This window comes from Peromyscus eremicus, chromosome 1 (assembly GCF_949786415.1).
Source record: "Peromyscus eremicus chromosome 1, PerEre_H2_v1, whole genome shotgun sequence".
In the NCBI taxonomy this organism is placed as follows: Eukaryota; Metazoa; Chordata; class Mammalia; order Rodentia; family Cricetidae; genus Peromyscus; species Peromyscus eremicus.
This window is the reverse complement of record NC_081416.1, coordinates 146,457,563-146,600,672: the sequence shown is the minus strand read 5'-3', so window position 1 is coordinate 146,600,672 and position 143,110 is coordinate 146,457,563. Positions and strand designations below refer to the sequence as shown.

General features: G+C 43.1%; 5 protein-coding genes and 1 non-coding gene across 9 annotated transcripts in view; 1 reads left to right on the top strand and 5 right to left on the bottom strand.

Annotated features, from left to right (window-relative positions):
* The window catches only part of LOC131919659 (L-lactate dehydrogenase A chain-like), a 1,944-nt gene extending 837 nt beyond the window's left edge, over nt 1–1,107 (bottom strand). Inside the window, exon 1 of the mRNA XM_059274063.1 lies at nt 414–1,107. Coding sequence (XP_059130046.1) covers nt 414–614 — 201 coding nt within the window. The 5' untranslated portion in view covers nt 615–1,107. The remainder of the gene's footprint in view (nt 1–413) is intronic.
* Nucleotides 1,108–1,237: 130 nt separating this feature from the next.
* On the bottom strand, nt 1,238–17,869 carry LOC131919652 (L-lactate dehydrogenase C chain-like). 4 transcript variants are annotated; one of them, XM_059274033.1, is made up of 8 exons: nt 17,751–17,869; nt 17,184–17,316; nt 11,184–11,301; nt 8,151–8,324; nt 5,437–5,610; nt 3,929–4,046; nt 2,589–2,712; nt 1,238–1,487 (listed from the first exon to the last, which is right to left on the bottom strand). In XM_059274033.1, exons 2-8 carry the CDS (start codon nt 17,307–17,309, stop codon nt 1,323–1,325), a joined length of 999 nt encoding a protein of 332 aa, XP_059130016.1. In that variant the 5' UTR covers nt 17,310–17,316; nt 17,751–17,869; the 3' UTR covers nt 1,238–1,322. The 4 variants fall into 4 exon arrangements, with proteins under 4 accessions (XP_059130016.1, XP_059130034.1, XP_059130025.1 ...); XM_059274051.1 differs by having other exon boundaries at nt 17,779–17,863; XM_059274042.1 differs by having other exon boundaries at nt 17,621–17,862.
* Nucleotides 17,870–32,021: 14,152 nt separating this feature from the next.
* On the bottom strand, nt 32,022–40,768 carry LOC131919645 (L-lactate dehydrogenase A chain-like). The gene is made up of 8 exons (XM_059274021.1): nt 40,491–40,768; nt 40,149–40,301; nt 38,608–38,725; nt 37,513–37,686; nt 36,951–37,124; nt 35,888–36,005; nt 33,288–33,411; nt 32,022–32,682 (listed from the first exon to the last, which is right to left on the bottom strand). The coding sequence occupies exons 1-8, from the start codon at nt 40,551–40,553 to the stop codon at nt 32,518–32,520; spliced, it is 1,089 nt and encodes a 362-aa protein (XP_059130004.1). The 5' UTR covers nt 40,554–40,768; the 3' UTR covers nt 32,022–32,517.
* Nucleotides 40,769–67,444: 26,676 nt separating this feature from the next.
* Gtf2h1 (general transcription factor IIH subunit 1) lies at nt 67,445–97,396 on the bottom strand. Its single transcript, XM_059274010.1, has 15 exons — nt 97,192–97,396; nt 89,688–89,856; nt 85,097–85,289; nt 84,084–84,246; nt 81,809–81,902; nt 80,486–80,635; nt 80,279–80,358; nt 77,107–77,234; nt 76,908–76,995; nt 75,254–75,342; nt 74,261–74,378; nt 72,989–73,079; nt 72,395–72,510; nt 70,241–70,333; nt 67,445–68,421 (listed from the first exon to the last, which is right to left on the bottom strand). Exons 2-15 carry the CDS (start codon nt 89,839–89,841, stop codon nt 68,335–68,337), a joined length of 1,644 nt encoding a protein of 547 aa, XP_059129993.1. The 5' UTR covers nt 89,842–89,856; nt 97,192–97,396; the 3' UTR covers nt 67,445–68,334.
* Nucleotides 80,052–80,158, bottom strand: LOC131902829 (U6 spliceosomal RNA). The gene has a single exon (XR_009377115.1). It is a non-coding gene; the product is annotated as a U6 spliceosomal RNA (small nuclear RNA).
* Nucleotides 97,397–97,788: 392 nt separating the features above from the next.
* On the top strand, nt 97,789–141,296 carry Hps5 (HPS5 biogenesis of lysosomal organelles complex 2 subunit 2). The gene is made up of 23 exons (XM_059273994.1): nt 97,789–98,062; nt 102,668–102,823; nt 107,194–107,304; nt 107,430–107,494; nt 108,209–108,401; nt 109,950–110,083; nt 113,511–113,723; nt 114,016–114,087; nt 119,609–119,697; nt 120,685–120,863; nt 121,474–121,632; nt 122,676–122,862; nt 123,521–123,644; nt 126,157–126,306; nt 126,827–126,898; nt 127,172–127,749; nt 132,095–132,215; nt 132,416–132,571; nt 133,452–133,571; nt 134,981–135,094; nt 137,819–137,925; nt 139,180–139,450; nt 140,907–141,296. Exons 2-23 carry the CDS (start codon nt 102,716–102,718, stop codon nt 140,965–140,967), a joined length of 3,384 nt encoding a protein of 1,127 aa, XP_059129977.1. The 5' UTR covers nt 97,789–98,062; nt 102,668–102,715; the 3' UTR covers nt 140,968–141,296.
* The last annotated feature ends 1,814 nt before the right edge of the window (nt 141,297–143,110 follow it).

The window sequence follows — 143,110 nt, the reverse complement described above, 5'->3', positions numbered from 1 at the left end:
GCCTGTTATGCCAGCACATGGGAGCTAGAGGCAGGAGAGTGTTCAAGGTTATCCTCAGCTACATAACAAGTTCAACATCAGCCAGCTGACCCTTGCCTCAAAAAAGCAAAGCAAACCAAAACCAAAAACCCCAAATTCTCACCAATGTACGTAATACACTACACTTCCCAATACCTGTAAGACTGGTAACTGAGCAAGGTCTCCTACGTGGCTCAGCATAAATCTTAGTCAGATATCTACAGTGCTAGTGGGACATTAACTCCACAGGTCAACTATTTCTTTCCAAAAGAAAAGCATGAATGGAGGAATTTATATCAGCTCAGCCAGTAACTGGGGGCTTCCATGAGTCTGCTCAAGACTTTGCAAAGCCAAGAAATAAATCTCTAAGAAGTAACTCTCTGCAGATCCATTACCTTAATCATGGTAGAAATAGGATGCACCTGCCTAAGATTCTTCATCATGCTCTCAGCCAGGTCAGCCACGGAGAGGCCAATGGCCCAGGATGTATATCCTTTGAGTTTAATCACCTCATAGGCGCTGTGGAACAGGAAGGATGGCAAAGGGTGAAGAAGGACGTGGAAAGACAAGGAAAATAAAGGTTTTACCAGACACATTTTACAATAAATACCACCAAGACATGTTATATAGTTAAGCAAGCCCTTTGCCAGTAAGGGCAAAAGTAAGGTAAAAAGACTGATCCCCAAGGGACTGAGAATCTTGTACACTGATAGAGGCTAGCGAGAATACTACGTTGTCAAGACAACTGAACCATACCAACCAAATTGGAGAGTCCCTGAAATGAAATAGTAAAAAGTACACACAGACATGGGAACTAATGAAGCAATGTGATGCAATGGAAGAGAGCACACTGTGACATTTCAGTGTTGTGAGAACTTCAGTTGTGTTGTTAGAGTTGTCTGCCACATGGGCTCTGTGGAAATTGAGAGCTATTCACTCACTGGTTCCTCAGAAATGGAATTCCACCCTGTACGGACCTCATCGCTACACAGACACAGAGGATTCATAAAAGGCAGACATTTCAGCTGCCATAGTGGTGCATGCCTTTAATCCCAGCACTTCAAGGCTACAAGATCTCTGAGGCCAGCCAGGTCTAGAGTTCCAGGCCAGCCAGGCTCTATAGTGAGACCCTGTCTCAAAAGAAAGGGGAGGAAGAAATGTCTTCAGCACTTATCTTTCTGAACTCAAGAGACTGCTGTTATGTCATAGGTCGCCAATATTTTGTTTAACTTTTTATTATATGGAAACACTTGAAATGTGAAATATGCAATCACACATCTGTAAAGGTGTAGAATACTGAGACTTCATATTTCCAGGTCCTTCTGGACGTTCCAGAGTGTTTCTGCACTCTTCCTGAGAAGGTCTTCCTCATCAGGGTTCAGGTTCACTTTCACAATATCCGTGATGCCGTTTCGTCCCAAGATACAAGGAACACTGAGAAAGATTTCTTCCTTTATCCCATATAAGCCCTGAAATACAAGGTCACATCATTGTTTGATTCCCTTGCCACTGTGCAGGAGAGCATCAGAATAAAAATGAGCAGTAGGCTATAGCACCAAGCAGAGCTGTGCAGAGGCAGAACTCAGAGCCATCTTTGTCCTGTACCGTGTGGGTGGCCACCAACAAGAAGAATGTGCCAGGATCAGGGAAAGGTAAAATCTCCCTCCCTCCCTCCCTTAACAGACCACCTTGATTTCAAAAGGGAAGGATGTGGTGCTGTCTTTATGTGCCTTTTTTATCTGGTGAAGGGCTGAGAGCAAGCAGCCTCTGTGTACACCAAGAGGACAGAGAAGGCTAAAGTGGGTGGTGACCAGGAAGCCTCTACTTTATACCTTTTAACAGAAGGCACCACTGAGTGTGGACACCAGTTGCTACAGATGGCGTCTTAAGCCTCCAGAAGTGAAGTCCCAAAGGAGGAGCCCAGCACTACTCCAACATGCCTAGGGTAGTATGTGGGGACATGTCCTTGAGATATAACCCTGTCCTGTACCCTTAAACTGCCACCTTTCCTGGAGAGCCACCCTAGAACTCCCAGGCTGGACAGGAACATGGGAGAGGTATAGCTACTACATTACTTAGCTGTGGCATTCTAGCCAGTGGCCCAACATTCTCTACATTCCCACAGCCAAGGCTATGGAAACAGCTGTGAGACACTGTTATAGTCAGCCTATACATCTGCCTGCATAAGCCAGCATCTGCTGTCCATACTACCTACCCCACTGCTACTCCTGGAAGATGAAACACCCGGGGAACTCTTCCCATCTTCCTGCCCTGCACCCCCACCCCTCCAGGGCTGAGGCTGCCTTTGTGGATGGTAATGGAAGAGCTTTGGCTGTAAACATGTCAGGGTCTCTAGACTCTGACAGTGCCTCCCAACTTCCCATACATGCCCAGAGTCTCATAAGCTCTGCAACTTCCCTAGGAGCACAGGGTGGTCCCTCCCTCCTGTGTTCTCCCAATACTTCTTCCTGCATCAAACTCTCCATCGCCTGCCTCATTCTGAAGTTACTTTACACTCAACCTCACCAGTGACCAGGAATATGATAAATGCACATTTCCTCCAGGCATACCTTAACCAGTGTGGAAACAGGATGCACCTTCCTAAGATTCTTCAGCATTGATTCTGCCAGATTCATCACAGAGAGCCCAATAGCCCAAGAGGTGTAGCCCTTCAGTCGAAGGACCTCGTAGCCACTGCAGTGACGTGAGGAAGGAAATCAAAATCATGACAGGTCAACTCAGAGACAACATTGTTGCTCACTTATACCTTATGAAGTGTCTCTGTCTATACCATGCTATTAACATTTTCTCAGAGTTCTTCTAGAAGTGTTCATGACATACAATTTTTAAAATAGACTTCAGCCAGGCATGGTGGAACAGGTGAATATCTTGAGTTCCAGGCTAGCTTGGTCTACATAGTGAGTTCTGGGCTAACCATTAACATATACATATACATACATATATATGTGTGTGTGTGTGTGTATATATATATATATACATATATATGTATATATAAGCACACACACACACACACACACATATATATATATATATATATATATATATATATATATATATATATATAAACAATAAGACCCTGTCTCAAAAAAATAAGTCATTATTATTTGAAACAACTAAAAGTCAGGCATGGTGGCAAATGCCTTTAATCCAAGTACTCAGAAGGCAGAGACAGGCAGATCTGTAAGTGTTCTAGGTCAGCCTAGTCTACATAGAAAGACTCTGTCTCAAAACAAAACAAAGAACAAAAAAAGAATCAGTTCATCTGTATCATGAAATCAAAATACTAGGATATAAGCACCACAAGATGGAATTAACTTTTATTTTATTTTATTTTTCAAGATAGGGCTTCTCTGTATAGCCTTGGTTATCCTGGATCTCGCTCTGTAGACCAGGCTGGCCTTGAACTCACAGAGATCCACCTGACTCCCGAGTGCAAGGATTAAGGCATGTGCCACCACCACCCAGCTCAAAATTTATTTATTTTTTTATTTTTTAAGATTTTTTTTTTTTTTTGCAGTGTTCTGCCAGCATGTATGCCTACATGCCATAAGAGGGCACCAGATCTCGGGGCTGTAGAGATGGCTCAGAGGTTAAGAACAATGGCCACTCTTCCAGAGGTCCTGAGTTCAAGTCCCAGCAACCACATGGTAGCTTACAACCATCTATAATGAGATCTGGTTCCCTCTTCTGGCTTGCAGGCATATATGCAAGCAGAACACTGTATACATAATAAATAAATAAATCAGTTTAAAAAAGGGGGGCACCAGATCTCATCATAGATGGTTTTAAGCCATCATGTGGTTGCTGGGAATTGAACTCATCTCTCCAGCCCTCAAAATTTATTCTTAATAATGATGGGGGGCATTAAATATCACAGAACTACTGTCACCTTTCCACCACTTGTTTGTGGATCTGTTTCCACCCTTCCTTGTCTGAGTCCGTTCCTAATGCTGGGTTCAGTGACTTCAGAGGTATGCCAGCAACATTCACACCACTCCATAAGGGCACTAAGAAAAACAAAACAAAAAAACAACTTTCCATGTGAGCTCCTCTTGCCAAAGCTGAGTCAGTGGCTTGAGTTCAATGCTGGGCTGTTTTGTTGGGGGTGGGGAGGGGATTCTATTCTGTTTGGTTTGGTTCTTTTGAGAAAGGCCCCAGCTGTCTTCAAATTCCTGTCTTCCTGCCTTTGCCCTGAGTGCTGGATGACAAGCATCTGCTCCCACACTAGGCTAGTGTTGACAGACAGGCTTTGCTCTTTGTTTTTAAGAAAGGGTATCATATAACTCTGGCTAGCCTCAAGCTCAATGTATAGCCAAAGGTGGCCTCCAACCCCTGATCCTCCTGCATCCACCCCCACTCCCAAATTATTAGATTTTAGGCATATATCACCATCCCCGGCTTTGGTTGGTTGAGAGTGTTGAACTTGCTATGTACCCTAGGATGTCTGTGAACTCCTGATCCTTCTGTCCCAGCCTCCTAAGTGCTGCCATTACAAAGTATTCACCAGCCCACATAAGAGTATTTTTTGTTTGGATTTTAATGTTAAGATGCAATCTCACATCATATAAAAAACAAGGTGTTAGGCCGGCGGTGGTGGCGCACGCCTTTAATCCCAGCACTCAGGAGGCAGAGGCAGGCTGACAGAGTGCTTGGGAAATAGAGGCAGGAGAGCAAACTTCAACATCACCCTTAGCTACTGAGCAAGGATCAGGACAGCCTGACATCCAGGAGACCTGTCCTTTAAAAAGGGCAAGTATGGTCTCAGGCTGGAGAAAAGGCTCAGTGGTTAAGAACAGATTCTGCTCTTTCCAGCACCCACATCAGGCAGCTTACAACCACCTGTGACCCCAGTTCCAGGGAGATACAGCACCTCTGGCCTCTGCAGGCACCTCCACTCAGGTGCACATACCCACACACAGACATACACATAATTTAAAATAATAAAAGACATTTAAAAGATTGTCCAGATGTCAAACTAGATAGGTTTTTAATGTTCTCATCACAGAGAAGTGATAGATTGATGAGGTGACCACGAAGCTGATAGCATTGATTGATCACTAGGTTACATATGTATGTAACCAATCATCTAAGTGTACTCTCCATATATGCATAATTATGCATCAATAAATGTTTTCCCTTGTTTCAGACAGGGAATTGTTTTGTAGCCCAGGCTGGCCTAGAACTAGCAATCCTCCTGCTTCTACTTCTGAAGTTCTGGGATTCCAGGTAGACACTACCATGACTCACTCAATTAAAATAGTCTGAAAAACATACAAATAGAAAAAAACATACACCAAAGAAAATAACAACAAAATGAAAATTATACAGAGAATGGGTTCTGAAGAGAAGCATTACTGAACACTGGAAGGGCACTTACAATAACTGGGTCACACTCACCACTAGAGTCACCGTGTTCTCCGAGAACCCAGCCATGGCAACTTGCAGGGTGGACACCCAACTTCTCTCCAATCAGGTAACGGAAACGGGCAGAGTCTAGGTTACAGCCACTTCCAATCACACGAGTTGGAGGGAGGCCACTTATTTTCCATACCACATAAGTCAAAATATCCACTAGGAAGAACAATTTCAAACATGGTTTGAGAAAGATCCATAGCAATTTCTCTTTACAGTTGCTTTTATAAAAAGATAAATTGTCTGGAGTCAAATGCAAATTCAAAAGAGCTCAAAGTACAGTAAACCTAAAAAGTAGTCAGTCCTAGTCAGGGCTTTTAATGTGAAATCTTTTTTTTTTTTCTTCACTAGTAGAATCTTAAAGCATCTTCTGAGATACTCTATGGGCTTTTCAGTAAATCTAATAATAGGTCAGTTTCCACCTCTTTAGCCCCTGGATTCCTTCTTTTCATTGGCTCATCCTCACCTGAGCTATCAACATGTTCCCTGGAATAATGCATGGGCACAGCCGGAGCAGTCTGCAGTTATGTGAGCAATACAGAAAGCTCATGCCAACTTGGCTTTGATGTTGAAGCTCTATCTGGCCAGACTAATCTTCAAAAATAAGACACTGTGGAATAAGACACTGGAGTCAAACATTTGAAAGGCTGACAAGAGCAGGGGTGATCAGAACACAGGGAACACAGAGTGCTGGTGACCATGTCAAAGGCACAGTGCTGTGGGATGTCTTTCTGTATGCTGTGAATATGTGTTGCTATGATTGGTTAATAAAGAAGCTACTCTGGCCTATGGTGAGTCAGGTTATAGCCAGGGAGGAAATCCAAGAGAGAGTCAGGGAGAAGACAGGCAGAGGCAGAGGAGATGCCAGCCTGCCACCCAAGGAGCAACATACCAACACACCAGTAATTCCACGGCCACGTGGCAATACATAGATTAATAGAAATGGGTTAATTTAAGATGAAAGAGCTAGCTAGCAAGAAGCCTGCCATAGGCCATACAGTTTGTAATTAATACTAAGCCTCTGAGTGACTATTTTATAAATGGCTGTGGGACTGTGGGTGAGAGAGATTTGTCCCGACCATGGGCTGAGTGGGACACAGGAAATCTTTCAACTACAGCACAGGACTTTGAAAGCAGGTTCTATCAGAGCCAAACACTTCAGAGTATGTGACCCACTTGGGCCTCCCTGCCCCCATCACTTACTCCAAAGAAAGGAAGAAGTATGACCACACAAATGCTTGCACATGAATGTTTGCATTATCCTTATACACCTATGAACGGGCCAGGCAGTAGTGCTGCATGTCTTTGTTCCCAGCACTCTAGAGGCAGAGGCAGGTGGATCTCTGTGAGTTTGAGTCCAGCCTGGTCTACAGAGTGAGTTCCAGAACAGGCTCCAAAGCTACACACCAAAACACTGTCTCACAAAAAAAAAAAAAAAAAAAAAAAATCAACAGGAGCTGCAGAGATGCCTTAGTGTTTAAGAGCACTTGCTGCTCTTATAGACGACCCAGGTTTGGTTCCAAGCACCCACATGATGGCTCACAACTGTCTGGGACTTAAGTTCAAGGAGATCTTACACTCTCTTCTGGCCTCCATGGTTACCAGGCATTCATGTGGTACCCATGCGTACATGTAGGCAAAACATTCATACACATAAAATAAACATCAACAGGTGAAAAAAAGAGTATTTGAAATGTATAAACAGGACGCAGAAATGGCTCAGTGGGTAGCGTGCTTGCTATCCAATAGTGAGGACCTGAGTTCAAATCCCTAGTACCCATGTAAAAAGTAAAACATGGGGGTGGGGTAGAGAGTTGGTTCAGCGGTTAAGAGCACTGGTTGCTCTTCTGGAGGACCTGAATTCAGTTCTCAGTAACCACATGGCAGTTCACAACCATCTATAATAGGATCTGATTTTTTAAAATACATGTACATAAAATGGGCAGGTAAGGGTCGGGGATGTAGAGACCGATAGACCAAAGAACCTAGTGGTCAGGAGTCTAGCCAAAATGGCAAGCTCCAGGTTCAGTGAGAGATGCTGGAGAGCAGGGGAGGAAGACACCAACCTCTTGCCTCCACATGGGCTGCAGGTGCACACATCTGCTCTTCCCACCACACACACATGGAAACATCAACAGAAGACTCCAGCAATGCAAAGGCAGAAATCCCTGACACATCCCAGACATGGATGAATCCAAAATAACTGTGCTGTAAAAGGGGCTGGTATAAAAAAGTTTGTACTCTCTGCTGGGTTTTGTTTTGTTTTGTTTTGTTTCTGAAGTCTCAGACAATGAGTCAGGCAGGAGAATGAAGGATGAACCACAAATGAGCCCATGGCCCTGCAGCAACGATAGAGATGCTCCAGATCTTACTGTGATGGCACCATGATGGCATCTATCAAAACTTAGGGCGCCAGTGGAGGTGGCCAAGGCCTTTAATCCCAGCATTTGGGAGGCAGAGCCAGGTGGATCTCTGTGAGTTCAAAGCTGCCCTGGTCTACAGAGCAAGATCCAGGACAGGCACCAAAACTACACAGAGAAACCCTGTCTCGAAAAACCAAAAAAACAAACAAACAAAAAACTTATGGCATGACAGACTTGGAGTGAACGAAGCTTATTACCCACAAATGCAACCTTCGTGAAGTTTAGAGTGGAATGGTGTGGGCCAATTATCATTCAGGAAGGGGATGGGGTCCTCACCTGGGTTTGAGACAATCAGTATTTTACAGTCAGGACTGTTTTGGACTATGCTGGGAATGATGGATTTCATGATAACAACATTACGTTGGACCAGGTCAAGGCGAGTTTCTCCCACCTTCTGCCTTGCACCAGCTGTGACGATAACTAATTTGGAGTTGGCAGTTACGCTGTAATCTAAGAAGGAAACAGAGGGCAGTATTTGGATCAGGACTGACAACCACTGTGCCTTACTCTGTAAACGTCCATCCCATACTGTTGAGACTAACCTCCACATCCTGGTTTTGGAAACAGACAGACTCCCCACACTGGAGCATCTTGCATAAAGCCAAACAAGACTTGTTGCCACTTGCCAGCTTTCATAAAGCTCCCTCCTCATCTGCTATTCCCTTTAACTCTCGTTCCAGGAAGGCCTGGGGCAAGGAAGTCAGCATTGCTCTGGCTTCTGTCTTTGCTTTCTTCTGTTGCTGGGATTTGAACCAATGGCCATGCCACCACTGAACTACACCTCCAGTGCCCTGACTTTCTAGCAACACCCAAATGAATTAGACTTTTAGAACTTGCCAGGAGGTGGTGGCACATGCCTTTCATCCCAGCACTCAGGAGGCAGAAGCAGGTGGATCTCTGTGAGTCTGAGGCCAGCCTGGTCTGCAGAGTGAGTTCCAGACAGAGTTGTTACACAGAGAAACCATGTCTCAAATAACAAACAAACAAACAAAAGTTTAGGACTCTGAGAATTTCTTTGACTGTTTTAGAATTCTAAAAGCAATAACAGATTTACCTCTAATTATTGTAAGGAACCATATTCAGTATTACAAATATGTCTGATCTTAACCCACACAATTAAATAAACCACCTATATTTACTAAGTGTAATTATCACTCTGGAAATTATTTCACTTACTATATTCAACCCTAATAAAACAGCTTTGCTTATCGTTATTAAACATTATTAGACACAAATTAGCAGTTCCTCTAAGCATGTAAACATATAAGACATATCATTCCTATCCTCATTCATGTGTGTGTGTGTGTGTGTGTGCGTGTGCCATGGCATGGAACTCATGTGGAGGTCACGGAGCCACCTGGAGGAGTCAGTACTCTCATTCTTCCCCATGGTCCCTGAAACTGAACTCAGGTCATCAGGCTCAGTAGTAAGGTCCTTTACCACACTTCTAAAACAAACAAAACCACCACCACAACAACAGGGTCTCAGGGCTGGAGAGATGGCTCAGCAGTTAAAAGCACTAACTGTTCTAGAGGACCCAAGTTCAGTTCCCAGTACCCACATCTGGTGGCTTCCAACTTTCTCTAATTTCAGATGCAGATGATCCAATGCCTTTGGCCTCAACAGGTACCTACATTCATACACACATAACTACATGCAGATATATATACAGACACAACATCTTAAAAACCGGCAGGGCATGGTTGTGCACACCTTTAGTCCCAGCACTTGGAAGGCAGGGGCAGGCAAATTTCTGTGAGTTTGAAGCCAGCCTGGTCTACATAGTGAGTTTGAGAACGGTCAGGACTATGTAGAGAGACCCTCTAAAAAAGCAAATAATAGTAATGATAGATAGATAGATAGATACAGAGACTGAGAGAGATAGATAGGCAGACAGACAGACAGATCAGCAAATTAACTAATAAGGATAGTTACATGCTTTGGGTCAATATGAAATGCTTATGGTGCCTCTCTAGGACACTTTTAAATTAAATAACTACATTCAGTGCCAGTCATTTTAAGATGTATTCATTTACTGTTTTATGTGTTTGAGTGTTTTGTCTGCACCATGTGAGTGTATGTTGGTGCACCACATGTGTGCAGTGCCTCAGAGTCTGGAAGAGGGCATCAGATCTTAGTTAACCTAATCTGTAACCATCTGTAACCTGGGGTTACAGATGGTTTTCAGTCACCATGTGGGTGCTGGGAATCAAACCCAGGTCTTCTAAAAGAGCAGTAAGTGATCTTAACCACTGAGCCATCTTTCCAGCCCCCGAAGAGTTTTGTATTATTTTGTCTTCCAAATTTCCCCTTTCTTAATTTAATGTTCTTTAAACAAAAATGATAATCAGGTTTGCCAAGTGTGGTGTTGCATGCCTCTAATCCCAGCACTCAGGAGGCAGAGGCAGATGCATCTCTGTGAGTCTGAAGTCAGCCTGGTCTACATAAGAAGTTCCAGGACAGCCAGAGCTCAAGAGAGAGACTCTGTCTCATAACAGGAACAGCCAGGTGGTGGTGGCACAAACTTTTAATGCCAGCACTTGGGAGGCAGAGGCAGGTGGATCTGTGAGTTCAAGGCCAGCGTGGTCTAAGACTGAGTTCCAGGACAGGCTCCAAAGCTACACAGAGAAACACCCTGTCTTGAAAAAAAAAAAAGCAGCAACAATAACAAAAAAAAAACCCAATTATCTAATTAATGAATTCATTCATTCATTAAGCCTTTACTCTGGGCTCGGTGGCATACACCTTTAATTTAGTACTCAGGAGGCAGAAGCTGGCAGATTTGTGTGAGTTCCAAGCTAGCTACAATCATATGGTAAGATTCTATCTCAAAATAAATAAATCAAGCAGAAATGAGCCTTTAAATTGTTATGTCATAATGTCAGTGATATATATGCATGTATACATATACATATGTTGGTATTTTTTGAGACAGGGTTTTTATATGTAGCCTTGGCTGTCCTGGAACTTGCTCTGTAGACCAGGCTGTCTTCAAACCCAGAGATCTTCCTACCTTTGCCTCCTGAATACAAGATATACACCACCACTGCCTAGCTCCCTGATATTTTTAATATACTTACTGGAGTCAATTTGGTAAAATTGATTACCTTTTCTAGTTTTTGAGATGGGGTTTCATATAGACCAAGCTGGCCTCAAACTCAGTATGTAGCTGAGGTGTCCTAAACTCCTGATCCCCCTCCTACCTCCACCTCCCAAATGTTGGGATTACAAGGTATCCAAACCACTACACGTGACAAATTGAGTACTTCTTACAAAGCTCTGAAACTAAAATCATAAAACTAAAGCCACCTTTTCCATAGGTGATTTTTGGAGTGTTGAAGAAAAGACTGCCATGCAGAAGATCCAGGGTCTCTCCCTTCAGTTTGTCTGCATCAGCATCAATAAGGGCAAGTTCGTCAGCCAAATCCTGAAACACATAAAAGTTATAAATGCCATGGTCCAAACTTTTAGGAGACCAAGAAGAGTTCCAGGGCAGAGAGAGGAATAGAATGTAGAAGAAGTATCAATTGCTTTACCTTTACAAAACTGTAAGAACTTTATAGAATTGTGTCTTTAGATCTTTTTTTAGAGATTATATTTCTTTTTTTTGAGATTATATTTCATTATTTTCATTCATTTGTATGTGGGTATCTGTATGGTGTATATGTGTAACATGTGTGTAGTACTCCAAGACCAGAAGAGGGCGCCAGATCCTCTGGAGCTGGAGTTACAGGTAGCTGTGAGCTACTTGATGTAGGTGCTGTAAGAGTAGCAAGCACTCTAAACTATTGAACCATCTCTCCATCCACCTAGAACTGAGTCTTTAAATAACACTTTAAACACAATGAAAAGTGAAGGAATTCTGCCTAAAGGTTTTTCACTGTGTTTAACATCAAGCCAGGTATCAAACTGCTAATGTTGCTTTTACTGTGCATTCTTATGGCCAAACGGAGAGAAGCCACCTTCGATGTCTTTCATTATCATTCACCTCACTTTTATACTGACCCCAGTATCAACCCTCCTCCTTGGTAATAAAAATCCTCATTGGACTGGGAACTCACCAGCTGTGCTCACTGGTGTACAATTACTGTATTTATATAAAAAGATATCTATCAAAAACCTCTGATAATTAATCCATTCTGAACACACACAGGTGGTCTAGCATGACAAACACAGTGTCTGTGAGCTTTGACCACTTTTATTTTAAATTATAAACATACTATATAACATTACTATAACATATCAAATTATGACATAACACTCTGAGAACAAACTGTATTGTCCCTCGACTTTTTTGAGACAGGTTCTCATGTAGGATAGATTGGCCTCAAATTGTCCATGCAGCTGAGGATGGTCTTAAACTCCTAATCCTCCTCACTCTACCTCCTAAAATGCTGATATTATAGGAGTGTGTCATCATCCTGGCCTGAACAACTGTATTTACTATCACATAGAAAGACAGTGCCTAAGAAGGAACTCAATAGAGGAAACTCTATTCTGAGACTGTGCCGTATGTGCCTGGCCTCTAGGCTGCAAGAGTATCTCAAGCTGGTTGGTTATTCCTCAAACCAGTCATGCAGACTAGCTGTGCTTATATGATCCAGGTGGATCCCACTCATGATTCCCCTGCCTCAGCATCCCAAGTGCTAGAATTACAATTCGGCTACAACATTCCTGGCTTTTTCTAACTCCATTTGGATTTTTGTCACAACCATAGATCATAGGACTACTAAAAAATTTATTATCTGGCCAGGTATAGTGGCGCACGCCTTTAATCCAAGCACTCCAGAGGCAGAGCCAGGTGGATCTCTGTGAGTTCAAAGCCTGCCTGGTCTACACAGCCAGTAGCAGGATACACTCCAAAGCTACACACAGAAATCCTGTCACAAAAAAAAAAAAAGAAAAGAAAAAGAAAAAGAAATTTCTTCTCAGCCAGGCAGTGGTAGCACACATCGACCACACCTTTAATCTCAGCACTTGAGGGGCAGAGACAGATGGGATCTCTGTGAGTCCGTGGCCAGGCTGGTCTACAGGGTGAGTTCCAACACAGCCACAGCTATGTAATAAGACCCTGTATCAAAACAAAACAAACAAACAAAAATGCATTCTCAGGGCCGGAGAGATGGCTCAGTGGTTAAAAGCATTGGCTACTCTTCCAGAGGATCCAAGTTTAATTCCTAGCACCCACTTGACAGTTCACAACTGTCTGTAACTTTGGAATCTGACACCCTCACACAGACATACATGCAGGCAAATGCACACCAATGCACATAAACTAAAAATAAATAAATCAAGCTGGGCAGTGGTGGCACATGCCTTTAATCGTAGCACCCAGGAGACAGAGGCAGGTGGATCTCTGAGTTTGAGGCTAGCCACTACAGAGTGAGTTCCAGGACAGGCTCCAAAGCTACACAGAGAAACCATCTTGAAAAACAAAAACAAACAAACAAACAAGAATAAAATAAATAAATAATTAAGAAAAAAGAGATATGAATTCTCTTTGGTCCCAGTGACCACATTCTAATAGCCCAGAGTAAGAAAAGGGGGTGTCTGCCAGCTGCTGCTCTACTTGAAGCAGGTACCATGCAGCTCTTCCAAAAAATGATACAAAGCTCTGCTTCAGTGCCTGAGTGATGGGCTCCAGAACCTGCCTCAGTTACCAATGAGAATGGCCATGGCTCTTGGTAGATCATTTGCACATAACCTACACACATCTTGTGGATTTTTAAATAATCTCTAGATTACAACTAAAAGCTAATACAACAGAAATGTTATGCAAATAGTTGGCATACTGCATCGATTTTTACTTTTATAACTCTATTTTATGTGCATGGAAGCTTGGTCTGCATTTAAGTCAGTGTACCCTTGCCTGGTGCCCACTGAGGCCAGAGGAAGGCACTGAATCTCCTGGGATGGAGTATGGGTGCTGGGAATTGGACCTGGGTTCTTTGAAAGAACAGCCAGTGCTCTCACTGCTGAGCCACCCATCTCTCCAGTCTCTAACGCACTGCACTGTTTAGAGAATCATGATACAAATGGTCTTTGTATGTTCAGGCCACACAAGTTTTAAATTTTCAACCCATAGTTGGTTAAATACATGGGTGTCTCTGTGTCTATATGGAGGGCTGAGTGGATCCCAACATTGACTAAATTATGTTGTGTATCAAGAATGGAAAGAAGAGAAACTTCACACAGTGAAAGGAAACTAGACCATACCTACAAATTTAGGTCTATGTCAATCTGGGTGTGGTTGGTAAATCAGAAATCACTTGAGGATTTTCAACAGAGGATTTAATAAAGGAGTAGCTGATAGGGTGGAAAGACGTAAAGGGGACATTGAGGTAACCCAAAACTTGTAGATGGGTCTCAAACCACCACTCCTAGGCTAGAACACAGGGGCAAAGGGAGGGGCTGCCAAAGCCACTGAAGGGGAGAAGCTGGAGGCCAGAAAGGAGCTCTGAAATGGGCCAATATCTACAGGTGAAGTGACAGTGGCCAGAACATCAGGTGGCAGTGGTTGAGGGGGTGGCCAAGGCTGCTCTCTAGCCTTTCAGTTCCCTCTAGCGTTACCTATTGATGGAACCTAACAAGATTCAAACTAGAAATGCTGAGTTTTGAGTGACAGCAAATTTTAGTAGTTCCTGATGTGTGCACGTGTGGTTTTTGTTTTGTTTTGTGACAGGGTTTCGTGTTTCCCAGGATGGCCTCAAGCTTGCAATATAGCTGAGGTTGACCTTGAACTTCTTCTGGTCCTCATAGCTCCACCTTCTGGTTTGCTGGGATTATAGGTGTGAGCCACCAAGCCAGGTGTATTTGGTCTTATTGATCAAACCCAGGGCACTGTGCTTGCTAGACATCTCCACCCTGATAGCTGGCTATTGCTGCGTTGAAATAGGGTCTTGCTCTATAGTACAGGCTGGCCTCAAATGAGTAATCCTCCTGCTTCAGGCATTTATGATCAGGCCTGAAAAAAAATTTTTTTTGTTTCTTTCTGTTTTCTTTGTGTGTGTGGGTTCAAGACAGGGTTTCTGTGTAGAGGGCTATCTGTAGACCAGGCTGGCCTTGAACTCACAAAGATCTGCCTGCCTCTGCCTTCTAAGTGCTGAAATCAAAGGTGTGCACGACTACCACCCAGCTTGCTCTTTTAAATTATATATATATATATACATATATATATATATGTATATATATATATTGTATTTTCAGTACTTTAAAAAAATTAGTTTCATACATGTATATTCAGGTAATGGGAGATGAAAATGCCCCAAATACAGGTGCTTCCATTATGGCTGAACATCCCAGATCACTTTTCCAGAGAGTACCAGAATGGCCACAGTGGGGGAAATAGCAGTCAGTGGGGAATGTTGCTGTGACCACTTTGTCCTGTGTGGACACGGGAGCAGCCTGTCCTTCTCCCACTCCTACACTCGTCCCTTCTGTGTGTCAAAGAACACCTCTCGACACACACGTGTCATGATTCTTTTTCTAACTGGCATGGGTGGAGCTTTTCAGACAGGGTCTTGTGCAGTTCTAGCTGGCCTCAGACTTGCAAACCTCCTGTCTCTGTTTCTCAAGAGCCAGGTGGAATAGGTCTTGTTTGTTCTAATGTTTTTTTGTCTGCATGTATGTCTATGCAACCCACGCATACGGTGCGCACAGAGGCCAGAAAAGGGCAGCTGATCCCCTGGAACTAGAGTTGCAAGTGGTTCTGAGCTACTAATGTGGTGCTCAGAACCAAACCCAGGTCTCCTGGAAGAGCAAAAAGTGCTCTCAATCATTGGGTCATGTCTCCAGGCCCTGGAATGTCAATCATTGAGCCATGCCTCCAGGCCCTGGAATGTCAATCATTGAGTTGTCTCTCCAGCCTTTTTTCAGTTGGTTGTGACATCACTCAGTCGTTAACTTTCTGTTGTCTAACTGTTCCCTTCTAGGTTGAAACTGAAATTTCAATTAACCATGACGGGAAGTCATGACCTGTTCCTCTTTTGGATATCTGTAGTTCCCCAGTGGTATATTTTCTTAATTTATTACTTTTGTCTTTGTGTATGTATGTATGATATATGTGTATACAGTCATTCATGCACCATGGTGCACATGCCACAGCACATGTGTGGATGTTAGGGGCAGTACCACCAAGGGTATGGACCCTCACTTCCCACCTTGCTTGAAACAGGGCCTCTGGTTTTTTGGGGGCTTTTTTTTTAAAGATTTTATTTATTTATTATGTATACAGTGTTCTGCCTGAATGTCAGAAGTAGGCATCAAATCTCATTACAGATGGCTGTGAGCCACCATGTGGTTGATGGGAATTGAACTCAGGACCTTTGGAAGAACAGTTAGTGCTCTCAACCTCAGAGCCATCTCTCTAACCCCCCGGCCTCTGGTTTTATTGTTTGCTTATTCTTTTGTTGCATACACCAGGCTAACTAGCATATGAACTTCCAGAAAGCCTCCTGCCTCCACTTCCTATGTCTGTAGGAGTGCTGGGACCACAGACACACATGACCATGTCCAGCTTTATGTAGGTATTGGGGCTTCAAACTCAGGTCCTCACACTTGTGTGCCAAGTGCTGTACACACTGAGCCACCTCCCCAGCCCTGGCAGTCTGCTTTCGAATTGTCTATTCACAGCAAAAAGAGATAACTCCCTCCCCAAGCCAAGTGGGATGTGCCTGTGGTGGTGGTGGGGTGTAGTACCACCTGGTTGATTAAGATGCAGAAGAGTTGTGTCTCTGGCAGTTGTGTCTCCTCAGATACTTCCCACCTCCTCCTCCTCACCTCCACCTTCCAGGCATCCAGCACTTCCAATGCCTCAGCCTTTGGGTTCTGGAATTGAGCTGACTTTGCTTCTTACATCCCTCTGCAAGTTTCCAACAATGTTCAAAGTGACAGTGAAGGACTTAGGACCACAGCATCTGTGCTCAGAAGGCCAGGGCCAGGCAAGCTGCTTGGCTAGCACCACAGTGTGAGTCACACCCATCTCTCCCTCACTTCTTATCCTCTTTCTCTCTCCCATTTTCCTCTCTCCTTCCTCCTCCTCTCTTCTCACTCTCCCCAAGAATTTCACATCGTCCAGCCTGGCCTCAAACTTGGTCTGTAGCTATGGATGATCTTGACCTCCTGACCTTCTTGGCCTCAGCCTACCAAGAAAACCTACTAGGATTATAGGCCTGTGCCAAAAACCACACCTAGTAAAAGCTTAAATCTGTCAACACCACAGATTTTCTGTATTTCTGTTAAGGGATCAGCCCTGCAACCCTGACCTAAGAGCTTACTTGATTTCCTGCACAAAAGGCTTTAACTACTTACCTTCAGTAAGATACTAATAGCACAGGCCATGCCGACATTTCCAACTCCGACAACAGTGATCTTACACCGGGAGGTTTTATCTTCTTCAGTTAGGTTCTGAATGAGCTGCTCCTTGACAGTGGACATGCTGAGCCTAAAGAGTAGAAGAAAATTTCAGTGGACACTAACCCCTACAGCCAAGACATGGAACAACCATTTTTTTTGGTGAGGAGTGGAGTTGAGGCAGAGTTTCACATTGTATCTAGGCCTGATACTAGGGAGTCACTATGTAGTCTAGGTTGGCCTAAACTCATGGCAATCCTCCTGCCTTGGCCACTTACAGTCCTGTGCCATAATACCTGGCCTAGGAGCTACCTCTTGAGTATGCAGATCGCAGCAGCCAGGGGAGGAGGGAAGACAGAGAGTTCCCTGACTAGAGTGTGGAAGCAAAGTGCAACCTTGTGCAGCTGAGGACTGTGGAGAAAGGCTCCTCCCTTCCTGCTGGCTCCTACTTCCCAGCAGGCTCCTCCCTTCCCCATCCCCACAGTGGCTTAAACGCTTTCCTTCCTAGGTGAATGAAGGCACTACCCAAGGCCTCTGAGGAAGCAACAAATACACTATACAGCTGACACCACGGCACAGGTGTGACAACAGGACCACGGTTAGGCTCAGGAGCCAACGCTTTAACAAAGGAGGAACGCGCCAGCCTCTACGTCACATGCAAGCTCCGCCCTCTTGGAGTCTTCAGTGTCTGAGAGAGGGGCTCCACGAGGTTTCCAAGGCCGCTAGTGGAAGGTCACAACGGAAGATGGCAGCTGGCTTGGGAAGAGCCTCCTTGAAGACTCTGGCATGAACTATGCTACCTTTCTTTTGAGAGGAAATGCCGAACTTTGAGTTTGAAGTGCATACCCCAAGCCTTTGCCCTTACCTCTGTTTGTAAGCGTTTAAATAACTACTGGTCTGGGGAGATAGCCCAGTCCGTCAAGCGCGTGCTATGCAAGCCTGAGGACTTGAGCTGGATCCCCAGAACACATGTTTAAAGCTGCGTGGTTGTACACGCTGTGATCCTAGTGCTGGGGAGGCAGAGACAGAGGCTCCCTGCAGCTCCCTAGAGAGCCTGGTAAACTCTAATTAGTGAGTGTCCTTGTCTCAAAGAACAGGGTGGATGACACCTGAGAGGGGAGCAAAACCTGATGTTATCCTCTGGCCTCCATGTGCACTAGCATGTACACACACACGCACACACACACACGCACACACACGCACACACACGCACACACACACGAAACTCCAATTCCAGGAGAATTGGATGCCTCTGGCCTCAAGGGCACTTGCACTCACATACACAAATGCCCCCAGCCCATACACACACACACACAGACACACACAGACACAGACACACACACACACACACACACACACACACACACACACACACGCGCGCTCTGTGTTCGTCAGGGTTCTCCAAAGCAGTGGTTCTCTACCTGTGGGTCTCTGCCCCTTTCAGGTCATATATCAGATATCCTGAATAACAGATATTTATATTACAATTCATAACAACAGCAAAATTACATAAAAGTTATGAAGTAGCAACAAAATTGTTTTGTTTTGTTTTTTGAGACAAGGTTTCTCTGTGTAGCCTTGGCTGTTTTGGAACTTGCTCCATAGACCAGGTTGATCTCAAACTCACAGAGATCCACCTGCCTCTGCCTCCTGAGTGCTGGGATTAAAGGAGTGCACCACCATTGGCCTCCTGCCTGCAATGAAGTAATTTATGATTGGGGTTCACCAGAACATAAGGAACTGTATTGAAGAGTCGTGGCATTAGCAAGGTTGAGAACCACTGCGTTAAAGGAATAGGATCCCAGAATATATACATGCACACACACACACACACACACACACACACACACACACACATATACATATATATGCATATGTATATATATTAAAAGAGGATTGTTAAACTGGCTTGCAGGCATGGTCTGGGTAGTCCAACAATGGCTGTTTCACACTGGAGAGGCTGAGAATCCAGTAGTTTCTCAGTCCACAAGGTTGGATGGCTTAGCAGTTCCAAACTGCCCCTGGAGGCCTGGAGGACTCCTGACCAGCTGCTCATCCAGTCTACATTGGCATCCTGAAGAAGTTGATTCTAATATGGATGACAGAATGCCACAGCAACAGAAAAGATGAAGTTGCCAGTGAGACTGAGGGCAAGCAGGCAAAAAGCAGTTTCCTTCTTCCAGGTTCTTTGATATGGGCTGCTCCCAGAAGGTGCCACCTAGACTTAGGATGAGTCTCCCTGCTTCAGGCAATCTTATTGAGAGCCGCTGGTAGCAAAAGTCCATGGAGTGAGTATACAGCAGTGACAACTAGAGTTCAGAAGGTCAACCAATCAGAACTAAGGGTTCTGTTAGAGGAGACCATCATGTAAGGCGTTATGGAATTACTGTCTTTTGAATGAATTGGCTGTCTCTTGTAAACTTCTTGTGCAATAACAGCTATGAGTCTCCCAATTTACCGTGCACCTCCATGTTACATGTACACATGTAATCTCACGATTGAATCTCAATCTTGGGCACAACGTTCCCTATCCATCTGGGGTAACTGGATAACTGTCCCCAGTTGTGTTTGTGTTTTTTTTTTATTAACATACATCTGGCTAGGACCATTCTCCAGACAAAAGTATTTCAGCTAAGATACCTTTTTCCAAGGACAAAACTGCACATAGATAAACATTAGCTCATCTCACTTACAGATAAGGGAAAATAACCACTAACAATTAAATCCTCAACTCCTTACCTTCACTCCAGGTTATTTACACCAGACCCTAACTTAAGAGATTTACTGCTCACATTTCTGGGATGATGTTTTAGTCACTCGCTAGTTGCTGAGTTAAGGTTAGTTACTCCCCACTGATCCAAGGAGATTGCCCTCAAGGCCAGGCAGGCCATAGGTGCCAAGCTTCTTTTTGTGCAAATTAAATTTTAATTCCTCCTCAGGCAGGTGCTATTCCTAGATTTCCTAATTGATCTTAGCCTTTAGTTGCCCCTACCAGAGAACTCCGCTTTAGTCACTCCCCTTTTGGGTTGTAATTGGAAGCTGACATTTATTGCTTTATGTGTGGATCCTTATCACCTTTCTCTTGGACCCAATTGCTTTGCCAAAGAATTACTGCATGTGTATACTGGTCATGATTAATGTCCAAATGACAACAGCTGGGTCATAACTCCACCTCAGAACTATCCCACACACAACTACAGACACATTATACATTTTAGGATAGGTGGCAAATTCCCCTGGGGAATGCTTAATATTTTAGTGTCTTGTGATTTAAATGTGGTCGAACAGATTTTAAGCACTTAATCACTGATATTATCTCAATCAATGTTACATTACATGATAGAGGAAAGAAAAGGCAAATGGTTTAGTATACATTGTTGTGCTCGGATCGTAACCCCCAGAGAGACCACCAAGGACGAGCATACTAGAATGCAAAAGCAAGGTTTTTTCTGTTACAAGTCATGACAGGGAACTCATCTCAAGCATTCACTGGCATCAGTGCAGTGAGGCAGGGAGGAGTTACTCTTTCTTGGGGAAGTTAGGGGTTTTTTTGTTTGTTTGTTTGTTTTTTTGTTTTTGTTTTTGTTTTTTTTTTGGTTTTTCGAGACAGAGTTTCTCTGTGTAGCTTTGCGCCTTTCCTGGAACTCACTTGGTAGCCCAGGCTGGCCTCGAACTCACAGAGATCTGCCTGGCTCTGCCTCCCAGGTGCTGGGATTAAAGGCGTGCGCAACCACTGCCCAGTGGGAAGTTAGTTTTTATAGGCAATACCCATAAAATTTCTTAGAGGGGAGGGGGTTAGTATGGGTTCATCCTTGATTGGTCCAGTTTTTCCTGGGCCTGGACTTTGTCTTATTTTACCTTATCTGTTTGCCCTGTCAGGAGTTTTACAACTCATCTCCAGGGTCTGGTCATGTTATCTCTGGAGAGGGGCATCTCGTAGTTAATCAGTTACCACCAGACATCCTGACTTTGTTCTTTGGAAAACATCTGTCTTTATCCTCTCCAGGAAGGGGGAACTGACTCATTTTTAAGATATCTCTTTCCTCAGCTCTTTTGGGTTTCTGGGGAAACTGTGTCTGGGTCTTTTATCTCCAGTGCTGAGATTAAAGGCGTGTGCCACCATATTTCCATCCCATTTGGTTTTTAGACAGGATCTCTATAGCCCAAACTGGCCTGTTTTATGCCCAGATCTCATCCCCAAAGCCGCCACTGGAGACTTTAGGTACAGAATGCAAAAGCAAGGTGTATTCTAAGTTTACAAGCCTCAGCAGGTAGGCTGGTTCCAAATCTCTCACGCACAGCAGTGAGGTTGGAAGGAGCGCTTCCCTTTCTTTTTTGTTTTGTTTTGTTTTTTGTTTTTCGAGACAGGGTTTCTCTGTGTAGCTTTGCTCCTTTCCTGGAATTCACTTGGTAGCCCAGGCTGGCCTCGAACTCACAGAGATCCACCTGCCTCTGCCTCCCGAGTGCTGGGATTAAATGCATGCACCACCAACGCCCTGCAGCGCATCCCTTTCTTTGTGAGGCTAGTTCTTAAAGGCACAGACCATATAATTCATTTCAGCCCGCCTCCCTTTTTTAGTCTTTTGGTCGAATATCCTGACTCTGTGTTTTTCAAAGTCCCTGTAGCAGATACAGCAACCTGGGAAAAAGGGGTCTAAGTTCTTATCTACACTTAGGAATCCTGGTTTAAGCTTCTCGTTGTCTGTAGGGGATAGAGTGGGGGGGTTACTGAGGTATCACATTTCCCCCTTTCTTTGTTCCTAGAGGGGCTCAATCATGGGCCCCTAACTTGCTCTAATTTAAGAGATTTTTATGTTTTCACTTTAGGGTCTGTACTTGACTCGTATTCAGTGGTCCTGACTTGTGTATAACCCCATTGTACCATGAGTTATATGGTGCCTAGCCTCTGTTTTATAAATTGTACTAGTCTGTTAAGGATATAGGGCCCGAGTAAGATAATGAGGATTATAGTAGGCCCTATTAGCCTGGAAATTAGTTAATAATGGCCATTTTGCCTCTATGTTAGGGAGCTTTTTTGACCCAGCATTTTAGCCTTATCTGAAGAGGGAACATGGACGATGTATTCTCTTCTGGAACTGCTTTGAGCTGGCATTGGGGCGCAGTTGTCAGGCGGGGGGGCAGAAAGCTGAAAAGCTGGTCAAAGACTGGGCAAAGGGCATTTGTCAGAAGCATGTAGCTGCCTGACCCCATAGGGACAGGGAAGAATCATGTTAGCTGGGCTGGTCTGCGTCAGCTTTTAGCAAGTCCGGAGCAGTGTAGTCAGCAACTGAAGCTTGGAGGTGACTGCCAGCCAAGTGGAGATCTGTTGAGACAAATTTAAACTAGGAACAGAAGTTAAAATTTATGAACTTATTTGGAACCCTTAGGTCCATATCCTTAGTAATGGGAAAAGCACTAGTCCCAAGACCATGAGAGAGGAAAAATACCATCTTTAGGAATACTTATCAGGGGTCCTCTCGACCTCTGTGAAGTGGGTCTAGGTTTTATGACTCTTTTGATTTTTTGAGGCCTACTTACAAAATGACCTAAAAGTTTTAGATACATTAGTATTACCAATCTGTACTGAAATCCATATTGTAGACAAAGCAGGTAATGGGTATCTGTAAAACAGCAGAAGTGGACTCATACTGTTGAGTCCCAATCTAAAATAAATCTAAAATGTTGAGCTTGTGACTGAACAGTAAGTAGTCATTGTTCTATCAGCTCATCAGGACTCCTAAATGTTAAGCTCTGAACCATTATATCATAAAACAGGAGAGTAATCTGAAACATGTCTGATTTTAGACTTATATCTGAACATTTATGACTTATTTAAACTTTTATATCTTAGAACATTTTTTTTTAAAGTGAGCTAACAACCTGGCTATAGCCTTGAAGAAGGATCTGGTTGTCTGATGCTGCCATGCTGACAAAGTTAGAGCTAGCCTAGCCATCAGTACTATCAGAGATCTGAGAAGGATAAACTATATCTGAGTGCAGACCAAGCAGCTTTTAATCCCATAAATTACAGGGACCGATCCCTACCCAGGTCTCCGTAGCGTTGGAGGCACCAGTCGGAACAGATTCAATCTTCTTTCACCATCAGGCCCATTACGATCCTGTTTTCTGACTTTCTCACCAGCAGCTCCATCACAAGCTTTCCATTGACATAGGTCTCAGCTCCTTTACAGAGCTCCAATATGACCATCATTTTTCCATCAGGCTGGGGGATGCTTCGGAAGAGACAATGTTGCTCCCAGATGAACTGTCTAGTCAACTTGATGTCCATATGTACCTGGCCAACCCTGGTGACATCATCTTTGATGTGGTAGAGAAGACACTCAGACATCAGGGGGTCCTCATTTAGATTTACTAGGTGGGGAGTCTTTTATAGTACCACCATCCTCTCGGACAGCCACGCCCATCTTAGCCAGCAATGTTTTTCTTTCCATTCTGAGGGCTTTTGTCTTAGGAGGCTTTTCCTCCCAAGTCTCATTTATCTTGGCAATAATCTTCTCCGTCTCCTGTAGCCTTTCTATGGCCTCCTCAGGCCCAATCTGGGGCTCAGCACTGGGGGAGAAGGAGGGCACCAACTCCCCATTGTGTGGAGGAGGAGACTAGGGTGAAGCTGGGGTGGGAGGAGATGATACAGCCGACAGAGCGTCTCTAGGACTGTCCTCTTTTACCTTTAGACCTCTTAGAGCAGAGGCTGAGAGTCCCTGAGCCATCAGCAGCTCCCATAAATGCGCCACCTCCTTCTGCAGCTCTCGGGTTAGCCAGGCATTGGGGCATCTTGCCCTGTGGTCAGTGTAGCCATAATCCAGGCAGAGACGTTGTGGTGCCTTGTATGTAGTCTTCTTTGGAGACCTTGGGTCATTGCTAGGATCTGGAAGCCTGTCTGATATAATAAGCTTTTAGATCAACATTTACATGCCATATTCTACAGATCTCTGAAGTATGAGGGCTGTCCAAGTATATCTGAATAGACAAACTTTGTTTCTAGTTACTTGTTTCAAGCTCAACCCTGAAAACATATGGAAGGGACTGAGTAAATAAGTAAACATATCCCTGTAATATTATATCAGTATTTACTTACCCTGACTATAATTTTAAAAAAACTTGATTACTTATGACTGACTATTTATGTTCTCTAACAGTCTACAATAAGTAGCCTAAAAACAATGTTTTTAAGTTGAAGCTCTTCTAGCATCAAATATGGGTTCAGTAAAGAAACCAAAACAAAATATCAGTATAAAACATATATATATATCCTTTTATCTAAATAACTTGAGCTTAACAAACTTAACAAATACAAGGAGGCTAGACAACATTTTTAAACATTTTTAAGTCATTGGTTTTTAACTATAAAAACTGTTTTTAAAAGATTAAGATCTCTCAAATGTCTTTTGTAATATCAACAATAATTTTTTTTTTTTTTACTATAAGGGGAAGAAAACATGGCATCATTACAATCTGTATAAAGTAAAACCAAGCTCCAAAGTGTAAACAATCCCAAAGTTTAATATCTGGGATTTACTTATGATCTTTTTAGTTCTTTTACTTAGAGGCTTGGATGACTTCTTTGACCCTATCTTTGGCAGCACATACATAGCCTGGCTGTTCTATTTTATTATGGCTGGTGCTTTTAGTGATCATCATCTGACACTGGCATTTTTTTAAAACTATTAAGGTCCACCATTGCAACTAGACTCTTTTTGGAACTCTAGTCCTGCCATACATTTGCAAACCTCAGCTGTTTTTTATGATCCTTTATGTTTTTAAAATCATTATTATTTTATTATATGGGTAAATTTTAAATTACAAGGTTTATCTGCCAGAGCAAGGTATATTCCTGTGTAAAAAAGCATTTAAGTGTAGCTTTAATATTTATCAAATACTTTATTTATTAAACATATGTTGTCATCTATTTAAATTTTTTAGAAATTTGTTGTTGAACACTTGGTAAAGACATAAGTACTTAGGTGTTAACCTGAGTAGATCTTTATAACCTTAGTAAAAGATGGCTGCCAGACACATGGCTGCCCATGAGGTCACCAGCCAAGATGAAGGAAGCCATGTGGTTGCTGTTTAAAGCACATTTTTCTAAACAATAATTACTTGCACACATACACACAGTTGGATCCAAGTTTTATATATATATATATATATATATATATATATATATATATATATATATATATATATATATATATACACAAACATACAGTTAAAGCTTGTTTACATTTTTAAGTCATATACCTGTACATATATATACATATATATGTATATATACATATGTATGTATGTATATATATATATATATATATATGCAGTTAGCAGAATCATTAGCCATTTTTAAGATGAAAACCAACCAGAATTAAATTTAGTATTTGCAGGTATAAGAAACCATAACAAACAGTTTATATTATATTTTCTCTGACCTTTTATAACCTATTATATACCCTCAGTCTGTTTCTTTTATCCTTTAGATATTTATTCTAGACAAATTTTGCTTTTTAAAACAAAACAAAACAAAACAAAACAGAAACTCTTACCAAAGTCTTTTTTTGTGATTTTCCTCAGTAATCCAGAATATATTGTAAAGTTGCAATATTTTAAACAAGAACAGAAATATATGCATATACCATAACAAGAATAACTTTAAATTTGCATCAGCACCGTACCATAAACAAGAAACTGTTGGTTAAACTTATAACATAGCCGAGGTAGCTTATCAATCATAGGTAGTGACATTCCATTCTTGGAGCCAGACCTTTATAAGGTTTTAGCCCCAGGGCAGGTCTTGGGAGCCCCACCCAACAGCATGGAAGAGGAAGAGGATGGGGAAGAGGAAGAGGATGGGGACAAAAGATTGCTGTTAACCTCAGATTTTTAAGTACATGAGAACGGCAGACTGAAAGTGACTCCATATCCTGGCTGGAGGGGCAGTTAGTTCTCCACCAGCCCCCATATTCTGAGCTCCTCCAGGCTCCTGCTGGCTTCAGCCAGCTCTGTCCAGTGTCCACATGGGAGCCCAGCCAGAACCTGCCGGCAATATCTGGGCCCCACAGTGCTCACAGCCTGCCCTAGCACACAGTCATGCCTAGTTCCCATGCAGCCTCTGGGCCAACCTGGCTGCCTCTATTTTACAGTTCTCTGAGTGAGCTGCCTCCCCCACCTGAACCCACTGCATCTAGGCCCCGCGATGCTCCCAGGCCGCCTTGCCCTCTCAGCTGCGCCCTGGGTCCCTGAAGTAGCAGCTGTGCAGCCACTGCACCAGTGAGCAAGGGCTAAGTCTAGGGGTGAGAAAGTCGACAATGAAAACCAACAAAGAGAGAAAACAACAAAGCCACAACCATAACAAGATACAAAAAGACACCAACAATTTCCCGGGACAAAGTACAAGTCGGCACTCCCTCCTGGGGCTGGGGGAGATACCCAAACCAAACGGTCACCTCTGAGGTGGCCTCAAATGGCTCGGGAACAGAGGGTCCCTTGCCCAAATGGCTCAGGACCAGGGGGTCCTTGCCCAAATCAGGAAAGGAGGCGTCCCTCTTTCCCTCCCAGGATCACTGTCCGGACACGTCTGTCCCAGTGAGAGCCTGCAAAAGTACAAATCGGTCGGTACAAAATTAAAGTAACAAGAGAGAGACACATACAGGACAGACACAAGACAGAGAGCGCTCTTACCGATCAGTGCAGATGGACCTCTGGAGCTCTTAGGGGTCCCGGCGGGGAGTCTCTGGGGATCCCAGAATGAGCCCCCAAATGTTGTGCCCAGATCGTAACCCCCAGAGAGACCACCAAGGATGAGTATACCAGAATGCAAAAGCAAGGTTTATCTGTTACAAGTCATGACAGGGAACTCATCTCAAGCATTCACTGGCCTCAGTGCAGTGAGGCAGGGAGGAGTTACTCTTTCTTGGGGAAGCTAGTTTTTATAGGCAAAACCCATAAAATTTCTTAGAGGGGAGGGGGTTAGTATGGGTCCATCCTTGATTGGTCCAGTCTTTCCCGGGCCTGGACAGGTTTTACTGAGGTATCACATACATGTAGATCCGCACAAACAGGTTCTTAACAAAGTAGGACAGAGGCACTTATGCCAATTATGCTGTGCATATAGTTCTGTATAAATAAAATGTTGATTAGCCAGTAGCCAGGCAGGAAGTATAGGTGGGATAAGCAGAGAAGAGAATTTTGGGAACAGGAAGGCTGAGTCCGGAGACACTGCCAGCCACTACCAGGAGTACCAACATGTAAGATCCTGGTAAGCCACGAGCCTTGTGGCAAGGTATAGATTTATAGAAATGGGTTAATTTAAGATAGAAGAACTAGATAGCTAGAAGCCTGAGCCATTAGGCCAAACAGTTTAAATAATATAAGAGTCTGTGTGTTTATTTTATAAGTGGGCTGCGGGTCTGCCGGGGCTTGGCGGGTTTCTGAGTTTCTCTCCAGCTACAAACGGCACCAGAACATGGGGCAAGAATTTCCACCTAAAACCTGAAAAAATTCTAAAATGGAGCTAAAAACAGCTTCCTAGTTGTCTCTCTGAAGTTAGCCACAGCCTGTGGGTTTGAGCTCCTATGGCCGGTTCCTGGCGTGTGTGCTTGACCTACAGTATGGCGGGAATGAGGCCTCTACAAGTGGCATATTAAGCTGCGTGGTGGATTTAGCCTTTGCTAATACAAAAACAAAACAAAACAAAACAAAACAACAACAACAACAACAACAACAACAAAAAAGAGGTTTCTGGGCTACACACTGCTTTGATAAAAGCATAGACCCACTGTTTCTAAGAGTTGATGGACCCCAGAGCTGGCAGTAAACATACCACCATACCACTGCCATGTTGGGAAGCTGAGGTGGGTGGAGCCAGCAGCCACAGTGCCGTTTCAGTCTTAGAATGCTGCAGTTTAAAGCAATAGTTAAACAATAACACAGATTCAGATGGAATAGTTACAATGTGTGTAAAATATATGTAGGCTTGAAAGAGACAAAAAAAAGTGATTAAACATAGTTTTAAAAAATAAAGTCTTTAAACAGACAGTAAAATTAATATAAAAAATAAGCCACGTAAAGATGGATATCACACAGAGAATCTGGATTGTGTTGTCTTTGGGATTTTTAACTGCAGAAAAACATTTAATCGTAAAAGCTGTTGAGTTAAGCCAATATGTATATTTTAAAGGTACCTTGACTTCAAAATTATATCTAAGGATATGTTGCTTTGGAAAGGAGGTTCTGCTTTTGTTTCTACAGAAAGCCAGAGGCTATGGATTTGTTCCAGATTAAGATACATCAGGTTTGACCAGCCAAGACCCCCTAAAAGGTTTCCGATGACACCATGGCCTGGATGATCCAACATCTAGTATGGTTTCAGGCAACTGGCTCAGACAATATAGCCTCACGGACTACCCCATAAGCCTAAAATTTTCTTTGTGTCTCCATAAGATACAGCACCCCCATCCAGCAGGAAGTAGTAAGATTTTTATTTAAAACAGGTTGATTGTAGGTACAGTCTCTTTCTAGAGAAGAAAAGGGGATATGATATAGATGTGATAGGATGAAAGGGTGGATTGATGGACCTACTTTTAAAGAGCAACAACTTGTTTAAAAATGTTTTACATTGCTGTGGATTTTAGTTTATTGATACAAATTTTAAGTTAATTTTGTTATACTGTATGTGTATTTTTACTCTTGTTTAAGGTATTATGTTTATACAACTCATTTAAATTGTAATGGAACAATTAGTCTTCTATGATAGTCAAACTTATAGTCATGTTAAGTTTTCTAGGTATACATAGATATATTTCAGATAGATAGGTAATTTTCAAATACTTCAAAGACCTACAGAATATGGCATTTAAAATGTTTTAAAAAATTTAGACTTTCTGGACAGTGAGACATATCTGCTCCTGGCAGCACCAATTTACTTCAGAAAGGAGGATGGGCATTGAAGACACTGTATATGGAGTTTTTCTTCTTCTTCTTCTTCTTGGCAAAAATAGCCATTTGGGCAAGAAACTGTTCTGCCTGGACTGCTTGATCAACTGGACATGCAGGACCCATGGGAAGTTAACCACTGAATTTTGCTTGGCAAAATAGTCCTTCAGGTTCCTGCTTCACAGAGGAAACTGCCAGACATTCTACAGGACACAGAGAAAAATGACTGGGAGACTCTAGGCCTGTGGGCTGAAGAGAGGCCCCAACTTTACAAAGGAACTTTGGATAACTGTCCAGGCTGCCAGCTGTCTCTGTCTACTCTCACAAGACTCCCGAAAGTTGCTTGCATACATCTCCCATTTCTCAGGTAATATTATATCCTTCTGAGGTCTTTGATGTAGTTGAAGACGAGATAGTTATAATTTCCTTAGTTATGATAAGAGATAAGTTAGGGCCGGGCGGTGGTGGCGCACGCCTTTAATCCCAGCACTTGGGAGGCAGAGCCAGGTGGATCTTTGTGAGTTCGAGGCCAGCCTGGGCTACCGAGTGAGTTCCAGGAAAGGCACAAAGCTACATAGAGAGACCCTGTCTCGAAAAACCAAAAAAAAAAAAAAAAAAAGATATAAGTTAGATATGAAACCTTAGACTCACAAATATAAGATAGATAGGATATCTTCTTTAATTTTGCCAAATATAAATAGACTAGGTATTATAACTGTAATTCTTGCTTGATAATTGTTTTGTTATATGTAATTTTACTATGTGAAACTTAAAACCTTCCTTTTTGGAAAAAAAAGAAAAGGGGAAGTTCTGTGGATATTGCTCTGTATAAATAAAATGCTGATTGGCCAGTAGCCAGGCAGGAAGTACAGGTGGGACAAGCAGAGAAGAGAATTCTGGGAACAGGAAGGCTGAGTCAGGAGATGCTGCCAGCCACTGCCGTGAGTACCAACGTGTAAGACACTGGTAAGCCACAAGCCATGTGGCAAGGTATAGATTTATAGAAATGGGTTAATTTAAGATGTAAGAACTAGATAGCTAGAAGCCTGAGCCACTAGGCCAAACCGTTTAAATAATGTAAGAGTCTGTGTGTTTATTTTATAAGTGGGTTGCGGGACTGCCTGGGCTTGGCAGGAACTGGAGAGAAACTCTCCAGCTACACAATTATACTCATTTCTGCAATTGGTTACATGGCCTTAGCTGGTACTTCTAACTTCCTCTACTACTCACTCTGTATTTCCTCCACCCTCGGCACGTTTGGGTTCTTTTCCTGGAGGAATGACCCATACTTTCTTCCAAACTGGCAGGGCCCTTTGTCACCCCGCCTGGATTACATTGTGGTTTCCCAGTGGCTTTAATCACAGGCAATGGTAGGACCAAGAGCCTCCCTAAAGGATCCTCTGCACTCCAGGCATAATCCTTCTACCCTGCATTGTGGAGAAGCAATCTCCAAAATGTCCCCATGGTAATCTGGATCAAAATAATAAATAAAATTGAACTTTATAGTATATAAATTATAACCTAACAGCTGTTAGTTTTTAAGTCTGTAATGGAGCAAATCCAATTATAATTGTCAAGACTACCTTGACCGATCTTGTTATTTTTACAGCAGAGAAAAAAAACAAGTCCCAATTTCCTTCCCCTTAACTATCTCTCAAGATCAAACCCTAGCAGGAAAGCCTTGGAGGCAGAAATGGCAAGTTATTGCAGAAACCTCTCTCTAGTACAATTTCCAGGGCTGGTGTCTTAGCTTTCTACTGTTGTGATGAACACCATGACCAGCTTGGGGAGGGACAGCTTTATTTGGCTCACACTTCCACATCATAGTCCACCATCCAGTCAATGACCACAGGAACTCAAAGCAGAAACCTGGAGGCGAGGGAGCTGTAGCAAAGGCTTTGGGAAACCCGCTCACTGGCTTCTTCTCTATGACTTGCTCAGCCTGGTTTCTTATATAATCCAGGACCACCTGCCCAGCGATGTCACCACCCACAGTGAACTGGACCCTCCCACATCAATTACTAAGAAAAGTAATTAGTGGGCAGTGATGGTGGTACACACCTTTAATCCTAGTACCGGAATCTGCCTGCCTCTGTGGTTTCAATAAGCATGGCCTCTATAAACTCATATTTGAATGCTCAGTGGGTGGCATTAGGAGTGGACTTCTAGGAAGTAGTTTGTCCTGGGTGGGGGGTGGGTTATGGGGTTTCAAATGCCAAAGCAGGGCCCAGTGACTCTCTTCCTGCTTACTGCTGCTGATCCTGCATGCTGCCATGCTCCCAGCTAAGAACATAATGGACTAAATCTTTGAAGTATTAAGCCAGCCCCAATTACATGCTTTCCTTTAGAAGAGTTGTTGTGGTCATGGTCTCTTCACAGCAATAAACACCTTAAGATAGTCACTGAACCCAGAGTTAGTAATTCACATTTCTGACTAGGCTAACTCTACCTCCCCAGTGCTGAGATTGAAGGGGTGTTTTAAGACCTGGGGATCCATTGCTTTACCAACTGAGTGTCTCCCCAGCCCAACTGTATCCTGTTTGTTTTCTAGACATGGTCTCACTATGTAGCTCCAGCTGTCCTGGAACTATGCAAACCAGGCTGGCTGAAATGCAAATCCACCTGCCTCTGCCACCTTGACTGGCTGCCCAACTGTATCTTAAGAAATGAGCTGGAGTGGGATTATGGTGGTGCACACCTTTAAACCCAGCACTTGGGAGGCAGAGCCAGGCAGATTTCTCTGAGTTTGAGGCCAGCCTAGGCTACAGAGTGAGTTCTGGAAAGGTGCAAAGCTACACAAAGAAATCCTGTCTCGAAAAACCAAAACAAACAAACAAAAAAAGAGCAGAATAATCACTGTTCAAGGTTTATTTGGTGTTTTCATTGGCATGACACTTGGGTAGTTGGTTGCATCATTCATATGCACATCTTACTTTTTACGTAGTATTTCAGTGTACACCACAGACACATAATACACAAAATAATATCCTTTAGAACAGTTATGCACAAATATGCAGGATAGATTTACCCACTGGAGCCACGTTATGACTAACTGGGAACTCACTGGCCTAGGCATGTTGGTGAGGGTGCACAGCAGACACAGCAGGCCCGAGATAACTGAAGCCTGCACACAATTGGCAGTGTGTCTCAGAGACAGTGGGACGACAGTGGGACTGCCACACCACCAGGTTACCACTACACAAGTACGACTTAGCAGCAGGGTAGAGCTGTGGGAACTGCCCCCTTAACACAACAACACTAAACACAGCTCAGATGAGGAGATGGCGTGTGGTCTCCATAGAAACCCTGCTGCATCCTGGACAGTGAAGCTCTAGGACATCTGAGGACTTTAGAACTGCAGCTCTTTCTGGATGCCCCAGAGCGTATCTGCACTCTTCTTCAAGCGGGCCTCCTCTTCAGAAGTCAGAGTCACCTTCACAACATCTGAGATTCCATTTTGTCCCAGGACACAAGGGACACTGAGGAAGACATCATCCTTGATTCCATAGAGACCCTGGACACAAAATGATTACATTTCAATTGTACACCCTCAGGTTTCCCAGGATTTAGATCTCATACAGTTATGAAGCCTTTTCCAAACAGCAAGTGTGCTGGTCTGTTCTAGTCCAGAGATGCCCAGGTATGATGTAGTAGTGGACAGTGTAATAGAAAGTCACTAAGACAGCAACAGCTAGGCTTGGCACATGCCTGTTATGCCAGCACATGGGAGCTAGAGGCAGGAGAGTGTTCAAGGTTATCCTCAGCTACATAACAAGTTCAACATCAGCCAGCTGACCCTTGCCTCAAAAAAGCAAAGCAAACCAAAACCAAAAACCCCAAATTCTCACCAATGTACGTAATACACTACACTTCCCAATACCTGTAAGACTGGTAACTGAGCAAGGTCTCCTACGTGGCTCAGCATAAATCTTAGTCAGATATCTACAGTGCTAGTGGGACATTAACTCTACAGGCCAACTATTTCTTTCCAAAAGAAAAGCATGAATGGGGGAATTTATATCAGCTCAGCCAGTAACTGGGGGCTTCCATGAGTCTGCTCAAGACTTTGCAAAGCCAAGAAATAAATCTCTAAGAAGTAACTCTCTGCAGATCCATTACCTTAATCATGGTAGAAATGGGATGCACCCGCCTAAGATTCTTCATCATGCTCTCAGCCAGGTCGGCCACGGAGAGGCCAATGGCCCAGGATGTATATCCTTTGAGTTTAATCACCTCATAGGCGCTGTGGAACAGGAAGGATGGCAAAGGGTGAAGAAGAACGTGGAAAGACAAGGAAAATAAAGGTTTTACCAGACACATTTTACAATAAATACCACCAAGACATGTTATATAGTTAAGCAAGCCCTTTGCCAGTAAGGGCAAAAGTAAGGTAAAAAGACTGATCCCCAAGGGACTGAGAATCTTGTACACTGATAGAGGCTAGCGAGAATACTACGTTGTCAAGACAACTGAACCATACCAACCAAACTGGAAGAGTCTCTGAAATGAAATGGGAGGGGCTGGTGAGATGGCAAAGACTAGGATTGATGGCAGAAAAAGAGATGAACGTGGGCCAGACTGGAAATGTATTCTGTGGGTGTTCCTACTATGAATGAGCCTCTAGGTTGTGTTCCCAACACCTCAAAGAAAATCTGAGCCGGGCGGTGGTGGCGCACGCCTTTAATCCCAGCACTCGGGAGGCAGAGACAGGCGGATCTCTGTGAGTTCAAGGCCAGCCTGGGCTACCAAGTGAGTTCCAGGAGAGGCGCAAAGCTACACAGAGAAACCCTGTCTCGAAAAACCTTAAAAAAAAAAAAAAAAAAAAAAAAAAAAAAAAAAAAGAAAATCTGTGGTGACATGACTGAGATGTCCTCCAGTAAGCATAGGGTATTCAAACATATGGTACCCAATTGATAGCTGTTGGACGAAGAATAGGCGCTATGCTCTATCTGGACACGTCACTGGGGGTGGGCTTTGGGGTTTCAAAAACAAGCACCTTTTAGCTTTCTGCTTCCTATCTGAGGTTGAGATGAGCTCTCAGCTACTGCTGAAGCAGCCTGCCACCTTCTATCCATACCTCTGCTCCACCACCATGGACTAACCCTTGGGAACCCTAAGCCCAAAACAGACTTTCTCCTGGAATTTGGTTTGGTTGTGTGCTTTATCCCAGCAACAGAAAGTCACTAATACAAAATCCATGAAGCTTACACAAAGCACAGTTTAATCAAGGTCATATCAAGTGAAACAGGCTGACAAGCAAAGGTCACTTACAGCACTTCTAATATCAAAGTTGAAGCCGGGCGGTGGTGGCACACGCCTTTAATCCCAGCACTCGGGAGGCTGAGCCAGGTGGATCTCTGTGAGTTCGAGGCCAGCCTGGTCTCCAAAGCGAGTTCCAGGAAAGGCGCAAAGCTACACAGAGAAACCCTGTCTCGAAAAACCAAAAAAAAAAAAAAAAACCAAAAAAAAAAAAAAAAAAAGAATCAAAGTTGAGTGGTGGTGGCACATGCCTTTAATTCAGGCACTCGGGAGGCAGAGCCAGGCGGATCTCTGTGAGTTTGAGGCCAGCCTGGGCTACCAAGTGAGTTCCAGGAAAGGCGTAAAGCTACAGAGAAACCCTGTCTCGAAAAACCAAAAAAAAAAAAGGAATCAAAGTTGAGTGGTGGTGGCACATGCTTTTAATTCAGGCACTCGGGAGGCAGAGGCACGCAAAGACATCTGAGTCTGAGGCCAGCACCGTGTACATGATTTCAGGACAGCCAGGGCTACACAGAAACCATCTCAAAAAAACAGAAACAAAATGAGCTGGGCCATGGTGGCACAGGCCAGGTACAGACAGGCAGATCTGAATTTGAAGCCAGCCTGGTCTACAAAGCAGGTTCCAGGACAGCCAGGGCCACACAGTGAAACCCCATCTAGAAAAAGACAAACTAAAAGAATGTAGACCATACTTATACCTGTATTATCCAAATAAAGATTATCCATGCTTCTATTAGTATATGTAAAATTAAAAACTTGTTACAAATATCTCATTTCTGGGGGCTGCAGAGGTAGCTTAGTGGTTAAGAAGACTGGCAGCATTTTAGAGGACATAGATCTGATCCACAACACTAACAAGTTGTCTGTAACTCCAGTTCCAAGGAATTGTGTGCCCTCTTCTGGACTACTTGGATACATGCAGGCAAAACACCCATACAGATAAAAATAAATACATGTTATAAAAACATTTTAAAAGATCCTTCCGGGTGGTCCATGCCGGCACACCTCTTTAATCCCAGCACTCGGGAGGAAGAGCCAGGTGGATCTCTGTGTGTTCGAGGCCAGCCTGGTCTACAGAGCAAGATCCAGGACAGGAACCAAAGCTACAGAGAAACCTTGTCTCGAAAAACCAAAAAAAATAAGGAAAGATCTTTTTGTGTGTGGCAGATCTGTTTCCAGCTGTAAAAGAACTGTCAAACTATTGTCCAGTGAGATGGAACACCTTACACTCCCACCAATGTGTTAGCATATTACAAATGAGACTCCAAGAAACCAGCGTCAGCACCTCTTGCCTGTATTTGGTGCTGCTTTTATGTTAGTGTTTTGTTTGTAGTATTATGATTAACAAAGCTTAAGAAAAATTGTAAATAAAAGCACTCAAATGAAAATGCTGCTAAAATCTTAACCTCATAGATAAAAATACACTTTTAGCCTCCCGTGCGCCAATCACGATGCCTCACCTGTCAACCACCTGCTTGTGAACCTCCTTCCACTGCTCCTTGTCCGCATCGCTGCCCAGTTCTGGGTTCAGATTCTTCAGCGAGACTCCAGCAACATTCACACCACTCCACACAGGCACTGGAAGAAGACAGGCAGTTACACACCACTGTTTCCACACAACAGCACAGAACAGTAACTGTGCCCCACCTCTCCACCTCATCTGCAGAGTCAAAACCAAGAACTGTATATCCTAACCTACTTACTTTCCTGTACTACTGAACCATGCAGACTATGTACTTACTATCATTAAGACATCATTCACACTTCCAGGGGATTTCTCTGGCATAAGCATCTCTGAGAACCCGACTCAAGTCAAGTTTAAACTGCTGAATGAAGTAAATGACTGAAGTTGTCCTAAGAAGCGTGGTTAACATGTCCAGGGGCTGAGTGAGTAACTCAGTAGACTGTATGCTTAGCACATGTGAGGATCCTGGGTTCAATCGTTAGCACCAAGATGAATGAAGAAATGAATGGATAAATAGGCGGGGCATGGTGGCTCAAGGCAGAAATTCCCACAGCAAAAAGACAAAGGCTGGACTTTTATGAGTCCTAAGGTAGCCTGGGCTCCAGTCTCAAAATAATATTATCCCACACCCAACCTTATTTACTTCTATGGAAATAAAAATACAATTTCATGATTTTCCCTGTCATAAATGTGATACAACATGGTTAAAATCTTCCGTTAGCATATACTCAAACCACACCCAACCCTAATTCATGGATCCTTGAGTTAAAGACTTTAAAAAAAAAGATTTATTATTTATTATATATACAGTCTTATGCTTTCTGTCTGCATGTTTGCCTACACGCCAGAAGAGGGCATCAGATCTCATTATAGATAGTTGGGAGCTGCCACGTTGCTGGGAATTGAACTCAGGTCCTCTGAAAGAGCAGCCTTAAAACCTCTGAGGCATCTCTCCAGCCCAAGTTAAAGACTCTTATTCAGTAAAGAAACGCTTAGAGACATCTTATACTATCTTTCTGTTTTAAAAAAGAGAAAATAAACTGATATGAATGATTTACCACTGGAGTCCCCATGCTCCCCTAGGACCCATCCATGACAGCTTAGCGGGTGAATGCCCAGTCTTTCCCCCATCAGGTAACGGAACCGAGCTGAATCCAGATTGCAACCACTCCCAATAACTCGGTTTTTGGGGAAGCCACTTATCTTCCAGGCCACGTAGGTCAAGATATCAACTGCAAAAACAAAAAAAAAAAAAAAAACAAAAAAAATTTAAATAACAGGTAACAAAAAAGACGACAGGATACATGATTTTGATACTGTTGAAGATGGATCAGTATTTGTTAACCTCTTTATAACTCATGTCCAATTATTCAACGTATTATTAAAAAAAAACAGTGCACCAATTAAAATAGAATTACTTATAGATTTACTTCTCTAAGATCATGAGTAAGAAACTCTAAACTTTGCAATTATATTCAGAGGCATTTAATGCTTTTAAATGATGAACTATTTTATAAAAATACAAATCAATAGAAAATTAATGAACACGTGTACACACAGTGTAACACACATCATCAGGGTAAGTACAGGGTGTCTGCTTATGCATTTCAAAAGCCTCACCTGGGTTTGAAACAATAAGCAGCTTGCAGTTTGGACTGTACTTCACAACATTGGGAATGATGAACTTGAAGATGTTCACATTTCGCTGGACCAGGTTGAGTCGGCTCTCTCCCTCTTGCTGACGGGCCCCCGCTGTGATAATGACCAGCTGGGAGTTTGCAGTCACACTATAGTCTAGAGAAAAGATCAGGGATGAAGGTCCCTTCAGGGAACTCTTACCTACCCAGCCACAACTGGTTCTGTAAACCTTTGTACATGGCAGATGGAGACCTACTGATTGATGTTCAGACCTTCCCTTGGAACGCACTGTTTCATAACTGGTCTCTTAAACTGGAGGAGTAATATTGACGCCTTTCTCATAGTCAGATTTTATCATTTTATCATACCAGGAAGGAATCCAGTTTATTTGATCATGTCTGTTTCTACCAACCATAGTATATCCTCTTTCTCCCCTCCCCCACTGGAGACACGCACTATATACCTCCATCTGGCCTGGCCCTAAATACATGCACCACCACACCTGGCATTTCCTCTCACTTTTTACTGAGTCCAGCGATCTTCTCTCCCCCTTTCCTCTCTGATCTCATTCTCTCCTGTAGGCCCTGTGGCACAGAGCAGCTGACCCAGAGAGAAGCCCATCAGGTAAAATGTCAAAAGACTTTCAACCCTGGGTTCCTGGCTGGTGCCAGCTAAATGTCAAAAGGCCAAGTCAAGAACAGGCCTCTAAGGTGAAGTTCTCAAGTCTGTGTTAGTACACGATACGAGCAGGGCAGGCACAACATTTAAACACACGCAGCAAAGCTGGGGCTGTCGCTCGGCAGCCAGAGCTCTCGCCAGGCATGTACAAGGCCCTGGGCCTAGCAACACACACTTGCAACAGTGTAGATTCAGAACTTTTCCATATATGTACAAATTAGGTTTCCACTTAAAATCCTTTACTAGCAATTGAAGCCTTAATAGGTATTGAGAACCAGTGCAAAAGAACCCGTAAGGCCCTCCTGTTTTGAATGAAAGACTGGATTGAAGAGATGCGATTTTAGGCCTAAGGAAGACTTAAAGTCTAATGTGGACTAAGAGAAGTTGGCCCCAACCAACCTTTGCTAGAGACAATTTTTGGTGTTCTGAGAAAAAGGCTGCCATGCTGGAGATCCATCATCTCTCCTTTTAGCTTGTCTTCCATGACATCAACAAGGGCAAGCTCATCGGCCAAGTCCTAGAAGACGGAAGTTTGAGTTAAATGGGAAATTTATTTTGAGGGTTTTCAGGACATGCAATTTTCTGAATTCCAGGCATAGGAGAGTCCTGTTATTTCAGTCTCTGTCAGGATGCATTCAAAGCAGAGGCAGGCCATTCAAACCCACTGCTTCCCAGATGGCCCCATGCGGAGCATAGTCTCTCTCCTGCTCCTGACTGGAGGAGCCTCTCTGCGGGGCTGTTAGTCCCTGTTGGCCAGTGCCAAGGCTTGAGACTAGGAGCAGGCACAAAGCTCGCTCAGTGGTAGACCGTTGCCTAGTATCAGTAGGAGAGGGGTGACTCAGAATTAATGAAGCCACAGGCAAAGCCGTGCACATCAATGCATGCCTTTAAAGGCTGCACGGGGAGGCACATACAGTCAAACCCTCCAACTCCAAGACATGGGTGTGGCTCAATCTATGATTGTTCCACAGGAGGAAACTCTGCCCTTAAATGTTTTCAATATTTGAGAGACAAACATGGTCTACAGAATGCGTTTCACTTAACCTAGGGCTACAAAGAGAAACCTGTCTCAATGCCCTCCCCCAAATATAAATATCCATTTTAAGTTGTCAACTTTTTTATGTAAACTAGGTTTTAGTTAATGCTATAATAGTCTTCAAAGCCAGGTGTGATGTTACACACCCATAATCCCACACCCAGGAAGATCAGACAGGAAGACTGCTTCAAGTTTGAGGCTAGGCTGAGCTACATGAGAACCAAGAACATTGACCCTGTCTCAAAAAGTGTTTTCTAATCCAACTACAAGTCACCTGACTGATTAAACTTTAGCTTTAATTGAGATGGCTCACAGGGTGAAAGCAGTTCCTACACAAGCCTGATGAGTTGCATTTGACCCCCAGAACCCACAAGGTGGGAGGGAAGCCAGTTACCCTCCGACCTCCATACATGTTAACACGTGTGCACTGACACACATTTTTCCCCCAAAGGAAAACTGTTATAAATCAGGGAACAATCAGGTTTGGATATAAGTTCAAGATACCCCATTCAGCAGGATTTTAATTTTTACCATATGTACATATAAATTTCATTAAAAAAATTACTTTAGAGCCGGGTAGATAGCTCAATGGTTACCTAGCATGTGGGAGACCCTAGGTTCATTCAACTCCTTGCCTTGAAAGTATAATTAAAGGGACTCTTCTTGCTGGTAGGGCATGCTAACACACTGCAGAGCATTTCAAATAGACTTCAGCGTGATAACCTTTGATACTGTTACTTTGGATAATCCTTTTCGTGCATCACTATGTTGCAAAATGTTTCATAGACGACTCTTGAATGAATGCCTGAACCTTAACAGTTCTACATACCATGTGACAATGTATATGTGTCACCCCCCCACACACACCATGCATGGGCTTGTGATATGAAGGAGCCCCACTTACCTTCATTAGGATACTGATGGCACAAGCCATGCCAACAGCACCAACCCCAACAACCGTAATCTTGTTCTGGGGGGTTTGTTCTTCCTTAAGTAGATTCACAATCAGCTGATCCTTGAGGGTTGCCATCTTGGTGGACTTTGAACCTCTTGGGACCTAAGGTGAGAATATTTCGTGTCACTGAGACCTCTCCAGGTATAATCACCAAGTCCCAGTCTTACTTTACATCCTTTGGCCTACTTTCAATTAAGTAACAATACGTGACAAAAAGGGGCAGAAGTGGAAAACAAGAGGGGCTATAATGCCAGGACTGGTCTGGCTCTTAAACGTCAAGAAGGTCCTCACCTTGAAATGGAAAAATAATACCGAGGTCTCCGTGTAAGTGCATCCTCCTGAAGACTTACTCATTTTGACTGACCACAAAAGGCGATGCCTTTCTTCCGACACGATCAGAATTGCCCTCCCACTCTTATCACCCAGAATCCTACAGTAAGTCGGTGCCAAATTGCCCCAAGCAGTACCAAAAACCAAGAGTAGAGGGCGCCAATAACGGCCACAAGGTATGACCCTATGTAAGGTAAAGCAACGTGCTGAGGCCTGCGCACGCGCAGGTTTGCGGCCGCCGGTCCCCCCTCCCCCCGGAAGCCACAAGTTTTATGAGCAGTCCGGATGCCTAAGACCGACAGGCCTGGCATGCTGGTGCGCGTGCGCAATTTCAGAGCCGGGCAGAAAGATAGGTCTACTGGCTGCTGTCCATGGATGAGACTTCCAAGTAGGCAGTTCGGGGTCAGACTTCGGACCTTACTAGAGCCCAAAGCACATGCATGCACCGTGAGGAGGGCCTGGTAGCCACCTGGCTTGACGCCAGGGTCAGATTTCAAATGCCAATACCGGGAACCAGGGCCTTTAAACCACCCACCCGCCAGGGCGGGGCCTGGTTTGCCAGGATGAAGCTGTTTAAGGGGAAATTTCTTCAGTTCCGAAATGGGAATACTGTCACGAAGGGTCTAAGGCCCGGAGCCCCCAGAACCACGAGGTACACATTTCCCCCAGCAAGCACTACGATTATTTTTGAAATTGTTCCAAAAAGCAAATGGACCCGTTAAGATCTCCGGGCAGGCAGCCCAGGGACACCAAGCCGGAATCCGGTCTCCTTACAACCGCTGCTATTTCTAGACTGCTTTGGAAGGTTTTTGCAGGCTGGGGGCAAGGAGGGAGGCTCTTCCTGCAGAGAATCGGCCTCACCCAAACCTCAGTTCCGGGCTTCATTCGGGCAGGGTGCGTCTACTTCCACCCGCGACCCTATGGATGTCGCACCTCCCTCAGCTACAGGTTTCCTCCTTCCGTCTGGGGTGCAAAGGGCTGCGACCCTTCCCGCTTAATCTCCGCACACAGCGCGTTTAGCGCGATCCCTAGACGCACCAGGAGCCCCTTAACAAATTGCACTTGAGCCAAAAGCGCACTATAATCTGCAGGAAGCAACCAATCCACCAAGCCCACGAAAGGGAAAATGCAAACCGCAAGGCTTCTCCCAAGTACCCTCCCCGGACGTGCTGAAGCTTTTTCTGCCCTCATGAGCTCGAGTAACCGGACCTCAAGTTTCGCATGGCTTTTTTTTTAGCACCTGTTCGGTCGCTCCCACCCTTTAGGCCATCCACCCCCTAGACCTTCCTCAGCCACTTGGCTCTCCCCAGGCTGGGTGGGGTCATCTGCTCCGTTCCCCAGAACGCAGTAGCCCACGCGTGCGGACCACCGCCCACGCCTGTAGACCCTGTACCTCCACCCCGCGGAGGGACCCCCGTGGGAGCAGCGTAGAGCTCGACCGTACCGCTAGTGCAGGATGGACAGCAGCGTGGTCTGGACTTGGCGACAGAGGCTCCAGCACTCCGAGCGGCGCGCGGGCGGGGCCTTAAATGGAAGCTCCGGGCTGACGTCAGGGTGGGAGCCCAGCGGACGTGCGGGAACCCACGTGTGCGCTGGGCCTGGGACTGGCGTCCAGGCGGGCGGGGCCCTGCTGAGACTCGGGAGGCGCGCGCAGCTCAGTGGCCCCCACGTGTCCCGCGACACTTCCAGGAACTGCCAAATCTGTGTGATCTGCACGCTCAGAACCAGGAGCCCGAAATGCATCGATCCTCCGCTTCCTTTTCCGTAAAACTTGTGGGACTCAGGGAAACCCTGGTCACTTTCTCCATGGCTGTTCCCAGCCCTTTCTGGCATGCAGCAGGTCCTCAGTAAACACTGAGGGAAAGCACCACGTGCCAGCACCGCGATGGGCCTTTCTCGTGCAGCTACACTTCCAAGTCCCAAACCAAGAGGGGTCCCAGCTTCTGAGGTCCTGCGAGTGACTCGGGTCAGTTTAAGTCCATGTCTGCACCCTACCACCCCATCTCACAGGCATTTGTGTTTTAGCCTTACCAAAAAGTGCCAGTGCCCTGGTTTGTTTTCACATTCCTCTCTGTCTTTAAACTCATGTTCTGTAGGCCTTTACTTATTACCAGTTCCTGTTCCTCGCCCAGCTTCCCCTTCATCGTGTGTGGATCTTCAGGTACTCCACCACTGTGACAGGATGTAAAATATAAATTGCAATTTCTTTAATTTCCTTAGTGATAGGAAGGACCTAGCGAATTGTGGTTTTCAGCCCTGTTCACCAACCTCCCAGGAAGGAAGGTGTTCACTGAAGATTGAGGTCTATCAAAGTCTTGACCAAGATTTGAAGGGCCTCTGATCGCAGGGTGCTGGAGCTGCAGCGGGCACTAACTCCCAGAGAGAATGAGGCTCACAAGCCCCTACTTGCCCTCTGCATGTCTTTATCTGCATCTGTATCCACTGTGATATCTTTTATAATAAAGAGAATAGGCGAGGAGTGTGGCCAGGGCCTGGACACTTGTCTTGCATGCACAAAGGCCCGGGTTTGATCCTCAGCAGACCTCAATGGAAATGAAAAATTAAAAAGTCACAACAGTTGGGCCTGGAGAGATGAGTCTGCCATTAAGACCACAGAAGCTTGCAACTACTGCAGATCTAGGGGATCCAACATCCTTTCCTGGCCTTCACGGAGTCTCCCCTCCCTTATATACAAATAATTAAAATTAACTTTTTTTTTTTTTTAAGTCAGAACAAGAGAAATGAAGTTCAGTTTTTAAAATACACAGTAAAGGTGTGCTATAAGTTTTAAGAACCATCCAAGCCAGTGGTCAGGCCGGGTTGGGGGGTGGTGGTGTTGGGAACACTCCAGTTTAAAGTGGCTGGGTAGAAGAAGAACAAGTCACAATCTAGTAACTACTTGTGATTATGGTCTCAGGTTGGGACCTCTTATGAGATTGAGCTGTTAACCTGTAGAGCACAACGCTCTAGGCAGAATGTAAGCTGAATTATAGGATGCCCAGCTCAGGTTCATCTGCTAGAAAATTGCTTTATGTGGAAAATACATGTGCATAAAACACACGTGCAAACATATGTGTCTGTCCCCAGTAGTAATCTGGGAAGGGATATTGTTTTTTTCCCTTACAGCCACCCGTACACCACAGAATGGAGCTTCTGTCTTCACACCTTCCTCCATACACACTTCGACCTGTACATCCTTCAGCGACCCCATTGCAGTTAAGGGGGTAGGGTTCTGCTCCCCTTCTGGGACACAGATGGGCCTACTTCCTCTCAGCACTGTTCATCAGTGTCTCAGGGCAGCCTCCAGAAAGACCCATAGTTGTGGGTTTCTTGGCTGCAAAGGGAAAATTGACCCCCGGTTCCAGAAAATCAGGTGTCTGTTTAGCTTATAACAATGTTCCAGATACTGTTGGATGCCCAGAGACCACAAATACAGTGGAGGGGTGGGGGCATAGGTTGTCCCAGGGTAACTAGGGACAGGGCAGCTTTCAACAATGCCTCACAAGTCTCTAGGCCTGTGGGACAATGTCCTTATTCAATCAAGGATGGGACCTGCCAGCTTGTTAAGTATGTCCCAGTCGGAAGGAGGGGACTGACAGAAAGCCAAGAGTGACTCTCAGGAAAGGCCTGTGAAGGTACCTCAGGCAGGTTCCGCTCCTCTACATCAGACACCTAGCAATAGCCACTCCATGCACAGCCTCCCTCCTCCAGGTACATCGTCCACTTTCTGACTCCAGGATGAACAAGACAAATGGAGCTTGCAGAGGCTAACGGCAGACGTCTCCTATGTTTGCCTTCACTCTGACTCTTTGGAGTAGACAAGATCATTCCCATTTTCCAGATGAGAAAACCAGGACTCAGAGAGAGTACTGGCTTTTCCAAGACTGTGCAGTTTCTAAATGATTTCAGTCAGGACTTTAACTTGGCATTCACTGGCTCAAAGCCAGTCTTCCTCTCTACAAGGTCCTATGCTCATAAGACCCTGCAGAGGGCAAGAAACTACCCACGGGGCTCAAGCCAGTCTTAGGTGCAGGGGCCACATAGGTGTCCATGGGTGTCTCTGCCTATCTTGCTTCAGCTATGATGCTGTCCTTTTCTGCTCCCACCCTGGGCTGATATTATCATGGTTCTGGTTTTCAGATCTGGACGGAACCTTATGCCACCAGCTTTCCCGAGTCTCCAGCTTGGAGGTGGCAGATGGTAGAATTTCTCAACCTCCACAGTCACGTGACCAAGTCCTCACAATGAATCCATGCACTCTGCTGTTGCTTCTGCTTGCCTGGAGAAATGTGACTGATGTGGTCTATAGAGTAGATATTCTGTGCCACACACTGTGTGGAACCCATAAAATGGCTCAGGAAACCTGTCACAGATCAGGGCACATTTCTGAGCCCTGCCAACTGTCCTTTGGGTACAGTCTCTCTCTCTCTCTCTCTCTCTCTCTCTCTCTCTCTCTCTCTCTCTCTCTCTCTTTCTCTCTCTAATGGTTTTTCAAGACAGGATTTCTCTGTGTAGCTTTGCGCCTTTCCTGGAACTCACTTTGTAGACCAGGCTGGCCTTGAACTCACAGAGATCCACCTGCCTCTGCCTCCCGAGTGCTGGGATTAAAGGCGTGCGCCACCAATGCCTGACTCTCTTTTTAAAAAAAAAAAAGATTTATTTATTTGTTTATTATGTATACAGTGTTCTACCTGCATGCCAGAAGAGGGCACCAGATCTCATTACAGATGGTTGTGAGCCACGATGTGGGTGCTGGGAATTGAACTCAGGACCTCTGGAAGAGCAGGCAGTGCTCTTAACCTCTGAGCCATCCCTCCAGCCCATGGGTACAGTCTCTTTAAAGGGAAAATCTACAAAGAAATATTTTGACTCGGGTACAGCCTGGGCTCAAAGAATGGTTGGTACCTGGCATGTACTGTAAGGTTTTTCCTAAAATAAGCCTAGCCAAAGGATGGTGCCCACCCAAAACAGTACTGTGTCACCCTTCCATTGGTGTTCCAAGGGTGTCACTCGTTCATTTGGACTCCAGTGAGCCCTTGAGAGCATTCAGTGGCTCCCCATAGCCTCTAGGATAAAAGTCAAATTCTTGGGCTACCCATCAGGTCCTCCATAGTGCAGTACCTATAGCCCTCCCTGACCTCGTCTCCTATTTTCCTTCGTGCTTCCCGTAGACCAGTCTCAGGCCACTGCCCACACCCCTCAGGTGTATCATGCACTGTCCCATTCCCCTCAAATGTATATCATGCACGGTTCCGTTTCCAGGTTTCCATCCAGGCGTTTCCATCTGCCTGAATACCCTCTCCCTTAACACCAGACCTGACTTCCTGAGCCCACATAGTCAGAGACTAAGTGCTGTTCCTTGAATTTTGCATTCAGTTGACCCTTGTATTTCAGTACCTCTCTCTCACTACACTCTGTGAACTAGTGAAAAAGAGCTTTCCCCTTCATCTCCATAGCCCTGGCACAGACATTTCCTGTTCAACAGATTTTATTTTGTGTTAAAGGTCTGCTATGTATGAGCAAGACAGTCGGCTGTGGCACATATTCATGGTTCCAGCTACTCATGAGGAATAGAAGCTGGGAAGAGAGTTTAGGCTCAAGAGTTCGAGACCAACCTATACAACATAGCAAGCTTTGCCTTCACAGACTGAGGTGGAGGGAACTGACAACATCCTTCTCAATGGTTAAAATCCAAGATAGAAGCCAGTCTTGGTGGCTTATATACCTGTGATCCCAGCACTTGGGAGGTAGAGGCAGGAGGATCAGAAGTTCAAGGCTAGCCTTGGCTCCATAGTGAGTTCAAGGCTGGCCTGTGCTGTAGGAGACTTGGTCTATAAAATGCTACAGGCCGCAGGAATTTATTGTAAGAACTCAGCTGGTTATGGCAAAGCCACTACCTGAAGGGATCAAGGAATTCCTTCAGAGGAAGCCAAATTCCAAGGAGCTTTTGGTGTTATTTGGCTTGTTATATATCAGCTGTCTTGTTATTAAAATCATGTGTGCCTTCATAGTTTTCCCAATTGATTTTTCCCTAAGAAGGGCTAACAGTGTGGACTGATCACTCGCTGGACATACACCTTCATGGTATTTGGAGAACAGCCTCAGGAAAGGCTTCCTTCCCTGTAGCCCATCCATTTCTCCCCTTTCAGCAATGGAATCTCCCTTAGCCACTTTCAAGGACTAACAGAAATAACAGTCCAGACCACCACATGCTAGTCTCCTGATGTAAGGTAAATTCCACAAGGAGACACTGCCAAGGTCAGGTGGACCTTAAGTAATAGCTTCGCACAATTTGGCTTGGACCCTTCTTTTCTTACAGCCTTACTAACTTCATAGACCTCTAACTCCTTACCTAACCACTTCAAGGAATATTTTGATAACCTTGTGGGCTGACAGCTATGCACAGCCAGAACCCCAGTTCAAGCCTCCCTGTAATTATCGTCATTAGCAGCATCTGGCCAGGTCCATCCCCAGATGCAGGAAAGAACCTTATCAGAGATACCTCTGTACTCTCTGAAAACAGACTTAAGTGTCCAGACTACCCGTTTGAGAAAGCCTGGCGGATATGCCAATTAAGCTTAACTTCCTCCTTTCCCAAATCTTACCTCCAGTTCCAGATCTTCCTTTAATTATCACCAGAGGCATCTACCTGTACACAGGTTGCCTAGAGACCGAGCACACTTTCCCCCACCCTGCAGAAAAACGGCAGATAGCTTGGACAGATAGGAGCCACAGGAAAAAAGGCAGTTTTATTTTCTCCCATTGACCTAGCAACTTAAAGATTCTTAACATTTTTTACCAATCACGTTTAAGATTATAGTTGAACACATAAAATCCCTTTTCTTAGATATCACCCAAATTTAGCCTTTAGTTTATTCATTTCCCCATTAGTCACTTCCCTTTTGGGTTGCAAATGATAATTAACAATTACTGTCCCTCTATGTGATTCTTATTACCCCTCCGTTTGACCCTGGAAGCCTGGCTTTGCACTGCCAAGGGATTACTGCTTGTAAGTGTATATATACCTGGATTCCCAGGGTACGGGGGACGAAGAAGAAGATTTGGAAGAATAAATGTGCTGAGATTCTATTTCCCATCCTTGCCGTTCATAGTTCTCTCTCCGGAGCCCCTGGGATGTATAATATTAAGGCTGGTCCTTCTAATATTATACAAGAATAAAACAAGCAAACAAAGCAAAAATAAGATAGTATCACACTGCCACAAAGAAGTTAAGAATGCTCTGCATTCAGAGGAGAAAGCACCAGCTAAAGTCATCTAACCAAAGAAACCAGAGAAGGCTTTCTGGAAGAGGCAGCATCAGAGCTTGGGTGAGAAAATGATTTCAACGGTTGGATTAGGCATTGAGAAAGCAGAGGAAAAGGGATGAAGCAAGGCAGAGACCACAAGATGAAAGGCGTGTCGGGACATCTATGGCCTTCAATGTCAGGCTAAGACTTTAGGTGTGTTTTTTCTACTCAGGTTTTGGTGGTCAGAAGTCACTGAAGTCACTGTGGGAAAGACAGGGTGGAAGGAAGATGATTGAAAGGCTGTGGGAAAGAGGGTGCCTTGTTTGATGACCATACACAGCGTACAGTACATGGATAGGACACCTGAGGAGCACTAAGGTCTGTAGCCACATCTATCCAGGACAAATGTTTGTTTCCCCCACACAACCCTCCACACCCCACAGCCCCTTTGAACACTCACTGCCAGTCTGCCTGTTTTCACCTTGTCCATGACCGCAAGGCCGATGGCTTTCCTGAGATGCAGGGCCCAAAATGCAGAGGACCTCATCTGCCTCTGTCCTTGACCTGCTGGGGAGTGCTGTGTACGTGCCAAAGTAGAGGTTCCTCTCCCTCTCTCTCTCTCTCTCTCTCTCTCTCTCTCTCTCTCTGGTGAGACAGTGGCACCTGCCCTGAGAAACTGCTTTGTGTCACACACCCCCTCCCCCAGTCCCCAGCCCATCCACCCCTCAGATGGTGGGTGTGAAGTCTGAAGACTCCACCCCAGCTTCTCAGGCTTTCCTGGTGCCACCTCCTGGGGTCTGGACGACATCTCCTAGGATCTTAACGCCTTCTCCTCCCCCCTCTCCCCTCCGCTCTTCTAGGCCAGTGCTAAATGGTGCCTCTGTTTCCTGTTGGGACTTGGACTTTTCACTATTCTCTGAGGTTCCCTCAGAGACTGCATCTCAGGAACTCCATGCCCCTCCAACCAGGTCTTACTCTGGGGAGAAGGGACAGCTGTGTTCTCCTCCTGTCACAAGAGCACAAGTGACTTTCAAGCTGAGGTCAGTGCCACCGAGGGAGTCGGTCCCAGTTTCCACCAGTCCCCAGTGTGGGCTCTCAAAAGATGGCAGGGAGGGTCGTGAATGCTGCTGTGACGGTCTTTCTGATACTTTGGGTGACATGACTTAACCAAGATGAGTGTAGTGGGAAGCTTGAAGAGGAGACCCTGGCAGGGTGGGGGTGGCTGTTGAGAGACCTGTGTTCTTGAGCAGACATGGTGGTGCGTAGCCATAATCCCAGCACTTGGGAGATGGAGACAGAGGATCAGGAGTTCAAAAGCAATCTGAGCTTTGCAGTGAATCTGAGGCCAGCTGGGCTGTGGGGATGGGGGTGGGGAGAGATTTCTGATAAGAACCTATCATCCTTTGAACTCTGTACAGATTGTTTTAACCTTCTCCTACAAAATGTGGAATTATATTCTGAGTCTTGGCTCAAAGAAACAAGGGTCAACTATTGAGAAATACTGGGTGGATCCAATCCAATTAAAAGTATGAATACAGTCCTAAAGGCCTAGTTGTCATTTCCTGGGGCCGAAAGGGGAAGGGACAAGGACTGAGCTGTGAGGCTGCTTTTCCTTTAAACTGTTTACACAACACTTATGTGGTCACAGCTCAGAAAGCAGGTTCTAGCTGGACATGAAGTTAGGCGAGGCTCGGTCCTGTTCCCTTGAGCATGCTCAGAGGTCTCCTGCCCTAGAAGGCAGTCTAACCTTTTTTTTTTTTTTTTTTTTTTTTTTTTTAGGGGTCTCTGGTTCTGCTTCGAGGCCTAAAGGGAAGAAGCCCCTGGTGCCTACAGTAGAGCCCCCTGGCTGTGGTGGGGCAGACAGGCTGTGGAGAAGGCCCTGCTTGTAACCACATTCGGTTCCCTGTGTCCTTTATTTGTGTGGTGGTTTTCCCATGCATTCTTATTTATTTATGTTTTGTACTGAGACAGGGTCTCATTTATCCCCAGGCTGGCCTTGAACTCATATGTAACCGTGAATGACCTTGAACTTCTGACTCTTCTGCCTCCACATGGTGAGTGCTAGGGCTGCTGGTGTGCACCACCAGACCTAGTTTATATAGTACTATCTATGAGTCACTGGTCTTTGTGTATGTCTGGAGGCGCTCTATCAACTGCCTCACACCCATAGGTACCCCTATCTACTGTCGAAGCATTTTGACCCTACTGCAGAGACCTTCCAAAATCAGAATAGGAATTTGAACATTTTACTGCTAATATTACAAAGCATGAAGTATGTAATGGCTTCAGATCAGACAGCTGGAAACAGCACACGCGTTTCAAACTTCTACACTAGCTTTCCTGGCCAACGTCACTAGCCTGGAAGGATAGTAGGGAAACAGTCACCCTTTGCTCTCCACAGATATCCAAAGGCAAAGGTGACCGGTCCTGCCCAGCAGAATCACCCAGGGCGGTGGCAGGAAGGTCTAGGCAGCTCACCAGGCCACAAGGGTCCTTTGAGGTCATCTAGTCAGCCTCCTTTTCCTGGCACCTCCTTAATCTTGCATGACCCACGTGTGTGCAGGGCCAAGCCCTGCCTTTGGTGAAAACGCTTGCAGCATAAGGCTAAGGCCAAGCACACCAAAAGGTCCCTCATCCTCCAGCTGCAGTCATGAGACAGAGGTCTTCACAGCCTGGACACGTCTGTCCATATGGAATCAGAGGGACATGTGGCTCTGCTTCACTTGGCCCCCAGAGAGGACATTATTAATTCAGGGGGCCCAGAGAAGGGAAGTGAGGTGACTCAGAGGCCAGACTCTCAGACCCAGGCTTGGGCTTTCTCTTGTGACTCTGCAAGCCCAGGCTTCTGCCTAGCCTTGGGGTGTGGTTCTGCTGCCAGTCTCTGGCTTCTGGCTTTTTCCACTGTTTCAGGTCTCTTGAAGCAGCCCTTGCTTGGTGGTGGGGGTGGCAACTGGGCATTGAGGATTTGCTCTGCAGGAGGCCACACCCCAGCTGTTAAGGCTGCAGGCCTAGAGCTTACCTCCCCAGTCCCTTAGCTTCAAACTGAGCTGGCTCTCAAGCACCAAGTCCCCCCACCTCCTTTCTCTTAAAGAGGTTGCTTGTTTACTGCAGAGAGGCCCCAGCTATGCCAGCATCTCCATGGCAACCAGTGCTCACAGCTTCTTGCCATCCTGCCTGGATCAAGCACTTGCACATTCGGAGAACTTCCTTATAGACCCCAAGGTTGGCTGTGGTCCCAGGCCCCAGACCCACACACCCTACCAACACATGGACCTGTGTTTAAGGAGGCTGCTCAACTGGATTGCCCTGAAGACCTCAGAGTTGTTTGAGGAAGGTTTGACATGGGGAAGGTTAGGAACTGCCTTTGTTTTGGAGTTGGCCCAATTGATTTCTCTTGGTAGGCTATGGTAGGCTCCAGTGTTTAAACTTTTTCAGGGCAGTGGGTGAAAGTTAAAATTCCACTTTGTTAGTTGTCTTTAGACTTTGCTCCCTGGACGTGGAAATGGGGATGGTCTGCAATTCTTGGGCCACACTCTGGAATTTTCCCATTTCCACTCCATCAGAAGGGCCCTGGGCTGTAGAGTGTACCAGATTCTCAGCAGGCCTGCTTATCAGTGTGGAATTAAAGACTCCAGAGCGAGAAAGTGGTCAGCAAGGGAGGAAGGAGGGGGAGGAGAGAGAGAGAGAGAGAGAGAGAGAGAGAGAGAGAGAGAGAGAGAGAGAGAGGGAGGGAGAGAGGGAGGGAGGGAAGAAAGGGAGAGAGAGAGAGAGTTAAGCCAAGCCAGTTTGCACCCTGGTTGTCAAGCCAGCTCCTCGAAGGGGTGGGGGTGAGAGGGGAGAACAAAGCTGAATAGGAGCTAGAGAAGCCCAGGTTCCTCTTGGCCTTCGTGCCTGTCTCCTTGGCTTCCAGCCTTGGAGGAGGCAGAAGCCAGGTCTGAACCTTTTCCATCCAGTCCCTGTGGAGCCAGCCAGTCACAGCTCCCTGTTCCAGGGAACGCCATCTTTCCCTGATCAACTTTCCCCCCATTCCCTCAAGGGGTGTTGTGTCTTTGTTTGACTTGCTCTTCGGGTGTCTTTGGTGCGGAAATCGGGATCAGAGACTATAGAGAACAGCAGGGAGGGTATTTGGGTCTCTATGGGCTGTTAATTGACATAGTAAAGGGGTGGGGGAATCATCTCAGAGGAGCTGGAGTCTCAGAGGAATGGGGCTTCTCCACTCTTGGTAGTGAAAACCATGGATTTGAGCTGTTTTGAATTTTTTTTAAATTTTATTCATACATTTTTTTGAGACAGAGTGTTGCTATGTCCTTGAACTCCTAATCTTCCTGCCTCCACCTCCCAATGTAAGAACACAGTGTTAGAATCTAGCCATTGCTTTACTTTGGTCCTCCTGGCTAAGTTATTGACAGGCACCTACTAGGACACTGCAGCTGGAATTTCTCACCTGGAAAGTGGGTTGACATCAAAGGGTATTGATGCTAAGATGTAGGCTCACACCAATCCTGCTTCCGGCCCCCTCCCTGCCTGGGTATCACAAAGCCTGATTACAGACTCAAGCTGTGAACCTCCTCATTCTTAGAAAGGGTTAGAGGAGGCTCCTGCCTCAGGATCTTTGATTCTTTTCAGAGACCCTGCCATGATGTCTATCACTGATGCTGGGACCTGAACACTCCTCAGAGCCCCCATGATGCTGTTGGTCCTCTGTCTCTCTCTATCCATACCATTACTTAATCTTGTAATAATATCCTTAGTCCCCAGGAATCTGTTGGAGGATCCTCGTGCTAGGATTACAGGCATGCATCACCAAACACAGCTTGAAATTATTTTTTATTGTTCTTATTCTGTTGTTGATACAAAAACCACAGCTGTCATCTTAAAGGCAATGGAGGATCCTCGTGCTAGGATTACAGGCATGCATCACCAAACACAGCTTGAAATTATTTTTTATTGTTCTTATTCTGTTGTTGATACAAAAACCACAGCTGTCATCTTAAAGGCAATCAATAAGAGATAGTTTATTCTGGAGCCATCTTGAGTGGCCATGGCCTGGGAACACAGATTAAGGCTATCCCAAATTCCATGTTTCAACTTGGATGTAGTTTCATGAAATATTTCATGTCTTACAGAACAATTAAAATCATAAATCAAGGCAAGTTGAAAATTCATCGGTGGTTTCATCAGAGAGGCAGGTACAGAAAAATGGGGGCAGTGTTTCTCTAGGCTTGAGATGCTTTCTGAGCTTTTTAGTTGTGGAAGCTATATTAGCCACAGATGTTAGGTTCTGACATGGAGAAATGGCTGTTGCAGAGGGCTAGAACTAGCTCAAGATAAGGCCTCCAACCTCTGGACCAGCAATGTTCCAACCTCTCCAAGTACCGCAGTTCTATCTGTCAGTCTCTGCAGACACAGTTTCCTTCCGGGAGTTCATATCACAAGAGGAGAACAAACCTCACGGGCCCATCCTTTGTAAGAATTGCAATAACAGGGCCAGCAAGATGGCTTAGTGGGTATAGCACTTTGCTCCAACACCTGAGGGCCTGAGTTTGGTCCCTAGATCAGATCCCACAAGGGGGCAGGAGCAAGAGCTGCCAAGAGCACTGGCTGCTCTTCTAGAGGACCCAGGTTTGATTCCCAGCACCCACATGACGATGGCCCACAACTGTCTTAATTCGACTTCCAAGAGATCAAACGCCCTCTTTTTCTGATTGATAAGTAAAAATCCCCTAGTAGTGAGTAACTCTGCCAACACAATAAATCAGATCAGGCCAAATCAATACGAATTAAAGTTCAGGTTTTAATCTGAGCAAAGCATTCCATCCAGTGTGGTCCCAGAGGAAGAGGAGAAACCACGAAGTGGAAACCACCTGGACCAGCTATGGTCGGGACCTTGAATACCCTGTAGGTGGTCTTGAGAAGCTCCAGGGGAGGAGCTGCCACTTGGTGCGCTGAGGGCCGGGTTTGGAATGGGGCCGGGAGCTGGAGATCCCTAAGGCTGATCACTGTGGACACTGCACACACATGGTGCACAGATATATATTCAGACAAAACACCCATACACATAGGAAAGCAAACATCTAAAAAAAACCCAAATAAACAAAACTTGCCCTCTGACCTCTACACACTTGTGCCTGTGCTTGTACAACCATGAGCATGGACACACACAATAGATTAAAAAAAAAATTAAGAAAAGACTTTTGCTGGACAGTGGTGGCACACACCTTTAATCTCAGCACTAGGGAGGCAGAGGCAGGCAGATCTCTGTGAGTTCTAGGCCAGCCTGGTCTACAAAGCAGTTCCAGGACAGCCAGGGCTACACAGAGAAATCCTGTCTCAGAGAGAGAGAGGGAGAGAGAGAGAGAGAGACAGTAATGCCTCATGATTACTGAACATTTCATATGCAATAACCCCTTTAAATGTCTCATCTAATTTATTTCTTAAAGTTATTCTGTTGAGTAGAGAGTTACCCTGTTTTACAGGATTAGAATTTTAGGTAAAGTGGCAAAGTCAGATATGCTGGAAGCATGAAATCCACGTGATCTTGACATGTGTCCTGTGTGGAGACCAGGCCTCTAAGAAGAGCGGGCATAGGGAAGTAGATGTAGCTCAGACGGTAGAGTACCCACTTAGCAGGCACATAAACTGGGGCAGTGCACACCTCTAATTCCAGCCCTGGGGAGGTGGAGGCAGGAGGAGGTAGAGGAGGTCATTCTTAGCTACATAGTTTGAGGCAAGCCTAGGTTATATGAGACTCTGTCTCAAAACAAAACAACAATGACAAGAAAAAAAGCCAAACCAAAACCCCAGGAAAGATAAACAAAACCCAGAGCAGAGATAATGCCTCCTAACAGCTCCCCAGAGAACTACCAGGCCTCACTGAAGAGCCTCTCAGAAACCTAACGAGGCAGAAACATCAATGAGGCTGACTAGAGGTGCAGCTGCATGGAGGCCTCTCACTGAGCTGGGCAGCAGGAATGTGACCATCAGGTACAGTTCCTGCCAGACATGCTGCTTCATCAAGCTCAAGGGGCAAGGTGCAGGACAGGACGCAGAGCCCAGGGTGGGGGGGATGCAGGGCAAGAGGGGGATGCAGGGCGGGGGGGGGGGGGGGGAGAGAGCGGGGGAAATGCAGGACCCAGGGGGGAATGCAGGACCTGGAGGGGAGTTGATACAGCACAGGGGATGTAGGACCTAGGGGGGGGGGATGTAGGGCCCAGGGGAGGATGCAGAGCCCAGGACCTGGGGTGGGGGTGGGGTGGGGTGGAGGGAATAAAGGGCGGGGGCGGGGGATGCAGGGCCTAGGATGACACCCCTTGATGAGGCAATGAGGTTCTCTCTCTGTCTCTGACTCTCTCTCATTTATGCCTAGATTTCTTTTTCTTTTTTTTAAAGATTTATTTATTTATTACAATATACAGTGTTCTGCCTGCATATGTGCCTGCAGGCCAGAAGAAGTCACCAGATCTCGTTACAGATGGTTGTGAGCCACCATGTGGTTGCTGGGAATGAACTCAGGACCTTTGGAAGAACAGCCAGTGCTCCTAACCTCTGAGCCATCTCTCCAGCCCCCATGCCTAGATTTCTAAGACTATGGACATGGCTCCTCTTCCCCACACCAGGGAGAGAAACTCATCATTTTTCCAGGGGTCAAGGAGGTACAGGCAGTAGGGCCCCCAAATGCCCTGCACTGTCCCCACAGAGGCAGCCTTTGAAGGAGGAGCAGACAGATTTTCATCCACACTTTCTTGTGCTTCTAGCTAGGCAAGTCATTTAACACGGTAAATCTTTTATGTGTGTGAAACAAAAATAACAGCCTTACTTCATAGTTACATTATTATTGCTATTATTATTTGATTTATGTTTGTTTTGTTTTTGAGACAAGATCTCACCATGTAGCTCTGGCTGGCCTGGAACTTGCAGTGTAGACCAGGCTTAGTTTGACATCACAGAGATCCCAAGTGCTGGTGTGCACCCCCAAGTCTGACCTGTTACATTTAAGGGAAGCACAGACCTGGTGCAGGGTGTCCTGTAGGAAACGGGTTGGAGCGGAGTCTGAGGTCACTTTTCTAGGGTTTAATCTACCTTGAACTACCAATGATGCTCTGAATTTTAGTTATTCATTATTTACTTAAGAGGCAGAATCTTACTCTGTAGCCCAGACTGGCTTAGAATTTACTACTATGTAGCTCAGGCTAGCCCCCAACTCCTGGCAATTTGCCACCTCCGCAAAGCTCAGCGTTCTTGATCCTGCACCAAGATCTGTTCTGACTGCTTGCTCAGGTGAGGACTGCCCCAGGGCCTGCCCTCCACATCTTTTTCTTCCCTTAAGGAGGAACAGATTTTAATTATAGCAGTACTAGAGTCCTATAGTATAGGTTTGGGCTGGCGGAGGGAGGGGCTTCCTGTTTCCGATTTTTTTTTTTATGGCATCCCTAATCTATGATGTAAATGTATGAGTGTTTATGGCTATTGCCACACACTGGCTGGTCTCTGCCCCTCACAAGGATTGAGAAAGGCGTTTCTGCAGAAGAGGCTGTGGCTTCCCTCATGCTTGCTATCACCTCTGACTAGAATGATGCAGTCATATACTGTCCCCACAGCAGGGAGAGGGAGGGACACGTCTCTGGCTCACTCCAAACTCTGGCTTGAAGAAGTTCTTGGTTGGATTCCTGGCTCTGCCATCCCCTGGGAGAATTTGGCAAGTTACTTGATTTTGTAGGGTCAGTATTGAATAAGAATGGCATTTTATAAGTTGTGAGGCTCTATGTAAAGCTCTACACACCTAGTAGGTGGTCAATTAATGTTAGTCCCCTTGTCAAATCCTTTTTAGCTGCATGGAATGTTGAATTAAACACACTTCTTCTGTGGCTCTCAGGAGTCTATGCTCTGAGAGCTAGGAGACCTTTGACACCATTGCCTAGCAACCTGTAGCTGCCTAGTCAGGGTGGCTTGACTATAGTCAAGCAGGTGTGTCGGCTGCTGTCTGTGAGGCTGAGAAGGAAGCTTCCAGCTAATTGTCAATTACCAGCTCCTCCCACATCCTCAGCCTGCGGGTGCAGAGTGCATGGCTGCTGGGGAGGCTGACCTTGCAGTCTTTACAGATTTCATTCCAGCCAAGGAACCAGGGAAACGCCAGGCCTGAGGCTGGAGATGTGCTTCTGACCATGTGGTCTGTTGTTACTGAACAGCACCTACACACTTGTCCAACACTTTTCTTTAAAGTCACTATTTTACTTGCGGTCCTCCTTAGCAAAATACACATCATATGATATGCTAGTTACTTTTTCCCCCCTCCCGAGACAGGGTTTTTCTGTATAACAGCTCCTGACTGTCCTGGAACTCACTTTGTAGACCAGGCTGGCCTCGAACTCACAGAGATCCATCTGCCTCCCAAGTGTTGGGATTAAAGGCGTGTGCCACCACACCCTGCTGCCTATTACTTTTTTTTTTTTTAAACTAGAGTTGAAAGCCGGTGTGATGGCTCATGTCTTTAATCCCAGCAGTCAGGCGGCAGAGGCAGTTGGATCTGTGAGGCCAGCCTGGTCTACAGAGTGAGTTCCAGGACAACCAGGGCTGTTACACAGAGAAACCCTGTCTCGAAAAATCAAAAAAAAAAAAAAAAAAAAAAAAAAAAAAAAAAAAAAAAATTAAAGTAAAAACAAAACCTAGAGTTGAAATATGTAACTATGATGTGCGTATAAGAGATTGAGCCAGAGCTTTTGCATGCTAAGCACACCCTCCCATGCTAGCAAGATACGCTTTTACGTTTAAAAAAGCACATTCAGGGTCAGCAAGATGGTTCAGTGGGTGAAGGAGCTTGCCACCAAGCCTGAGACCCTGACTGAACTTGATCTCTGGACCCTGCATGGTAGAAGGACAGATCAGCTCTCATAAGCTGCCCTCTGACTTCCACTTGTGTGCTATTACACATGCATGTTCCTTCCAAAATAAATAAAAAAGAATAATTTTTAAAATGACTTTTTTTGTTTTTTTCAAGACAGAGTTTCTCTGTGTAGCTTTGGAGCGTGTCCTGAAACTCACTCCGGAGACCAGGCTGGCCTCGAACTAACTCATAGAGGCCAGCCTCTGCCTTCCCAGCCTCTGCCTATCCCAGCCTCTGCTGGGATAAAAGGCACTTGCCACCACCACCCGGCTTAAAATGATTTAATTATTTTTATTTTACATGCATTGGTGTTTTGCTTGCACATATGTCTGTGTGAGGGTGTTGGATCTCCTGAAACTGGAGTTATAACTATAGTTATAGTTGTGAGTTGGCATGTGGGTGCTGGGAATTGAACCTGGGACTTTTCGAAGAGCAGTCAGTGCTCTTAACCACGGAGTCATCTCTCCAGCCCTAATTAAAAATAAAAAAATAAAGCACATTCATTTGCGTTTACTATTCTTTTTGTTTTTTTGTTTTTTCAAGACAGGGTTTCTCTCTGTAGCTTCGCCTGTCCTTGTTATGATATATCACGTAGGAGACCCCAGCTGGCCGGGCCAAGGTATCCCACGCATGCAGGGAAACATGGTGGGAAGATTCAGCAGAGGGCAGCGGCTCATGGAACAGTCACGCACACCCAGGCACTGCATCCACGTGGAGAGATTTTATTATAATAGAGAGATGAAGATAGGAAAGAGGGAGACAGGAAGGAAGAGAAGGGAGGGAAAGCAGAGGTGTGCACACCTCGTGGGAATGGAGAGAGGTCGCAGAAGAGAGAGAAAGGGAGGGGTTTTTCCTTAAAATGAGGCTTTTATGTCAGGATGCAGGGCGGCCCCAAGGGGTGGGTTTCCAAGGGGTGGGTCAGAATACTAACAGTCCTGGAACTCACTCTGTAGACTAGGCTGGCCTCAAACTCAGAAATTCACCTGCTGGGATTAAAGGCGTGTGCTACCACGGCCTAGCTGCATTTATTATTCTTAATACTGAATTGTGCCGAACAAACTTTAGAAAACACTGGGCTAGTGAGGAGGTTAGAAGCATGCAGATTAGAGGGTTTGTTGGTGTTTTTAATAGGTCCCCGGTGTCCCAGGCTAGCCTCGAACTTGCTCTGTAGCTGAGGATGTCTTTGAACTCCTGACCCTCCTGCCTTTGCCTCCAGAGTGCTGTGATTACAGCTGTGCACCATGGTTCCTGGTTTGTGTGGTGGTGGAGAGTGAACCCAGAGCTTGCTGCCTGCCAGGTAAGCACTCTACCACCTGAGCCTCTAAGAGCTTGGATGTCACACAAACAAACGAGCTTGGGTATCATTAACTTAGGGCAACTAACTTCTGGAGACTGTGTAATCACAGCCCTCTTCCCTAGGTGACTCCTTAGGAGCTAGCCCCTCTGACTCAGTTCTTTTTCACCATTCCTTAATAAATCTGTTTTTCCTCTGGGGGGAAAAAAAGCTCATTCCAACCAGCTAGGACCAGCTAGGGACTGAGAAAGCGCCCTGACCAGCTGTGGTGCTAGCAGCATATCCCCCCCCCCCCCCCCCCCCCCCCCCCCCCCGCTTTTTCCAGCACTCCGGGGTGTGGGAGACTGACTGGAAGCAGGCACAGCACACAGAGACTCATCCCATGCCCTGGGAGTTGGGAGAGTGAGAGGTGTCCTCCCGGACAGAGCACAGCAGACTCTGCCCTTACCTCTTCTTGGCACCTTCTCCTGATAACACCTTCCAGTTGTCTTATGGGCCTGGGCTTGGGTTAAGGGGCTTCCATAGTTCCTCCACGTGCTGGCCACACCTCTGTGCAACAGTTCCCTTAGAGATCCCCATAAACCACCCACTTTAAAGGTGCCAGGATCCCTTTATTATTTTACATAATAAGCATGTTAGTAAACTGTTATTGGAAAAGGTCTGAAGTAACTTCTGAGGGGCACGAGGGGAAAGGGAGTGAGGCTTAAGAACAGGACCAGTTTAGCTGCCATCGTTGTCAGGAGATAAAAAAAAAAATGAATGAAGCAGGCAAGGCAGCCTGACAGACTCAAGTGGCTGACTGTGAAGAGATAAGGGTGGGGGCAAGAGGTCAGCAGACACGACACTTGCACATGTGCCTTTGGCCCCTTTGACCTTTTAAATTATGCACATGTATAGCTTTGCTAAGAAAGTTAGCTCTCCCCCAGAGTTGCGTCACAGCACGCAGAGCTCATAAGCCATGGCCGGCAGCCTGGAGATAGTAAGTAGTAACTAAGGAACAACAGGATCCTTATGGACCTCTCACTGGGGCCATGCACTTATCTAAGTGTTTATCAGCTGACTTAGTCTTCACTGTAAATCTGAGTCATGCTATCATCCCATTTTCCAAATGAAGAAATGAAAGCACCATCAAATTAAGGAATTGCTCTACCTGCATTGGGATTCAAACCCAGGCACTCCAACTCTACAGTTTGAGCGCTGAATGTTAAACTATTCTTTTTATGTTAGACTTTTATTAATCTAATCTATTCATGGGAAAATGGAAAGCGGATTGCTTGTTTTGCAAGATGTTCCTTCTTGCCTGTGTTACTGTTTTCAATGTGAAACTCCCATATTTAGATCTCATGATATGTGAGCTGAAGCCTGTAGTGATGGTCTTGAAAATAAGCCCTGTGGACCCACTGAATGGTGTCCAGGTGGGTTTCCAGTTAACATCACAGTCTTTCCCCATCACTGCTGAGGAGTGAACTAAGGCCCCTAGTCATGCAGGCAAGCACTCTACCCAAACTATATCCCCAGTGCCAGCTGCCTCTGATGGCTCACCTCCCATGAGGCACCTTGAGTGACCAGTGAGTTCACAGTGCTAAAGCCCTGTCCAGTAGAGACCAGCAGACTGTTTCTGGAGTTTAAACACGCACAGGCGTGGGCAGGCTGGGTAAACTGCTCAAGGTCACAAAGCCAGTGAGCTACAGTGGTTGGGATTGAATCCAAACAAGCGGAGTCCAGAGTTTGTGTCCTGTTGGACAGCTCTGTAATGCTGTCCTGCAGCCAAGGCATCGGTTACCCCCAGAGGCCTGCTGAACAGGCTTCTCTGCTCCCTACTCTGGGTTCAGATGCAGAATAGTAAGGATCTGTTGGTACAAGCAGAAGTTCAAGGATTTGTTTCAGTCTGAGAGTCAATAAGAACAGGTGCCAGAAATGGGATGTCAATGGGTAGGACAAACTTCACAAGAGTCTGGCCTGGAGAAGCAGGGCTGCTAACAGATTCTTCCACGGAGTTGAGCCCCTTTGCCAAGAATTATCCAAGGGCCGTGTGCATAGGTGTCTGTGTCTGAAAATCTCAGGTTTCAGGTTAGAAAACAGAATTCAAGTGCAGAGAACTGTCTATAAGGAAATGTGGGGTGTTAGGGCCAGTGTGAGCCCTAGGTTGGAGTAAGGTCTTTTCTACCTCACCTACTTCACAATTACTCACATCTTAAAAAATTAGTTATGCCTTTTTTTTTTTTTTTTTTTTTTTTTTAGACAAGAGTCTCATGTAACCTAGGCTGCCCCAGACTTACTATGTATGAGTGTCCTAAGAGTTTCTTTTGCTGAGAGAAAACATCATGAACAAAAGCAACTTGGGGAGGAAAGGGTTTATTTTCTCTTATGTTTCTGGATAACAGTCTATCAATGAGGGAGTCAGGCAGGAACTCAAGTAGAGAAGGAGTCTGGAAGTAGGAACTGAAGCACAGGCTATGGAGGAGCGCTGCTTACTGGCTTGCTCAGTCTGCTTTCTTAGAGCAACTAGGACCATCCACAGTGAGCTGGGCCCTCCACCATCAATAAAGAAAATTCAACACAGGCCAATATGGTAGGGGCATTTTCTCACTTGAGGTTTCCTTTTCCAAAGTGAATCTGGCTTGTGTCAAGTTGACATAAAAACACACAGAGGATGGCAATGAACTCCTGACCCTCCTGCTTGGTGATAGGATTGCAAGCATGTACCACCACACCTACTGCTTTTAAAGATTTTTTTTTTTTTTTTTTTTTTTGAGACAGGATTTCTTTTTTTTCCTAAGATTTATTTATTATGTATACAGTGTTCTGTCTGCATATACACCTGCAGGTCAGAAGAGGGCACCAGATCTCATTACGGATGGTTGTGAACCACCATGTGGTTGCTGGGAATTGAACTCATGACCTCTGGAAGAACAGCCAGTGCTCTTAACCTCTGAGCCATCTCTCCAGCCCCTTTAAAAGATTTATTTATTTATTATGTATACAGTGTTCTGTCTGCATATACATCACCAGTGCTCTTACCCACTGAGCTATCTCTTCAGCCCAAGACAGGGTTTCTCTATGTAGCCCTGGCTATCCTGGAACTCACTCAGTAGACCAGGTTGGGAGATCTGCCTGCCTGTCTTCCTCCTCAGTGCTGAGTATTTCACAGCTGTTCCTTACTCAGTTACTAGAGAGGAATACATTTTAGAGTATGAAGGCCTTTGACATCTACTGACAAGCTGAACCGATAGCTGACGAGAAGGTAAATCCGTAGAAATTAAATATTTCTTGACTACCACCAGCATGCAGGTGAGCCTTGTTCGACTTGCTTCTGATTACTGTAATTGGTGTACTAGAGGTGAGGTTTGCAAGTCTGCCATTGATTTCTGTGACAACAGGGTAGTAAGAATACAGAATTTATCTGTGCTTTCAACTTTACCCACTCCCAAGGCGTGGTGGCCAAGTGGCCGGAGAGGTAACTCACATTGTGCTGCATGAGAGGTGGGAGGATCCCCGATTTTTAAAGACAAAGTATTGCCACATAGCCCTAGATAGCCCAGAACTCATGACAGAGACTAAGGGCTGGCCTGAAACTTGCAGTGGTCCTTCTTTCTGCCTCTGCCTCCCTAGTGCTAGAATTACAGGTGTGCCATCTTGCCTGGCAAGGGACTGGATCTTAACCTACAGTCTGTTGTGTGTATTAGGTGAAAGACTGTACTAAAAGTTCTGTGACTATGAAGTTTGAGAACCACTAGATGGCAAGGTTCCCAGTCTCTTCTGTGACTTTAATACACATCTAAACAGGGAGGTGGATTATACACAAGGCTAATCACTCCTTAATCAGGTTAAGGCAATGTCCCAGCTCTGGGCAGTTTAAGGGCTGAAAATAACTAAGACTGCCCTGGCCTCTAGAACTCCAACAGCTGAGTCTTGAACAAGCTAAACTGGGAAAGGGCAGAGGTAACCCTGAGGAATCCCAGGCAAGCCTGACACTGGAGACAAGAGATCTAAGTTTAAAACAGGCAGCTTTCCATCTTGCTCTGGTGTATGCAGCACAGGAAGGTACCTCCCGGGTAACCAGCAACCCATTACTTTTTGAGCTTCCAATATTGTCTTGTTTCAGACCAAAGGAACTATCACAAGGTCACATAGTATGACTTCAAAGCAGACTAACCCTACTAACCTTAGTTAACTCTATCAGCTTCTTTGCAGAAGGCAAGACATGTTTTCCAAACTATTGCAACTTGTAGCTTATGGGCTCTACTACCAGGAGACCCTGGAACGTACTTTGCAGAGAATGGAACCAGAGGCAAGGATACAGCAGGAAAGTTAAATTAAAAGCCAGGGCATGAGAGCCTGGGCTTGGGAATCACTGCTCTATCACAGACACTTCATTCCTAAGTGACTGGAGGAGGCTTTGCAGTTCAGGGTAAATCCCAACCATCACTTAAAGTCAGTTACTTAGTTTTAGTTAAAACTATTTTTATATTATGTGTATTTATATTTTCCTCTTTTTATCTATTTCTATACCCATCTATATGTGTATGTATGTTTCTATATTATGAGTGTGTTGCCTATGAGTGTGCATGCTGGTGCCTAAGAGATCCCTTGAAATTGGAGTAATGAAGTTTGAGCTGCCATGTGGCTTCTGGGAATTGAACTTGAGTCCTCTGCCAGAGCAGCAGTGTTCTTAACCACTGAGCCATCTCTCTAGCCCTCTAAACTCCAAATCACTTCTGATCTGTAGAATAATCTTTAGTATCCTCTGCTTCACTAGTTGCTTTGAAAAGAAGTGAGATAGGGCAGTTAACTGCTCTGGATAGGAGCAGCCCTGTCACTAGCTGCCATTACTGTCCAGAATTTGGGGGTGGGGGTGGGGTGGTGATACCAGGCTTTGCAGTGGTTAAGGATCTTTTTTTTTCTTTGAGACAGGGTTTCTCTGTGTAGTGCTCGCTGTCCTGGAACTCGCTCTGAAGACTAGGCTGGTCATTTTTTTTTTTTTTCTTAAATTACAACTAAAAAATTTTTTTATCAGTGTGTTGCCTGCATGTATACGTGTACTACATGCAGTACTCAAAGAGATCAGAAGAGGGAGCTGGATCCCCACGAACTGGAGTTACGAATGAGCTGCCTTGTGGGTGCTGGGAACTGAACCTAGGTCCTCTCTACAAGAGCAAAAAATGCCCTTAACTGCTGAACCATCCCTCCAGCTCCTAAAGTTCACATTAAAAACATTTTATGATTATTGAGACAGGGTCTATGTAGCCCTGGTTGTCCTGGAACTCACTATGTAGACCAGATTGACCTCAAACTCACAGAGATCTGTCTCCCCAGTGTTGGGATTAAAGACGTGTGCAACCACATCTGGCTAAACAATTATTATTTTTAGTCACATGTATGCGCATGAGTGCAGGTGCCCACAGAGGTCAAAGGTATCAGATACCCCTGGAGCTAGACTGATAGGTGTTGTGAGTTGCCTCATGCCAGTGCTGGGAATTGAACTCAGGTCCTCTGGAAGAGCATTATGTGCTCCAACTGCTGGAGCGTATCTCCAGCCCCTAAAGTTTACTTTAAAAGGATCCCAAAGTCAAACTATTTCATGTATAAGATAGACACAAGGGCTGGAGAGATGGCTCAGTGGTTAAGAGCACTGGCTGTTCTTCTAGAGGTACTGAGTTCAATTCCCAGCAACCATATGGTGGCTCACAACCATCTATAATGAGATCTGGTGCCCTCTTCTGGCCTGCAGAGATACATGCAGACAGAACACTGTATACATTTAAAAAAAAAAAAAAAGGTGGGAACTACCATGAGAGACACAAAATAGAACTACTTCCCTTGAACTCCTGAGACATGGTTACAAATGTGTATTTTTTTGAAGACAGGGTGGAGTAGCCAGCCTCTGGACTTGCAATGTAGCTAAGGAAGACCTTGAACTTCTGATTCTCTGGCCTCCACTCTCTCAGGTGCTCACATTACAGGGCACACCACCATGCCTGGGATGGTGCTTGGGTTGAATCTAGGGTCTCTGGTATGTCAGAAGGGTGCTATACAACTAAGCTACACGCCCAGCTCCTGAACTCCACCTTTGTCATCTTTTTTTTTTTTTTAATTTTATTTATTTATTATGCATACAGTGTTCTGCCTGCATCCCTGCAAGCCAGAAGAGGGCACCAGATTTCATTACAGATGGTTGTAAACCATCATGTGGCTGCTGGGAATTGAACTCAGGACCTCTGGAAGAACAGTCAGTGTTCTTAACCTCTGAGCCATCTCTCCAGCCCCCACCTTTGTCATCTTTCCAGTTCCAATCACTCCAAAGCGTGATAGATTCTGGCTTCCCTGTCTGTCAGGCCTTTTATCTAAATCACGACCAACCCACACAAACAACTTCATGCTCAAACCTCTTCTTCCAGCTCTGCCATGCCTAACACATGGGGCTTGGATTTAGTTTTTTTTTTTTTCCATTTTCTTAAAATTAATAATTAATTTATTTTTCTATTAACAGCTTGATACAGTATAAATTCTTTTTTTTTTTTTTTAAAGATTTATTTATTTATTATGTATACAGTGTTCTGTCTGCACATATCCCTGCAGGCCAGAAGAGGGCACCAGATCTCATTACAGATGGTTGGGAGCCACCATGTGGTTGCTGGGAATTGAACTCAGGACCTCTGGAAGAACAGCCAGTGCTCTTAACCCCTGAGCCATCTCTCCAGCCCCCGTTACAGTATAAATTCTTATCCTAATAGTGAAATGTTTCATTGAGGCTTGCCCAGTAACTGAGTAAAACCAGAACTTATTATAAGCCACAGTCATCCTAGTTCCCCCTGCTATCTAGCCTCCCTGGTTCTGTGGGTTGCAGTCTGATTGTTCTTTGCTTTATATCTAGAATCTACTTATGAGTGAGTACATACCATGTTTGTCCTTCTGGGTTTGGGTTACCTTACTCAGGATGATTTTTTTCTAGTTCCATCCATTTGGGGCCTGGATTTCTTACTTGGGCATACAAAGCCATTTACAATCAGAATTAAAGCTGTGCTTCCAAGTTAGGTATGGTAATTACTTTACTCAAGAGGCAGAGAGACTGCCAGTTTGAGGCCACCTCTTCATCTACACAGTGAGTTCCAGATTAGCCTAAACTACATAGTAAGATCATTTCAAACAGAACAATTAGCCCCAGCCCCCAACCCTCCTTTCCAGGCTCTGACTATACCTAAGTCTCCAATCAACACATTTTCCTTGTTCCCTTAGCAGTTGGGAGTTTTTCAAACCTTCACCATGCTCCCCTCCTCCCTAGAACAAATGATTTACTTTATAAAGCCTTAACCCCTAAGGCTTAGCTGGAATGCTATGGGTTTTACTGTGTAGCTCAGACTGGCCTGGGATTCTGTAGCCTCCTGTTTCCACCTTGAATGCTGGGATTACAGAAATATTCTATCATGTATGGCAAAAATTTTTAATGGTGTCTACTCCAATTTCTTAAACTTGTCTGTTCTTCCTCAAGCTCCTTTTTGTGTATGTATCATTTCATCTTTTTTGTTTATTTCTTTGAGATATGTAGTGAGACATCTCACTATGTAGCCCTGGCTGTCCTGGAACCCTCAATGTAGACCAGGCTGGCCTTGAACTTAAGAGCTCTACATACTTCTGCCTTCAGAGTGCTGGGATTAAAGGTGTGCGCCACCACACCCATTGCTGTATCATTTCCTCTTAACAACACTCCACAGTTTTGCTTATGCCTGCTTTCCCCAACAGACATCTTTTTCATTTCAAACTTTTTTTTCCTTATTTGCTTTACTGCTATTACTCTGAGTAACTGTGTTAGTAACACAGTTGAAAAGCACTCTGTAAAGGTAGAAAGTGATTGGCCTCTCTTCCATTTACCAGTTCAGAGCCTACGCTTACTAGTGTGATAAGTGGGGCGAGGTGGCACAAGACTTTAATCCCAGCACTCAGGAGGCAGAGGCAGGTGGATCTGTGAGTTCAAGGTCAGCCTGGTCTAGCATGAGGAACAGTGAGGGATACACAGAGAAACTCTGTCTCAAAACAACAAAAAAGAATAATCAGTGTGGAGCTGGGCAGCGGAGGTGTACCCGTTTAATGCCAGCACTCTAAGAGGCAAAAGCAGGCAGATCTCTGAGTTCAAGGCCAGCCTGGTCTATATGGTGAATTCCAGAATGCCCAAGACTACACAGTGAGACCTTGCCTCAAAAAACTAAACCAAACCAAACCAAAACCCCAGCCATGCTCTCTCAAAACATAAACCCCAGCAGTGTCCAGTTAAAGGAGCACCTCGGCACCTGCAGAAGTTTTGCTTTTGCACAGTGTTTAATACAAGTACCTACAAGTTTGCAGAGAGGCAGGAGGTGACCCACGGGAACAGGATGAAGCACGGACTCTGGGAACAACAAAGGTGTATGTATCAATGTCAGTGTCACACTTAGGCTCTTCTGTGACTCTGCAGTCATTACCAACTCGTCAAGCAGCAGCAGTCAAGACACCAAGAAGAGCAGGTATGAGAAACTTCCTTTATTTCTTCTAAACAGGTGAAAATAAGCAATTCTTATATTTCTCACTTGTAAGATTTTTAAACTCTTAAAAATGCAATTTCTTCTTTTCAAAGCACATGCCATCTTTAAAAAATTTTCAGCAATATACATTTGCACCCAAGAAATACATGCAGCATCATTGTCGCCTGACAACACCCTGCACTAGCTCACTGACTCCTGCAGGTGTGCCTTTTACTTGGGGACTCCAGAGCACAGGCTTCAGTGCAACACTTATTTCCGTAGGAAACGCAGGACCAATGGTGCCTTCTGACAACTGTTTCCTCATGGCTGCACAACAGCCTCTCTTATTCAAAGTACTCTCTTTAACGTGCTGATGTAAGGGACAACTAGTATTCAGTAACATTTGAGGATCCTGGTGGGGGATGAGGAGGGATACTTAGGGTTACCCTGTGCCATAAACTTAGGGAAAAAATTTACCCAGAAAACAAAAATGAAAAAACTCTCAGATTTTATCAATGCACCCTTTAAGTATTTTTTTAAATTATTTTTTCTTTTAATTTTGAAAGCAGCTTAATGTGAATCAAAAGCAGTTCCTGAGTAACTGCAGTAAACAGTCTTTAAAATACATATACATGTACACATACACATATATTTGCAACTTAGCTCATTTTGGTTCTGCCTTAGTTTACCTCCCCAGAGTTAAGTGAATCTCGTCCCTGCCTTCTTTCGGTTCTTATGTGCAAGTACAATAGCATCAGCTCTGGGAGTTGGCATGCAGCAGATGTTCCCCCGGTGTGAGCATCTGCTTGTCCTCAGCCAGGTTTCCAGAGTCACTGCAGGTCAGTTTTTTTCAACCCACAAAACCTGTGAGCACCATGAATGAAATGCTTCACGTCTTCTTCATCAGACGCCGTGATTGCCATGAGTGGAGCTTGTTGTAGGCTGTCTGCAGCATCTCTTCTATGTGACTTACCAGCTGAAAGTCAGAGGGAGACACTGAAGTGAGCAGTCAGGGACGCTGATGCTTCACATCCAAACCTGGCACATACTTTCCAGTATATCTCTCAGTCAACAAGGTGCTGCACAAGCCCTCAGCAAAGGTGCAACCACATACTGGGTATGCAGAAGACAGGTGATGGGGTGCTGCAGTGCAGGGTCTGGACAGTCACCTGCTCTGTCTGGGTCACGATACTGCCTGGCCATTAACCATCACCAGGATGTGGAAGTTCTCACTGCACTCTAGGCTTGCTTCTTTTGTTCAATGAGAGCCAAACCAAGTTGATCTCTAGATTAACAGATTGGTCAGCTAAAGAAAAAAGGCCAGGATGACAGAAGCAACACTTTTTTTCTTGAGACAGCTCAGCCTGGCCTGTCTAAGTGCGGGATCACAGGCAGGCACTATCATACCGACTCAACACTCATCTTTATACCCCTTTAAAGAGCTCTGTCTCCACGGGTCTAACAAGTCAAGTCAAAGATCACACTAACTTTTGAGGTTAGAAAGCCTTGTAATGTGTTTCTGTAAAGGTGTGAGTGTTCACATGGTTAAGTTTATCATTTTAGGAGGAGGGGTAGTTTTGAGGCTCTCAGTCCTTTTAGCAGTCAGTGACTGATCTAAAATAGAGATTTAAGTATGTCCCAACCCCAGTTCAAAGTGCAAGGCAGAGCAGAGCGCTTGCCTAGGATGTTTAAAGTACAGATTCCATCTTCAGCAACCCCCCCATCTCTAGTCCTGTTTTAGAGGGGAAGAGGGTGTATCATTATCTCTGTCTGGAAAATGTAATAATTTCCCTTTCTGCTTGACAGGTAGCAGTGGCTTTACAGCTATCAGTGAGATGCACTCCATATCCTACTATATGGCTACACATGGTCTAAGAATCCTCAACATGGTACTGTAAACAGAATCAACCGAGGTAAAACAAGGCAGAGAACCTGCTTGGTGTTCTTGGCCTACTGTGAGAGACATTCAAGGCTTACTGGGAAAAATAATAAGTGATGAAGATTTTTCAAAACCCTATTTCTGATCATCCCAGTTACTGAAATGCTGGCTGTTACGTCTACATATAACATTTCTCACTAAGTCAGTATCTCTTGAAGGACCCTCTTCTACATTTGCTCTGCCTTTGCTTGGAAACAATGCTAGAGACCTTGTGCAAAACAACCTGCCCAATCACTGGCCTTCACTGGTGTAAAGCACCATTCAGTGACCGCTCAGCTTCCTGTCATCAACAATTTGCCCGTCCTTCACTGGCAGGTTTGTGAATGCTACTCACTTTTTCCAAATTAGTAACAGATTTTTACGACTATACACTTAATAAATCTATCAAGAACAATAAGGAGGGCTTGGTGGGTAAAGGCAGTTGGATCAATCTGAGTTTGATCCCCACATCCCACTTAGTCTGGAGAGACCTGACTCTGCAAGTTGTTTTCTGAGGGTGGCATATATACACCTCTGTCCTGTCTCAACACACTATATAAAATAAAACAAAAGAAAGAAAAACATTGGGATGATTCTTATAAATGCTGGTAGGAGGCACTGATGTACATAAAACCAGATAGGGCACTCAGAATATTTTCACTAACTAGCAAGTATTTTTTTTTTTTTTGGAGACAGGGTCTTTCACTATGTAGTCCAGGCTAGTTTAAGTACATGTATTTTATATATTCTTTTGAATGCACGGCACATTTTAAAATTAAAAAGTATACCGAGCAAAGAAAAGAACAGTGTAGTCATTTATATGAAAGCAAAATTAACTTCATCATTAAATACAAAGAGGCAGAAAATTGGGACTTACATTTGTGCTTAAATACTGCCTCCGAATCTTTTCTTGGAATGGGCAGAGCTTTGTAACTTGGAACCGTTCCAAATTACTCTTCATTTTCACTACCTAAAAAAGACGAGAAACAATGAATTATAGAGGAATAGCAAAGAACCTGTAGGAACCAAGAGAAAAACACTATCTTCTTTCTAAGAAGGTGATTTCTGTTAAAGAAAAACATGTGTATCACACTACTCAATCATCTTTAACAATGATGCTTACAATTCATATTCCACATATTTAGTGCAGAGAAGTACATACTATTTCAAAATTTCTCTTTATTTAATTTGAACATCTTTTATTCAGTAAATACTTTTCCCTGTGTAACAGCACTGACTGTCCTAGAACTCTGTTTGTAGACCAGGCTGGCCTCAAACTCACAGATCCGCCTGCCTCTGCCTTCTGAGTGCTGGGATTAAAAATGTGCGCCATCATGCCAACTTCAGCTGTTTTAAATGGCTTCAAACAATGTTTGAATATATGAACAAACCACATGTTTTCTTAGTCAATTCTCTTCTGGTAGATATTTGAGGCGTTTCTACTTTTTGGTGGCATTGGAACATTTCTCTAGCTAAATATTTATACACATTTTAATTTCCTTAATGTAAATTTTTATTATTTATCTCAAATGGTTTTTAAATTTTATTTTATGCATGAGTGTTTTGCCTGCCTGTATGACTGTGCACCATATGTGTGCCTGGTGCTGTTGGAGGAAGGCATCTACTGGAACTGGAGTTACAGATGGCTGTGAGACACCATGGGTGCTGGGAACCAAACTCAGATCCTCTGCAACTTCTCTTGAGAGCCTTCTCCAGTCCCATCTTTAAGGCATATTTTTAAATGATGAATTCTAAGTCAAAGAATGTTTATAACTGTGGAAAACAGACTCTTCTCTTACCAATTCAGCACTAGTAATCACTTTGAGTGTTTTACTTATTTCATTTAAAAAAAAATGTTCTTTTACTGCAATATGAGTGAGTCTGAGCTACCTGGGTCCTCTCCTCTTTGATAAGGGATCAAACCCAGGATCTTGCACATGGCTAGAAAAAATGCCATTGAGCTGAGCTGTCAGCCCTCTTCCTTCCCTACACACTTAGGTGGTGCAGGGAATCAAATTCAGGGCTTCATACCTACTAAACAAGGGCTGGATGTTCAGCCTTTTGTTTCTATTTAGTTTGAATATACAGTTCAGAATTTTTCTTTTAATATAGGGTCTCATTATATACTCCTGGATGGCTTGAACTTCCTATGTAGATCAGGCTATCTTCAAATTCAGAGTTCTGGGATTAAAGACTCCATTCCCAGCTGGAGTCTAGATCTTGAACTCAAGATTTTATCTCCTCTGCCTGAATGCTGAGATTACAGGTATGTATCATGCCTGACTGTCACTTGGGTACTACCTGTTTTCATTAAGTAATTAATTTTTTGACAGGATCTCACTGTGTAGCTCTGGCTGGCCTGGAATTCACTACCTGCCTCTGTCTCCCAAGTGCTGGGATTAATGGTATGCACCATGCCTGGCCCTTGTAGTCCAATGTTTTAATTTTTTTTTTTTTTTTTAATAAATCTTTTCTCCTTTCTTTTGCTGTGGACCAAGCCCTGTGCCTCAAGCATACTTAGCACATGCTCTACCACTGAGCTTCACCACTTATCCCGTCTTTTCCTTAATATTTGCTCAAAGAGCAGTTTATATAGGACAGTTAGTATTACTACAACGCAACAAATATTTTTTGTTAATTGCCTTTTAATAGGCAACAAAGGTTTTTGTTTTAAACATTTCATGCTGGAGCTTGGGATGCAGCTTAGTGGTAAAGCACTTGTGTATGAGTCTCTGGGGTTAACCCTAGTAGTACAAAAAGAAGAAAAAACAAAAAACAAACAAACAAAAAAAACCCAAAAACCAAAACCCAGTGCTGTTTGCTGTCAGTCTTTATTTTTAATTTTGATCAGTAACAAATGTGCCAAATAAACAGTGACCTGTGCTGAATCTATGTAACTGCTATGGCTCAGTTTCCTAATCTATGAAATGGGTATTGAATCTAACGGTTACACTAATCTGGCACATGGTAATGAATGTTTACCTCTCAGTCATTACCACAGTAGCTGGCTGTATTTACAATCAGTTCTAACCTTTTCTTCTAGGAATGGTGTATTAACAGGAAAGCAGGACCAGAAATGCCGCAGAAGTTCTCCAACAGCCACGTACAAGTGTTTCAATTCAGACTGAATATCGTTTGGCACCATCTCTGCAAAAGGAAGAGGGCCCTAGGGCAACAGCTACTTCCACAGTCCTAAAAATGACCACTCTAGGTGCTGAGCATATAGCTCAGCAGTGTAGTGCACGCACAGCACGCAGGTCTGGGTTATCATCCCCCAAACCCACTCCCACACACCCACTTACTCTCAGCAAAATATCCCAACTCTTAGAGAAAAGCCAATACAGTGCTGGTGAGGTGGCTCAGTGGATAAAAACACTTACTGCCAAGCCTGGTGACCTGAGCTCAGGACTTACATGGTGGAGAGAACTGACTCTTGTAAGTTCTCTGACCTCCACATGGGCCATGGCACTCCGACAACCTCCCCACCCTCAATAAAGAAACTTAGTAGTAATTAAAAAAAAAACAAAACAAAAAACAAAAAAACAAGACAAGCCAGCACAACCTTGCACTTCCTTAGTAGTAAGTAAGCAAAGAAAAGAAAGGGGGAAGCGGGCCCAGCACGTACGGTTTACGGACTGCTGTGTCCCTCCCTGCATAAGTGCTCCTCCAGGTGACAGGGCTGTGATGGTGCTACTAGCAGCACTGCTTGAGAGAACCTGAAAGAAACGAATCAGGAACTGCTTTAGCTCCCTTTCGGCATCTGTCTTTTTTTTTTTTTGAGACAGGGTTTCTCTGCAGCTTTGGTGCCTGTTCTGGAACTCACTCTGTAGACCAGGGTGGCTCGAACTCACAGAAATCTGCCTGTCTCTGCCTTCCAAGTGCTGTGACTAAAGGCGTGTGCCACCACTGCCCGCCCCGCCCAGCATCTGTTTTTTTTTTTTTTAAATATGTATTTGTTTATTTTTATGTACAAGTACTCCATTTGCATATATGCCTGCATTAAAGAAGAGGGCACCAGATCCCATTACAGATGGTTGTGAGCCATCATGTGGTTGCTGGGAATTGAACTCAAGACCTGGAAGAACAGCTAGCACACTTAACCGCCATTTCTCCAGCCCTCCCACCGGTCTTACTAGCACGTTTTATTCCTATGCAAATATGTTATGCATAGCAACTAGAATGAAAAACTTTTTTTGACACTAGAAATGGTATGTGTAGAAAATCCATCTGCAGGAATACAGCAGATCCCTTAACAGAATCTTTGAAAAAATTGTTTTCACTACTACTTTATGTGTCTGTGTAGTGAATGCGCATGTGTGCGTGTGCTGTTGACATCCAGAAAAGGGTAGCAGATCTCTTGGATATAAGTGGCTGTGAGTTACCCACTGTGGGTTCTGGGAGCCAAATGTAAGTCCTTTGAAACAAGAGCAGCATACATTACAAGTCTCTGAACTACTTAACTATCTCTCTGGCCTCCATAATTTTGATTTTTGAGGTTTTAGTTTCCTATAGTCAACTACTGTCTGACAATATTAAATAGGTAGCTAATCAAGATAGCTCAGTTTGTAAAGGCGCTTGCTTGCAGGCTTAACAATCTGAGTTTAATCCCCAGGACTCACATGGTGGAGAGAACTGACTCCCACAGGTTGTCCTGTATGCTTAGAGTTATGCAATTGCTTTGGCTCTCAGTTTCCTAATCTATGGGTCCTAGTTTTAAATAGACACACACAATTACTTATATGCGGCTCCTAGTACACTATAATGAAAATGGCCTCAGGCAACCCAGTAGAAAAAACGAACAAACAAATGTTCTGTTATGCAATTCACTCTGGCTGTGCTTATAACCTGAGGTAGCAGCTATAAGAATTCTGGCCTTTAAACACTAAAAATCACCTACCTGAGTTAACTTGGGTGTATAAGCTTCCATTTCTTGTCTAATACTTTGAAAAGAATTAATAATGTCCTGACTTGTTGCATACTGTAGTGACTGAATTGGAGTAGGACCATGATAATACCTGGAGGTTAGCATAGGAGAAATAACCAATTATACATCATAAAGGTGTTCAGTTATCAGTCTTTCAAATATTTTAGCATCAACAAAACATTCTATCTTGGCAAAAAATCATATAACACTTAAAGAAATTTAAAAAGTTATTAATTCCCTTTTTAAAAATTTTATTATTTTTATTTTTAGTTATATGTATGTTATGAAGTGGTGGGCAGGTATATGCATATGAGTGCAGGTGCCTGTAGGGCCAGAAGTGTTGGATCCCCTGGAGACAGTTATATAGGTGGTTGTGAGCTACCTGATGTGGGTGTTGGAAACTGAACTGGGGTGCTCTGTAAGAACATGAGTTCTTCACCACTGAGCTATCTCTCCAGTCCTTATAATTTAATTTCTAAAAAAAGGCAGTAAGAAAAAACAATAGCATGAAGATCCAAAATTTGAGCCTGTGAAGTGGCTCATAGGCTAAAGGCACCTGTTGCTAACTAAGCCTGACAACTTGGGTCCCAAGTGGAAACAGGGAACAGATCCCAAGCTGTCGTGACTTCCATACTTCTGTGACATGCGCCCACACACTAATAAGTATAATAAAAATTAGTTTTCTTGGCATTTAGGATACATTCCAGGTACATATAAAGTTACAATAATAACCCAGACCGGCCTTAGTTTGCTGCACAGCTGAGGATATCCTTGAACCACTGCCCCTCCTACTCTTTCCTCCCTCCTGCTTAGGTCACAGTGCATTTGATCATACCCAGGTCACAAAATAAACTTTTCAAGGAAATTGTATATTGTACTTTTATGGCAGCAAACTGACTGTAGACTTGCAGAGTACATTCTGTGCTGACTACTGATAAGTGTTTCACTTCCATCAGCCAAACTGACCTGTCTGACTTCTTGAGATTCAGAGCAATCGTTTTCACGGAATTGTTGTTTCCCAAGTCTTCATATTCAATGGACTCCTGTAACTTTGCCTACAATTATTGACATAGTATTTTTAATTTTGTAAGAAACTGACTAAAAACTGAAACTTCACAGAGCATGAAAAAGGAAGCCTTCCCACCATGAGCTACAAATGGCTAAGCCAGTGTTCTCACCAATAATGAATAAAAGCACTGTTTCCTACATTCTGGTCATACCAGGTCCCCTGTACCCCACTGAGACAGGGTTTTTCTGTCTAGCCCTGGCTGTCCTGGAACTTGCTCTGTAGACCAGGCTGGTCTCAAACTTAACAAGATCCACCTGCCTTTGCCTCCTGAGTGCTGGTATCAAAGCTGTACACTACCATACTTGGCTTTTTAAAAAATGTGTATGAGTGATAGGCAGTATATGATATATAGACAATCCCCCCCCCCCCCCCCGGCCCCCAGACAGAGTTTTCTCTGTGTTGTTTTGGTGCCTGTCCTGGATCTCGCTATGTAGACCAGGCTGGCCTCGAACTCAGAGATCCACCTGGCTCTGCCTCCCAAGTGCTGGGATAAAGGCGTGCGCCACCACCACCTGGCAATATATAGACTTTTGATCCTCCTCTTAGTCTACTGAAGTCTGGGATTATGGCTGTACACTACCATATCTGATGCTATGAGCTCTTTTTGAAGCAATATAGACATTCTCTATTTTAAATTGGGCCATACATATCCTGCTATTACAAGCTGAAAACATTAAGCTGAAAAATGTGTTCAAAACCCGATAATGCTATCACAAGAATCAGTAATTATAAGATGGGGCTCATCTGTACGTCCTTATTCCTTTTTACAACTATTTTATTTTTTATTTTTTTGGTGCTTGAGAATTGAACCCAGCACCCTGTGAATCTTCATAAGCTCTTTACTACTAAGCTATGCCCCAGCTCCATTAATTCTAACCAAGTTATAATGGCTGAATAGACCTCATCTATATGGTTATGCCACAGACATCAACATTTTGCTTTTGTGACTGCAGTCCTGTGGTAAGTATTTCTATCTAAATCTTTGCACACTGCTCCCATCTTTTCCACAAATGCGCAGAAGAGTATAAACCTTCAAACTTTTCGTATATACTGCTTGACTGGCCTCTAAGTAAGTATCCTTTCTGTAAACGGGGAGAAGGGACTCAAAAAAATCAAATACTGAGCAAACAGCTACTTCGATCCACAATTCCTCATTCTCTCAAATGACTTTTAAGTGAGATGTTTTAAACCAAGAAATACCAGTTTAATGGGAGGGCCAATTAACTTTCTTTGCAAACAAAACACATGAAACTTTCTATCTACTGTCTTTGTTGAAAACTTTTCCCTAGAAAACAGGATCACACACATGCAAAATTTATTGTTCATCCATAGGGAAGGAAGAACCAAATAAAAACTGATCAGAACTGAGTCAACGAAAAGTTAGCTGGTTAAGCCTATGTTGAGTTTCATAATGTTCTATAAGTGATGGTAATGCCTCTGACATCTTGGTTAAAATCAAAACCAGCCTTAGGAAATAAGCAATATAAATAATTTAGATACCTTATACCCAGAGAAATGCAATCCCCAAATGGCCTAACTTGATGCCCATACCCTTTTGACTGCTGGCTGAAAGCAGTCTGCATCTCCAGAATTTCCATCTATGCAGCTGGGCTCACCATTCTGTCCATTTTGTGCTTGTCTTAAAAACAAATGGAAAAACAAACTCAGGTTAAAATTGCTGAACTGAACACTAACACTTCACCTGGTTACCCTGAAAAGGTCAGTAACAGTCTCGACATGTATACTTAACTGTTTCTTGAGACCAGCAGCCAGGACCATGGCACTGTGGTGGTTAAACCTTTTGATGATGGCAGCATTACTATTCTCCTTTATGGATTTGGAATTGGAAGTAGATGGCATGGAGGAAATGCCATAGCCCTGTGAGAGACAATTCAGTAGAATAAACATCAAAATAAAAATTTCATTTATTATGAAATACATGCTTGGGTAGCTAGATATGGAGCACACACTTAAGACTCCCAGTATTGGGATCCAGAAACAGGCAAAATCCTGGGGCTTGCTTACCATTCAGCACATACCACCTAATGAGAGATCCGGCCATCTGGCCTAAACTACCAGGTCAGTGATCTCAACAGCCTGGCACAATTACACTATTGGTGTAATAGTGGCACGAGTATTAGAGAGGTAATTAACTGCTTTCTGATTGGATTCCAGGCCTGATCCACAGGCAACAACTTATGCTTGATACAGAAAACCTGATCAAGAGCTGGTGGCTAGAGAGATCACAGTCCCAAAGCAGGGAACTACTATTTAAACTGTTTACTGAATGTCTCATGTTCACATCCATATATTGGTGCTGCCAGACTCATCAAAGAAGCTTAGAAAAAAAAAAAAAAAAAGCCAGGTTTGATAGAGCATGTCTTTAATACTAGCATTCAGGAGCCAGAGGCAGGTGAATCTCTTAAGTTCAAGGGCAGCCTGGCCTACAAAGAAATCCTATCTCTAAAAAAACCAAAAAACTTAAAAAAAGAAAAAATTTTGTTTGAGATTACAATATAATTACACATCATTTCCCCTTCCCTTTTTACTCTCCAAAACCTCCCATATACCCCTTCTTGCTCTCTTCCAACTTCATGATCTCTCTTCATTATTGTTCTTACATACACTGATGTAGAAGCTTCTTACTGTAGTGGGTGGTGGTCATAAAGCTGAAGTGCTGAAAATAAGTGATGGTAGAAAGCTTGCTCTAGGTCATTTATTTCACACCCACTAAGGCTCAGGGAACATTGTGGAAGGAGGGGCACAAAGAATGGAAGAGTTGGAGGATGGAGAGGCATGCTGCAAAAAGGCATCTTCTGGATATAATGCCACCACTGCACTCACTTCAGCTATTGCACAAGACCTGCCTAAGATCAGGTATGACCATTTCATCATGGGAGGGGTACGAGCCCAGGACTACTGACAGTTAATTGCCTCTGAGGAAAGGAGTGTCATTTTTTTCAGTAGTATAGTCACTGATAAGCTGCCCATGCTCCAGTAAATAAACTGCTACCATGTTCATGAAAGAAACCTTGACAAAACTCAGTGGGTCACACACATACAAAAGACATGAAAGTAGAAGGACTTCTTATTGGGAAGGGTTTTAGCAGGAGCGGGGGAACAGCAGGGGTTGCAGTGGATGAACATGACTAAAATTCATCATACCCATGTACACAGCTGTCTAAAGAAACAGAAAATGAAAAAGGTGGATGGAAGCTGAGAAACAATAACCGAGGTTGTCCCTGTACATACGTGCGTGTACACACACACACACACACACACACACACACACACACACACACGCTCAAAATGAACAAACAAGAAGATAAAGATGCAACTTCTGGTTTTATTACATTTTCCAATTGTTAGTCGAGGCACGTGATCAACTTTCTAAGGTATAACTATAACCACCCCCAAGCCCGGCAGTTATCCATACCACCCTTTCTGTTTTCTTCAACATTTCACCTTCAAAAAATATACTACTTTTTTCATTTGACAAATGCCAATCAATCTGCTCTCAGCAAAGTGTAGTTGCCATGAGTCTGCCTATTCTTGTTCAGTGGCCTTCCCTAGCACATCATATAAATTCTTTGTAATTATTTGATGAATTGCTAAAACCCTGTAAGCCAGTTCATTAAGGTTAGGAAATAAAGGAACTATGAGGGAACATAATCAACATTACTGGAGAGGAGGAGGTTCAAAGTCACCTAAGCAAATGTTAATGCTTTTAAAATAAAATATGGAAGAGCCAAGAACAGGTTCATGAGGATCATCAAAGGTTTGTTTCATTCTGCATGTGAAATATCTAAGCAGATGGACTGAAGAGATTGCTCAGTGGTTAAGAGCACTTGCAAAGGGAACAGGCCTAGTTCCCAGCATCCATATGGCAACTCACAACTGTTTGTAACTTCAGTTCCAGGGTATATTTCTTTTGGCATTTATGGGCACTTGCATGTACATGGCACCCATTTAGACAAGCAGGCAGACAAACTAAAAAAATATTTTTTTTCAAAAAAGGAAAAAGGAAATATCTAAGTAGTAAATACCAATTTTACAGTTGGGTAAATGATTTGAGACCTTTGGAGTTAGATGAGGGCTATATAGAATTCATCATTACATAATTAGTATTCAAAGAAATGAACAGGAAGCCTGGAGTCATAACTTGTTTAAGGGTTAATAATATAAGTAGAGGCTAGCAGATAAGCAAATAGATGTATGCTTGTTTACTGGAACAATGGGGTGAGTCTAGTTTCTGGAGAACTGCTTATGGGGAAGCTTAAAAATTATTTCTAAAAAGGTTAAGCAACTCACAGAGAACTCAGTTCTCTAAGGCAATTTTAACTTACTTATAGCACTTGTGTATGATGTATGTGTGTGAGTATGGGTGCTCATGTGGAGGTCACAGGACAACTTTTGGGAGTTGGTTCTATCCTCCCACAGCGGGTTCTGTGGCTCAAACTCAGGTGGTCAGGCTTGTGAAGCAAGCACTTTCCTCCACTGAGTCAACTCAATGGTATCCTAAGACAATTTTAATGGCAAACAGCAGTACCAAAAAAAAAAAAAAAAAAAAAAAAAAAAAATTTTCTTTTTTTTTCCCTAAATTATGGGACTCAAACCCAGTGCCTGTTGCATACTAAAAAGCACTTCTGACAAGTTAACAGTATTCTTTGTTTTTTCTTCTTCATTTTTCTTTATAAAAATACGGAACGCTTCACGAATTTGCATGTCATCTTTGTGCAGGGGCCATGCTAATCTTCTCTGTATTGTTCCAATTTTAGTGCATGTGCTGCCGAAGTGAGCACAAGTTAACAGATTCTTATTTTCGGGTATTACAAGTGGATCATCTAAGTTAGGGCATATTTAAAATATAAACAATACTGAAAACCAAGAAAAGACAATTTTGTCTCTTTGTCACTTCTTACCTCATCTAATGGTTTATCTTCCAAAGCTGTCAAATCTAGCATTGGGTTTTTCACTCCTAATGAAACCATTGTTTTTAATCCTAGAAAATCAATGAAAAAACTGGTTCAAAGTTCATCTTTCTCAGATATATTTTAAAAATGTTACTAATAGCTCTAACAGTCAAGAATGGCAAGGTGAGTGTCAGGGTGCCAGGGAGAGACACTTACCCTTTTCATCTATTTTGGCACATTCTGCAAAGAGATCCTTTGATCCTGTATTTAGTCGGTCCCTGTGAAAATAATGGGACTGGAAAAAACGTGTCCAGAACTCCTTTTCTGTCATGTTGTGTGGTACAGTTTCTGCATATTTCATTTTTACTGTGGGGAGAAAAAACCCACATAAGATATCTTATATAATATAAATGAGTTCCCATTTCTTAAGAACCTTCCACCTTAGGAACTGGATGAAGACTAAAAGCTCTCATGACACTCATGTACTACAGGATTATAAATATGGAATAAAATTTATGAATCTTTACAAACTATAGACATCATTTACACACTGGGAAGATTTTTTTCAATACCAAACCTGGAAATTAGACCTGACTAATACAAGGCAGTGTTAGTTGATGGGAGAATAAAACTTTTAATACTCATAGCATTACCAGCTGAACTCTCCTGGAAGCTTCCAGTTTAGTGATCAGCGTTCAGAAGCACCAGGTCTGCCATTTATTGTTTAGGTGACCCTGGAGCAGACTTTTTTCTTTATACTTTAGTTCCTTATTAGAAAGATATTAACAGTACCTACTTCACAGGATATTTATGATGATTAAATGTATATGGAAAGGGCCTTAGAACAGGAAACACTACAGTCTGCGCTGATATTCTAAAACAGTGGTTCCCAACCTGTGGGTTGTGACCCCTTTGGGAGCTGCATATCAGGTATTTTACATTACAATTCATAACAGTAGCAAAATTACAATTATAAAGTAGCACCGAAATAATTTTATGGTTGGAGGTCACCATATGAGGAACTGTACTAAAGGGCTGCAGCATTAAGAAGGCTACAAAGCACTGTCTAGAGGTGGCCAGCAGGCATCTCCAGGCAAGTGAGACAAGACAGTATCTGGCTCGAGGAGTACTGTTCAGTGAGTAGAGTAAGTGAGCAAGCAGTGGTTCTCACTCTTGGCTGCTATCAAAAACCATCAGGGCTGGGGTCAAGGCATGGGTTGGGAAGGTCATTCTGTATACACAAAGAGGGATGAGCTGGGAGTGGGGCGCAACAGCTCACTTACTGATATCTGTACCATTCATTTTATTCTGGCTGTGCTGAGGGCTAAAGAGCCACTGACAGAAAGAATGACTGCACTGAACTTGAATCATTTACTGAACCCTTTGCATCTACCATGTCAGGAACTGAGAAAAATATTTTTACATGCTATGTTATATTTCATCAGGAATAAAAGAGGATTTTCATTGCTATAAATAGAATTTACCTAAACAATTCCTTTAATGATCTAAAGTTAAAAATCAGTAACTGACTCTTCTTACCTGCTGGATAGGTCCTAAATATAGATTCAATTATATCAGAAGTTAAATTATATCTCAAACCATTACATCCATCTGTTTGGGGCCGGACATCAGCCTAAAACAAAGATCACAAATATATGTACTTATATACCTTTGTTAGATATTTGCAGAGTATGTATGTCTAAGCTCCCAACGGATAATACAGAGGTGAAACAGACTTTCTGAGCAATCTGCAGACAGAGCAAGCCCCACACACCAACTCTATATATAGAGACAGCGCTCAAAGAAGCCTGGACTTGCTTATCAGATTCTGGGGAGACTTGTAAGTCTGCTTCTTTGGAAGTCTGAAATGTCTAAACAGACATATTCAAGAGCAGCCAACATCAGAGATCTACTGCAGTTTTAAAACAGAAGTTGTATAGTTGCCAAAACTGCTGTGAACCTTAGCTAATAGTTTAGACACTGGCTAACTGGTTTCCTTAAGAAAGGGTTTATGGCCGGGCGGTGGTGGCGCACGCCTTTAATCCCAGCACTCGGGAGGCAGAGCCAGGGGGATCTTCGTGAGTTCGAGGCCAGCCTGGGCTACCAAGTGAGTTCCAGGAGAGGCGCAAAGCTACACAGAGAAACCCTGTCTCGAAAAACCAAAAAAAAAAAAAAAAAAGAAAAAAAAAAAGAAAGGGTTTATGAATTTGACTCACTACTAATCACCCAGAAACGTACTGAATATGTGTAACAGCTACTCAGTTTTTTGCTTGTCTGTTGAGACAGGGATTCTATGGAACCAGCTTAGGCTAGAATTCTTTATGTAGTCCAGGTTGGCCTTGAACTCAAGATACTCCTGCATTTGCCTCCCAAGTGCAGGGATTACAGATGCACACTACCATTCCTGGCCTCCTATTCAAATTTTTGTTAATAAGTAAATACTGTTCTTATTCTTTTCCTATAAAAAAATCCATTTCCTAACTAGAAAGATAAGATAGCCCTAATTTTTCTATTAAATGTTTTATAGTCTTATTTTTTCTAAATGATTGCAGTCTCTGTACATTTTACTCTGTATTATGAGTAAAACACAGCAATCATTTTACAAAAGTACCAGAGCTGGGTGTGGTGGCACACATCTGCAATCTTACCTCTCTAGAAGAAAAGGCAGGAAGATCACTCCAAGTTTGAGGCCAGCCAGGGCTACACAGCAAGATCTTATCTTGATGTAAAAATAATACTTGCATTTAAAAGATTATTTCAGAAGGCTATCATTGACAACAAAATTTTCTTTCTTTTTGAGACCAGGTTTCACTATGTAGTTGTTCTGGAACTCACTATATAGAACAGGCTTCCTTGAACTCACAGAGATCTACCTGCCCCCTGCCTCTTGAGTGCTGGGATTAAAGGCATGTGCCATTACATCTGGAGACAACAAAATTTTTACTAATTTACTTCAAAGAAAATGTCAGAATTTTCAAGAGAAATGGCTTTTTTGGCTTGGGAAGACGACTCAGTGAGTAAAGCACAGGAAGATTGAGTATCAATGCCTAGAACCTACTTAGATAAGCTGGATTCTGTAGGGCATGTATGTGTCATCCATGTACTGCTACAGGAAAATAGGAGGTGGGAACAGGGGCAACTCTGAGTGAATGGGCCAGGGTGCCTGACATATGCAGCAGAAAACAAACAAAGCCCCCAACCCACAGGAGATTTGGCTCAAACAAAGCAGAAGTCAAGGACCAACATCTAAAACTGTCCTCTGACCTCCACACACACATGATGGCACACGTGTGCCTATGTTTATACACAACCCCAATCCAGAGGACGTTCTTTTTTTTTTGTTTGAGACATGTTCTCACATATTTGGGTGGTGGTCTGAATGAGATGCTCCATAAGTCTCAGGCATCTGAATACTTGGTTCCCAGTTAGTGGCTGCTAAGAGAAGATTAGGAGGTATGGCCTTGCTAGACCAAGTATAGCACTGTGGTTGGGTTTTGAGGTTTCAAAAGTCTCACACCAATCCCAGAGATGTTAAGTTTTCTAGCAGCCTGCTGCCACACGTTTGCTCACCCATCATAAACACTAACCCTCTGGAACTGAAAGCTCAATTAACTCTTTAAAAGCTGCCTTGGTCATAGTGTTTTATTACAGCTATAGAAAAATAATTATGATATTGAGACTGGCCTTGAACCACAGACCCTTCTGCCTCTACCTCCTAAGTGTTGGTATTACAGATATGCTCCTCCAACCCCTAAATGTCTCTATTATAAAAATACTAGAGTTTTCCCTTCAGAAATCTAAAAAGGTCACATACCAGAAATGCTGCAGAAATGCCAACATCCTGTTTGTGACTGGATGCAGAACTATCTGTTGCATTCACATTTAAACGATTGGCCCAGAATTCCTCAGCACTGATCACTTGGCTCATAACAAGGTCTTTATAGAGCTGGAATAAAACAGGATCTTCTTGGAGCATTCTGGTGATAGATACAGTAAATGTAGTTAAACTTCTGTGATATTCACATGACACCTTCATTTTGTGATGACTCAGCAGCAGAAGTCATTGGATTAAATAATTTTTAGAGTAATAAATGAAATACAAATAAAGGGAAGGAAGTTTTAAGAAGCAGACTAAATTTTCTGAGACAAAGAATTGGTCTTATACAGCTTTCCATTCTTGCAATACAAAGTCCACTTTGTATCTGAATAGTACTGTATTCTCCCACACATAAGGGTGAACAAGAGAAGGGACAGGCATAGAGTTCCCAGGACTTATTCATCATTCTGACAAGCACAAGAAACTGTAAGTACCAATAACTTGGACAGATATTAATGAAATAATTTCTCTTACCAGGACATTTCAATGCTTTTCTATCTCAATCTTTCACAGTATGGATTTTTAAAAGATTATTATTTTTTTAAATAATTTAATAAAGGCTTTTATTAGGGGGTAAGGAAACACAGAACAAGGCACATGGGGAGAAAGACCCTCTGCAGAGGTGGGACTCAGAAGTCTAAAACCCCACAGTATGGATTCTTGGTTTCTTATTTACAAACACACCTCTAATAGTTTAGTATCGTCTCTGTAATAAGAACTGGAGAAAGAGCAAGGAACCACAGTGTTTTGTAATGTCAAGAATCCTAATCAAATGGTAGGCTTCATGCAGTAACTTTGGGGCTGCATGGTCTTGTTTGCCGGAAGTCATACAGCTAACACATGGTAAAAGTGGAGAATTAGAGGCAATAACAGCATGGATCCTATTTTCCTACAGAAGGGAGATGTGCCAAGCCCCTAGGAAAGTGGGGGAGCAGAATCTCCACTTTCACCTGTTCTTTTCTTCCAGTTCTTTATTGGCTTTCCGCTTGAACTTGGGCAGCAACTGCTGAAGGAGGTCCTTCACTGCATCCCGCTCTTTCACCGCTGTGCTTTCATTGGAAAAATGGAAGTTTGTTGTGTCCCCTGCATGCAGGACCAGCTGAAGCTGAATTTTAGCTTTTCCTTCTGGACTGATTTTCTGGCCTACAAGAAGCATGAAGCTAATTAGACAAGGACACTCAGAATTTCAAGGACATCCTGGGCTATAATTTCAAGCCTGAGCCTAGCTTCTGATATAGGAGACACTGCCACAAAAGGAAGTGAAAATAACTCAAATACATTATATACATGTATGACACTGTCAAAAATGTTTTAATATGAAGAAAAAAAAAAAAAGAAACTTAAAGTGAATGATTAAGGAACAACCTGGGAGGTAGTAGCAGTTAGTGGAACTCTTGGTCATCTCCTATGAGGACCCTACACTTGATTCTCAGCAATGCAAAAACTTACCTGTCTCTCAACAAACCCCAAGCACACAGGTACTGAGAATATTTGATATAAGCCTACTGTAGTATACGCTAGAAGAGGCCAGAGCCCACAATCAATGGGACTTTTTCTTCAGAGGCAGGGCCTCCAATATAGCCCAGGCTTTTCTCAAACTCTATTTGTAGCCAAAGATGACCTTGATCTTCTGATCTTCTTTTCTCTACCTACTATGTGCTAGGATATAGAATGTGCTGCCACCCTGGGTTTATGTAATGCCAGGGACTAAACTCAGAGCTTTGTATATGCTATATAAGTACCCTACCTATTGAGCTACATTCCTAGTCCCTGAAGATTTTCTTCCTCATCATAACCACCACCATATGTAGATTGAAAGTGCTTCAATATATGCACACAGCAGAACCCGTGGTCTTTCTTTTTCTTATGTATTTTGCCTGCATGTACGTATGTGTACCATGTGTGTGGCCTGGTGCCCAAGGAAGCCAGAAGAGGGTGTTGGATCCACCCTAGAACTGGAGTTACAGATGGTTGGGAGCTGGCATGGGGTCTTTTGCAAGAACAGCAAGTACTCTTTTAACATTTGAGTCATCTCTCTATCTATGTTCTTAACAAATGGCTGTCATGGCAACAGTGCTTCTCCTTTCTCAAAGAGGAATCAGAGATGGAGGGCTCTGTCCCACTAAATAGGCAACTCATGGCAGTGTGGCATGCCGTACAGAGTTCTCACTAATATAGAGACTTCTGATATGTGTGTGTATGGGGCGAGGGGGAAGACAGACACACACAGAGAACGTCTCTCTCTTTGTAGTCCAAACTGGCCTGAAACATGGAACTTTTTACTTAAGTCTACACTGGCCTCAAATTTTTGATAACCCTATTGGCTCTGCTGTCTCCTGAGTGTTGGGATTATGAAATGTGCCGCTTTACCCAGCTTGTCTAGACAGATTTTATAAACTTTAAACAGAAATTTTGGTCTCAAAGATGACGCTTCTAAACCAATAGTTTAGATGAAATATTTTAGCAAAAATGAACATATTTAACCATCAGCCTTCATGTTGCATTATTCTGTCCCTCCAAAACAATCAATCGCGTTCCCCCAGGCTTTTTGTTTTGTTTTGAGACCGGGTCTCACTACATAGAACTTGTAATTCTTCTTCCTTAGCCCCTTAAGGGCTGAGATTAGAGGCATGTACATTATTCAGAGAAGCTATACTTAGATGTTTAAAGACACCTGTAATTTTCTGAATTCTCACTATACATGCCTCCAGTGTACATAGCCACTGCTTCATCCTTGCTCTGGTTTGGGTTCCTGTTCTGAGAAGTCATGTTCCTCTTAAAAAAAAGATTTCATTATTTTAATTATGTGCATGCATCTGTGTATGGCTATGTGCACATGAGTGCAGGTATCTGAGGAACCTGGAAGCATCAGATCCCTCTGGAGCTAGAGCTTCAAGTGGTTATGAGCTGCCTGATGTGGGTGCTGGGAACTGAACTCAGTTCTTGAGAAGAGCAATACAAGCTCTTAACTGTAGCTAGAGTTTTCCTGCCTGGCCCACGGTCAGGGCAAATCTCTTTCACCCGCCAGTCCCACAGCCACTCAGACCCAACCAAGTAAACACAGAGACATATTGGTTACAAACTGTATGGCCCTGGCAGGCTTCTTGCTAACTGTTCTTATAGCTTAAATTAATCCATTTCTATTAATCTATACCTTGCCACATGGCTCGTGGCTTACAGGCATCTTCACATGCGGCTTGTCATGGTGGCGGCTGGCAGTGTCTCTCTCACCCAGCTTCCTGTTCTCTCAATTCTCCTCTCTGTTAGTCCCGCCTATACTTCCTGCCTGGCCACTGGCCAATCAGTGATTTATTTATTGACCAATCAGCAACACATTTGACATACAGACCATCCCATAGCACTTAACTGCTGAGCCATCTCTCCAGCCCCATATACTTTGGTTTAATTAGCCAACTTCTGTTATGATGGGTACATACTGTTCATTTTACTTGAATCATTTATTATTTACAACTTTCAATGGCTTCTTTCAGAATAGGCATTTTCCTGATGCAAACTGTTCTGATACAGCTCTAGATTGGATTATATACTCAACAGCTTATACTGTGGAAAAATGGGAGACTGGCATATTCTTTTTGTACACTGTGGGTATAAAAGTATATTTATTGTAAAGACATGGAGCTTATTTCCTATTCCCTTCTCTTTCTTTCTTACCTTTTTTTGGGGGTGGGTGGGTGGGCACGGGGCACAACAAGGTCTCACCACGTAACCCTGACTGGCCTGGAATTTGCCATGTAGATCTACCTGTCTCTGCATCTTGAGTGCTGGACTGAAGGCTTGCACCACCTACCCAGTCTTTCATTTCCTATTTCTAAGTAATACTAACATAAATAGCTCCCAGTTATAAAAGGAATTGTTTTAAATATTATTTCTTTGGGAAATTTAAATTCTAAGTTATTTCAATGGAAAAAGGTAGTTATCTTAGTCATTTCCAACAGTTACAGGGAGTTGAATCTCTGGGAAAGAACTGTTACTTATACATAAAGGATGCCTACCTGCATGCTCAGAGCTTTCTGGCTTTGGAAGTACCATAGTGCTTGAAATCTACACAAGACTTTTACCTATGAAATGCCCCCTGCCCCCCGACAGGGTTTCTCCATGTTGTTTTGGTGCCTGTCCTGGATCTCGCTCTATAGACCAGGCTGGCCTCGAACTCAGAGAGATCCACTTGGCTCTGCCTCCTGAGTGCTGGGATTGAAGGCGTGCGCCACCACTACCCGGCGAAAAAATTGTTAAATCCAGGGAAATAAGTGGATCTACACTAATGATCACAGTTAAGGACTCTCCTGGGTTGCTCTTATTCAAGATCTTAGTAAAGGGCCATGGCTGTGGCTAAGTGGTAGAGTGCTTGTCTAACATGTGGGAGACAATAGGTTTCTACCCAGCAGATATCTATCTATCTATCTATCTATCTATCTATCTATCTATCTATCTATCTATCTAGTTTAGATGATTGTAGAATTGTAGAAATTGCTTTCAAATTAAAGATTCCAAATTTCTAGTGCACTTAAACCTACTGTTCAACTCCAAAATACAATACATTCTGAATAAATCCCAAGATAACCTTGCAAATATGGAAAAGGGAGGTGTTTATTTTAGCCTTTACAAGTTGAATGTTCTTGGGCAAAGGATTGTAACTCAGTGGCAGAGTGTGCACCCAGAATGCAAAGAGTCCTTGGGTCTGATCCCCAATAGTCCCTATTGTGACCTCAAAAGCTCTGTATATCTCCCATCTACTTTCGTTATAAAGTTAAATCTATTTTTTCAGCAGATAATGGCCATAGAACATAATTAGGTAACTTGCCTAAATGCAAAGTTTTTGTGAAGGGACAATCTGGCATCATCTACCAATCTACCTACAAAACCTCAATGATATTAGCACACAGGTTTTTTTTTCTTTTTCTTTTTTCTTTTTTTTTTTTTTTTGAGACAGGGTTTCTCTGTGTAGCAGTCTTAGCTGTCCTGGAACTCACTTTGTAGATCAGGCTGTCATTGAAATCACTGAGGTCCACCTGCCTCTGCCTCCCAAGTGCTGGGATTAAAGGCATGCGCCACCACTGTCTGGCTAAAGATTTATTTATTATGTATACAGTGTTCTGCCCGCATGTATGCCTGCACACCAGAAGAGAGCACCAGATGGTTGTGAGCCACCATGTAGCTGATGGGAATTGAACTCAGGTCCTCTGGAAGAGCAGCCATGCTCTTAACCTCTGAGCCATCTCTCCAGCCAGCCCCTAGCACACAGTTTTATAATGTGAAACTATCTGCAGTAAAAAAATTCTAAAATAATAAGAGAGAACAGTTATATACCAGACTGTATATCTACTCAGTGGACTATTATGCAACTTTTTAAAGCACACATGGAAAAAAATTTTTTTTTAATGAAGCAGGTTTACACTACGTAAATCTGCAATGCACAGTGTATATTTGATGATCCTATTTTATAATTACCACTGTATGTTCTTCTAATATAAAATACAAAACCGTCGGACTACATATCAGATGTTAGTACATGTGACTTACATTTAATATCTGCATACATATGGCTGATTGTAAATCTATCTTTGCCTTCAGGTGCCCAAGCAATTCTTTCTGCCATGAGGTACAGTGCTCCATCCTGCTTCTTCTGACGAACCTTCTTCACTATCAGCAACACTTCTTCAGATGAAGTTGCCATGATGGCTGTAAGGTGCTAAGAGGGAGGCAAGAGAGAAAAAGAAATCAACCACATCAATGTAGGTTAAAAATAAGTAAATAAAAATAGATGTATAGGGGCTGGAGACATGGCTCAGTGGTTAAGAGCACATGGTGCTCTCCCAGAGGACCCAGGTTGGATACCCAGCACCCACGTGGTAGTTCACAACCATCTGTAACTCCAGTTTGATTCAACACCCTCTCTGGCTTCTGCAGGCATACTATGCCTCTGGTACACATACATACACGCAGGTAAAACACCCATACAAATTAAAAATAAACAGATGTACAATTAACAAACCAACAAAAGGCATTCTGACTATTTTAAAAACTGTATATGCCTACAAACCACATGGAACACTTTTGGAACATCCCCAAAGCTCCCCCAAGGCTTATTTCTAGTTAATTCTTTCTTTTCTCAAGCAGCTAATTCCTGGTTTGTATCACCCTAATTTCATTTAGTATAGGAATGCTGGTAATGGTATGCCTACAATCCTTATACCCAGGATTGTGAGGAAGAGGATCAGAGTTCAAAGTTAGTGTGTGCTATAGTAAGACCCTATTTTCAAAGTGGGGAGGGGAGGTCTTGAGGAAAAAGCAATGGCAGATAATACAAGGTGCCATTATAGGCTTTATTTAATCTCATTTAGTCCCGACTTAATAATCTTATGAAGCAGGCTCTATTGTTAGTTAGGTTTTGTAGATAAGGAAACTGGATGTGAGATGTCAAGATGTTTTTCTGAAGCATCCAATAAATAGGACTAGGTTTCTGTCTTTGTCAGGCTGATCTCAGAGTTACACTACATACATGTCATGTATGTTCTATATGTACGACTAGAAGGATAGACAAGTTGATTTTTTTCTCCCTGATTATCTATTAAAAAATATGTATGTATTTCTGCATTGTGTGAGGTGATGACTTGAATTTAATCCCTGGATCCCACAAGATGACAACAGAGAACTGATTCCTTTGTCAGTTGTCCTTTGACTTCCCAGTTAAGTTGTGTTTTGTGAGTTTGTATGCACACATGCACCCATAGAGTGAATAAAATCACCTGCACTTAGGAAGGGGCGGCAAAATGATGGCTGCAAGGTCCAGGCCAGTCTATTCTATAGCAAGCTCTAGGACAGCCAAGGCTACATACAGGGAAACCCTGGCCCAAAACGATGTTAAAAAAAAAAAAAAGTCCCCTCACCACCTCAAAAAAAGTCGTCCCAACAGTTGATTCTCTATAAAACCAAATGTAGAATAACATGTGGGTAAGAACTCAAACAGTTTTAGTTACCTGTAATTCTGCAAGAATAAATATTTATATTTTAATTTATAAATGTTAACTTTGTAACATTTATGGAGCTAGGAAATATACCCCCCCCCCCCACACCCGTTTTTTTCTGTGTAGCCAGGCTATCCTGGAACTCACTCTGTGGACCAGGCTGGCCTCAAACTCAGAGATCTGCCTGCCTCTGCCTCCCAAGTGCTAGGATTAGAGGCGTTGCAACACCACAGCCCAGCATCTGTTAAATGCTTAATATTAACTTTGTATAGATATTTTAACAAGTAACGAGGAAAAACTTAAACGCTCACCCTGACCATAGAATGTAAAATGATACTGTGTACTATATAAAACACATTTTAGGAAACATCAATCGAAACCTGTGAAAGATTGGAGAGAAGTTAGGAGGGCGTTACCACATAATTACCCAAATAATGTTTGAATAAAAGCGCCAGAACAAGTTTCCAATGAACTGGGCTGGGCTTGGAAAATAACAGAAGCACCTGAGTGGGGCAGGTAAAGAAGCAAATGAGGTAAAGACAGAACCTGGAAAGTAAAGAGTTCAGCACATCAATAGAACTGAGTTTCAGTACTTAACAATGGCCTTTCCTATATAACACAGAAACCATTTCCACTAAAATTTATTTAAGGCAGGGCTGACATGTAGCTTAGAGGTTGAATGTTGTCTCAGCATTCTCTAGGCCCTGGGTTAATCCTCCCCATTTAAAAATTAAAAATTTCAGAGATAAGTTATTGAACACTGGGCACAACTGTCAATTGTCTCAGAAAATTTGCTTGCCAAGTTTCTCTGGTCATCTGTAGTATCTTTGTTAAGTGTAAAGAGGACACATTTGGGAGAGCTAATAGACCCACTGGGGTTACCCTACAATGGCTTCTGTGATTTTCAGATTCCTTGGAGGAGTTTCCTTGGGTTCTTCCCAATAGAACTCTGTAAGAGCCATAGTGTTTCTTTTGTGAAAAATACTGCTGTAGGCTACTTTAAATCTAATATGATCAATGAATTGATGTATTATTTTATGGAATTATCTGTTACAAGACTTTATAGTTAAAACCTTGCCCGAGGCTACATGTGTATGTCTTTGTTTTCTGATCTGATACATTTTTCTCTCTCCCCTCAACTGGTTTCATTTTTTTTCCCAGTGGATTCTAATCTCTGAAGTTGTTACTGTTTTCTAATACTCTCTGCATAGCACTTACTTTGGGGGGTGGGGGTGTTTTGAGACGGGGTTTCTCTGTGTAACAGCCCTGGCTGTCCTGGAACTTACGCTGTAGACCAGGCTGGCCTGGAACTCACAGAGATCCACCTGCCTCTGCCTCCTGAGTGCACCACCATGCCCTGCTAATAAATTTATTTAAGTAATTCTCCTGAGGCAGCATGCACAGGCAGGCCTTCATGGGTCTGCACCAGGTCCTTTGACTATATTACAGCTTCCAGTTCAGGGTTTTTATGGGGTTCCTGAGTGTGTAAACGTGTGGGTCTCTGTTTCTTTTGCCTTCTCTTGGGCTATGTTCCTTCTGTTTGTTTTGCCAAATTCTGATGTGTTAGTTTTTGTTTTATCTTACTATATTTTATTTTGTTATTATCCTTTGCAAGGGGATCTGGATGGGAACTGGAAGGAGCAGAGGGAGGAGAAACTATACTCAGGATATATTATGTGATAGGGGGAAAATCTATTTTCAATAAAAAGAAAAAAATCATTTAATGAAAAAAAAAAAGAAACAAAATAGTCTCCAAAATCAAGGTCTTGTAAGCAAATATACAAAATTAAAGGATACACCAGTTTTCAGAAAAATGTGTTGAATATGTACATACTATATAACATATTTCCTTAATATTTTACAATGTAAAGGCATGACTAAAAACTTTACAAAAAAACTCTCTGTTTTAAACTATAAGCATTATACTTCAAAATTCCACCACAAACAAATCATCATTTGTTTTAAAGATCATACTGGTAAGTGGTTTGAGATCTTTGTAATGCAGTTTGGGTTCATAGTACCATGTTTTTCTTACAGATGGAACCCGTGAGTGAAGTTCCACTAAGGTAGCTCTCCTTAGCCCTAATATCCCTGAAGCAGGCATTGTTTAGCATGAAACAAGGCGTGTGCCACTGCCGCCCGGCAGCATGAAACATCTGACACTTTCTTGAACCAGCAGCCCAATTTGGGATTTAGGAAATATGCATACTTTAAATAGTTCTGACTTCCAGAGGTTTCTAACACACTGGAAATCATAGCATGAAATCTGTAACAGCTATGGGATCATTGTATTTTACCTTCCAGCATTAAATAGAGACATACATGAAAAAACATGTATGTCTCCCTTGGTAGACTGCAAGCTTCACAAAGATCATGATTCAATGTGTTCTATTCATTATAGTATGGCACCCAGCAGCACAGCGTAATCCTCAGAAGGGTCTAATACGTATTTGTGACATTGAAAGAAAATCTTTTTTTTTTTTTTTTTTTGGTTTTTCGAGACAGGGTTTCTCTGTGTAGCTTTGCGCCTTTTCCTGGAACTTACTTTGTAGACCAGGCTGGCCTCGAACTCACAGAGATCCGCCTGGCTCTGCCTCCCGAGTGCTGGGATTAAAGGCGTGCGCCACCACCGCCCAGCGAAAGAAAATCTTTATTAAAGAATACAGTATTGCCAAGACACAAGAAACCTTTGCACATACATCCTCAACTCAACTACAGGATACTATAGCTATTCATAGACCAGTGTCATTTCTCACAAAGATTCCCAAAATTGGATCCTGCCCTAGAAAGAAATGTTAGGAAAAATTTACATTGGTCAAACAGAAATCTTTAATTACTATCTTTGAATTTCCATTACCCACCTCTTCTTCTTCCAAAGTATACAGAAAAATAAACTCCTTACCATTCTTGCCTCCTGGAAAGGAGGGTTTACAAGAGTGTGCTGTATCTACTAGCATAAGACATGGATATCTGCCCAGATATCAAAGGCAGAGTGAAGAACTGCCATGTTCAAGGGCAACCTGATATACACATTAAGATCCTGTCTTAAAGAAAACAATGAGTGAAAAGAGCTCTAGAATGCTTGCTATTAAGCAATCCAAAAATGTTTTATCAGTACAGCAAAAGAAAATAAAACTTTGGAAGTATGTAATAAGGAACCAAATGTGGCTGGACAGACAGATGATTTATCAGTTAAGAGCTGTTCTTGATGAGGACCTGGGTTTGATTGCTAGCACCCACACAGTGGCTTACAACTGTTTGTAATCTTAGTTCCAGAGGATCTGATGCTCTCCTCTGGCTTCCTCAGGCACCAGGCACACAGTTGGTGGGTGCAGACATACATGTAGGCAACCCCTGCCCCCAAAACAAAACCACAAAAATTAAAAGGAAACCAAAGTGGGGTGTTATTGTTATAAGGATGGTTTCACAAACGAAGTATTAGGGAAAATACTAAGTGCATGATAGAAGGAAAATACCCACTAATAAAAACTGCATGCTGATAAGAGTATATCACTAAACTTGAGAACGCCAGTGCTAGGATCAAAAGGTGTGTACCACCACACCCACATTTTTTTTTGAGTGTAATAATCTTCCAAGTATTTTTAAAGAACTCAGAACTCCTCTGCATTCACTTAATTACCTTTCTTTTCTGCTGTGGAACAATCCTTTCTGTACATTATGTGAATATATGCTATGATTGGTTTAATAAACAAGCTGACTAGCCAATAGCTGAACAGGAGGACAAAGTTAGGCAGGAAGGCTAAACTGATAATGATGGGATGAGGAAAGGGGAGTCAGGAGTTGCCCGCCAGATGGAAGAACAAGCTGGATACACAAAATGGGATAGAGGTAAAAACCACAAGTCTCAGGGCAGCACATAGATCAACAGAAATGGGTTAAGTTGTAAAAGCTAGTTAGTAACAAGCTTGAGCTATCAGCCTAGCATTTATAATTTATATTGTCTCCAAGTCAGGTATTTGGGAAGTGGCTGTCAGTTATTTGTGAGCAGGCAGTTGGAACAGAAAAACTCCACCTACAGTTTTCTTTTTCTGAGATAGGGTTTCACTATGTAGCTCTGGCTAGCTTGGGACTTATCCTCAAACTCAAGAGAATCACCTGCCTCTGCCTTGCAAGTGCTGGGACTAACAGTGTGTGCCACCACCAAGCCTAGTTCTTAAAACTGCTTTTTTATATCTGTACTTCTACAGATATAAGAAAGAAATTTATATAAGAGAAATTCAAATTCATCGAACTGTTGCACTGCTCAGTTGGCCAAGTAAATACAGCAGATGATCTCTCCCTTTAAGTGCAGATGATATAAACTGGGTGTGTTGTCTCAAGCCTGCAATCCCCTGGCACTTGGGAGGCAGAAGAGGTGTTGCTGAGTTCAAGGCAGTTTATACTACACTGTGGAGATCCTGCTTCAAAAAGGATTCAAGCCTACTAATAGGCACAAAATTCTTTCCAGAGTTGTCCTCAAGCCATTAGGATGCCACTAGAGGTTGTATTTATAGTCCCTTGTATTATGATCTCTTCATGCAACTATTCTGGTTTTGGCTTTTAAGAATCTTAAGGTTAGCCGGGCGGTGGTGGCGCACGCCTTTAATCCCAGCACTCGGGAGGCAGAGCCAGGCGGATCTCTGTGAGTTCGCGGCCAGCCTGGGCTACCAAGTGAGTTCCAGGAAAAGGCGCAAAGCTACACAGAGAAACCCTGTCTCGAAAAACCAAAAAAAAAAAAAAAAAAAAAGAAAAGAAAAGAATCTTAAGAATCTTAAGGTTGACAAATTTGACTCAGTGTTTTTAGGAGATGTCCTTAGAGACAGGGCACTGATCCACCTAAATTCAGCTTCATTGTAGCTTTTTTATGATTTTTAAAAATCACAAGTCTGGGACAGGGCATGGTGGTGTACACCTTTAATTCTAGCACTTGGGAGGCAAAGGCAGGTGGATCTCTGTGAGTTTGAGGCTAGCCTGGTCTACAAAACAAGTTCCAGGACAGCCAGCGATACAGAGAAACCTTTTCTTGAAAAACCAAAAACAAAACAACAAACAAAAAATGACATGTCTGGATTTTGAGAACATTGCCATTCAGTTTTCTGTACCTAGGCCTGCATGCTTTCCAATCAGTCTACAATGAGTTGTACCCACAGCCCTGCATTTTTTTCTTTGTCGGTTCTGGTGATGTAATCTAGCACCTTACACATGTCCAGCAAGCACTCTTAGCTTTGGGCTGCATTCCTGACTCATAAACCTCTGTTTTACCTTAATTTAAATTGGAGTCTTTCAATGAAAAACAAAACAAAGCACAACAAAAACAAGAATAAATTGTGTATATGTGAGGGTACAACTTCCGGTAATTGGTTCTCTCCTTCCAACACGTGGGTACCAGGGGTGGAACTCTGGCTTAGCAGCAAGCACCTTTACCAGCTGAACCATCTCACCGCCGCCCTGGGCAAAAGTTTTAACATCTCTCTCCCACCCTTGTTTTACAGACGGTAAAATGGGCATTTAAGTGTCAATTCCACCGTAATTTAGCCTTAGAGAACATTGGAGAATTTATAAAAATAATCACATATTTCCATGTATAGATGGTCCATTTTACATTACATGGCTGTCAAACTGGTTATAACTAAAACTGGGTGTGTGGCTCACGCTTTAGTAACAGTTTGAAGTGTACGGGATGACAGGTGGAAGCAAAAAGACACGCAGCCACCAAGGTGAGGACTTCTTACAAGAATCGAAAGATTCTCCTGGGCAGACTTTCTAACGGGAAGAGCCTCAGTGTCCTGGAGAGGCCTCACTTCCTTCATTCTCAGATGAGTATGACCCGGTAAACCTTCGAGTCCTTTCGGCGGAAGAACAGATGCCTTTAGGCAGTAGATTAAGGGTCAGGGCACCTCCTTCCCACTTCGGGGTAAGAAGGGCAAACCACACAGCCAGCTTGTGGGGTCGTGGAGACTACTACAGCGAGGGGCTGAATCCGCACCGCTCCGCGCCCCCGGGGCCTGTCAGACCCTCACCGCCCGCCCACCCACCCCCATTCTTCGGGCTCAACTTACCAGGTGGGAGCTACTGCCTCCGGCCTGGGCTCCGTGAACCACGTCCGGTCAGGTTTAGCTCCGCCGCGCTCCTCACAGCCGCTGCAGGGACGAGGCTGAAACCCAGCGGCCAGAGCCGTCGCCACCGCCTCTGTTGCCGGGGGGTCTCGCCTCCATCGCTGGCTGCGAGGGCGCTGAGGGCACGTGACCGGAAGTGACAGGGCGGGCCTCCGGGGCACGTGACCACCGGTGCGGCCGCCATGACACCTTCCGCTAGCTCCTGCCCTTCCCCCACCGAGTCCCGCCTGTTTTGCTTCCCATCTCCGGTCTCGGGTGGCGAAGAGTTTCGGGGATTCAGTTTGGCTCGTCATTCTGCCTAGAGAGCATCCGGTCTGAATTGGCGGCGCGTCCTAGGCCCGCGGCGGCTCTCCCAGTGCAGGCCGCAGGGAACGTAATCGCGACCGCGGCCGGAGGGGGAGGGACCACGCGCGGGGAGGGGCGTGATCGTCACGTGACGAGGAAGTGCCGTTAACAGCGCTTTCCCCGGTCCCTGGCGCCCCTGGATGACGTTTCAAGGGCGGGGCGGGGCGGGGCGGGGCGACAGCGATTCTGAAGTCCAGGTTCTGCTGTCAGTGCGTGGTGTGTGCGGGGGGGCCTGCTTAGGGAAGTGGCCGCCTGGCTTTCGGGGCGCCGCGGCTGGCTTGTCAGCCTGCGGTTCTGTGAGCCTGGCTTGGAAAACCTGCTTCCCAGACTCCTGTCCTCCATAGCGACAGATGCAGTTTAAAGTCATGGCGGCTTAAAAGGTAGTTGTGATTTCCTAGGAGCTTCTTGTGGTAAGGGACTGCTCTGTTCATCCTGCGTCTCCAGCGGCGCCTCCAGGGCCTAGAACACGGTAGGCACTCGCAATATTGAATGGATGAATGAATGCATGAGCGAGTCGTTAATTTTTCTGAGGCAGAGTTTCCTAATCATTATTTCTTGAATAGGAAGATTCTCTTCTGGAAATAAAGTCTATTAATTTCCCTTTGCATAAAATTTCTTCAATTTTTGTGACCTTTGTCGAGTCTTTCCTCCCGTGCATCTAGTCGGACCAAGTTGTGATTTGTGATTTGCATTGGCTGTGTGAGCAGCAATCATTGTCTGCCACTTTTGAATTATCATCAAAATAATTAGGGGAAGTGGAAAAAAAACATTTTGATCTTTTGTGTGTTCTACTTTCATTTATTATTGGGGGAAGAGGTGACAAGACACGGCACACACTTTGTGTAGTTGTTCTGTCTTTCCATTTTCTGAGTTCTTGGGACCAAAGTCACCAGGCCTGCACAGCAATAAACCATCTCTTGGGCCCTCCCTTTTTTCCCCTTTTCTCTCGTGTATTCTACTTTCAAACCTACATTTTGTGAGCTTTGTAACCCTTGGGAAAGCCAATCTTTTAAAGGATGTTAGGAAAAAAAAAAAAAAAAAAAAAAAACAACAACCTAGGTGGTGGTGGCGGCGGCGGCGGCGGCGCACGCCTTTAATCCCAGCACTCTGGAGGCAAAGCCAGGGGGATCTCTGTGAGTTCGAGGCCAACCTGGTCTACAGAGCAAGATCCAGGACGGGCACCAAAACTACACAGAGAAACGCTGTCTTGAATAACCAAAAAAAAAAAAAGATGTCAGATGTTCACTGATTTTTGGCAAGCATTGGCTGCCATCTTCTATGAGGTTAGCGTTTTTAAAAGTTTTGTTTTGTTTTGTTTTTAAATCTGCCAGCACACAGAAGTAATGTTTAAACTCAGCTTTTTAGAAAAGTAGAGCTTATTGGTCTGAGAATATTCAATGAACAGCATAACTAAAACTACAGTAGTTCACATTTATGGAAGGAAAGCAGAACAGGATATTTGAATAATAGGAGAAAGTAAGATGGGAGATGAAACTAAAAAGGAAGTACAGATGAGATCACATTATATGGAAAAGGAAGCTATTCTTTGCTTTTAGATACTACTAGTTACAAATCAGTTTTAAGTCTTCTCTACTCAGAATGTCAAGAGAGAGGCTTTCTTCTTTCCTGTGGACTTTCTAGGTAATGGGAATGCTTCATCGTAACTTCTTTATAGCTCACTCCTTACTTTTAAATCCATGTTTTCTAGCATCTGCCCATAGTACTTTATGGGAATTGTATACACTCTCCACACTACATCCTTCGGTTACTTTCTGCAGCCTGCCAAATTAAGTTTAAGTTCCTTGGCTTAAGGTTGGAAGTGTTTTGTACCTTGAGCCCTATATGGCCACAGCTTTATTATTTCATTGTTTATATTTCATATTTAACTGAGGACAAAACTTGTATTCTCTGAATACCTTCAGCCCTTCTCCACCCCTACTGTTTCAGCTCTGTCTGCTGTCTGTCCCCTTTTCTCATGAGAAAGGCTGGCTTGGGAATAGTGTTACTCCTTTTAGGACATTTTCTTTGACTTACTGTGATCCCTTACGAGAGCTATGTGTGTATTTACACATGTATGGTATTTGTGAATTTTTTTATTTGACTAGAACTGATTTCTGGAATTCTTTTATTTATCATGTCCTCACAACTGTCCCTGTTATTTTACTAACTACTTAATAAGGTAAATGACTTGGGGCTGGAGAAACGGCTTTGTGGTTAAGAGCTCTGTCTGCCCTTCCAGAGGATGCTCTTCCAGACGACTCAGGTTCTATTCCCAGCACGCACACGGCAGCTCACAACAGTGTATAGCTCTACTTCCAGGGGATCTGACAAAACACCAATGCATATAAATAAAAACAAATTAATTAAAAAAAGATAAATGACTGAAAATTTTTTCTTGGGTAAGGAATTGTCAAATATTTTGAGTATAGTCATGCTAAATTTTGTTTGCTTGTTTTAGAATACAATTCTTATAGAGGTCAAGTTATACTAAGAACATATTACTACTAGCAGAGACTAAAGCTGTATTACATGTATATAATTTAGAAAAATGTGTGATAGAACACATTCCAAGTATGTAAAGATCTTGGGTTTGATTGTCTCACACCACAAAAATAAGAGAAACCAGCCTCTACATATTTCTGTATGTTTTACCACCGGAAGGTATGCTCTGAGAAGGTTAGGACTTTTTTTTTCCTTTTTTGTTATTTCCTAGAACAATGTCCAGCATATGAGTGATGCTCAGTACGTACTTGCTGATGGAATGAATGTGCTTCTAAAATAGTGTCAAAAATATAAAGCATAGACAAAAATACAAATAGATGCTTCTGAATTTTTAATTTTTTTCATGGTATGTGTTTGCTTTAGGATTTTTAATTCTTTTTTGTGTATGTTGTTGTTGTTGTTGGTGTGTGTGTGTGTGTGTGTGTGTGTGTGTGTTCAAGCCCATTTGCATGTGGAGGCCAAAGGTAAAAATATCATCATATGTCTTCCTTGATGTGCTACCATGTCAGGCTTTTATGTGGGTGCTGGAAATCCAAACTGAGGTCCTCATGTCTATGCAGCAAACCCCTTACCCGTAGCACAAATCCTAATTGGTCTTAATAATAAAAACCTGTAGCCAGATATTGGGGGTAAATGCTGAAAGTTCAGTAAAGGAGCCAGCCACTACAGAGACTTTTTTTTTTTTTAAGCTTTTTTCAGACAGGGTTTCTCTGTGTAGCTTTGGAGCCTGTCCTGGAACTCACTCTGTAGACCAGGCTGGCCTTGAACTTACAGAGATCCACCTTCCTCTGCCTCCCAAGTGCTGGGATCAAAGGCGTATGCCACCACTGCCCGGCTGGAGAGACTGCTTACCTCTATCAAATCCTCAGCCTGAAAGGGCTTGAGCTCCTGTCTCCTCCCGCCTTATATTCCTCTCTCAGCCCAGCCATATCACTTCCTGTCTCCACCTCCTTAGTGCTGGGATTAAAGGTATGTGCCACCATGGCCTGGCCTCTGTGGCTAACTAGTGACTTGGCTCCATACTCTGATTTTCAGGCAAGCTTTATTTGTTACATCACAAACAAAATATTACCCCATTTACCCACTGTGCCATATTCTCAGCTGCTGCTGCTGTTCATCCTTCTTCACTAACTTGGTAATGAAGATTGAGAAGTTAAAATTAATGAGTAGCAGGTTTTGAAGCTACTGATGTGCTTTGTAGCTACTTGACATCTGCCATGGTCAACTCCACTGTATTCTTTGACATTGCCATTGATTGGCAAGACCTTGAGCCCGTCTCTTTCAAGCTGTTTACAGATAAAGTTCAAAAGACAGCAGAAAACTTTTGCACTCTGATCACTGAAGTGATTTGGTTATAAGGGCTCCTGCTTTCACAGAGTTGTACCAGGATTCAAGTGCACAAGTGATGACCTCATGTACCATCATGGCACTGGTGACAAGTCCATCTGTGGAGTAAAACCTCCTGAGGATGGTAAGAACCTCAGCTTGAAGGCTGCAGGTCCTGGCATCATGTCCATGGTGAATGCTGCACTGAACACAAGTGCTTTTTTGTCTGTCGTGTACTGTCCAGACTGATTGGATGGCAAGCATAGGGTTTTTGATCATACGAATGATGAGAATTTTTAAGTCCAACAAAGACCAACAAGATCACCAACTTCTTTTCTCTTTTCCCACGTAAATTGGTGACATTTGATCACAACCCCCCCAAAAATGTACTTGAGAGTAGTTAAATAGATAAAATGTTTCATTTGGCCTTTACTGCCTTATATTCTTACCCTACTCATTCCTCTATGGTTTCTTTTATTAAAGCCTTTGTTCTTTATTGTTTTTTGAGACAGCTTTGGAGCCTGTCCTGGAACTCGCTCTGTAGACCAGGCTGGACTTGAACTCATGGAGCGATCTGCCTCCCGAGTGCTGGAATTAAAGGTGTGCGCCATCACTCCCAGCTCGAGGTAGCTTCTTTTTTTTTTTTTTTTTTTTTTTTTTTTTTTTTTTTTTTTTAAAGATTTATTTATTTATTATGTATACAGTGTTCTGTCTGCACATATCCCTGCAGGCCAGAAGAGGGTGCCAGATCTCATTACAGATGGTTGTGAGCCACCATGTGGTTGCTGGGAATTGAACTCAGGACCTTTGGAAGAACAAACAGTGCTCTTAACCTCTGAGCCATCTCTCCAGCCCCCTCGAGGTAGCTTCTTAATGAAAACTTCCTATAGACAGGTGATTCATGACACAAAGAAACACAGTGGGATTGCTACCTTACCTTTAAGGAGCTTGGCCAGTTTTCAAGTCCTACTTTTTTTCCTTCCTTAAATTGCTCTATAGTATAGTGGGATGGGACTACGGAGGGACTTGGAAATCCAGACCTAAAACTCTGAGAGTTGGGGAATGACACAGTGTGAATAAACTTTTGCATATAATTGGGACCTAGGTGTGGCCCCGTCCACCCGCCCCCCCCAACACCCGACTTCCAGGGATGGGCCGCCTTTTTCTCTGTTGATTGTTATTATATGTTGAATGGGTGGTAATTAATATTTTGCAGTTTTTTGTTTGTTTGTTTGTTTTTTTTCAGTGAGAAATCCTGTGTCAATTACAGAACAACCTTCGTCTTTCTGGCTAAATGACTTTTGTGCCAGTGATACCAGAAGCCTACAGCCATGTTCTTGCAGAGTTTGAGTCCTTGGATCCGTTACTCACAGCTTTGCGGCTGGATTCCAGTCGTCTAAAGGTGAACTTCTGCTTTGAGACAGTCTCATGTAGCACATTACTTTCACTTCATATCCATGTGCTCGTGTGCTCTGCCATTCTGGCCCCTGCTCTGTTCTTGCCCCTGCTCTTTGTTTTGTGGACTCCTGGGGCTTTTGCCTGTTTTACCTTACGTGAAAGTAGCTCATTCTTTATTTTTTGAGCTACCACTTGAATTTTTTTCAGTTCTGGAATACACTACTGTTGATTTTTTCCTCCTTCTTGGTGATCTTGCTGTCTTCTCTCAGGAAGTAATTAAAATAGTATAAATGAGCATAGCCCATTACATTTTGAACAACATGAGCCACAGCAGTTACTTCAAGAGGAGGACTTTGATACAACCCTGTATAGGGAATAAAGCAAAAGCCAGTTAGCTCTGTGGAAAGGACATGGTTCCCGGAAACCTTAGATTCTTGATTAAACGCAGGGAATTCACAGTGAAGAATAAAGTTTTAATCACATATGATGTTATTCTTAAACTTTTGCTGTTGCCTTGAATTACCCCCTTCTCCCCTTCCCTTCCCTCCTTTCCCTTTCTCTTCCCTGCTCTCCCCTCCTTTCCCTTTCTCTTCCCTGCTCTCCCCTCCTTTCCCTTTCTTTTCCCTGCTCTCCCCTCCTTTCCCTTTCTCTTCCCTCCCCTCCCCTTCCCCCTTTCTCTTCCCTCCCCTCCTTCCCTTTCTCTTCCCTCCCCTCCTTCCCTTTCTCTTCCCTCCCTCCCCTCCCCCCTCTCCTCCCTGTACTCTTCCTCTTCTTTCTCTTTTTGGAGACAGAATCTCACTCTATAGCCCAGACTTGTTGGAAACTCATTGTGCAGCCCAGGCTGGCCCCACAGTCCTGGTGAAATGCCCGCCTCAGCTTCCTCAGTGCTGGGATTGCAGGCCTAAGCCTGATGTGCCAGTGCAGATTCTGTCTTTTGAGAAAAGGGAGAAGAGGAAACAGCAGTCAGGCTAGTGCAGTCAACAATGGTGAAGATCAGTATCAGAAATGTTTTCAGCTGCAAGTTATACCATACCTTACTGTTGGACACGGTCTAAAAGTGGAGTTGTGTGAGAATTCTGAGTGTTTGTGAGAACACACCAAGAAAACATGACAGTTTTTTCAAAGCACAGAATAGTTCTTGGAATGTATTTTTGTGCTCCTCCCAGGTGTAGCAGATAGAAATGAGTTTCCTTCAGCTGTTATTATTCCTGTGCCTCAATGGAAACATGTTTTTACATGTGTGGCTTGTCCTTGTGATTGAACACCTTACTCATATTATTCTTTTTAACCCTCAGAGTAAAAATTGTCTGATGCTCTGAATAAAGTTGGCTAATGCATGAGACTTTAAGTCCTCCTCATTTGTAGGTCCAGCTCTTCTAGGTTCATGCTGCCAACTAGAGTAGTAAACACTTTACAAATAGAAGTTAATGCAGGGAGGCAGAGGCAGGAGGATCTCTGTGAGTTCAAGGCCACTCTGGCCTACAGAGTGAATTCCAGGACAGGCTCCAAGGCTACACAGAGAAACCCTGTCTCAAAAAACCAAAACAAACAAACAAACAACAACAAAAAAAACCCTTATTGGACTCAGCATTACTAGGTTTAGGGTAGTGGCCCATTGAAGGTACTGAGGACACAGTGTTCTTCATCTTCTTTCTCCCATCATACATGTTGGCTTAATTACAGTAGTAGTAGTATAATATCCTGCTTGATCTTATCAGCTTGTCTACATTAGTAACTGCAGCAGGAATGAGGGGCCAAGAACAAAGTTTTGGACATTTTCTTGTCTCTACTTTTCATTAGAGAAGACAAAGCTTCCAAGAAGTTCCTAGCAGCTGAGTCTGCTGGCTGGGACTGAGTCCCTTGGTCACCCAAGGCAGCAAAGGAACCTACAAAAGCGAATATTTGGGCTCATCAGCTTCTGTGTTGGAAAGACACAAAGTTGAAGAGGATTAGGAATGGTTTTTAGTCAACCTACTGACACATTTTGACACAGGAATTCTGTACAGCATGACCACAGCTTTCTGGTGGCTCAGGCAAGAAATGAACAGGCTGAGGTTTTGAAGAGACATGGCGATGTGGGACCTGCATCTGAGTCCTCCCAGTCTCGTTTGCTATAAGGGCTTTGGATGTATGTGATGGTTCAGCAGATAGAAATGATTTGAGTAGTTGTTTTGTCCCTCATAATTATTCAGTTTTACCTCTATTGTGGTCATCACTGGAATGACCTGGCCAAATTATACAAACTATGAACTGTTTAATAACTGGCTTGTAGCAAAGAAATTACTCATTTATACAAGTGAGCCTATTCACCTTTTATCAAAAACAATAGAGGTCCAGCCCCTATTTGTTTTCTGTCAGGGTCCCTGGAAGACTCTAACAACCAGCTGGGAATCTAATTTGAGGGGTATCAAATGACTCTAAGCACACTGAGTTCTTTAGTCCATACACTTTGTTCTTCTAAATCAATTCTCTCTACACAGCTTCTTTTCTGTTCTCATACTTAGCTCCTCTCAGTCCCTCCTGCTGTTCTCTCATTTCTATCTAGTTCTTTCCATCTTCATTCTCATCTTTGTTCCTCTAAATCAATTCCTCCAGTGCTCTGGGGGCACCAGTTTATAAACACAAGCAGTAATTCTTTAGCAGTGCAGTGCGAGGTTTGATGTTTTCAGGGTTGCAGAGAGAGTTGATAAGATCCCCACATAGAGCAATAGTTGTCAGCTTCGATTAACACCCCAAAGAGGGAATGACAAAATGGGAGTTCTCTGGTAGGTTCAACTAAAGGCTAAGATCAATTAGGGAATCCTAAAAAGAAATTTGTGTGCTCAAACTATAATCTAGAAGTGGTTAGGTAAAATGTTAGGAGTCTATATATGTCAGCATAAGCCACTAGTAAAACTATTTTATTCTTAGGTGCTGCCCCCACTCCCACCTCTGCCCCCACCCCCGTCCCCAAGCTGCTTTCTAGTAGGGCAGGGGATGTATGCTCAGTTGCTAGGCATACGTCATAGCATGTAGCATTTGGTTAGTAAAAGCACTTTCGCTCTGAGTAATTGCTAAGGAGGAAATCTAGGAACAGCATCTGGCTGAGATAAAGGAGGTAGGACAAAGCTTGGCACCTATCATCTTCCTGGCCTAGCCAGAAATCTCCTTGGGTCAGTCAGTGGGAAATAACTACTTTAACTCAGTAACTAGAGGGTGGCTAAAACATCATCCCAGAAATGTGAGCAATAAATCTCTTAAATTAGGGTCTTGTAAATAAACCAGGATGAAGGTAAGGAGTTGAGGACTTAATTGTTAGTGGTTATTTTCTCTATTTGTGGGTGAAATGCACTAATGTTTATCTTTGTGCAGCTTGTCTTTGGATAAAAAAATATCTTTGAACCAGGCAGTGGTGGCACATGCCTTTAAACCCAGCACTCGGGAGGCAGAGCCAGGTGGATCTCTGTGAGTTCGAGGCCAGCCTGGTCTACAGAGCAAGATCCAGGACAGGCACCAAAACAACACAGAGAAAACCTGACTTGAAAAGCCAAAAAAAAAAAAAAAAAAAAAAGTATCTTTGTTGAAATACTTTTGTCCAGCTGAATGGCCCTGGCCAGATGTAAGCTAATGAAGAATAAATACAGCTGGGGAAAGTTATCCAATTACCCCAAAAGTATAGGGAAAGTTGTGCCCAATTAATGATCAACCACACTGTTATAAGTTCTTTGTTTTTGTTTTGTTTTTTTGGTTTTTGGTTTTTTGAGACAGGGTTTCTCTGTGTAGTTTTGGTGCCTGTCCTGGATCTCGCTCTGTAGACCAGGCTGGACTCGAACTCACAGAGATCCGCCTGGCTCTGCCTCCTGAGTGCTGAGATTAAAGGTGTGCGCTGCTCAGCTCTGTTATAAGTTCTTGAGGGAAGAGTCGAATGGGGAAACTACAATAGCACATAAGAAATTCATTGCAGGATACAGCTAATACATTCAAAAGCCAATATCACCAAGACTCCTTACGTCTTGGTTTTCCTCTGGAAAAGTCCATAACTTTTTCCTTACCAATATCAGCTGAATTCCTACTTCATATCTTTGTGGCTCATAGCAAGCTTTTTGAGATTCCACTAAAAGTTTAAAAGCAAAATGTTCTTTGGTATATTTCAGTATTCTAGAATTATAAATGAGTGCTGTTACATTGTGCCCTTCTAGGCAGGGTAAAGAAGGAAGGCAGGCAGTGAACACAGACTTGCAGTACTTATTCCAGTGGCTAGGTTATTTTTAACAGTGTTGGGAATGCAGCCTAGGTTCTTGACCATGCCAGGCAGGTGTCCTGCAACCAAGCTGCATCCCCAGTGCATAGTGGGTATGGCACAATCATCTCAGACTTGTCTCTTCATGCTCTTAGTGTACCAGCATAGCTGTGTCTCGGAAATGGTTGGCATTAGGCAGCACAGGAGGAGGACTCAATCTTATTCAGAAAGATGGCTGGAAGCAAAGGCTGTTTCTCTCTCACCGGGTAAGAACAAGGACATTCACACGTTGGTTGGAGTATGCTTCATGAATGTGAATTTTTTCAATGTCATCAATCATGTAGAGTAAAAAAAAGAATGGAAACAAACTGTTCTTTGTCTGATGTCCTAGGAAGGTGCAATCTCTCAGATTGCCTGCTGTTCTCATGATGATGAGTATGTCGCTGTAGCTACCAGGTAAAACACTCTTAGAATGATGATCTTTTCTAAATGCATGTTAAACTGACAAGTGTGCTTGTTAGGATGACTAACCGTTTCATTTCACCTAGCACTGTACTGGTTTAGTACTGAAAGTTGTATCCTGGGAACCAAATCTACTCAGTGCCCAAGCCATCTGGGAGGGTTAGTTGGTCACCTTAGTGTTTGTGGAAAATGCTGATTCAAGGCAACAACATCTAAAAGGCCTTAAAAGAGAATGGGAACAGGCACCTCTCCTTGAGGAGCCCCTACTCACTCCTGGGTATGTCTTTTCTCTCAGAGCCTCCTTTTCCTAATCTTCATGCATAAGCCTATATTAAAAGATTTTTAACAGTATCTCCAATCTTGCACATACACACACACACACACACACACACACACACACACACGCACGCACGCACGCACGCACGCACGCACACGCACGCAGAGAGAGAGAGAGAGAGAGAGAGAGAGAGAGAGAGGGAGAGAGAGAGAAAACAAAGAAGATTTAGAACATTTAGATTCTCCTAATTTATTGATTTGATGGCTAAAACAAGGAAGTGAATGCTTTGATTTGTACCTTTTCCCCCTTATGAACAAGAGTTTACATTGTATTTAATATGGTTAATATTATGTTGTAATTCAATTGTATCTTTTTTGTCATTGCCATAACTTTTTTTGTGGTAATTTGATTTGCCTGAAACTTATCTGCAGTCAAGGTGTTGTAGTTGTTTGGGAGTTAAATCAAGAGCGTCGTGGGAAACCAGAGCGAATTCATGTGTCTTCAGAACACAAAGGCCGAAAAGTTACTGCCCTCTGTTGGGACACAGCTGTTCTGAGAGTCTTTGTAGGTGACCATGTGGGCAAAGTATCTGCCATCAAACTCAACAGTTTGAAACAAGCAAAGGTAAGGAACCACTCCAGCTCCTTGTGCATGTGCTGTGATGTAAGGTGTTAGCTTGTAGAACTTTGAATGGAAGGATACAGTTTTATTTGCTGTATTTCCTAAGCCTTGGAGAATTTATCTCTTACTGACTGCTTCAGTGTAGAGTCCTGGCAGAAGAAATATGACTTCTATTGTCTAAATGGACATACCAGAATATTCTGGCTTGTCCCTCATGATCCATCAAAGTTATTATTTGTTTCCCGATACATACTTGATTCAAAATACAACTGAGCCAGGCAGTAGTGGTGCACGCCTTTAATGCCAGCACTCAGGAGGCAGAGGCAGACAGATCTCTGAGTTCAAGGCCAGCTTGGTCTACTGAGCAAGATCCAGGACAGCTAGGGCTACACAGAGAAATCCTGTCTTAAAAAAACTAAAAGGAAAAATACAATTGAAGCCCTACATATAGCATCGACTTAATTTGCTTTTTATTCAAAAGGAGAAATACTGTCAATGGGTGAAAAATTCTCTTACATATTTCAAAATTAATACTTTTTTTCCATTCCAAGTTCACAAATAATTATGAACAGAATATTGAGAAATTTCTGTAGTTAGGTATCAAATTATTTCATGGATTTTTATTTATTTATTTTGTTCTTTTGAGACAGGGTTTCTCTGTGTAGTCTTGGCTGTTTTGGAACTTAATAGGTAGACCAGACTGGCCTTGAACTCATAGAGATCCCCCTGCCTCTGCCTCCTGAGTGCTGGGATCAAAGGTGTACGCCACCACATCCAGACTCACAAATTTTAAGTGAGGGAAACTTTAATGTCATTGTAGACAAATTAAATTCTGGTTTATTTTATTTATTTTTAAATTTTTAAGATTTATTTATTTTATTGCACATGTATGAGTATTTTACTCAAATGTCTATGTTTTGTGCATTCTGGGATTGGAGTTATGGACAGTTGTGAAGAACCATGTGGGTTCTGGGAATGAAAACTAGTCCTCCACAAGAACAACAAGTACTCTTAACTGCGGTCTGTCTGTATGTCTATCTGTCTGTCTGTCTGTCTATCTATCTATCTATCTGCCTATCTATCTGCCTATCTATCTATCTATCTATCTATCTATCTATCTATCTATCTATCTATTTTTCTATCTATCTATCTATCTATCTATCTATCTATCTATCTATCTATCTATCTATCAATCATCTATCTATCTACTTATTTGAGACAGGGTCTCTCTACATAGCCTGACTGTCCTGGAACTCATTTGTAGACCAGGCTGGCCTCAAACTCACAGAGATCTGTCTGCCTCTGCCTCCAAAATTCTGGGATTAAAGGTGTAAGTCACCATGCCGGCTTCATTTTTAAGTTTTTTGAACTTTTTTTTTTCTCTTTTCTTGGTTTATCAAGACAGGGTCTTATTTTACAGCATGGACTGACATTGATCTCACAGCAGTCCTCCTGTCTTGGTTTCCTGAGTACTGAGAGTATTTTAACAGGTCAGGCAGAAGAGATTGTGTGCATCACTGTGAATGTATTTCCTTCTCACACCCCTTTTAGGCAGCTGCTGCCTTTGTGATGTTTCCTGTTCAGACAATCACAACAGTCGACTCCTGTGTTGTCCAGTTAGATTATTTGGATGGAAGATTACTTGTGTCTTCACTGACTCGATGCTTTTTGTGTGACACTGAGAGGTATACTAACTTACTGCAACATCAGCTGTCTAGAATTTCAGAATTTTCAGGTCAAGCACTGCTAGTCATGGAGCCAGAACCCTTCGAGTAATTTTGTAGATGTTAATAAGGAACCAGTTAAATACAAGCTGACGTTAGAAATAGGAGAAAGAGGAGACAAAGACAGTCTAGTGGGTGACTACGACAAGCAATCAATGAACCCTACCCTGTGGCATCACCTAAATGCCATGAGAGCGCCAAGCACTTGCTTCAGTGTGTGGAGTCAGAAAGGCTGCCCTGATTTTCTCTATTGCTCTTTTTAAAATTTGTTGTGTATTTAATGACATTTTACTAATGGGCAAAATTGGTTAAGGAATTACTAGAGGCTTTATGAAGCTGACAAAATCCCATTGAAGTCTAAAGGTGGAGACACAGGTGCAGTAAATGACAAAGGAATGTTTCAGAGGTGAAATATCAGAGCAGATTAGGAAACAGCTTAAACCAGTATTACCTTTCACTGCCAAAGTTCCTTAGCTGTTTTCCATGCTCAGAAGTGTTCAGTGGCCGTTCTTTTCATCCTGGCCCTGGTTGGTTTGCTGGCTACCCTATTTCTTAGGATCATTCTTTCTTTAAAAATTTGTTATGCATCCATCTTGATGAGGTCAACAGTCAAGCTGTTGGCCAACCACCGTTACTGAAAATTTTTGAACTGTGACCCAGCTGCCTCCCACAAACACACATGCATGCACATATGCATAACACCACACAAACATGCATAGGCACAGATGTACACAGAGGCACACACAGAGACACACAAATACAATTTGGAATTAAAGTAAATGTACAATAAAGTAATAGAAAAAGAAATTAAGGGCTGGAGAGATGGCTCAGGGGTTAAGAGCACTGCTTGCTCTTCCAGATGGTACTGAGTTCAATTCCCAGAAACCACATGTGGTTCACAGCCATCTGTAATGAGATCTGGTGCCCTCTTCTGGCCTCCAGGCATACATGCACGCAGAACACTGTATACATAATAAATAAATCTTAAAAAAAAAAGAAAGAAAGAAAAATTAAAAACTAACAGTCAGAAAAACCTTCCTGGAGTTAAAGAAATAAAAGGAAACTGGGTGTGGTCATACATGCCTTTAATCCTATCACTTAGACAGAGGCAGGTCTTAATGAATAAATGAATGAATAGAAATAAATAAATGAATAGAGAAAATTGTTATGGAAAACTTCAAGCATGCATAAAAAAGTGAGAATTCTGCAATAAACAAGGCCTGAAATATTCATTTCATGGGGTACAGCTGCAGTTGAGTTGCAGTAAGGTAGAACCTGATGCAGAAATAGTATGTTGAATTGCCTCCTTTTATTAGCTGGGATTCAGTTTGGAGAATCATGGATAGTATAATAATAATTTAAAAGTTCACATAATTTTTTTTTAGTTTTAACCCAACTTCTGTCCAACAAATGGCATTCTCAAAAAATTGGGACTCTGATGGGCAGTGATGGCACACACCTTTAATCCCAGTACTCAGGAGGCAGAGGCAGACGGATCTCTGTGAGTTCGAGGCCAGCCTGGGCTACAGAGTGAGTTCCAGGACAGGCTCAAAAGCTATACAGAGAAACCTTGTCTCGAAACTGCACCCCCCCAAAAAAAAGAAAAGAAAAAAATTGGGACTCCTAAGCTGGGCATGGTGGTACATACTGTAACTCTAGCACTTGAAGTAATGGAGGCAAGGAGAATTAGGAATTCAAGGCAACATAACAAATAAGCAGCATAATAAATAAAATTGTAACTTCTTATAGTGCTCTGTATATTTCAAAGCATTTTTACATCCATGTTCTTACAGTAAAACAGTTTATTCACAAAGCAAATAAGTGGAAAAATATTTATTGATTCATTGAAGGTCTCAGAGTCGATTTCTGCTAAAGAGCATATTAAATCACTTTCCAAGAACAGACTGCCATCATGAGCTGAGTGAGCTGGAGCATGCCTGTAATCCTAGTACTTGAGGAGAGAAGCGGGGACTAATGGACTGAGTTTGAAGCTAGCCTGGACTACATAGTGAGACCCTGCCTTAAACAAAACAAAACTACTGAGTGCTTTCTGTGGGCCAGACACTGTATTCATAATTCATAACCTACCATTCAAGTAGATACAAGTGTCATGTGTAATGTGGTACTTGCTGTGAAAGCAGCATATAAGAAGCAGGTAATTGAGCAAACGGAGGCCTAGGGCAAAGGAAGAATGATGCAGCCAAGTCATGAAGAAGACTTATCAGGAGACAAATAGACAAGTGTAGAATCTAGACTTGAATAAAAATATGTATGCACACACGCCTATACATGAATGACCTGAAGCAGAAGGGGGACTGTTCGAGGGGAGGAAAGGGACCAATACTGTAGTTTTCGCTCATGTAGATTCTAGAATTATATGGAGATGTGTATTAAAGAAACATATGTATTTGTTTAACTGCATCTGCATCATTTGACCTGATCGGTAGGTAGATGTCAAAGCAGCTGGGGAAGGGAACTAGTAGAAGAGGAAATCAGAGGCTGATGGGGAGGTAATTGCAAGCAAAGTACATGACAGACGTGTGTGAAATGTCAGAGTGAAACCCATTATTTTTTTTGCCAGCTAAAAACAATTGTAAAAAGAAAGTCATGCTTGTAATCTCAGCATTTGGGAGGCTGGGGCAAGAGAATTGCTGAGAGTTCAAGTCTAACCTGGCCACATAATAAGTTCTAGGTCAGCCTGGGCTACAGAGGGAGGGCCTGTTTCAACAAAGAAAACCAAAACCCAAACAGACAAGAGACAAAAAGAGAATAAGTAACAGGAGTTTTTAAGAAGAAGCAAACTGGTCATTATCCCTCTGTATCCCATGCAGCTCAGCTCTCATATCTAACTCATGGATTGCTAAGGGAGCAGAATGTTCCAAGACACAGAATTTCAAAAGAACCTGGATTTTAAGAAAATAAAGAAGAGTTCATTGGATGTTTGTAGGGTAGTAGGGTCTTGGAGACAGTTGGAAAGGTAGAGTAAGAGCTTGCATGGGATGTCCAAAGAATTGTGTTAAACATAGTGACTTGGAAAGCCAGTTGGTAAGGTTCACAGGTGAACGGAGTGGTTTTTAGCAGTAATGCCTTTTGGATCTGAAACAGGCCCTCCTTTTCTGTTGATAGTAAACAGCACTGATGTGAAGACCTTGGCTTCCTGTCACAGAGTGGTTATGGTAACCGGCCCTATTTGGACCAGTCCGTGCCATTGTTTTCTGGTACAGTACCGACAGACCAGAAAGAGGAAAGGACGTTTGTCAGTAGGGGTGGAGGGCGGTGTTATATGGCTGTGCTGATTTGTAGTGACACTTTCAGTTCTTTAATACAATTGTTTTTAACATTTTGTTTTTGTAAATAAACCTATTTTGTCTTTGTTTCTGGAAATTAGGGAAAAGTTTTGGAAAATTGGAAATAAGGAAAGAGATGGAGAATATGGAGCTTGTTTCTTCCCCGGAAAATTTGTTGGGGGCCAGCAGCCTTTGATCTACTGTGCACGCCCGGGCTCCAGAATGTGGGAAGTGAACTTTGATGGAGAAGTGCTGAGTACACACCAGTTCAAGAAGCTCTTGGCATTGCCACCCCTTCCTGTGATCACTGCAAGGTAGCCACTCTCCGCATGGAACTTCCTGGAGGCATTGGGTTAAAATCTATAGTATTGTGGAATGTCCGAGATTTGATTAGACCTTTTAAGAATGAGGTGTAATTTTTATCAAAAGATTTAGAGATGCCAGAACAGTCCTTAAGCAGTTGTCTTTCTTGTGATTAAAATGATTGAATAAGGGGAATGCAATTTAGGCTCTTGAAGTTGTTTTCGTGTTGAAATTTTCTCAATATTGCAAAAAGTACACTTGTAAGTTGTGATTAAATCATCAGCAAGTGTGTTTACCTTCTAGCTCAGAGCCTCGGTATGATCATACAGTTGGATCCTCCCAGTCTTTGTCATTCCCTAGACTCTTGCATCTTAGGTAAGTTTTTCCTTTGCCCTTTTCTCTTTATTCAGAAGCATTTGCTTTTATATTTATTTTTCAGTTTTTGTTGTTTTGTTTTTTTCAAGATGGTCTCACTGTGTAGCCCTGGCTGTTCTGGAACTCACTCTGTAGTTCAGGCTGGCCTTGAACTCAGGTATCTGCCTGCCTTTGCCTCCCAAATGCTGCAATTAAAGGGGTGTACCACCACTGCCTGGCCTATTTTTCAGTTTTTAAAAATGATATTAGAGTTTGAACACAGGGCCTTTTACAGCTGAGTGATTCTTCTACCCATAAGCTAAACACCAACCTGTCAGCTTAAAATTTTTTTTTTGTGTTGCTGATAATCAAACTCGGTCTTTTGCATGCTAGGCAAGCAGGCTACCATTGAGCTGAACCCCAGGATAGAATTTGTTATATTGTTCAGGCTGACCTCAAATTCTCAGGCCCAAGTAATCCTTCTTTCTCAATCTCCCAAGTAACTGGACCTATTGGTGCATGTTATTTCATCCAGGCCTTTCAACTTTAAAGTGTGTGTGTGTGTATTCTTTAAAATTATTATTTTGTCTTATTTTACACATATGAGTGTTTTGCCTGCATATATGTCTGTACATCATTTGTGCCAGATCTCCTGGAACTGGAGTTACAGACAGTTATGAGCCACTATGTAGGTGCCAAGAACTGAACCTAGGTCCTCTAGAAGAGCAGCCAATGCTTTTAACCACTGAGCTGTATCTCTAGCCCCACTTCCAGCTTTTAATGTTTTTATGTTATGGGGAAGTTTGGAGATGACTATGTTGCATACAGTATTCAGTAATAAGAGAAATGAAGAGATCCTTTTCATTTTATAATTGTTAGGGAGATTTCTGGCAGGTTAGTACTCACTGGTGAAGGTACTTATTCTCTTATAAACTCCCTACTTGGTGGGGCACTGTAATGATCTAGTGTGTCAGTGTTAGTGTACAGGACATAAACAGTTGTGGAGCCTACTTTTGAAAGCTCAGTGAAACTTCAGCTTTCTGCCTTTAGGACTTCCAACAAGTACCTTGTATGAAAGATCTGCTCCATGCCTACTCAGTCCATTCTCACTTAGGATTAGCTCACCTAGTTGCATTAGGTCCAGAGTCAAATCCTCAGCAGCATGGAGTGCTATTGTGGAGTTTGTCAGCAGCTTATCCTGCATGGGCAGAGGTGCAGTGTGGGATCTGTGCTTGTGCTCTGCTTACTTTACAGTGAGAAGTTATTCCTAATATTCCTTCTGCCAGTTAATATAACCGAACGAAAACTCAGAGAATGATAGTGATTTTTATAGGCACCCTGCAGTGTGGTCTACTAACGGGCTTTTCAAAGGGTAACTAACTGCTTTTTTAAAATACAGTGAAAGTGTTAACTTATTTTCCCCGAAGGTTAAATTAACTCATGTTACAACATCTACACCAAGGTATTTAAAGTGAATTATAGCTACTTTAACACTTTAGTTTGCAATTTATTCTGAAAGTTGCTGGAGAACGGCAGCCACTTACTTGCTGATGCTTACATATAGCTTATTAAAAACTCCCTCCATTAGTGGTCTCCTTGCACAGCATTTATCACTGTTTATAATTTTATGTTCATAAAATATTTATACCTTCCTTACCCATAAACAGTAAGCTCCCTGTGGACTTTGTGGCTACTTTATTCACTGCTCTGTTTGTAGTGCTTGACATAGTATCTGGTAGATGGTCATCATTTTGTAAGTATTTTTTTTAATATGTGATATGTGACACCGTGGCCTAGCTACATTAGAGATTGTATTCTTTCTCAGGTTGGGGGTTTAGCTCAGTGGTAGAGCACTTGCTAGACAAGCAGAAGGTCCTGGGTTTAGTCCTCAGCTCTGGGCGGGTGGCGGAGGTGGGGGGGAGAATGTATCCTTTCTTAGGAACATGCTTGGTTCTCTAGGTAGACTGTTGCTTTGAATGTAGGAAGCCAGGCCTTTCACGGTCATGCTCTGCTTCCTCAGCTTATACAGTAATTGATGCCGCTTTGCCTTCGTGACGGCTGTGGCATCGATCAGATACTTGTTTCTGCGTCCTTTCTTCAGACTACATCTATCCCTCACTCATTACCACTATCAGTACCATTGGAGCTTCACAGTGCTAGGTACACATTAGACCGACAGACAGTAGTTCATTCAATGAAGACTGCTTTTGAAAAACAAGAGCAGGCAAGCTGCTTCTGTTCTGTTTGTTTATTCCTGCCCCCACATTTGTGTCCGATGGTGTTTTTACAGGTACAGCCTCCAAATCTCACAAGGAGACATTCTTTAAAAAAAATATTTTTGGATATATTTACTTTATGTATATGAGTGATTTTTTGTTTTGTTTTTCGAGACAGGGTTTCTCTGTGTAGCTTTGTGCCTTTCCTGGAACTCACTCTGTAGCCCAGGCTGGCCTTGAACTCACAGAGATCCTCCTGCCTCTGCCTCCAGAGTGCTGGGATTAAAGGTGTGCACCACCACCATCGCCTGGCTGACTGTTGTTTCTATATGGATGTATATGACCCACATGTGTGTCTGGGGCCTGCAGATATCCTGGCACTGGCGTTTGGATGTTTGCCAGCTTCTTATATGTGATATTTTCTGAAGGTACATTGGTGTCACTTTCTTTTCTCTGACTTTGTTGTTGTTAATGTTTAAGATTGTTACATAGCTCTGGTTTGTCTGGTACTTGGTTTGTAGCACAGTCTGGCTTTGAACTTGTGGCAATCCTCTTGCCTTAGTTTCCTTACTGCTGTAATCACAGGCATGTGTTATCATGCCTAGCTTCTTTGACTTTATTTATTTATCTGTTTTTGAGACAGGCTTTCTTTATGTAGTCCTGGCTGGCCTAGAACTTGCTATGTAGACCAGGCTGGCCTCAAACTCACAGAGATCCACCTGCCCCTGCCTCCTGAGTGTTGAGATTAAAGGTGTGAGACACAATGCCCAGCCTTCTTTGTTTGTTTGTTTTATATACATATATATATTTTATATATATATATATATATATATATATATATATATATATATATATATATATTGACTTCTTAAACAATTCTTTTAGCTTTAGTGTCCTGATTCATTATCAGTGAAGAAATAGCAGGATAAAGAGTGTTATAAGTATGGGCTCTTAGGTCCCCTTTATATCCTTCATTTAATCCAGGCTACTATTTCTTTTATATTCATTTCTCTTAGTGGTGTGTGTGTATATGTATGTGTGTGTGTGTGTGTGTGTGTGTGTGTGTGTGTGTGTTTACATATCTGCCCTGTGTGGGGGGAGGTGGAGGAGGTCTGAAGACAGTGTGTTGGACCCCCTGTTGCTAGAGTTGCAGCACTTAGAAGCTGCTGGGCATGGGTCCTGGGAACTGAATTTGGGTCCTCTGGAAGAACAGAATGCTTCTAACCACTGAGCCATCTTTCCAGCCTCTGGGTTATTATTTCTTTTCTTTCTTCCTTCGTTTTTTGTCTTATTTATTTATTTTTAGTTTATGTGCATTGTTGTTTTGCCTGCATGTATATCTGTGTGAAGGTGCCAGATCCCCTGGAATTGGAGTTACAGATAGTTGTGAGCTGCCATGTGGGTGCTGGGAATTGCCCCAGGTTCTCTGGAAGAGCAGCCAATGTTCTTAGCTGTGGAGCCATCTCTCAGCCCCTGCATTTTGCAGGTTGGGTGTCTGAAATGGCTTAAATGGATAAAGGTGCTTGCTGCCAAGCCAGACTACCTGAGTTTGATCCCTGGGATCCACATGGTCAAAGGAGAGAACAGATATTTACACGTTGTTCCCTGACCTTCACAAGTGTTTTATGTCACATGCATTCCCATACATATACACACACAAAATAAATAAAAATAGAATTTTTAGCCTGGTGTGGTGGCACACTCCTTTAGTCTCAGTACTCAGGAGGTGGAAGCAGGCAGATCTCTGAGTTCCCGAATAGCCAGGGCTATGCAGAGAAACCCCGTCTTGAAAAAAACAAAACAAAACAAAACCAAACAAACAAAAAATGTAATTAAAAAAAATAAATTTTGCAAATTGAATATCAAACTCATGATCATATATCTCTTTACCCAGTGATTGTCTTGTCATTCCCCTCTGGCTCTTAAAGGTATTTTTCCAATTTTACTGATTTTGAATTAGGACTTTTACCATATCCTTCATCTTTGTCACATAGATTACTTTTCTTGTAGGGATAGAGATCTCAACTTCCACCTTGACAAAATGTTTAATATTTAATACAAGCACACAAATGCCATTCAATATTGTTGTTGCTTTCATAGCCACATGAATCATTTTTAGTACTGTTGGGTATATATGGAAAAAAGCTCTAAGTTCTCAGGACTATAAACTTCTTGGAGAGACGTTTGTTTCTGCAAAAAAGATTGTAGTGTACCATGAAGCAGTGAGTGGGTGGATAAGAAACAGCCAAGTGCGGGCGGAGGTGCTAGACTGTGGGGCAGTGGCCGAGGAAAGTAGATCTGCTAATCCTTTGAGAGTGGCTAGAGTGGGAGATTGCAGCTGGGCAGTGCTCTGACCAAGAGAAAGGGGATGATGTGTGCTTTGTAAAAACTTGGCAGTCGTGAGAAAGCAAGTGACATACATAGATATACTCACATTACCTTGAGGGTAAAGTGGAATAGAAAAGGACAAGTAGACAAAGAGAGGCAGGTGGAGAGCCAGGGATGTGAAGGGAAGTCTGAAAAAGGATCAGTTACCTGCCTGGGAATCATGAAAATGGGGGATGATGACTGGATTGTTGGTGATGATAGTCAGGGAATCTGTTAATTTTTGAGAATTCTGTAAAGTCACCTAATCAGGACCCCAGGAAAGAGGGAATGAGTTTCTGTTGGTAAATGAAGGAGAAAGTTCTGTGAGGTTCAGAGGGAAGCTCCAGCTTTGGAGGCTGCACTCCGCAGTCTAAATATGAGGCTTTCTACCTTCATGCTGAATGATCTTGATATGTGATTTCAGCTCTCTGACAAAATAACACTTGGAGCTGATGGGCCTCATTAGATAATCTAGCCGGAGCCCTTCATAATACCTCTGACATGGAGTTGGCCAGGTGTTCTCAGCCTTTTGTCACCTACATATACTAATGAAGTCAGAATTTGCCTTTCCTGGTAGGGACTCTTGAGGTGATTGACTATAACTTGCTGGTCTGTTTAAATGAGTGTCTGTCTATTTTATCTGAGAAGTTGAATAGGGTCATGTGTCCTTCTTAATAGGCTTTTCTTTTTCCAAGTATCAGCTTTTTCTTTTTCTGGAAGCTTCTTGTGTTTGTGTCTAATTTTCCCAATTTGACACTATCTGATGCTATGCTATTATTGGGCTCAGAAAGGAGATGGTAAAGTTTGATCAGCTGGGCCACTGCTATATTTTCTTTACACAGTCTGATTTTACTTCAGTAGCCAATGAGAGATTGAGTCCAGAGAATTGTAAAGTTCTATGCTCTAGTAAACATGAGGGGTTTTTGTTTTGTTTTTTTACCTCTTATTTTCTCTTCCAGTGAACACTGTGTGCTGACTTGGACAGAAAAAGGAATTTATATTTTTATTCCTCAGAATGTTCAAGTTCTTCTTTGGAGTGAAGTCAAGGGTAATTATATTTTTCTTTCTTAGGTAACTTAGTCTCTTAATTGTGTGTGAAAATTAATTGTATTATGATTATTTTATAATGTGAGAAGTTGAAAATGCAGGGAATAGTCATTGTATGTGACTAACAGAAAATAAGCCCCTGTACTTATGGTTAAAACCAGAAATATGGGGAAGTTTAGCATTCCTGGTAAGACAATGCTTTGGCTTTGACTTTTGGAGTCTTTTCTTCAGAGAGAAGAGGGAGTTATTATTGATCCACACTGATTTTTTTTTTTTATAGACTTTCCCCCCAATTGAGTATGTCCCTCGAAAACTAGTATGCTGAATTCTTTCAAGGTGTTCAGCCTAGGCAGATACCTCCTCATGTATAACTCATTCCTTTATATACTTATTAAAATCTGTTCATGTGAACACCAGGTTGTAATTTTCTCGAATGTTATAGTCCAACTCAAAGCATATTCCCTACTTTTGCACTCCCAATTCCTTTTCACAGGAAATAGCATTTTAAGCTTAGGATTTTAGATCAGAAAGCTGTGGTTCTTTGTTTTCTAATCTTAGAAAAGTGTCTAAATATGATTTCTTCATCAAAGTACATGTATAAAAAGAAATAAAATTCCACTGAGCCAAATCTTTTTTTCCAAGACAGAATTTGTCTGTGTAGCCTTGGCTGTCCTGGAACTCACTCTGTAGACCAAGCTGGCCTTGAACTCACAGAGATCCACCTGCCTCTGCTTCCTGAGTGCTGGGACTAAAGGCATGTGCCACCACTGCCTGGCAAGGCAAATCTTGTTTAAGATTTTATAAGCATGATTGTAGCCCATGTAAAGATGGTAGGATTTCCCTTCCACTGCTAGGGATCAAGAGAAGGGGTCTTGTACATTCTAGGCAAGAGCCTATCACCAAGCTGCTTCCCCAGTCCAGGCCTTACAAAAAGAGCAAAAGATGTTTGATTAATGTCTTGTCTGTTCACCCTTGTGGTTTTTTGTAGATATTCAGGATGTAGCTGTCTACAAGAATGAGTTGTTCTGTTTACACTTTAATGGGAAAATCTCACATCTTTCCCTGTTGTCTGTGGAACGCTGTGTGGAACGCCTGTTGAGGAGAGGCCTGTGGGACCTGGCTGCTCGCACATGCTGTCTCTTCCAAAATTCTATCGTCACCAGCAGAGTGAGTTTGAGTTTACCTGAGAATGTTAATTCTGGATTGGTCAAACAGTCCTAGCTTTCGGGATTGTTATAAAGTTGCTTATCTTTATTAACTTTTCTGTATGACTTATGCATGTAGAGTTAAAGTCTCTAAAGAAAGCATGGCAATTGTATCTGAGGGTGGGTGAGGGGTAATAAATAGGTGTATTTTTTTGGTTTTAAGAAAATATCAGAGCTGGGTGTGGTGGTACATGCCTTTAGTCCCAGCACTTGAGAGTCAGAGGCAGGCAGGTTGGAGGCCAGCCTGGTCAACAAAGTGAGTTCAAGGACAGTAAGGGGTACACAGAATCTCTAAACGCTGTTTTGAAAAACAAACAAACAAAAAAGTCAGATTAACTTATAAATATATTTTAATTTCAGAACTTAAATTTTAGGAGGATTGTTGTGCATATGGTAATTCTTAACTCTTAATATATAATATGTTCTGATTAAGTCTCGCTAGGTTACCTAACCTTAAAATACCTGTGAAGGCTTATTCTTGTGCAAGCACCTTTAGCACTTTGGCTGTTTGGATATAGATGCAGTTGCAAATAGTAAGCTGTTCTGTTGGGGTTTTCTTATCCTTTTATTAGGCAAGAAAAACATTGACCACAGATAAATTAGAGCATTTGAAATCTCAGCTGGACCTTACAACCTACAGTGAACTAATTTCTCAACTGGATGAATTGATCTTAAAATTTGAGCCTTTGGATTCAGCTTGCAGCAGTAGAAGAAGCTCCATTTCATCACATGTGAGGGCTTTTCTTTTGAACTTCATTGTTTAGTGTGTGTGTGTTGGGGGGAGGGGACATGCACATGCCACAAATGGAGGTCAGAGGACAGCTTTCAGGAATCAGTTCTTTCCTTCCTCCACGTGAGTCCTGAGGATTGAACTCAGGGCATCATACATGGCATCAGGTACCTTTTGCTAGCCCAGTAACTCCTTTAAGAGTTTTTGGATCTTGTAGGGAAATGATTAAGTCCAAAGATCTGTTTTGCTTCCCATGTAGTATTTTTTGGGGGATAGTGGCATGGAGATGTCAGCTTTTTTGTTACTTTGTCAGACTACATGAGCTAAACAGTTTGTAAGAAGGGAAAGCTTATTTTGGCCTGTGGTTTGAGAAAGTTTAGTAGATGGTTGGTTGGTGTTGTCTGTTAGGCCTTGGGCTAGGAGAGCACAGTAGAAGAAAGCTGCTCACCTAATGGCCTCCAGGAGGCCGAGAGAGGAACAAGGAGGGGATGGGTCCCAGTATCCCATTCCAGAGCATACCTCCAGTAACCTAACTTTCCACTGAGCCCTACCTCTGAAGGTTTACCACCTCCCAGTAGCACCATAGATTGAGCATCAATATATGGACAATTCAGAATCCAAAATGTAGCAGGAGAGCTTTCTTCCATGATGAACAGTTAAGGAAAGTCAGGTGTGTTTTGAAGCTGCATTTGTTCATGTCACTGTTTACTGCCTGCTGTTCCCAAATGTTCTTCACATAGCTTCCTGTCTAGGTGAGGTGGCTTTCAGTCTGAGATTTGAGGTGTTTTATGTCACCTGCGGTCTCAGTGCTGCACAGGACTGTCGCATTTCAACTCCCTTCCTCACTGCCTGCTTTCCAAAGACAAGCTGAGAACATGGTGGATAACACCCCATGCTAGGTGCCCGCATTCTTCACTAGTGTGTGCTGGTGAACTGTAGTTGTTGCTGTTGACCTTCGACCCTAGTGCTACTATTAGTCTGAAAAAGATGTGTTGTGTTACACAGGAGAACTTTGATTTTGAGGGGAATTGTTATCATTTTTAGGAAAGTTTTAGCATCTTGGACTCTGGTATTTATCGGATCATCAGTAGTAGAAGAGGCAGTCAGTCCGATGAAGACTCTTCCTCCCTTCACAGTCAGACCTTCTCGGAAGATGAAAGACTTAAAGAATTTGCCTCACATCAGGAAGAAGAGCAGCCAGAGCAGGGCTGTGGTGCAAGCAGAAATGAAGGTGATGAGTATGTCTCTTGTTGATCACTGATGAGGAACAGTTGCTTTCTGTGAATTGACAGGATAATCTTATGCAGAGAGTTTCTGTCAGGTATGAGTTAAGTTTAGTACGTTAGAGACTAGTCACCTATAGATATGATGGTCACTAGAAACAGTGATGTGTAGGTTGTTTTTAATCTCTTGTTTTGACTAACATGGGTAAAGTGCCTAATTTGGATCATACATCAAAATGCTGGACAGGTTAAAACAGATCATTAGCCAAAATAATTAAGAATTTTTTTAACCCTCACTAACCACATTATTTTCCACCAGGAATGAAAGATAGCTCCAGTTTTGGGAGCCATTGCCTTCCCTTTTCAATGTTCCAGCATTCCTGTGACTGAACTGTTGAGAAGACATTAGTAGAAACTCTAAACTACCTTTGTGGCTTGTGGGGATACAGGGTTAGTAAGTTGGATAAAAGTACCTGGCTCAGTGTTTCATGTGGACCATCCATGCATCCCATAAACCTGTCTTCTGTGCTCATTTTTATCTGAGTCAGTTATAATTTTGGTATTGAATCCTTCATCTCCTTTGGTTTATTCATTTCTGAATTTGTTTAGCTTTGTAAAAACGTCCATGTGATTAGATGTTTGTTTCTCCCTGATTCTGTTTATTAGACAATGTTCCCCATGGTCCAGTGACGTCTGAGACAGAGAAGAGTGAAGCTTTTCTGCCCTTCAGCATCCCACTGCCGTTTCGTTCTCCGTCTCCTCTGGTGTCTCTCCAGGCTGTTAAAGACAGGTGAATGAACCAGTCGTGTCATTAATTCCATTTCTCATTTTGCTTCAGTTGTCACATGACACACTGAGAACGGAAAGATATTTTACATGTTAGAAAGGTCTCAAGTTATTTCTCTAATAACCTGTTAATATAAACTGCTGGTTTCTCCTTTTAACCTTGGGGGTACTAAGTGTTCCTCTTATTGCATAGCTGAGTATTTGTAGATGAGCCCCTACTTCCACCCTAGACATAGCAAAATTAAATATTTGCGCCTCACCCTGGTGCATGCTATAGTGTGTCCATGTGGAGGTAGAGGACAACTTTATCTCGTCAGTTCTTCCCTTCCCCTGTGTGGATTCTAGGGATTTAACTCATCTTGTCAGGCTTGGTGGCAGTGCCTTTAACTGCTCAGCCTCTCTCTGGCTTATTAGTCTTTTTTTTGTGTATGTGAAGATTTATCTACCTGTATTGATATATGTGAAGTTGTGTGAGTTTATGTACACTGTGTGTACAGATGCCTGTGGAGGCTAGACCATGTCAGATCCACTGGAACTGGAGTTACAAATGGTTGTGAGCCTTCATGTGGGTACTGGGAACTGAACCAGGTTCTCTAAAAGAGCATAAAGCACCTGTGCCTGCTGAGGTGTCTTGCTGGCCTACTAGTGATTCCTGATCCTTTCTCACTTAATGGGTTAATTTGGAGGATTTTTTCCCCCTTCTTGAGACATGTCCTCACTATGTTGCTCTAGCTGGCATGGAACTCTATTTGTAGACTGGGCTGACCTCAAACTCTCAGAGATTTACCTGCCTCTGCCTCCTGAGTACTGAGGTTAAAAGCACGCCATCACACCTGGGAGAATTGGAGATTTAAGAAAAAAATTTATTTATGTTTTATGTCTGAGTGCTCTGCATATATACCTGCAGGCCAGAAGAGGGCATCAGACATCAGATCCTATTATAGATGGCTGTGAGCCACCATGTAGGTGCTGGGAATCAAACTCAGGACCTCTGGAAGAGCACTCAGTGCTCTTAACCATTGAGCCATCTCTCCAGTTCCCAAATTGGAGGTTTTTGAGAATTCTTTCTAGTTTGTGTATGGAACCAATCTTGGCACCGAGAATGAGAGAGATGTATCTTCTGCCCAGCTAGTTGCCCTAGTCCTGCTGGGTACACATTCTTTTTGTAGAAGGTGCTACAAGCCGCAGGAAAATGTAATGGAACTCAGCTACTATCACAAAAGCTACTACTTGGAAAAGTCAAGGACTTTTCTGAAGGTCAAGCAATGGCTTAAGTGGTCTTGGTGATATTTTAGCTTTTGTATATATATTTAGCTGTTCCTACAATGACTTTCTTGTATGCTTCCAAGAACTTCTAACAGTGTATTTATCTAAAATACCTATCAAGCATCCAAGGCCAAACGATCTCCTGAAGTAAGTAAGGTAACACCCTTGTGGAAACGACACCTGTTCCCTAGGTCAGGTGGATAGCTTTATTTCTTGTGCAATCTGAGACCCTCCTTTTCTATTACTAACTTTATAGACCCCTAACTTCTTACCTAACCACTTCTAGGAATGTAGACTGAGCACATAGATCCCCTTCTTGATATACTAACGGATCATTAGCTTTCATTTGACCTCCTCCTTTACCTCTTCCATTTTTGGGTTGTAAAAGAAAGCCTGATGTCACTGACTGAGGAAAATTCTTACCTGCCTTTATGACCCCATAAGAATTCAAGCCTGGTGACCTGGTTCTGCAAGAGGATCGCTATTGCTTGGGTTTATAACTGGACACCTCAGGGACAGGAGAACTTAGAGTTATAAGGAGACATAAAGGACAAGATGGAAGATGAGGAAGAGCCAGATGGGAAAGTACTAGATGGGTAAGAATGAGATGAGAAGGACCTAGATGAGGCAGAATTAAGATGAGAGAATTAGGATAGAACTTAGAGAGGACAGCAGATAAATGTAGAGAGAAATCAGGCAAGAAAGGAGCTAGGCATGAGAACAGAACTGTAGATGTGTAGATAGGATTTTATCCCAGAGGAATAAAGTAGATGAACAAAGAGCTTGGTGTGCTTAGATTCTTTTCCCAAAAATAATTCTCGCCATTCGTAGTTTCTTTTCTGAGCACCTGGGAAGTATATTATTAAGGCTGGCCCTGTAATAATATACAAGAAGAAGGGTCTGTTCCTTGTTATTCTCTGACCAGGAAGTGGCTGATAATCACATGCTTAATTCACCTGAGTTGAAGGAGACATTGCATTGAAGAGACAGCTGGATGAGAGACCTTCCCTTTAGCATTGACTCACTAGCCTCATGACAGTTTTATAAACACAATGAATCACCTTATTGTAAGTTTTTATGAACCTCATGTGAAATGTGGTTGATTAGAGAAATTGTTATGAGCAATCTGTCTTGTTAAGCTCGGGCTGGTTTTGTAGTACTAATGGAAACAGAAACATCAGGAACCAGAGTTTTCACTCTTGACAGTGTTGATATATTTTCATGTTAGGTTTTTGTTATCTGACTTCCAGTGTTTCTACCTTTGTGCGTAAAACTACTGAGAAGATTGGCACCTTTCACACAAGCCCAGAGCTGAAAGAGACATTTGAATCTAAGGATGTTGACCAAGTACATGAAGAGGAAGTGAGTGCAGTTACCTGCCCTCTGGAGGAAGACACTGAGTAAGCCTGTGTCTGAGTCTGGAATCCTAGGGGAACTACCAGTGTGAAGAAGTCATAGATTGTACTGTGGGAGACCCTGTTTGTATGATACTGCCTACTGAAGATGGTTGTGTAGCTCAGAAACTGCAAATTCCATAGTTTACAAAGAATTAACTCTGTTGAGACAGACTTTGAGTTTCATCTCTCGTTCACCTTTCTCCCTCTCTGTTATCTTGTCACATTCCTGGACTGTCAGAGGAGTGTTAGATTAAGAGGAGATGACTGAGATCCAGGGCCTACCAACTCTTCTCACTAGCTTGTAACTTTATGTCATTAATGCTGTATGGTCTGTCAGTGCTAGGATGTGCCATTGTATAATGAATAAGACATTTGATGAAGATAATGGAATGAAAGACTCTTTAAGGCAATGTAACGTATGGCACACTTGCCATTTAACAAGCACTAGAAGTCTTGGTCCAAGAAAGCTTTGGTTGACCCTAACACATGTGAATAGGATTATTTCTTTTTCATGCTTTTCTAGGGAGAAAGAAATCAGTCAACTTCTTGAAGAAGACAGCCTTCAAGAACTCACAGCAGTGACAGCAGAAGCAATGTGAGTGGGGTGGCCTTTGGACAGCATCAGTAGTGGTCTTGACTGTCTAGGTCAGAGTAGCCTCATTTGCAATGGATGTTCAATAATCAGTAATGTACTACAGAGTCAGTGTTGTCTGTCTTGTTGGCTTGTTGGGAAAATTGTCATGTGAAGAACGCAAAAGCAACATTTATTCTAGATGAGTATGCTTTATCAGTTAGGTTTGTTTAAACTGAAATAATCTGTTTTTTAAGAATGAATGAGACTGTTCTGACATTCATCTGTTTTGTATAGGACCAAGTTGCTGGACCCTCTGGTTGTATTTGAACCCAAGTCACTAAGGACAGTTTTACGCGAGTGGCTTTCACAGTTAGAAAAAACGTTTGCCTTGAAGGACTTCGCTGGCGTCTCCAGTACCAGCAGTCTACCCATGAAATTGAACCTGGGTGTGCACGTCCTTACTGAGTCAGAAGACAGAGTATTAGGTGAAGACAGTGAAGAAGAAAAAGGGAATTCTTTAGGCATTGAAGAAACTGGTGGTCATATAGCCTGTGAATCTGTAAGCAGCTTTAGTGAGCCCTTGGGCGACCACTTTCGAGTATGTTCTCCGTACACCATAGCAAACAGTCTTCAGAAGGACCTGGTGGAGTTGACAACGCTGTGCTTGGAACTGAATGTGTTGACCTCTGTAACGGAAAGCAGAGGCGGACATGTGGACCGTGCTCTACAGCAGCTCTCTCCTGAGATCCTGGCTTGTCATTTCCTAAAGAAGTATTTTTTCCTCCTGGACTTGAAAAGAGCAAGGGAGAGTATCAAACTAAGTTACACCAACAACCCTTGTGTTTGGGACACTTTTGTTGAAGGACTGAAAGGTAATTATCAAGTACCAGTACCAAATGTAAGGTGTTTTATAATGTGGGGGCTTAACAAAAGATTTGAGTAGAAAACTTACCTCTGTTTAGGCCAGGCTATTTTCTATTCATTCCTTTTTTCTTTTCTTTTTTCTTTTCTTTTTTTCTTTTCCTCTCTCTCTCTCTCTCTCTCTCTCTCTCTCTCTCTCTCTCTCTCTCTCTCTCTTTTGAGACAAGGTTTCTTTGTGTAACGTTTTTGGCTGCTCTGGAACTTGCTTTGTAGATCAGGCTGGCTTGAACTCACAGAGATCTGCCTGCTTCTGCCTCCCAAGTGATGGGATTAAAGGTGTGCACCACCATGCCCAGCTATTCACTCTTTTTAAAAAGTATTTATTTGTTCTAGGACAGCCAGGGCTACACAGAGAAACCCTGTCTTGAAAAAAACAAACAAAAAACCCCAAAACAATGAAATTATTTGTATTTTTGTGTATGTATGTGTGCCTCTTTGTCTGTATGTATACCATATGTATGCAGTGCTTGAAGAAGCCAGAAGAGATTATCAGATCCCTTGGAGCAGGAGTCATAGGTGGTGGTGTACCTCTTGTAGGTGGATGGAAACCAAACCCATGTCCTCCTCAAGAGCAGCAAGTGCTTTTAACTACTGAGCCATCTCTCCAGCCCCTCCAGTCTTTTTAAATTTTTTTTTATTTGTGTGTGTGTGTGTGTATGTGTGTGTGTGTGTGTGTGTGTGTGTGTGTGCCTGCATACATGTTTGAGTGTATCATGGCACATTTTAGAGATCATAGAATAACTTTGGGGTTATCAATTCTTTCCTTCCACCATGCGGGTCCCCAGGTGTGAACTCAGGTGTCAGACTTGGTGGCATGCCATCTTTTTTTTTCTTTCTTTTTTCTTTATTAAGAAATTTTCTACTCACTCCACATACTATCCACAGATCCCCGCTCCTCTCTCCTCCCACCCCTCAGCCCTCTTTCCCAAGCCACCCCTTATCCCCACATCCCCCAAATCGAGGTCTCCCATGGGGAGTCAGCAGAGCCCAGCACACTGAGCCTAGGCAGGTCCACGCCCCTTCCCACTGCACTAAGGCTGTGCAAGGTGTCACACCACAGGCACCGGGTTCCAGAAGCCTGTCCATAGACCAGGGACAGATCCTGATCCCCCTGCCTGGGTGCCCTCCAAACAGTTCAAGCCAAACAACTGTCTTCCGTATCCAGAGGGCCTAGTCCAGTCCCATGGGGGCTCCACAGCCACTAGACCACAGTTCATGGGGTTCCACTAGTGTGGCCAGTCATCTCTGCACGTCCTCCCATCATGATCTTGATGTCCCTTGCCTGCAGTATCTCTCCTCTCTCTCATCAACTGGATTCCCGGAGTTCAGCCTGGTGCCTGGCCGTGGATCTCTGTATCTGCCTCCATCAGTCACTGGACAAAGGCTCTATGATGACAGCTAGGTTATTTGCTAGGCTGATCACTAGAGTAGACCAGTCCAGGAACCCTCTGGACCACTGCCAGCAGACCAATGTGGGGTCATCCTTGTGGATTCCTGAGAGCCTCCCCAGCACCCTGCCTCTTCCTATTCCCATGATGTCCTCATCTATCATGGTATCTTCCTCCCTGCCCTCCCACTCTGTCCCTGTTCCCACTTGACCCTCCCATTTCCCTATGTTCTCATCCCCCACTCCTCGCCCTCTGCCACCCCCCCACACCCAGTCCACTCATGTAGATCTCATCTACTTCTCCTTCACAGGGTCGTCCATGTGTCCCTCCTAGGGTCTTTCCCTGTTAGCTAGCCTCTCTGGAGTTGTGGGTTGCAATCTGGCCATCCCTTCCCTCACATTTAGTATCCACTTATGAGTGAGTACATACTATGTTTGTCCTTCTGAGTCTGGGTTACCTCACTCAAGATGATATTTTCTAGTTCCATCCATTTGCCTGCAAATTTCATGATATCATTGTTTTTTACTGCTGAGTAGTACTCCATTGTGTATATGTGCCATATTTTCTTTTATCCATTCTTCAGTTGAGGGGCATCTAGGTTGTTTCCAGGTTCTGGCTATTACGAATAATGCTGATATGAACATAGTTGAGCATGTATCCTTGTGGTAAGATTGAGCATTTCTTGGGTATATGCCCAAGGTGTGGTATAACTGGGTCTTGAGGAAGACTTACTCCCAATTTTCTGAGAAACCGCCATACTGATTTCCAGAGTGGTTGTACAAGTTTGCATTCCCACCACCAGTGGAGGAGTGTTCCCCTTGTGGCATGCTATCTTTTTCCACTGAGCCATCTCAGTGGTCCTGTATTCTACTCATTTAAGCTTTAATTGTTTTCAAATATTGACTTACTGTGTTACTCTATTATAAGGAATTTTATCTTTCTTCCTCCCTCCCTTTCTCTTTCTCTCGTTTTTTTTTTTTTTTTTTTTTGTTTTTTTTTTTTTGAGACAGGATTTCTCTGTGTAGCCTTGGCTGTCCCAGAGCATGCTCTGTAGACCAGGCTGGCCTCAAACTCTGCCTGCCTCTGCCTCCCAAGTGTTCAGGCTTGGTTGCAGCTCATGCTAGCTGCTGTCCATCTTTATAGACTTATATTCACATGTGTTGCTCTTTTCTCTGCTATATTACCCTGTTTTCCAAGTTTTTTTTTCCTTCAGAATTCTGCTTGAGTAACAGATGCCACATTGTCTCCAGCATCTGAAACATTCAATACAATATTTCTTCATTGCCCAGTCAGTTGCTATAGGTAGTAACATTCTTGCATATTATCTAACTTGAGGGTTTTTTGGCTTCCTAGAAAATGCATCTATAGTTATAATTCTGCTGCAGTTCACATATAAAGCTTAAAAGCACAGGTTGTGTTTTATGTGACATAAGCAAGATACTTCTTTTCAAATGGTTAGAATGTCTGACAGTGTTCCTAGCTTAAATTGTATCTTTTTCTTTGTTGTGTGATCATACTCAAACTTCCTCCCTAGAAATTGGCAGAAAAGTCTGTGAGTGCCCTGGTGCTTACTCTACCAGTGCAGGCTAGAGCATGCAGGGTGCAGCTGAATTCAGGGGGACCCAGCATGAAGCTTTCCTTGCTTCTCCAGCTCTATAAGTTCTTGTCTGACACGGACAAATGGGAAGCATTGTTGGGGCAAGTGCTTTCTTTTAAAGTAGAAGCTGAACATTGGCTTTTAGACAGGTGCCACCTGTCTGATAATATTCCAATTATGGAGGGTGTTTTTGTTGTTTTGTTTTTAATTAATTTTGGGGATCAGAGAGATGTTTCTGAGGGAAAAAGCACTTGCTATACAAGGCTGGAAGTGTGAGTTCCATCTCCAGAACTCACATTAAGATGAAAGGAGAGAACACTGTCCACATGGTTGTCTTCTTACCTCCACATACACGCTGTGGCATGCATTCCCACCCTATGCATGCAAACACATCATGCACACACACATTGATAATAAAGTTATTTTCTAGGTTGACATAGAAATAAGGGGTTTCATCATGACATTGTCATGTGTCATCATACTTTTTCTCACTCATTTTCTACTTTCTTTTCCTCTTCCCAGCTGATGCCTGTTCCCTCTAGTTCTCCTCTTCTGTTCATCCATGTAAGAGAATACATGGCATTTGTGTTTCTGAGTCTGGCTTATTTTGCTTAACATGATTTCCAGTTGCATCCATTTTCCCACAGATGTCACGATTTAATTTTCCTTTATGACCACATGAATTCCATCTTTAGTACACCACATTTTTTTATCCATTCATCTGCTGATGGACATACAGGCTCATTTGGTTTCTTAGCTGTTGTGAACACTGAAGCTACAACTTGGATGCATGTGGCTTGTGATACACACACACACACACACACACACACACACACACACATATGATACACAGCCCTATAAACTTATTTTTCAAGGATAATAGTGACATATATAGTCACTGTTTGTTCTTTTGTCCTCTGAAAATTTCAGTACATGAGTCTGAAGAGGAGGCTTAGAAGCTAAGTGCTAGTGCTTGATGCTCTTGCAGAGGACCTGAGTTTGATCCTGGCATTGACATCAGATAGCTTACAACTTCAGCTCCAGGGGATCCAATGCTCCCTTCTGACCTCTAGGTACCCCAGCACACACAAACCCAAAAATAAAAATTCTAGTAAGTTTTGTTTCCCAATTTGACTTAATGGTCTTGAAAAGTTGAGATTATATCCTGGTAGGTTTTGTTTTGTTTCGCAATGCTTAACAAATATTGGGGCCTCGCCCTAGCAGGTGACAGTTGAATCAACGTATCCAAGAATATTTGCAGCAAAGAGGTGGAGGGAAAGACTGTTTTCTGGGTTTTTTTTTTCCTTTCAGAAATGGCAAGTTCTAATCCTGCATACTCGGAGATGGAAGAAGGAGACCTGCCCACAGGGTTACAGTTACTGGATGGCTCGGTCCCTTCAGATAGTCCCTTGTTGATTGCATTTGCCACCCGGTAGGTTGTCCTGTTTGTTGTTTGTGAGACCCTAAACATCTGCAGTGTTTTTATGGCTTAGTATCTAAAGTTTGACTCACTTTGCATATTGTGCAGCTTCTTATTAGAATATTTACTTTTATTTCTAGGGAGTCCATAGTATAACAAATCTTACTATGGCATTGAAGTTGGAGACTGACGTGCTCTGTTTTCAAATGCAGATTGTATGATAGATTTGGGGAGTCTGCCCTTCGAGCCTTCATCAAGTTTTATCCATCCATCTCACCTTCGGACATCGCACAGCTTTGTCGTCATCATCCTGCTCAGTTTTTGGCCTATCTAGACAGTCTGGTGAAGTCAAGGCCTGAAGATCAGTGGTGAGAAGGCCTGTGTAGTCTCTGTTTTAGGTGGAGCATTGTTTCTATTGTATCCCATTCAGTTGTCACATTTTCACTGCCAGCTATCAGGAGGTTCAGGCACCTACTGTGGGAGATGAGGATTTGGGCAGTTTTATACCGCCCCAGCACACACTTTACCCCCCTTCTCCTGCACAGCGTACACCACAGATGCGCACATACCACACTTCACCTCCTGTCTGAGAGAGTCTCAGGTTCTCCGTGTAAAATTAAATCATCCATGCTGGAGAGATGGCTAAGCAGATAGGAGCACTTGCTGCTCTTGCAAGGGTCCCAGGTTCCATTCCCAGCATTTACATGACAACTCACAACAGTCTGTAACTGTAGTTATGGAGATCTGTGCATTTACATGCAGGCAACACACACACATAAAATAAAAATAAATAATCTTCAAAAAGCAAATAAATTCTTGACTCAGCAGGGGTTCAGCCAAAGCTGATTCTCCTCCTGCCAGTGATGCTTTTCCTTGCAGTAGCCCGGCTTTCAGGAGTGGATCTCTGTTCCTGCTTTTCTTTCAGGCCGGGCCATCATTTGTCCTCTCCATGACAGTAAACTCCTGATTAATGATAAGTCTGGAAGCTCTTCCTTTTCCATGTTTGCCACTCGGGACTTCCTCCTTCCCCACTCTCGTGCTCACACCCTCTTTCCTACCTCCCTGTCGCTTTTTCCTCATCGCCTTACAGCTTGCTCACTCATTTAGTGGACTGATAGTCTCACTAGCATCTAGCCGTTTGTGGTAGAGGAGCTTCCATGTTATCCTTTATCAAAGGTTTTCTTTACATCTACACACTTTGTTTTCCCTCATGAAGATCAATGTTATTTCTCCCCAACTTGTACTCAGGCCATCCTTCCTTGAGTTCCTTCTACAACCAGAATCTTTAAGACTTGACTGGCTGCTTTTGGCAGTGTCTCATGATGCTCCACCAAGCACAAGTACAGTAGATGATGAAGGATATCCCAGGTAAGCATTCCTCCTCTGTGAACCTTCCCTCAAAGTGGAACTGATATTTTCCCTTGTAGCGTCCAGGCTCACTTTAGGAACAGCAGTAGAAAAACTTAACCAAGTACTGGGAGTAACAAGATTGTGTATCCATGTACATTCTCATAGTTCTGAATACTGAGAGGTTACAGACCCTCTAAAAATCTCACAGTTTCTTTCAGAAAAATGCACATTCGTGTAAAAATTTGCACATAACTTCAAAGAATTAAACTGGCCTCCCTGCAGTTCTTTTGGAGACCCACAGTGAACCCTGGATTAGCCCATTTTAAAGGAAAAAAAAAAAAAAAAAACTGTGTGTGTGTGTGTATGTGTGTATTTTCTTTCAAAAATGTGTCAATTAATTTGTAAATGTGCCCTGAGGATTTGAAAAATAGAATCTGTGAAATGAACACTAGTACATGACTCGGAAACAGTCCTGTATTCTCCTCTAAGGGAAACCTTTTGAAAGCACTGCCTCTTGCCAAATGCCCATTTTATTTGATTTACTCCTCAGCAAAACCCTAGGAAGACAGCAGTGGCTGTGGGTGATGGAATCAAGGTATTAGGATTAAATCGAATTAAATCGATACAGTAGTAGCATTAAACTCAGTACCTGCATGCTATGCAGTCACTGAGTTACACCCCAGTCCCTATTTCTGTTTTGTTATTATTGTTGTTGTTTGTAACATGAATTTCTAAATGGTCTTAATAAATAAATAACACGGAGCCAGAAATTTGGATTAAAGTCTGAGAGAAAGATCTGAGGAATAGGGCAAACTGTGAGCTAACCTCACCTTGCCAAGTCGGCAGTTTTCAAAGAAAGCTTCTTCCTGTATACTTACGTTTATATGTTTCTGTTCTGTTCTCTTATTGGCTCTTTTAGCCCAGCTACATCACTTCCTCTTCCTACACAGCTCTGTCACTTTCTGTCTGTCTGTACAGACCTCCAGACCTCTGTGGCTAGTACTGGGATTAAAGGCGTGTGTCACCACACCTGCCTCCGGTCCCTAGTGTGGCCTTGAACACACCAGATCCTGCCTGCTAAGTGATAGGATTAGGGCATGTGCTACAGCTCCCTGACTTCTTTGTTTACTTATAATGGCTGGCCTTTTTCCTCTGATCTCTAGGCAAGCTTTATTTATTAAAGCACAAATAAAATATTACTACATTTCAGCACAAATAAAATATCATCACAGTTGTTGTTTTTTTATTTTGAAATGAGCAAGTTATAAGAAAAGGAGCTATTTTTAATTTTTTAAAAAGCAAGATAGAAATATTTGGTAACTATAATAATGGTATATGCTTCAACTGTAGTCTCCCTATTAGATGACTACAAAGTACTTTCTAGAGTTTATTTCCTATCTAATTATCTTTACTTTTTCATTTCATAGGCCACATTCACACTTGCTTTCCTGGGGTTATAGTCAGTTGATCCTTCTTCTGATTAAACTTCCTGCAGACTTTACAACCAAAGAGAAAATGACTGACATCTGTAAGTCCTATGGGTAAGTGAGGATGTTTACATATGCTGGTCTGGAGGTTGAGATCCACAAATAAGCTTCTAGTCAAGGTCCTGCATTGGTGTGCTTTATTATGCAAGGATTCAATATGATACTTAAACATCAATGCACTTTTTTTAACGCTATAGTTTTTACTTTCTGTGAATGGCCACTTTGCATACATGAATGTCTGCACTACAGAGGTCAGAAGAGGACATCAGGACTTGCTGGGACTGGAGTTATAGACAGTTGTGAGCCACCATGTGGGTGCTAAGTGGAACCCAGGTCGTCAGCAAGAGCAGCCAACGATCTTTTTTTTTTTTTTTTGTTTTGAGACAGAGTTTCTCTGTGTAACTTTGCACCTTTCCTGGAACTTGCTTTGTAGACCAGGCTGGCCTCGAACTCACAGAGATCTGCCTGCCTCTTCCTCCCTAGTGCTGGGATTAAAGGTGTGCACCATCACTGCCTGGCTCAGCCAGTGATCTTAACTCCTGAGCCATCTCTCCAGCCCTGTGTTCTAAGTGATAGTAATCATTATCTTCCTTTGAAATTTTATTCCTGTATTGTAAGGAGAGAATGGCCCATGTGAGTTCTTTGTATTCCTTCTGCCCAGTTGCTAGAGCCAGTTCTCAGGCCATTACATATTGTTTCCACACCATTTAGAATAGATAAAAGATTTGCAAATGGGGGAGATCAGAGTAGGTTTTCTGGTGAAGGGCTCTGGAGGAAGGGAGATTGGGAGTCAGCCCTGAAGGCTGTAGAGTGGGGAGGGTCTGCTGAGAGAGGCAGCAGGAGGATGAAAAACTGACACCACTGATGAGAGGGTCAGTCACTGTCTGGTGATCTTGACTTCTGCTCCACCTGAAACAGTGTCTTTTAGAGGGACCTTTGTCTTTCTTTTCCCTTAGAGGGAAGTCATGCAATGGCAACTATGTGGTACTTATTTATTCATTGATAATGAAGGATGAGACTGGTGGCAGGTGGTGAGATCATGAGATACTCTTTTGGACTTAAATAATAAATAGTAGTTTGTTTTATTTTTAATTTAATTTTGAGGAGGGGGCAGGTGCATGCATGTCGTCTGTGTGGAGGTCAGAGAACAGTCTTCTAGAGTTTGTTCTCTTTGCCCTACGGGTCCCGGGGATAGAACTTGGGTTGTCAAGGTTGGCAGCAATGCTGTAACCTGCTGAACTATCTCTGGCCCTCTTTTAGACTCTCCTGAGATGATTCCTAGTGTCATCCACGAGAAAGGAAATTCTATAGGAAGAGATTGTGTGAATTATTACAGGTTGAGGGGTTGGTGATTAGGGAGCCCACCAAGGAGAAAGTCCATGGAATGAGATTTGGAGACAAGCATTCTGTTTTTGTATTGAATGGTAAAACTTAAAAGGAGGGCCTAACAATATGGTTCAGGGGTTAAGAGCACTGGCTTTTCTTCCAGAGGATCCAGGTTTAATTCTCAGCGCAACCATCTGTAGCTCCAATTCCAGTGGATCTGACATCCTCTTCCAGCCTCCCAAGGCACCAGACTCACATGTGGTACATATATGTATACATGCAGGCAAAGCAGCCATATACATAAAGTAAATAAAATTAAAAAACGAAACTACTTGCAAAGTACATAAGCTTTATTTATTAAGTGCACTAGATCAAAGCTCTGGAGTAGAAGTTTGTGTGATAATGGAAATATTCTACTGCACTGCCCCCTAGCCACTAGCCACATGCAATCACCAATTTTTAACTACAAAACTGATTTTTAGGGACTAGAGAGGTGGCTCAGTGATTAGGAACACTTGTTGCTCTTGCTAAGGATCTAGGTTCAATTCCTAGCATCTACATGAAGATTCACAACTGATGTAATTCTAGTTCCAGGGGATCTGATGCCCTCTTCTGGCCTTTGGGGACACCAGGCTTGTACATTATGCACATATATGTAGACAAACACATATACAAAATATAAAAATAAATCTTGGGCTGGGCTGGGGTGGTGCACACCTTTAATCCCAGTACTTGGGAGGCAGAGGGAGGTGGATCTTTGTGAGTTTGAGACCAGGTCTACACAGTGAGTTCTAGACACTCAGGGCTACACAGAGAAACCCTATCTTAAAACAAAACAAAAAAACCAACAAAGCAATAAATAAATGAATAAATACATATTTAAGTAAATCTTGGGATTGGGAAGGTGGCTGAGGGGTGAAGAGTACTTTCTAGAGGACCCAGGTTCAGTTCTCAGCACTCACATGGCAGCTCTATATAACTCCAGTTCCAGGGAATCCATTACCTATTTCTGGGCTTGTTGGACAACAGGCATACATTTGATACACAGACATTCATGTAGGCAAAATACCCATATCCGTAAAAAATTTAAAGTTCCTTTAAATAAATAAATCTTTTAAAAAAGACTTAACACTAGCTGGTGGTAGTGCATGCCTTTAATCCCAGCACTTAGGAAGCAGAGGTAGGCAGAATTTGAGTTCAAGGCCAAACTGGTCTACAGAGGGAGTTCCAGGATAGCCAGGCCTACACAGTGAAACTGTTTTGAAAAAATCCAAAAAAAGAAAGAAAAAGAAAAAAGAAAAGGATTGTCTTAACAACAGCAAATTACCTCTGAGTTTTAATTTTTATTTACTTTGACCTTAAGCTTTAATGACCACATGTGGCTAATATGGTCAAGGCAGTTCATACACATCCACTGCACTTACTCCTTTTATCAACTTTGTTCCCTTTAAGTTTCTGGCCTGGATATCTGACACTCTGTCTGGAGCTGGAGAGGAGGAGGGAGGCCTTCACCAACATTGTGTATCTGAATGACATAAGCCTGATGGAAGGGGACAATGGTATGTAAATTCCAAATATAACTCCTCATTGTGGTGTTCTGGAAGTCTCTCCTCACTTTTCAGTAAGCAAATTTGAACATTTTAGAGGTTGTCTACGTAGTTTAGATAACTGTTAAAATTGTGGGGGCCTTGCCTAGTCTTTGGTATATTATGGCTTTGTTTCTATTTAACAACTGCTTACCGTTTTAAGCACTATACTCCATGTTTTTACATGCTGTTGTAAGTGAGATAACTCTTGGGACAGATAGTCTCAGAACTGGACATATGCCTTTCATTCGTGCCCATTTTAAAGCTCTTTCTGTTCAGCAGCTAGAATGAGTCTTAAAAAAAAAAAGAAAAAGAAAAAGAGGGCTGGCAAGATGGCTGAGCAGGGAAGAGCACTTGGTGTTCTTGCAGAAGGCCAGAGTGGTTTCCATCACCCCATGTTGGGTGGATCATACTTGCCTATAATCCTAGTTCCATGGACTTTAACACCCTTTTCTGGCTTCTGTGGACACCTGCACACATGCTCTCATGTACACGCGCGCGCGCACACACACACACACACACACACACACACACACACACACACACAAAACAGTAAAATAAATCTTAGAAACAGCTGAGCGATGTAGCTTCCTCCCTGAAAGCCCTTGCATGGACTCATATACAGTATATACTGGTAAGTGTTCCCGTGGGCCTGACCTATCGTCTTATCCTCACTGCATACTCTTACCTTTATGCACTGTAGCTTTTTAGATATCCCCTGAACTCAGCAGGTTCTTTGCTGGGTCCCATCATCTTCCATGTCTCCTGGGTCAGAAATGCAGTCCTCTCCCCTCCCCGTTTGCCCCTGCTCCAAGTTTAGATGTCATGCAGGCTGCATGCACGTGCCCTCCTGCCTGTCTCATTCTTTAGCTTTTGTTTGGATGTTGCTTCCACGTTAGAACCTCTCTCAGATCCTCTGAACCACGCCTGCAGTTCTATAGTTCCTTATTATTTTCCTTCATATACCTAACATGATTCATAAGTAGTGATTTGTTCATCTATGTAAGCCTTTATAACCTGATTGCTGCAGGAGTGTGGAGGTTGATTCTGTTTTGTTCCTTGTTGCATATCCAGGAAGCTTGAGGATGATTTTAATTCTGTGTGTTCGGAAGGTTTGTGCTGAAGTGAGGAGACTCTGTTCTTGAATGTCTTTGTTTGGTCTTAAGTGTTCTTACAGTTCTCACGTTTCATGTATGGAGCCTGTATGCCCTGTGTTTCTGCGTGCAGGGTGGATCCCTGAGACCTTGGAGGAATGGAAGCTTCTCCTACATCTACTACAGAACAAGAGCACGAGGCCAACTCCTCAGGAGTCACTGAATGGGAGCCTCAGTGATGGGCCTGCCCCCATCAATGTGGAGAATGTGGCACTCTTGTTAGCTAAGGCCATGGGCCCAGATCGGGCTTGGTCACTGCTACAGGAATGTGGTCTAGCCCATGAGTTGTCGGCAAAGTTTACCAGAACCTGTGACATCCTGAGGATCGCTGAAAGAAGACAGAGGTAATGCCAGCCTGCCATACACTGTCTGTGGTGCCTGCACATGTAGGCTTGCACAGACTTTCAGCAGTAGGTAGATGGGAGTGCAGAGATCATGTAGTCTCAACCCCTCACTAGCACACGAGGAGACTGATACACATTTGCTGATTATGGTGTAAATGAAGAGCCAAAGTAAAATTTTACTCATCAGCATGATCAAGGTACTCTTCAGCTTAGTGTGAGTACCCCACTACCATGCATCCTCAGTTCTCTAAGAATGGTATTGATACAGGTCTGTGAGCTTCCTGCCTAGTAGGCCAAGGCAGGAGAACCATGAGTTCAAAGACACAGGGGATTTGGTGAAATCCCATCTCAAAAGTGAAAAGAGGTGGGGCATGTGGCTCAGTGTCAGAGCATTTATTTATCATGCATGAAGCCCTGAATTCAATATCCAGTTTAAAACACAAAGCAAAACTATTTACTTAAATATTACACACACACACACACACACACACACACACACACACACACACACACACTTATTTTACTCAAGTTTTTCTTTTTCTATTTGTGGTAAAATAGATGTTGTAGAAAAAAAACAAAACAACAACAACAACAAACCATAGGCAAGTGTGATGGCACACACCTGTAATCTCAGCTCTGGGGAGGCTGAGACAGGAGGATCAGCAGTTCAAGGCCAGCCTGGACTGTATAGCATTAACTACCTGTCTTTAAAAAAAGGAAAAGAAAAGAAAAAGAAAGCAAATGCATGTGAAATTTGCTGTCTAGAGCATTTAGTGATCCAGTGTGTGCAGGTTGCTGTGCAGCCAGTTTCTAGTCTATTTTCCTCTGAATTGATGGGCCAGAGCTATTAAACAGGCCTTCATTCCCATACCCCTGACAACCATCATTTGACTTTCTGTGGAGTTGGAGCATCCCAGATGCCTCATCAAAGTACAATGATAACAATATAGGTTGAGTATCCCATAGCTAATAGACCTGGGAACGGAAGTATTCCAGGTTTCGAGGTTTTAGATTTGAGAAGAGCTTCTCAACTGGTCGTGATGCTGAATGAATATTTGTGCTTACCAGCTTTGAAATCATCCTTAGAGAAATAGCTAAGTCTATTGCCCATTTTAGAGTCAGGTTGCTAGTTTAGCTGTGGAATTCCACATATTCTAAATATCTAGATGCCTCTTACCAGGTAGGATTTGCATGTACTTTCTCCCATTCCAGATTGCTTGTTCATTTTGTTGATCGCTTTCTTTTTTCCCAATACTGGGCATTGAACCTGAGACCTCATCTATACCTGGCAACATTCCAGTTCCCGAATGATGATGTTCCCAGCCCACTCTGCTGGTTCCAGCCTGTGTCTTTTATCACAGTGTTTTGAGTCCTCTTTAGTCTTTAGAGTTTTTGTTTTGCTATTAAGAATGAACTAGAACAACTGAATTTGCTTGTTCCTTCTGTGGAATTTCAGAGCGCTGATACAAGCCATGCTTGAGAAGTGTGACCGGTTCCTCTGGTCACAGCAGGCCTAGTGGGAGATCTGTCGGGACATGGTATCATTCTGACCAAGTGGAATCCTGCTCCGGAACCTTCAGAGGACTTTGCCACAGAAGGAAAAGGGATACCCCAAACCATGCCAGGAACAGAACCTGCCATGCTGCTGCAGCTGCTCTTGCCACCATCTCCACCTTGGCACTTGGCTCTTGTGCTCTATGACCTCAGTTTGTCAACCAAAGTCGTCTCTTGGGAGAAGTTGGTCATGGTTCCGTGGCCCGAGCATGGGACTGCTCACTGCCATGTGGTGTTCAGTGTGTACACAGTGGTGTTTGTGATGTTAGTGCATCAGAGAATCGTTTTCTACTGTGGCAGATCTTTTGGGGGTAGACGCTTTGCTCCATGAGGACAGATAATATTGTGAACTGGAGTTTAGTACTATTTACACTTGTCTGAGGCCATCTAGAAATTACCGAGTTAAGACTTAGAACAATGACATTGTTTAAAGAGTATTACCCAAAAGAGTCATGCACTTTTTTTCTTTTCCTGTCTTTTTTTGGAAACAGGGTCTTACTTTGTAACTCTAGTTAGCCTGGAACATACTAGAACAGGTCGACCAGGCTGGCCTAGACCTTTGAGATCTGCCTTCCTTTCTCTGCCTTCTAAGTGTTGGGATTAAAGGTGTGTGCCACCCCCCCCCACTTTTAAAAATTATTTTTAAAGAGCTGTGGTAAGAGAAGTCAAGCACTAATGTCAGTTATAACAAATGATGGTGTTATTTAAGTCATGTTACTAGATTGTTATTTGTGAGCCTTTACTTTATGTTGTATTGGTAATAAATGATGAAGGTTTTGTTTGAGCAGAACGTGGACATGAGATTGATTTCTGAGCAGTTTGCAGGAACATCTTGGGTAAATCCAGTGTGGAATGGTGTTAGACATACTGAATAAGTGACCTCTTTCTTTCCCCCCATTTACACCAAGCCAGAGAAGCACACATTCTGTCGTACCTACCCATGAGGTGGATATGATCTGCCCTGGTAGACTGAAGTAGTTGTCAGGGAAACAAGGCAGCACCTGGGTTTGGGGTGTGTTGGCTGACGCTAAATGTGAGACTGCATTGAGGTAATGGGAGAGAGCTCTCCCTTCACTTTCTGCCTTCGTCACTACATGGTGGCTGAAATATAGCCCAGAGCATGTCTCAAGGCAAGCAGATGCCAAGAACTGGCATGGCTGCCATCATGTCCTCGTCTCCCTGTCTAGGGCAAGTTACCACAATCGTTATTTCCCAACAAGTATTCCTAGCCCACGTCACGTGAATTTATTTTCCAAGGCAAAGAAAAGAAAATCCTCTTCAGCCAAACATTGACATTAGAACAGTCTGAGCGTGAGGCAGTGTTTTCATATCTGTCGTTTGCTGAAAAGCTCGGGACACACTCGATTTGTGGTTGTCTCGCTTTCATTTTTGTGTCTGGATCTCACTACTGACCGCTACAGAATGACAGAACAGACAAGAGCTTGTCCTGGGAGGGTGGCCGCTCAGCCTGGGTGTATCTCCCCACTAATGATCTTGGTGAGGTACTTTGTCTCTTTTAAGTTTTGATTGTGCGGATTAAACGATAGAGAGCTTTACCATGGGATCTGGCACCTAGGAACTGAGTGTAGAGCCACCTGCCCAGGAATAAGAACTGACACTCCATGTAGACCAGGTAAATGGCTCACTGAGATCTGCCTGCCTCTGCCTCCCAAGTGCTGGGATTAAAGGTATATACTACCACTGCCCAGCTATGTCATAGTATTTTCAACCCTCCCGTTGAGTAACATTTCATAGTAAACTGTCCTATTTCATGGGTATGTGTGACCTTGTGGATATGCTTTGGGAATGCCTTGGGACTCAATCAGCCCTTTATGCCCCCAGGAAGCCCTATGTGCACTCACAGTAACAGAATCTGCTGCTCGGGAGAGCTCCTGCTCTTGACTTAGTGCTCTGTTTCCTCAATCTTGAAATTCTAAATGGTTTCTGTAGTAGGGCACCCGCATTTCTGCTTTTCATGGTACTCACAAATGAGGTGATCCTTAATGTCACAACAGAACTGGTGCAGATCCTGAGGTTTTGTACTTCTGACAAGATTCAAGGTGACTGATGTTTCTGGCCTTCAGATCATAATATGAGGTGCAAGAC

Coding starts and splice junctions, on each gene's coding strand:
- LOC131919652 (XM_059274033.1), bottom strand. CDS start 17,309: ATGTCCACTGTCAAGGAGCAGCTCATTCAGAACCTAACTGAAGAAGAT. Junction 11,302..17,183: donor CTATTAGTATCTTACTGAAG/GTAAGTAGTTAA, acceptor TATGTGTTTCAG/GATTTGGCTGACGAACTTGC. Junction 5,611..8,150: donor ACTGATTGTCTCAAACCCAG/GTGAGGACCCCA, acceptor TGTTCTTCCTAG/TGGATATTTTGACTTATGTG.
- LOC131919645 (XM_059274021.1), bottom strand. CDS start 40,553: ATGAGTAAGTCTTCAGGAGGATGCACTTACACGGAGACCTCGGTATTA. Junction 37,125..37,512: donor GCTTATTGTTTCAAACCCAG/GTGAGGCTTTTG, acceptor TTGTTTTTGCAG/TTGATATCTTGACCTACGTG. Junction 32,683..33,287: donor CCATTTCTACCATGATTAAG/GTAATGGATCTG, acceptor TTTTGTGTCCAG/GGTCTCTATGGAATCAAGGA.
- Gtf2h1 (XM_059274010.1), bottom strand. CDS start 89,841: ATGGCAACTTCATCTGAAGAAGTGTTGCTGATAGTGAAGAAGGTTCGT. Junction 80,636..81,808: donor ATTTAGGACCTATCCAGCAG/GTAAGAAGAGTC, acceptor TTCTCCCCACAG/TAAAAATGAAATATGCAGAA. Junction 70,334..72,394: donor CACCATTCCTAGAAGAAAAG/GTTAGAACTGAT, acceptor CGTCTTTTTTAG/GTAGTGAAAATGAAGAGTAA.
- Hps5 (XM_059273994.1), top strand. CDS start 102,716: ATGACTTTTGTGCCAGTGATACCAGAAGCCTACAGCCATGTTCTTGCA. Junction 121,633..122,675: donor GAAGCTCCATTTCATCACAT/GTGAGGGCTTTT, acceptor TATCATTTTTAG/GAAAGTTTTAGCATCTTGGA. Junction 132,572..133,451: donor TCAAGGCCTGAAGATCAGTG/GTGAGAAGGCCT, acceptor ACTTGTACTCAG/GCCATCCTTCCTTGAGTTCC.